General features: G+C 45.8%; 2 protein-coding genes across 7 annotated transcripts in view; one reads left to right on the forward strand and one right to left on the reverse strand.

The window, feature by feature from the left end:
- Positions 1 to 19,869: 19,869 nt before the first annotated feature.
- tmem237a (transmembrane protein 237a) lies at positions 19,870 to 99,170 on the forward strand. 2 transcript variants are annotated; one of them, XM_071340050.1, is made up of 11 exons: positions 19,870 to 20,001; positions 72,737 to 72,811; positions 74,204 to 74,362; positions 89,538 to 89,634; positions 90,091 to 90,245; positions 92,253 to 92,379; positions 92,585 to 92,776; positions 95,841 to 95,914; positions 96,057 to 96,144; positions 98,597 to 98,718; positions 98,867 to 99,170. In XM_071340050.1, exons 2-11 carry the CDS (start codon positions 72,742 to 72,744, stop codon positions 98,935 to 98,937), a joined length of 1,155 nt encoding a protein of 384 aa, XP_071196151.1. In that variant the 5' UTR covers positions 19,870 to 20,001; positions 72,737 to 72,741; the 3' UTR covers positions 98,938 to 99,170. The 2 variants fall into 2 exon arrangements, with proteins under 2 accessions (XP_071196151.1, XP_071196150.1); XM_071340049.1 differs by lacking the exon at positions 19,870 to 20,001 and adding an exon at positions 71,273 to 71,632.
- A 17,667-nt stretch (positions 99,171 to 116,837) lies between these two features.
- The window catches only part of LOC139538548 (ras-associated and pleckstrin homology domains-containing protein 1-like), a 187,114-nt gene continuing 162,054 nt past the window's right edge, over positions 116,838 to 141,897 (reverse strand). For 3 of the 5 annotated variants that reach the window (XM_071340710.1, XM_071340708.1, XM_071340709.1), the window contains 5 exons: positions 140,704 to 140,814; positions 133,372 to 133,470; positions 131,741 to 131,861; positions 131,203 to 131,336; positions 116,838 to 125,942 (listed from right to left, as the gene is read on the reverse strand). In XM_071340710.1, the coding sequence (XP_071196811.1) occupies positions 123,483 to 125,942; positions 131,203 to 131,336; positions 131,741 to 131,861; positions 133,372 to 133,470; positions 140,704 to 140,814 (2,925 nt within the window). In that variant the 3' untranslated portion in view covers positions 116,838 to 123,482. The remainder of the gene's footprint in view (positions 125,943 to 131,202; positions 131,337 to 131,740; positions 131,862 to 133,371; positions 133,471 to 140,703; positions 140,815 to 141,897) is intronic. The other 2 variants (XR_011667756.1, XR_011667757.1) reach the window with 2 other exon arrangements.

Genomic DNA, 141,897 nt, shown 5'->3' on the forward strand with positions numbered 1-141,897 from the left:
GGGTCTACGGTGGGTTCTGTTTCACCGGGGTCTACGGTGGGTTCTGTTTCACCGGGGTCTACGGTGGGTTCTGTTCACCGGGGTCTAAGGTGGGCTCTACGGTGGGCTCTGTTTCACCGGGGTCTACGGTGGGTTCTGTTTCACCGGGGTCTACGGTGGGTTCTGTTTCACCGGGGTCTACGGTGGGCTCTGTTTCACCGGGGTCTACGGTGTGCTCTGTTTCACCGGGGTCTACTGTGGGTTCTGTTTCACCGGGGTCTAAGGTGGGCTCTACGGTGGGCTCTGTTTCACTGGGGTCTACGGTGGGTTCTGTTTCACCGGGGTCTACGGTTGGTTCTGTTTCACCGGGGTCCAAGGTGGGTTCTGTTTCACCGGGGTCTACGGTGGGTTCTGTTTCACCAGGGTCTACGGTGGGTTCTGTTTCACCGGGGTCTACGGTGGGTTCTGTTTCACCGGGGTCTAAGGTGGGCTCTACGGTTGGTTCTGTTTCACCGGGGTCTACGGTGGGTTCTGTTTCACCGGGGTCTACGGTGGGTTCTGTTCACCGGGGTCTAAGGTGGGCTCTACGGTGGGCTCTGTTTCACCGGGGTCTACTGTGGGTTCTGTTTCACCGGGGTCTACGGTGGGTTCTGTTTCACCGGGATCTACGGTGGGCTCTGTTTCACCGGGGTCTACGGTGTGCTCTGTTTCACCGGGGTCTACTGTGGGTTCTGTTTCACCGGGGTCTAAGGTGGGCTCTACGGTGGGCTCTGTTTCACTGGGGTCTACGGTGGGTTCTGTTTCACCGGGGTCTACGGTTGGTTCTGTTTCACCGGGGTCCAAGGTGGGTTCTGTTTCACCGGGGTCTACGGTGGGTTCTGTTTCACCGGGGTCTACTGTGTGCTCTGTTTCACCGGGGTCTACTGTGGGTTCTGTTTCACCGGGGTCTACGGTGGGTTCTGTTTCACCGGGGTCTACGGTGGGTTCTGTTTCACCGGGGTCTAAGGTGGGCTCTACGGTGGGCTCTGTTTCACCGGGGTCTACGGTGGGTTCTGTTTCACCGGGGTCTACGGTGGGTTCTGTTTCACCGGGGTCTAAGGTGGGCTCTACGGTTGGTTCTGTTTCACCGGGGTCTACGGTGGGTTCTGTTTCACCGGGGTCTACGGTGGGTTCTGTTTCACCGGGGTCTACGGTGGGTTCTGTTCACCGGGGTCTAAGGTGGGCTCTACGGTGGGCTCTGTTTCACCGGGGTCTACTGTGGGTTCTGTTTCACCGGGGTCTACGGTGGGTTCTGTTTCACCGGGGTCTACGGTGGGCTCTGTTTCACCGGGGTCTACTGTGGGTTCTGTTTCACCGGGGTCTAAGGTGGGCTCTACGGTGGGCTCTGTTTCACTGGGGTCTACGGTGGGTTCTGTTTCACCGGGGTCTACGGTTGGTTCTGTTTCACCGGGGTCCAAGGTGGGTTCTGTTTCACCGGGGTCTACGGTGGGTTCTGTTTCACCGGGGTCTAAGGTGGGTTCTGTTTCACCGGGGTCTACGGTGGGTTCTGTTTCACCGGGGTCTACGGTAGGTTCTGTTTCACCGGGGTCTAAGGTGGGCTCTACGGTGGGCTCTGTTTCACCGGGGTCTACGGTGGGTTCTGTTTCACCGGGGTCTACGGTGGGTTCTGTTTCACCGGGGTCTAAGGTGGGCCCTACGGTTGGTTCTGTTTCACCGGGGTCTACGGTGGGTTCTGTTTCACCGGGGTCTACGGTGGGTTCTGTTTCACCGGGGTCTAAGGTGGGCTCTACGGTGGGCTCTGTTTCACTGGGGTCTACGGTGGGTTCTGTTTCACCGGGGTCTACGGTTGGTTCTGTTTCACCGGGGTCCAAGGTGGGTTCTGTTTCACCGGGGTCTACGGTGGGTTCTGTTTCACCGGGGTCTACGGTGGGCTCTGTTTCACCGGGGTCTACGGTTGGTTCTGTTTCACCGGGGTCTACGGTGGGTTCTGTTTCACCGGGGTCTACGGTGGGTTCTGTTTCACCGGGGTCTACGGTGGGTTCTGTTTCACCGGGGTCTAAGGTGGGCTCTACGGTGGGCTCTGTTTCACCGGGGTCTACGGTGGGTTCTGTTTCACCGGGGTCTAAGGTGGGCTCTACGGTTGGTTCTGTTTCACCGGGGTCTACGGTGGGTTCTGTTTCACCGGGGTCTACGGTGGGTTCTGTTTCACCGGGGTCTACGGTGGGTTCTGTTTCACCGGGGTCTACGGTGTGCTCTGTTTCACCGGGGTCTACTGTGGGTTCTGTTTCACCGGGGTCTAAGGTGGGCTCTACGGTGGGCTCTGTTTCACTGGGGTCTACGGTGGGTTCTGTTTCACCGGGGTCTACGGTTGGTTCTGTTTCACCGGGGTCCAAGGTGGGTTCTGTTTCACCGGGGTCTATGGTGGGTTCTGTTTCACCAGGGTCTACGGTGGGTTCTGTTTCACCGGGGTCTACGGTGGGTTCTGTTTCACCGGGGTCTAAGGTGGGCTCTACGGTTGGTTCTGTTTCACCGGGGTCTACGGTGGGTTCTGTTTCACCGGGGTCTACGGTGGGTTCTGTTCACCGGGGTCTAAGGTGGGCTCTACGGTGGGCTCTGTTTCACCGGGGTCTACTGTGGGTTCTGTTTCACCGGGGTCTACGGTGGGTTCTGTTTCACCGGGGTCTACGGTGGGCTCTGTTTCACCGGGGTCTACGGTGTGCTCTGTTTCACCGGGGTCTACTGTGGGTTCTGTTTCACCGGGGTCTAAGGTGGGCTCTACGGTGGGCTCTGTTTCACTGGGGTCTACGGTGGGTTCTGTTTCACCGGGGTCTACGGTTGGTTCTGTTTCACCGGGGTCCAAGGTGGGTTCTGTTTCACCGGGGTCTACGGTGGGTTCTGTTTCACCGGGGTCTACTGTGTGCTCTGTTTCACCGGGGTCTACTGTGGGTTCTGTTTCACCGGGGTCTACGGTGGGTTCTGTTTCACCGGGGTCTACGGTGGGTTCTGTTTCACCGGGGTCTACGGTGGGTTCTGTTTCACCGGGGTCTAAGGTGGGCTCTACGGTTGGTTCTGTTTCACCGGGGTCTACGGTGGGTTCTGTTTCACCGGGGTCTACGGTGGGTTCTGTTTCACCGGGGTCTACGGTGGGTTCTGTTTCACCGGGGTCTACGGTGGGTTCTGTTTCACCGGGGTCTAAGGTGGGCTCTACGGTGGGCTCTGTTTCACCGGGGTCTACGGTGGGTTCTGTTTCACCGGGGTCTACGGTGGGTTCTGTTTCACCGGGGTCTAAGGTGGGCTCTACGGTTGGTTCTGTTTCACCGGGGTCTACGGTGGGTTCTGTTTCACCGGGGTCTACGGTGGGTTCTGTTTCACCGGGGTCTACGGTGGGTTCTGTTCACCGGGGTCTAAGGTGGGCTCTACGGTGGGCTCTGTTTCACCGGGGTCTACTGTGGGTTCTGTTTCACCGGGGTCTACGGTGGGTTCTGTTTCACCGGGGTCTACGGTGGGCTCTGTTTCACCGGGGTCTACTGTGGGTTCTGTTTCACCGGGGTCTAAGGTGGGCTCTACGGTGGGCTCTGTTTCACTGGGGTCTACGGTGGGTTCTGTTTCACCGGGGTCTACGGTTGGTTCTGTTTCACCGGGGTCCAAGGTGGGTTCTGTTTCACCGGGGTCTACGGTGGGTTCTGTTTCACCGGGGTCTAAGGTGGGTTCTGTTTCACCGGGGTCTACGGTGGGTTCTGTTTCACCGGGGTCTACGGTAGGTTCTGTTTCACCGGGGTCTAAGGTGGGCTCTACGGTGGGCTCTGTTTCACCGGGGTCTACGGTGGGTTCTGTTTCACCGGGGTCTACGGTGGGTTCTGTTTCACCGGGGTCTAAGGTGGGCCCTACGGTTGGTTCTGTTTCACCGGGGTCTACGGTGGGTTCTGTTTCACCGGGGTCTACGGTGGGTTCTGTTTCACCGGGGTCTAAGGTGGGCTCTACGGTGGGCTCTGTTTCACTGGGGTCTACGGTGGGTTCTGTTTCACCGGGGTCTACGGTTGGTTCTGTTTCACCGGGGTCCAAGGTGGGTTCTGTTTCACCGGGGTCTACGGTGGGTTCTGTTTCACCGGGGTCTAAGGTGGGTTCTGTTTCACCGGGGTCTACGGTGGGTTCTGTTTCACCGGGGTCTACGGTGGGTTCTGTTTCACCGGGGTCTAAGGTGGGCTCTACGGTGGGCTCTGTTTCACCGGGGTCTACGGTGGGTTCTGTTTCACCGGGGTCTACGGTGGGTTCTGTTTCACCGGGGTCTAAGGTGGGCCCTACGGTTGGTTCTGTTTCACCGGGGTCTACGGTGGGTTCTGTTTCACCGGGGTCTACGGTGGGTTCTGTTTCACCGGGGTCTACGGTGGGTTCTGTTTCACCGGGGTCTAAGGTGGGCTCTACGGTGGGCTCTGTTTCACCGGGGTCTACTGTGGGTTCTGTTTCACCGGGGTCTACGGTGGGCTCTGTTTCACCGGGGTCTACGGTGTGCTCTGTTTCACCGGGGTCTACTGTGGGTTCTGTTTCACCGGGGTCTAAGGTGGGCTCTACGGTTGGTTCTGTTTCACCGGGGTCTACGGTGGGTTCTGTTTCACTGGGGTCTACGGTGGGTTCTGTTTCACCGGGGTCTACGGTGGGCTCTGTTTCACCGGGGTCTACGGTTGGTTCTGTTTCACCGGGGTCTACGGTGGGTTCTGTTTCACCGGGGTCTACGGTGGGTTCTGTTTCACCGGGGTCTACGGTGGGTTCTGTTTCACCGGGGTCTAAGGTGGGCTCTACGGTGGGCTCTGTTTCACCGGGGTCTACGGTGGGTTCTGTTTCACCGGGGTCTAAGGTGGGCTCTACGGTTGGTTCTGTTTCACCGGGGTCTACGGTGGGTTCTGTTTCACCGGGGTCTACGGTGGGTTCTGTTTCACCGGGGTCTACGGTGGGTTCTGTTTCACCGGGGTCTACGGTGGGTTCTGTTTCACCGGGGTCTACGGTGGGTTCTGTTCACCGGGGTCTAAGGTGGGCTCTACGGTGGGCTCTGTTTCACCGGGGTCTACGGTGGGTTCTGTTTCACCGGGGTCTACGGTGGGTTCTGTTTCACCGGGGTCTACGGTGGGCTCTGTTTCACCGGGGTCTACGGTGTGCTCTGTTTCACCGGGGTCTACTGTGGGTTCTGTTTCACCGGGGTCTAAGGTGGGCTCTACGGTGGGCTCTGTTTCACTGGGGTCTACGGTGGGTTCTGTTTCACCGGGGTCTACGGTTGGTTCTGTTTCACCGGGGTCCAAGGTGGGTTCTGTTTCACCGGGGTCTACGGTGGGTTCTGTTTCACCAGGGTCTACGGTGGGTTCTGTTTCACCGGGGTCTACGGTGGGTTCTGTTTCACCGGGGTCTAAGGTGGGCTCTACGGTTGGTTCTGTTTCACCGGGGTCTACGGTGGGTTCTGTTTCACCGGGGTCTACGGTGGGTTCTGTTCACCGGGGTCTAAGGTGGGCTCTACGGTGGGCTCTGTTTCACCGGGGTCTACTGTGGGTTCTGTTTCACCGGGGTCTACGGTGGGTTCTGTTTCACCGGGGTCTACGGTGGGCTCTGTTTCACCGGGGCCTACGGTGTGCTCTGTTTCACCGGGGTCTACTGTGGGTTCTGTTTCACCGGGGTCTAAGGTGGGCTCTACGGTTGGTTCTGTTTCACCGGGGTCTACGGTGGGTTCTGTTTCACCGGGGTCTACGGTGGGCTCTGTTTCACCGGGGTCTACGGTGGGTTCTGTTTCACCGGGGTCTACGGTGGGCTCTGTTTCACCGGGGTCTACGGTGGGTTCTGTTTCACCGGGGTCCAAGGTGGGTTCTGTTTCACCGGGGTCTACGGTGGGTTCTGTTTCACCGGGGTCTACTGTGGGTTCTGTTTCACCGGGGTCTACGGTGGGTTCTGTTTCACCGGGGTCTACGGTGGACTCTGTTTCACCGGGGTCTACGGTGTGCTCTGTTTCACCGGGGTCTACGGTGGGTTCTGTTTCACCGGGGTCTACGGTGGGTTCTGTTTCACCGGGGTCTAAGGTGGGCTCTACGGTTGGTTCTGTTTCACCGGGGTCTACGGTGGGTTCTGTTTCACCGGGGTCTACGGTGGGTTCTGTTCACCGGGGTCTAAGGTGGGCTCTACGGTGGGCTCTGTTTCACCGGGGTCTACTGTGGGTTCTGTTTCACCGGGGTCTACGGTGGGCTTTGTTTCACCGGGGTCTACGGTGTGCTCTGTTTCACCGGGGTCTACTGTGGGTTCTGTTTCACCGGGGTCTACGGTGGGTTCTGTTTCACCGGGGTCTAAGGTGGGCTCTTCGGTTGGTTCTGTTTCACCGGGGTCTACGGTGGGTTCTGTTTCACCGGGGTCTACGGTGGGTTCTGTTTCACCGGGGTCTACGGTGGGTTCTGTTTCACCGGGGTCTAAGGTGGGCTCTACGGTTGGTTCTGTTTCACCGGGGTCTACGGTGGGTTCTGTTTCACCGGGGTCTACGGTGGGTTCTGTTTCACCGGGGTCTACGGTGGGTTCTGTTTCACCGGGGTCTACGGTGGGTTCTGTTTCACCGGGGTCTAAGGTGGGCTCTACGGTGGGCTCTGTTTCACCGGGGTCTACGGTGGGTTCTGTTTCACCGGGGTCTACGGTGGGTTCTGTTTAACCGGGGTCTAAGGTGGGCTCTACGGTTGGTTCTGTTTCACCGGGGTCTACGGTGGGTTCTGTTTCACCGGGGTCTACGGTGGGTTCTGTTTCACCGGGGTCTACGGTGGGTTCTGTTCACCGGGGTCTAAGGTGGGCTCTACGGTGGGCTCTGTTTCACCGGGGTCTACTGTGGGTTCTGTTTCACCGGGGTCTACGGTGGGTTCTGTTTCACCGGGGTCTACGGTGGGCTCTGTTTCACCGGGGTCTACGGTGTGCTCTGTTTCACCGGGGTCTACTGTGGGTTCTGTTTCACCGGGGTCTAAGGTGGGCTCTACGGTGGGCTCTGTTTCACTGGGGTCTACGGTGGGTTCTGTTTCACCGGGGTCTAAGGTGGGCTCTACGGTTGGTTCTGTTTCACCGGGGTCTACGGTGGGTTCTGTTTCACCGGGGTCTACGGTGGGCTCTGTTTCACCGGGGTCTACTGTGGGTTCTGTTTCACCGGGGTCTACGGTGGGCTCTGTTTCACCGGGGTCTACGGTGGGTTCTGTTTCACCGGGGTCTAAGGTGGGCTCTACGGTTGGTTCTGTTTCACCGGGGTCTACGGTGGGTTCTGTTTCACCGGGGTCTACGGTGGGTTCTGTTTCACCGGGGTCTACGGTGGGTTCTGTTTCACCGGGGTCTACGGTGGGTTCTGTTTCACCGGGGTCTACGGTGGGCTCTGTTTCACCGGGGTCTACGGTGTGCTCTGTTTCACCGGGGTCTACTGTGGGTTCTGTTTCACCGGGGTCTAAGGTGGGCTCTACGGTTGGTTCTGTTTCACCGGGGTCTACGGTGGGTTCTGTTTCACCAGGGTCTACGGTGGGTTCTGTTTCACCGGGGTCTACGGTGGGCTCTGTTTCACCGGGGTCTACGGTTGGTTCTGTTTCACCGGGGTCTACGGTGGGTTCTGTTTCACCGGGGTCTAAGGTGGGCTCTACGGTTGGTTCTGTTTCACCGGGGTCTACGGTGGGTTCTGTTTCACCGGGGTCTACGGTGGGTTCTGTTTCACCGGGGTCTACGGTGGGTTCTGTTCACCGGGGTCTAAGGTGGGCTCTACGGTGGGCTCTGTTTCACCGGGGTCTACTGTGGGTTCTGTTTCACCGGGGTCTACGGTGGGTTCTGTTTCACCGGGGTCTACGGTGGGCTCTGTTTCACCGGGGTCTACGGTGTGCTCTGTTTCACCGGGGTCTACTGTGGGTTCTGTTTCACCGGGGTCTAAGGTGGGCTCTACGGTGGGCTCTGTTTCACTGGGGTCTACGGTGGGTTCTGTTTCACCGGGGTCTAAGGTGGGCTCTACGGTTGGTTCTGTTTCACCGGGGTCTACGGTGGGTTCTGTTTCACCGGGGTCTACGGTGGGCTCTGTTTCACCGGGGTCTACTGTGGGTTCTGTTTCACCGGGGTCTACGGTGGGCTCTGTTTCACCGGGGTCTACGGTGGGTTCTGTTTCACCGGGGTCTAAGGTGGGCTCTACGGTTGGTTCTGTTTCACCGGGGTCTACGGTGGGTTCTGTTTCACCGGGGTCTACGGTGGGTTCTGTTTCACCGGGGTCTACGGTGGGTTCTGTTTCACCGGGGTCTACGGTGGGTTCTGTTTCACCGGGGTCTACGGTGGGCTCTGTTTCACCGGGGTCTACGGTGTGCTCTGTTTCACCGGGGTCTACTGTGGGTTCTGTTTCACCGGGGTCTAAGGTGGGCTCTACGGTTGGTTCTGTTTCACCGGGGTCTACGGTGGGTTCTGTTTCACCAGGGTCTACGGTGGGTTCTGTTTCACCGGGGTCTACGGTGGGCTCTGTTTCACCGGGGTCTACGGTTGGTTCTGTTTCACCGGGGTCTACGGTGGGTTCTGTTTCACCGGGGTCTACGGTGGGTTCTGTTTCACCGGGGTCTACGGTGGGTTCTGTTTCACCGGGGTCTAAGGTGGGCTCTACGGTGGGCTCTGTTTCACCGGGGTCTACGGTGGGTTCTGTTTCACCGGGGTCTACGGTGGGTTCTGTTTCACCGGGGTCTAAGGTGGGCTCTACGGTTGGTTCTGTTTCACCGGGGTCTACGGTGGGTTCTGTTTCACCGGGGTCTACGGTGGGTTCTGTTTCACCGGGGTCTACGGTGGGTTCTGTTTCACCGGGGTCTACGGTGGGTTCTGTTTCACCGGGGTCTACGGTGGGTTCTGTTTCACCGGGGTCTACGGTGGGTTCTGTTTCACCGGGGTCTACGGTGGGTTCTGTTCACCGGGGTCTAAGGTGGGCTCTACGGTGGGCTCTGTTTCACCGGGGTCTACGGTGGGTTCTGTTTCACCGGGGTCTACGGTGGGTTCTGTTTCACCGGGGTCTACGGTGGGCTCTGTTTCACCGGGGTCTACGGTGTGCTCTGTTTCACCGGGGTCTACTGTGGGTTCTGTTTCACCGGGGTCTAAGGTGGGCTCTACGGTGGGCTCTGTTTCACTGGGGTCTACGGTGGGTTCTGTTTCACCGGGGTCTACGGTTGGTTCTGTTTCACCGGGGTCCAAGGTGGGCTCTGTTTCACCGGGGTCTACGGTGTGCTCTGTTTCACCGGGGTCTACTGTGGGTTCTGTTCACCGGGGTCTAAGGTGGGCTCTACGGTTGGTTCTGTTTCACCGGGGTCTACGGTGGGTTCTGTTTCACCGGGGTCTACGGTGGGTTCTGTTTCACCGGGGTCTACGGTGGGCTCTGTTTCACCGGGGTCTACGGTTGGTTCTGTTTCACCGGGGTCTACGGTGGGTTCTGTTTCACCGGGGTCTACGGTGGGTTCTGTTTCACCGGGGTCTAAGGTGGGCTCTACGGTGGGCTCTGTTTCACCGGGGTCTACGGTGGGTTCTGTTTCACCGGGGTCTAAGGTGGGCTCTACGGTTGGTTCTGTTTCACCGGGGTCTACGGTGGGTTCTGTTTCACCGGGGTCTACGGTGGGTTCTGTTTCACCGGGGTCTACGGTGGGTTCTGTTTCACCGGGGTCTACGGTGGGTTCTGTTCACCGGGGTCTAAGGTGGGCTCTACGGTGGGCTCTGTTTCACCGGGGTCTACGGTGGGTTCTGTTTCACCGGGGTCTACGGTGGGTTCTGTTTCACCGGGGTCTACGGTTGGTTCTGTTTCACCGGGGTCCAAGGTGGGTTCTGTTTCACCGGGGTCTACGGTGGGTTCTGTTTCACCGGGGTCTAAGGTGGGTTCTGTTTCACCGGGGTCTAAGGTGGGTTCTGTTTCACCGGGGTCTACGGTGGGTTCTGTTTCACCGGGGTCTAAGGTGGGCTCTACGGTGGGCTCTGTTTCACTGGGGTCTACGGTGGGTTCTGTTTCACCGGGGTCTACGGTTGGTTCTGTTTCACCGGGGTCCAAGGTGGGTTCTGTTTCACCGGGGTCTACGGTGGGTTCTGTTTCACCGGGGTCTAAGGTGGGTTCTGTTTCACCGGGGTCTAAGGTGGGTTCTGTTTCACCGGGGTCTACGGTGGGTTCTGTTTCACCGGGGTCTAAGGTGGGCTCTACGGTGGGCTCTGTTTCACCGGGGTCTACGGTGGGCTCTGTTTCACCGGGGTCTACGGTGTGCTCTGTTTCACCGGGGTCTACTGTGGGTTCTGTTTCACCGGGGTCTAAGGTGGGCTCTACGGTTGGTTCTGTTTCACCGGGGTCTACGGTGGGTTCTGTTTCACCGGGGTCTACGGTGGGTTCTGTTTCACCGGGGTCTACGGTGGGCTCTGTTTCACCGGGGTCTACGGTGGGTTCTGTTTCACCGGGGTCCAAGGTGGGTTCTGTTTCACCGGGGTCTACGGTGGGTTCTGTTTCACCGGGGTCTACTGTGGGTTCTGTTTCACCGGGGTCTACGGTGGGTTCTGTTTCACCGGGGTCTACGGTGGACTCTGTTTCACCGGGGTCTACGGTGTGCTCTGTTTCACCGGGGTCTACGGTTGGTTCTTTTTCACCGGGGTCTACGGTGGGTTCTGTTTCACCGGGGTCTACGGTGGGTTCTGTTTCACCGGGGTCTACGGTGGGTTCTGTTTCACCGGGGTCTACGGTGGGTTCTGTTTCACCGGGGTCTAAGGTGGGCTCTACGGTGGGCTCTGTTTCACCGGAGTCTACGGTGGGTTCTGTTTCACCGGGGTCTACGGTGGGTTCTGTTTCACCGGGGTCTAAGGTGGGCTCTACGGTTGGTTCTGTTTCACCGGGGTCTACGGTGGGTTCTGTTTCACCGGGGTCTACGGTGGGTTCTGTTTCACCGGGGTCTACGGTGGGTTCTGTTTCACCGGGGTCTAAGGTGGGCTCTACGGTGGGCTCTGTTTCACCGGGGTCTACTGTGGGTTCTGTTTCACCGGGGTCTACGGTGGGCTCTGTTTCACCGGGGTCTACGGTGTGCTCTGTTTCACCGGGGTCTACGGTGTGCTCTGTTTCACCGGGGTCTACGGTTGGTTCTGTTTCACCGGGGTCTACGGTGGGTTCTGTTTCACCGGGGTCTACGGTGGGCTCTGTTTCACCGGGGTCTACGGTGGGTTCTGTTTCACCGGGGTCCAAGGTGGGTTCTGTTTCACCGGGGTCTACGGTGGGTTCTGTTTCACCGGGGTCTACTGTGGGTTCTGTTTCACCGGGGTCTACGGTGGGTTCTGTTTCACCGGGGTCTACGGTGGACTCTGTTTCACCGGGGTCTACGGTGTGCTCTGTTTCACCGGGGTCTACGGTTGGTTCTTTTTCACCGGGGTCTACGGTGGGTTCTGTTTCACCGGGGTCTACGGTGGGTTCTGTTTCACCGGGGTCTACGGTGGGTTCTGTTTCACCGGGGTCTACGGTGGGTTCTGTTTCACCGGGGTCTAAGGTGGGCTCTACGGTGGGCTCTGTTTCACCGGAGTCTACGGTGGGTTCTGTTTCACCGGGGTCTACGGTGGGTTCTGTTTCACCGGGGTCTAAGGTGGGCTCTACGGTTGGTTCTGTTTCACCGGGGTCTACGGTGGGTTCTGTTTCACCGGGGTCTACGGTGGGTTCTGTTTCACCGGGGTCTACGGTGGGCTCTACGGTGGGCTCTGTTTCACCGGGGTCTACTGTGGGTTCTGTTTCACCGGGGTCTACGGTGGGCTCTGTTTCACCGGGGTCTACGGTGTGCTCTGTTTCACCGGGGTCTACGGTGTGCTCTGTTTCACCGGGGTCTACGGTTGGTTCTGTTTCACCGGGGTCTACGGTGGGTTCTGTTTCACCGGGGTCTACGGTGGGTTCTGTTTCACCGGGGTCTACGGTGGGTTCTGTTTCACCGGGGTCTACGGTGGGTTCTGTTCACCGGGGTCTAAGGTGGGCTCTACGGTGGGCTCTGTTTCACCGGGGTCTACGGTGGGTTCTGTTTCACCGGGGTCTACGGTGGGTTCTGTTTCACCGGGGTCTACGGTTGGTTCTGTTTCACCGGGGTCCAAGGTGGGTTCTGTTTCACCGGGGTCTACGGTGGGTTCTGTTTCACCGGGGTCTAAGGTGGGTTCTGTTTCACCGGGGTCTAAGGTGGGTTCTGTTTCACCGGGGTCTACGGTGGGTTCTGTTTCACCGGGGTCTAAGGTGGGCTCTACGGTGGGCTCTGTTTCACTGGGGTCTACGGTGGGTTCTGTTTCACCGGGGTCTACGGTTGGTTCTGTTTCACCGGGGTCCAAGGTGGGTTCTGTTTCACCGGGGTCTACGGTGGGTTCTGTTTCACCGGGGTCTAAGGTGGGTTCTGTTTCACCGGGGTCTAAGGTGGGTTCTGTTTCACCGGGGTCTACGGTGGGTTCTGTTTCACCGGGGTCTAAGGTGGGCTCTACGGTGGGCTCTGTTTCACCGGGGTCTACGGTGGGCTCTGTTTCACCGGGGTCTACGGTGTGCTCTGTTTCACCGGGGTCTACTGTGGGTTCTGTTTCACCGGGGTCTAAGGTGGGCTCTACGGTTGGTTCTGTTTCACCGGGGTCTACGGTGGGTTCTGTTTCACCGGGGTCTACGGTGGGTTCTGTTTCACCGGGGTCTACGGTGGGCTCTGTTTCACCGGGGTCTACGGTGGGTTCTGTTTCACCGGGGTCCAAGGTGGGTTCTGTTTCACCGGGGTCTACGGTGGGTTCTGTTTCACCGGGGTCTACTGTGGGTTCTGTTTCACCGGGGTCTACGGTGGGTTCTGTTTCACCGGGGTCTACGGTGGACTCTGTTTCACCGGGGTCTACGGTGTGCTCTGTTTCACCGGGGTCTACGGTTGGTTCTTTTTCACCGGGGTCTACGGTGGGTTCTGTTTCACCGGGGTCTACGGTGGGTTCTGTTTCACCGGGGTCTACGGTGGGTTCTGTTTCACCGGGGTCTACGGTGGGTTCTGTTTCACCGGGGTCTAAGGTGGGCTCTACGGTGGGCTCTGTTTCACCGGAGTCTACGGTGGGTTCTGTTTCACCGGGGTCTACGGTGGGTTCTGTTTCACCGGGGTCTAAGGTGGGCTCTACGGTTGGTTCTGTTTCACCGGGGTCTACGGTGGGTTCTGTTTCACCGGGGTCTACGGTGGGTTCTGTTTCACCGGGGTCTACGGTGGGTTCTGTTTCACCGGGGTCTAAGGTGGGCTCTACGGTGGGCTCTGTTTCACCGGGGTCTACTGTGGGTTCTGTTTCACCGGGGTCTACGGTGGGCTCTGTTTCACCGGGGTCTACGGTGTGCTCTGTTTCACCGGGGTCTACGGTGGGCTCTGTTTCACCGGGGTCTACGGTGGGTTCTGTTTCACCGGGGTCCAAGGTGGGTTCTGTTTCACCGGGGTCTACGGTGGGTTCTGTTTCACCGGGGTCTACTGTGGGTTCTGTTTCACCGGGGTCTACGGTGGGTTCTGTTTCACCGGGGTCTACGGTGGACTCTGTTTCACCGGGGTCTACGGTGTGCTCTGTTTCACCGGGGTCTACGGTTGGTTCTTTTTCACCGGGGTCTACGGTGGGTTCTGTTTCACCGGGGTCTACGGTGGGTTCTGTTTCACCGGGGTCTACGGTGGGTTCTGTTTCACCGGGGTCTACGGTGGGTTCTGTTTCACCGGGGTCTAAGGTGGGCTCTACGGTGGGCTCTGTTTCACCGGAGTCTACGGTGGGTTCTGTTTCACCGGGGTCTACGGTGGGTTCTGTTTCACCGGGGTCTAAGGTGGGCTCTACGGTTGGTTCTGTTTCACCGGGGTCTACGGTGGGTTCTGTTTCACCGGGGTCTACGGTGGGTTCTGTTTCACCGGGGTCTACGGTGGGCTCTACGGTGGGCTCTGTTTCACCGGGGTCTACTGTGGGTTCTGTTTCACCGGGGTCTACGGTGGGCTCTGTTTCACCGGGGTCTACGGTGTGCTCTGTTTCACCGGGGTCTACGGTGTGCTCTGTTTCACCGGGGTCTACGGTTGGTTCTGTTTCACCGGGGTCTACGGTGGGTTCTGTTTCACCGGGGTCTACGGTGGGTTCTGTTTCACCGGGGTCTACGGTGGGTTCTGTTTCACCGGGGTCTAAGGTGGGCTCTACGGTGGGCTCTGTTTCACCGGGGTCTACGGTGGGTTCTGTTTCACCGGGGTCTACGGTGGGCTCTACGGTTGGTTCTGTTTCACCGGGGTTTTCGGTGGGTTCTGTTTCACCGGGGTCTACGGTGGGTTCTGTTTCACCGGGGTCTACGGTGGGTTCTGTTTCACCGGGGTCTACGGTGGGGTCTGTTTCACCGGGGTCTACGGTGGGTTCTGTTTCACCGGGGTCTAAGGTGGGCTCTACGGTGGGCTCTGTTTCACCGGGGTCTACGGTGGGTTCTGTTTCACCGGGGTCTACGGTGGGTTCTGTTTCACCGGGGTCTATGGTGGGCTCTACGGTTGGTTCTGTTTCACCGGGGTCTACGGTGGGTTCTGTTTCACCGGGGTCTACGGTGGGTTCTGTTTCACCGGGGTCTACGGTGGGTTCTGTTCACCGGGGTCTACGGTGGGCTCTACGGTGGGCTCTGTTTCACCGGGGTCTACGGTGGGCTCTGTTTCACCGGGGTCTACGGTGTGCTCTGTTTCACCGGGGTCTACTGTGGGTTCTGTTTCACCGGGGTCTAAGGTGGGCTCTACGGTGGGCTCTGTTTCACTGGGGTCTACGGTGGGTTCTGTTTCACCGGGGTCTACGGTTGGTTCTGTTTCACCGGGGTCCAAGGTGGGTTCTGTTTCACCGGGGTCTACGGTGGGTTCTGTTTCACCGGGGTCTAAGGTGGGTTCTGTTTCACCGGGGTCTACGGTGGATTCTGTTTCACCGGGGTCTACGGTGGGTTCTGTTTCACCGGGGTCTAAGGTGGGCTCTACGGTGGGCTCTGTTTCACCGGGGTCTACGGTGGGTTCTGTTTCACCGGGGTCTACGGTGGGTTCTGTTTCACCGGGGTCTAAGATGGGCTCTACGGTTGGTTCTGTTTCACCGGGGTCTACGGTGGGTTCTGTTTCACCGGGGTCTACGGTGGGTTCTGTTTCACCGGGGTCTACGGTGGGTTCTGTTTCACCGGGGTCTACGGTGGGTTCTGTTTCACCGGGGTCTACGGTGGGTTCTGTTTCACCGGGGTCTACGGTGGGTTCTGTTTCACCGGGGTCTAAGGTGGGCTCTACGGTGGGCTCTGTTTCACCGGGGTCTACGGTGGGTTCTGTTTCACCGGGGTCTACGGTGGGTTCTGTTTCACCGGGGTCTAAGGTGGGCTCTACGGTTGGTTCTGTTTCACCGGGGTCTACGGTGGGTTCTGTTTCACCGGGGTCTACGGTGGGTTCTGTTTCACCGGGGTCTAAGGTGGGCTCTACGGTGGGCTCTGTTTCACCGGGGTCTACGGTGGGCTCTGTTTCACCGGGGTCTACGGTGTGCTCTGTTTCACCGGGGTCTACTGTGGGTTCTGTTTCACCGGGGTCTAAGGTGGGCTCTACGGTGGGCTCTGTTTCACTGGGGTCTACGGTGGGTTCTGTTTCACCGGGGTCTACGGTTGGTTCTGTTTCACCGGGGTCCAAGGTGGGTTCTGTTTCACCGGGGTCTACGGTGGGTTCTGTTTCACCGGGGTCTACGGTGGGTTCTGTTTCACCGGGGTCTACGGTGGATTCTGTTTCACCGGGGTCTACGGTGGGTTCTGTTTCACCGGGGTCTAAGGTGGGCTCTACGGTGGGCTCTGTTTCACCGGGGTCTACGGTGGGTTCTGTTTCACCGGGGTCTACGGTGGGTTCTGTTTCACCGGGGTCTAAGGTGGGCTCTACGGTTGGTTCTGTTTCACCGGGGTCTACGGTGGGTTCTGTTTCACCGGGGTCTACGGTGGGTTCTGTTTCACCGGGGTCTACGGTGGGTTCTGTTTCACCGGGGTCTAAGGTGGGCTCTACGGTGGGCTCTGTTTCACCGGGGTCTACTGTGGGTTCTGTTTCACCGGGGTCTACGGTGGGCTCTGTTTCACCGGGGTCTACGGTGTGCTCTGTTTCACCGGGGTCTACTGTGGGTTCTGTTTCACCGGGGTCTAAGGTGGGCTCTACGGTTGGTTCTGTTTCACCGGGGTCTACGGTGGGTTCTGTTTCACCGGGGTCTACGGTGGGTTCTGTTTCACCGGGGTCTACGGTGGGCTCTGTTTCACCGGGGTCCAAGGTGGGTTCTGTTTCACCGGGGTCTACGGTGGGTTCTGTTTCACTGGGGTCTACTGTGGGTTATGTTTCACCGGGGTCTACGGTGGGTTCTGTTTCACCGGGGTCTACGGTGGACTCTGTTTCACCGGGGTCTACGGTGTGCTCTGTTTCACCGGGGTCTACGGTTGGTTCTGTTTCACCGGGGTCTACGGTGGGTTCTGTTTCACCGGGGTCTACGGTGGGTTCTGTTTCACCGGGGTCTACGGTGGGGTCTGTTTCACCGGGGTCTAAGGTGGGCTCTACGGTGGGCTCTGTTTCACCGGGGTCTACGGTGGGTTCTGTTTCACCGGGGTCTACGGTGGGTTCTGTTTCACCGGGGTCTAAGGTGGGCTCTACGGTTGGTTCTGTTTCACCGGGGTCTACGGTGGGTTCTGTTTCACCGGGGTCTACGGTGGGTTCTGTTTCACCGGGGTCTACGGTGGGTTCTGTTTCACCGGGGTCTAAGGTGGGCTCTACGGTGGGCTCTGTTTCACCGGGGTCTACTGTGGGTTCTGTTTCACCGGGGTCTACGGTGGGTTCTGTTTCACCGGGGTCTACGGTGGGCTCTGTTTCACCGGGGTCTACTGTGGGTTCTGTTTCACCGGGGTCTAAGGTGGGTTCTGTTTCACCGGGGTCTACGGTGGGTTCTGTTTCACCGGGGTCTAAGGTGGGTTCTGTTTCACCGGGCTCTACGGTGGGCTCTGTTTCACCGGGGTCTACTGTGGGTTCTGTTTCACCGGGCTCTACGGTGGGTTCTGTTTCACCGGGGTCCAAGGTGGGTTCTGTTTCACCGGGGTCTACGGTGGGTTCTGTTTCACCGGGGTCTAAGGTGGGCTCTACGGTGGGCTCTGTTTCACCGGGGTCTACGGTGGGTTCTGTTTCACCGGGGTCTAATAGCTGCATTCGTTTTCATTTATTTACAATAAATTTACAAAACTGATTTACAAAAAAATTTACAATTTGCAATCTGACAGAAACTCCCTCTATATGTATCAAATCAAATCAAAGTTTATTTGTCACGTGCACCAAGTACAACATGTGTAGACCTTACAGTGAAATGTTTATTTACAGGCTCTAACCAATAGTGCAAAAAAGGTGTTAGGTGAACAATAGGTAAGTAAAGAAATAAAACAACAGTAAAAAGACAGTGAAAAATAACAGTAGAGAGGATATATACAGTAGAGGCTATATACAGTAGAGAGGCTATATACAGTAGAGAGGCTATATACAGTAGGGAGGCTATATACAGTAGAGAGGCTATATACAGTAGAGAGGCTACATACAGTAGAGAGGCTACATACAGTAGAGAGCCTATATACAGTAGAGGGGCTATACAGTAGAGAGGCTATATACAGTAGAGAGGCTACATACAGTAGAGAGGCTACATACAGTAGAGAGGCTATATACAGTAGAGAGGCTCTATAGAGTAGAGAGGTTATATACAGTAGAGAGGCTATATACAGTAGAGGGGCTATATACAGTAGAGAGGCTATATACAGTAGAGAGGCTATATACAGTAGAGGGGCTATATACAGTAGAGAGGCTATATACAGTAGAGAGGCTACATACAGTAGAGAGGCTACATACAGTAGAGAGGCTATATACAGTAGAGAGGCTCTATAGAGTAGAGAGGTTATATACAGTAGAGAGGCTATATACAGTAGAGGGGCTATATACAGTAGAGAGGCTATATACTGTAGAGAGGCTATATACAGTAGTGAGGCTATATACAGTAGCAAGGCTATATACAGTAGAGAGGCTATATACAGTAGAGAGGCTATATACAGTAGAGAGGCTATATACAGTAGTGAGGCTATATACAGTAGAGAGGCTATATACAGTTAGAGAGGCTATATACAGTAGCGAGGCTATATACAGTAGAGAGGCTATATACAGTAGAGAGGCTATATACAGTAGAGAGGCTATATACAGACACCGGTTAGTCAGGCTGATTGAGGTAGTATGTACATGTAGATATGGTTAAAGTGACTATGCATATATGATAAACAGAGAGTAGCAGTAGCGTAAAGAGGGGTTGGCGGGTGGTGGGTGGGACACAATGCAGATAGCCCTGTTAGCCAATGTGTGGGAGCACTGGTTGGTCGGCCCAATTGAGGTAGTATGTACATGAATGTATAGATGTAACATCATTAACTAAGATAAGAATCATAAGTTACCAAACCCGTTCTCAGGAATGGATAACACTACAGATCCCTTTACACTTGTGTGTATAAGGTAGCTGTTGTGAAATTGTTAGGTTAGATTACTTGTTGGTTATTACTGCATTGTCAGAACTAGAAGCACAAGCATTTCGCTACACTCGCATTAACATCTGCTAACCATGTGTATGTGACAAATAAAATTTGATTTGATTTGATCCCCTCCAGTCTCCACAGATTTGGGGAAAAATCTGCGTTTAGTTTTTTTGCTCCTAATTTATGGACCAATCTGCAGAGTTCACTGCAGTCAGATGTGCTGGTGTCACTCAGGCAGGTTACAGTATTGATTGAGGATCTCTATGTAATTGATTGATTTCATTAAATATGTTTATTTAGTTATTGTGTGCTGAATTATATTGTTTTATACACACATATGTGTATGTTTTAATATTCTGCTTTTTATTGTAATGTCTACAGGGCTCTCTTGTAAAATAAATGTTTCATCTCAATGTGACTCCATGTTTAAATAAAAGGTTAAATAAATCAAATAAATTCCTTTTTATATAATGCATTACTTTTTGATCAGAACCCTATGATGATCGGGTGTCGTTGCGGACACACCCACAGACTGTGTTATGTTGTGTTTTTTTATAGTACTTGTTTGAAGTGACTGACTAGTTTGATAAACTGGAAAAAAACTTGACTCTTACTGAGTTTCAGACATGAGAATGTAATGTACTGCTATCTTGTGCAGAATAGCTGTCCATGTAGATTTATATCTACATTTCCGTTTCTATTTGAGTGTCGTTTTATGTATTGCCATATTACATGTATTGATGTATTTATTAAATGTCATCGAAACGTTGTCTTTTTTCAGTTGTTTTGTGGTTGCGGTGTATTTTTTTATGAGAACGTGACACAAGACTAAAGTCTGTTGAAACAGAATAAGGTAATGCGGTCATGGGAAGAGGAGTGTAACGGCTGTTTGAAGAAGAGGACCAAGGTGCAGTGTGGTACGTGTTCATGATTTTTAATACAGCTGAACACTAGAACAAAAAATAACAAAGCGGAACAAACTAAACAGTTCTGTCTGGTACAGACACACAAAACAGCAAATAAATACCCACAAAACCCATGTGGGCAAGAGCTCCCTAAGTATGGTTCTCAATCAGAGACAACGATAGACAGCTGCCTCTGATTGAGAACCACACCCGGCCAAACAACAAAGAAATACCAAACATAGAATGCCCACCCCAAATCACGCCCTGACCAAACCAAAACAGAGACATAAACAAGGATCTCTAAGGTCAGGGCGTGACAAAGAGACCAGAGGATGGTGATGTCATGTTGGGCTGCTGTTACCAGGCAACTCAGACAAGGCAGTCTGTGATTCTCTCCTATCCTGCTGGTTTTTTTCTGTTCACAATCCCACACGTGACGATGACCACAGGAGTTGGCAACACAGCACCAGTGGCCTACATCATTGTGATCTCTGCCTCAGATGCCTCAGCAGTAATCCTCTCCTATGGGGATTTAACCGGGATTAGGCAGCAGTATCCTCAGCTGGGGCTCAGAGCTGCCCTCCCCCACCGACACCTGAGGTAGGCAGACATAGGGCACCATTGTCACTGTAGTACACTATACAGGAAAAAAGGGTGCCTCTTTGGGACGCACCCGTTATATCCTCAGCCAGGCCCTGAGCCGTGCTAGAATGGGGAGAGAACATGCGGTAAGTCACGGGCGGTAAGTCACGGGCGGTAATTCACGGGCGATAAGTCACGGGCGGTAAGTCACGGGCGGTAAGTCACGGGCGATAAGTCACGGGCGGTAAGTCACGGGCGAAAAGTCACGGGCGGTAAGTCACGGGCGGTAAGTCACGGGCGGTAAGTCACGGGCTGTAAGTCACGGGCGGTAAGTCACGGGCGGTAAGTCACGGGCGATAAGTCACGGGCGGTAAGTCACGGGCGGTAAGTCACGGGCGGTAAGTCACGGGCGATAAGTCACGGGCGGTAAGTCACGGGCGATAAGTCACGGGCGGTAAGTCACATGCGGTAAGTCACGGGCGGTAAGTCACAGGCGGTAAGTCACAGGCGGTAAGTCACAGGCGGTAAGCCACAGGAGGTAAGTAACAGGCGGTAAGTCACAAACACTTTCTCCTCCTCTGGAGACCTGGGCAGTAGGAGGAGGTGGGTCTCATGTTTGTAGTTAATTATTTAACTGGGTTGAATACAGAGACATCAGGTAAACCTGAGTTAATAGGCTTTTAGTTATTGGTTAGTTTTGTTAGAGTTTTTTTAAGTGGTTGCAAGGATCCACAACAGTTGTTGTTTTGTATATGCAAAAATCCACTGTTGCATGTTTAGTGTGTAGTTTGATTAACATCTGCTGTCAGGGTTTGAAGCACTGTATGACTTTGTTGTACAGTTATTAGTCAACCTAACAATTTGTAGCCTGACTGCCTTTGTCCCACATACACTGTCATATCAAGTATATTGCTGATCGTTCAACAAGTGTATTCCCATGTCCAGGTTAGTGGTTCTATTCCCATGTCCAGGTTAGTAGTTCTATTCCCATGCCCAGGTTAGTAGTTATATTCCCATGTCCAGGTTAGTAGTTGTATTCCCATGTCCAGGTTAGTAGTTCTATTCCCATGTCCAGGTTAGTAGTTCTATTCCCATGTCCAGGTTAGTAGTTGTATTCCCATGTCCAGGTTAGTAGTTCTATTCCCATGTCCAGGTTAGTAGTTCTATTCCCATTTCCAGGTTAGTAGTTCTATTCCCATGTCCAGGTTAGTAGTTCTATTCCCATTTCCAGGTTAGTGGTTCTATTCCCATACCCAGGTTAGTGGTTCTATTCCCATGCCCAGGTTAGTAGTTCTATTCCCATGTCCAGGTTAGTGGTTCTATTCCCATGCCCAGGTTAGTGGTTCTATTCCCATGCCCAGGTTAGTGGTTCTATTCCCATGCCCAGGTTAGTGGTTCTATTCCCATGTCCAGGTTAGTGGTTCTATTCCCATGCCCAGGTTAGTGGTTCTATTCCCATGTCCAGGTTAGTAGTTCTATTCCCATGTCCAGGTTAGTAGTTCTATTCCCATGTCCAGGTTAGTAGTTGTATTCCCATGTCCAGGTTAGTAGTTCTATTCCCATGTCCAGGTTAGTAGTTCTATTCCCATGTCCAGGTTAGTAGTTCTATTCCCATGTCCAGGTTAGTAGTTATATTCCCATGTCCAGGTTAGTAGTTCTATTCCCATGTCCAGGTTAGTAGTTATATTCCCATGTCCAGGTTAGTAGTTGTATTCCCATGTCCAGGTTAGTAGTTCTATTCCCATGTCCAGGTTAGTAGTTCTATTCCCATGTCCAGGTTAGTAGTTCTATTCCCATGTCCAGGTTAGTAGTTGTATTCCCATGTCCAGGTTATTAGTTCTATTCCCATGTCCAGGTTAGTAGTTCTATTCCCATGTCCAGGTTAGTAGTTCTATTCCGATGTCCAGGTTAGTGGTTCTATTCCCATACCTAGGTTAGTGGTTCTATTCCCATGTCCAGGTTAGTGGTTCTATTCCCATGCCCAGGTTAGTGGTTCTATTCCCATGCCCAGGTTAGTGGTTCTATTCCCATGTCCAGGATAGTAGTTCTATTCCCATGTCCAGGTTAGTGGTTCTATTCCCATGCCCAGGTTAGTGGTTCTATTCCCATGTCCAGGTTAGTAGTTCTATTCCCATGTCCAGGTTAGTAGTTCTATTCCCATGTCCAGGTTAGTAGTTGTATTCCCATGTCCAGGTTAGTGGTTCTATTCCAATGTCCAGGTTAGTAGTTCTATTCCCATGTCCAGGTTAGTAGTTCTATTCCCATGTCCAGGTTAGTAGTTGTATTCCCATGTCCAGGTTAGTAGTTCTATTCCCAAACCCAGATTAGTGGTTATATTCCCAAGCCCAGGTTAGTGGTTCTATTCCAATGTCCAGGTTAGTGGTTCTATTCCAATGTCCAGGTTAGTGGTTCTATTCCCATGCCCAGGTTAGTGGTTCTATTCCCATACCCAGGTTAGTAGTTATATTCCCATGCCCAGGTTAGTAGTTCTATTCCCATGCCCAGGTTAGTGGTTCTATTCCCATGTCCAGGTTAGTAGTTCTATTCCCAGACCCAGGTTAGTGGTGCTATTCCCATGTCCAGGTTAGTGGTTCTGTTCCCATGTCTAGGTTAGTAGTTATATTCCCATGCCCATATTAGTGGTTCTATTCCCATGCCCAGGTTAGTAGTTATATTCCCATGTCCAGGTTAGTAGTTCTATTCATGTATCCTATTCCCATGTCCAGGTTAGTGGTTCTATTCCCATGTCCAGGTTAGTGGTTCTATTCCCATGCCAAGGTTAGTAGTTCTATTCCCATACCCAGGTTAGTAGTTCTATTCCCATGTCCAGGTTAGTAGTTCTATTCCTATGCCCAGGTTAGAAGTTCTATTCCCATTTCCAGGTTAGTAGTTATATTCCCATGTCCAGGTTAGTAGTTCTATTCCCAAACCCAGGTTAGTGGTTATATTCCCAAAACCGGGTTAGTGGTTCTATTCCCATGTCCAGGTTAGTGGTTCTATTCCCATGCCCATGTTAGTAGTTATATTCCCATGCCCAGGTTAGTAGTTATATTCCCATGCCCAGGTTAGTGGTTCTATTCCCATGCCCATGTTAGTAGTTATATTCCCATGCCCAGGTTAGTAGTTATATTCCAAGACCCAGGTTAGTGGTGCTATTCCCATATCCAGGTTTGTAGTTCTATTCCCATGTCCAGGTTAGTAGTTCTATTCCCAGACCCAGGTTAGTGGTTCTATTCCCATGTCCTGGTTAATGGTTCTATTCCCATGCCCAGGTTAGTGGTTCTATTCCCATGTCCAGGTTAGTTGTTCTATTCCCAGGTCCAGGTTAGTAGTTCTATTCCCATGTCCAGGTTAGTAGTTATATTCCCATGTCCAGGTTAGTGGTTCTATTCCCATATCCAGGTTAGTGGTTCTATTCCCATGTCCAGGTTAGTAGTTCTATTCCCATGCCCAGGTTAGTAGTTATTTTCCCATGTCCAGGTTAGTGGTTCTATTCCCATGTCCAGGTTAGTGGTTCTATTCCCATGTCCAGGTTAGTGGTTCTATTCCCATGTCCAGGATAGTGGTTCTATTCCCATGTCCAGGTTAGTAGTTCTATTCTCATGTCCAGGTTAGTGGTTCTATTCCCATGCCCAGGTTAGTGGTTCTATTCCCATACCCAGGTTAGTAGTTATATTCCCATGCCCAGGTTAGTGGTTCTATTCCCATGTCCAGGTTAGTAGTTCTATTCCCATGTCCAGGTTAGTAGTTCTATTCCCATGTCCAGGTTAGTAGTTATATTCCCATGTCCAGGTTAGTAGTTGTATTCCCATGTCCAGGTTAGTAGTTCTATTCCCATGTCCAGGTTAGTAGTTCTATTCCCATGTCCAGGTTAGTAGTTGTATTCCCATGTCCAGGTTAGTAGTTCTATTCCCATGTCCAGGTTAGTAGTTCTATTCCGATGTCCAGGTTAGTGGTTCTATTCCCATACCCAGGTTAGTGGTTCTATTCCCATGTCCAGGTTAGTGGTTCTATTCCCATGCCCAGGTTAGTGGTTCTATTCCCATGTCCAGGTTAGTGGTTCTATTCCCATGTCCAGGATAGTAGTTATATTCCCATGTCCAGGTTAGTGGTTCTATTCCCATGCCCAGGTTAGTGGTTCTATTCCCATGTCCAGGTTAGTAGTTCTATTCCCATGTCCAGGTTAGTAGTTCTATTCCCATGTCCAGGTTAGTAGTTCTATTCCCATGTCCAGGTTAGTAGTTGTATTCCCATGTCCAGGTTAGTGGTTCTATTCCAATGTCCAGGTTAGTAGTTCTATTCCCATGTCCAGGTTAGTAGTTGTATTCCCATGTCCAGGTTAGTAGTTCTATTCCCAAACCCAGATTAGTGGTTATATTCCCAAGCCCAGGTTAGTGGTTCTATTCCAATGTCCAGGTTAGTGGTTCTATTCCCATGCCCAGGTTAGTGGTTCTATTCCCATACCCAGGTTAGTAGTTATATTCCCATGCCCAGGTTAGTGGTTCTATTCCCATGTCCAGGTTAGTAGTTCTATTCCCATGCCCAGGTTAGTGGTTCTATTCCCATGTCCAGGTTAGTAGTTCTATTCCCAGACCCAGGTTAGTGGTGCTATTCCCATGTCCAGGTTAGTGGTTCTGTTCCCATGTCTAGGTTAGTAGTTATATTCCCATGCCCATATTAGTGGTTCTATTCCCATGCCCAGGTTAGTGGTTCTATTCCCATGTCCAGGTTAGTAGTTATATTCCCATGTCCAGGTTAGTAGTTCTATTCATGTGTCCTATTCCCATGTCCAGGTTAGTGGTTCTATTCCCATGTCCAGGTTAGTGGTTCTATTCCCATGCCAAGGTTAGTAGTTCTATTCCCATACCCAGGTTAGTAGTTCTATTCCCATGTCCAGGTTAGTAGTTCTATTCCTATGCCCAGGTTAGAAGTTCTATTCCCATTTCCAGGTTAGTAGTTATATTCCCATGTCCAGGTTAGTAGTTCTATTCCCAAACCCAGGTTAGTGGTTATATTCCCAAAACCGGGTTAGTGGTTCTATTCCCATGTCCAGGTTAGTGGTTCTATTCCCATGCCCATGTTAGTAGTTATATTCCCATGCCCAGGTTAGTAGTTATATTCCCATGCCCAGGTTAGTTGTTCTATTCCCATGCCCATGTTAGTAGTTATATTCCCATGCCCAGGTTAGTAGTTATATTCCAAGACCCAGGTTAGTGGTGCTATTCCCATATCCAGGTTTGTAGTTCTATTCCCATGTCCAGGTTAGTAGTTATATTCCCAGACCCAGGTTAGTGGTTCTTTTCCCAGACCCAGGTTAGTGGTTCTATTCCCATGTCCAGGTTAATGGTTCTATTCCCATGCCCAGGTTAGTGGTTCTATTCCCATGTCCAGGTTAGTTGTTCTATTCCCAGGTCCAGGTTAGTAGTTCTATTCCCATGTCCAGGTTAGTAGTTCTATTCCCATGTCCAGGTTAGTGGTTCTATTCCCATATCCAGGTTAGTGGTTCTATTCCCATGTCCAGGTTAGTAGTTCTATTCCCATGCCCAGGTTAGTAGTTATTTTCCCATGTCCAGGTTAGTGGTTCTATTCCCATGTTCAGGTTAGTGGTTCTATTCCCATGTCCAGGTTAGTGGTTCTATTCCCATGTCCAGGATAGTAGTTCTATTCCCATGTCCAGGTTAGTAGTTCTATTCTCATGTCCAGGTTAGTGGTTCTATTCCCATGCCCAGGTTAGTGGTTCTATTCCCATACCTAGGTTAGTAGTTATATTCCCATGCCCAGGTTAGTGGTTCTATTCCCATGTCCAGGTTAGTAGTTCTATTCCCATGCCCAGGTTAGTGGTTCTATTCCCATGTCCAGGTTAGTAGTTCAATTCCCATGTCCAGGTTAGTAGTTCTATTCCCATACCCAGGTTAGTAATTCTATTCCCATGTCCAGGTTAGTGGTTCTATTCCCATGTCCAGGTTAGTGGTTCTATTCCCATGCCCAAGTTAGTAGTTCTATTCCCATGCCCAAGTTAGTAGTTCTATTCCCATGTCCAGGTTAGTGGTTCTATTCCCATGCCCAAGTTAGTAGTTCTATTCCCATGCCCAAGTTAGTAGTTCTATTCTCATGCCCAGGTTAGTAGTTCTATTCCCATACCCAGGTTAGTAGTTCTATTCCCATGTCCAGGTTAGTGGTTCTATTCCCATGTCCAGGTTAGTGGTTCTATTCCCATGCCCAAGTTAGTAGTTCTATTCCCATGCCCAAGTTAGTAGTTCTATTCCCATGTCCAGGTTAGTGGTTCTATTCCCATGCCCAAGTTAGTAGTTCTATTCCCATGCCCAAGTTAGTAGTTCTATTCTCATGCCCAGGTTAGTAGTTCTATTCCCATGCCCAAGTTAGTAGTTCTATTCCCATGCCCAAGTTAGTAGTTCTATTCCCATGTCCAGGTTAGTGGTTCTATTCCCATGCCCAGGTTAGTGGTTCTATTCCCATATCCAGGTTAGTGGTTCCATTCCCATACCCAGGTTAGTGGTTCCATTCCCATGTCCAGGTTAGTAGTTATATTCCCATGTCCAGGTTAGTGGTTCTATTCCCATGCCCAGGTTAGTGGTTCTATTCCCATGTCCAGGTTAGTGGTTCTATTCCCATGTCCAGGTTAGTGGTTCTATTCCCATACCAAGGTTAGTGGTTCTATTCCCATGTCCAGGTTAGTTGTTATATTCCCATGCCCAGGTTAGTAGGTCTATTCCCATGCCCAGGTTAGTGGTTCTATTCCCATGTCCAGGTTAGTAGTTCTATTCCCAAACCCAGGTTAGTGGTTATATTCCCAAGCCCAGGTTAGTGGTTCTATTCCAATGTCCAGGTTAGTGGTTCTATTCCCATGTCCAGGTTCGTAGTTCTATTCCTATGCCCAGGTTAGCGTCTGCTAAATGACTTAAATGTAATGTAAATGTTAGTGGTTCTATTCCCATTTCCAGGTTAGTAGTTATATTCCCATACCCAGGTTAGTAGTTCTATTCCCATGTCCAGGTTAGTAGTTCTATTCCCAAACCCAGGTTAGTGGTTATATTCCCAAGCCCAGGTTAGTGGTTCTATTCCAATGTCCAGGTTAGTGGTTCTATTCCCATGCCCAGGTTAGCGGTTCTATTCCCATGTCCAGGTTAGTAGTTCTATTCCCAAACCCAGGTTAGTAGTTATATTCCCATGCCCAGGTTAGTGGTTCTATTCCCATGTCCAGGTTAGTAGTTCTATTCCCAGACCCAGGTTAGTGGTGCTATTCCCATGTCCAGGTTAGTGGTTCTATTCCCATGTCCAGGTTAGTAGTTCTATTCCCAGACCCATATTAGTGGTTCTATTCCCATGCCCAGGTTAGTGGTTATTTTCTCACGCCCAGGTTAGTGGTTCTATTCCCATACCCAGGTTAGTAGTTCTATTCATGTATCCTATTCCCATGTCCAGGTTAGTGGTTCTATTCCCATGTCCAGGTTAGTAGTTCTATTCCCATGCCCAGGTTAGTGGTTATATTCCCATACCCAGAATAGTAGTTCTATTCCTATGCCCAGGTTAGAAGTTCTATTCCCATTTCCAGGTTAGTAGTTCTATTCCCATTTCCAGGTTAGTAGTTATATTCCCATACCCAGGTTAGTAGTTATATTCCCATATCCAGGTCAGTAGTTCTATTCCCAAACCCAGGTTAGTGGTTATATTCCCAAAACCGGGTTAGTGGTTCTATTCCCATGTCCAGGTTAGTGGTTCTATTCCCATGCCCAGGTTAGTAGTTATATTCCCATACCCAGGTTAGTAGTTATATTCCCATATCCAGGTTAGTAGTTCTATTCCCAAACCCAGGTTAGTGGTTATATTCCCAAAACCGGGTTAGTGGTTCTATTCCCAAAACCGGGTTAGTGGTTCTATTCCCATGTCCAGGTTAGTGGTTCTATTCCCATACCCAGGTTAGTAGTTATAATCCCATACCCATGTTAGTGGTTCTATTCCCATGTCCAGGTTAGTAGTTCTATTCCCATACCCAGGTTAGTGGTTCTATTCCCATGTCCAGGTTAGTAGTTCTATTCCTATGCCCAGGTTAGAAGTTCTATTCCCATTTCCAGGTTAGTAGTTATTTTCCCATACCCAGGTTAGTAGTTATATTCCCATATCCAGGTTAGTAGTTCTATTCCCAAACCCAGGTTAGTGGTTATATTCCCAAAACCGGGTTAGTGGTTCTATTCCCATGTCCAGGTTAGTGGTTCTATTCCCATACCCAGGTTAGTAGTTATAATCCCATACCCATGTTAGTGGTTCTATTCCCATGTCCAGGTTAGTGGTTCTATTCCCATACCCAGGTTAGTAGTGATAATCCCATACCCAGGTTAGTGGTTCTATTCCCATGCCCAGGTTAGTGGTTCTATTCCCATGTCCAGGTTAGTGGTTCTATTCCCATGTCCAGGTTAGTAGTTCTATTCCAAGACCCAGGTTAGTGGTGCTATTCCCATATCCAGGTTAGTAGTTCTATTCCCATGTCCAGGTTAGTAGTTCTATTCCCAGACCCAGGTTAGTGGTTCTATTCCCATGTCCAGGTTAATGGTTCTATTCCCATGCCCAGGTTAGTGGTTCTATTCCCATGTCCAGGTTAGTTGTTCTATTCCCATGTCCAGGTTAGTAGTTCTATTCCCATGTCCAGGTTAGTAGTTCTATTCCCATGTCCAGGTTAGTGGTTCTATTCCCATATCCAGGTTAGTGGTTCTATTCCCATGTCCAGGTTAGTAGTTCTATTCCCATGCCCAGGTTAGTAGTTCTTTTCCCATGTCCAGGTTAGTGGTTCTATTCCCATGTCCAGGTTAGTGGTTCTATTCCCATGTCCAGGTTAGTGGTTCTATTCCCATGTCCAGGTTAGTGGTTCTATTCCCATGTCCAGGATAGTGGTTCTATTCCCATGTCCAGGTTAGTAGTTCTATTCTCATGTCCAGGTTTGTGGTTCTATTCCCATGCCCAGGTTAGTGGTTCTATTCCCATACCCAGGTTAGTAGTTATATTCCCATGCCCAGGTTAGTGGTTCTATTCCCATGTCCAGGTTAGTAGTTATATTCCCATGCCCAGGTTAGTGGTTCTATTCCCATGTCCAGGTTAGTAGTTCTATTCCCATGTCCAGGTTAGTAGTTCTATTCCCATACCCAGGTTAGTAGTTCTATTCCCATGCCCAGGTTAGTAGTTCTATTCCCATGCCCAAGTTAGTAGTTCTATTCCCATGCCCAGGTTAGTAGTTCCATTCCCATACCCATGTTAGTGGTTCTATTCCCATGCCCAGGTTAGTGGTTCCATTCCCATACCCAGGTTAGTGGTTCCATTCCCATACCCAGGTTAGTGGTTCCATTCCCATGTCCAGGTTAGTGGTTCTATTCCCATGTCCAGGTTAGTAGTTATATTCCCATGCCCAGGTTAGTGGTTATATTCCCATGCCCAGGTTAGTGGTTATATTCCCATGCCCAGGTTACTTGTTCTATTCCCTTGCCCAGGTTAGTGGTTCTATTCCCATGTCCAGGTTAGTTGTTATATTCCCATGCCCAGGTTAGTAGTTCTATTCCCATGCCCAGGTTAGTAGTTCTATTCCCATGTCCAGGTTAGTGGTTCTATTCCCATGCCCAGGTTAGTGGTTCTATTCCCATTCCCAGGTTAGTAGTTATATTCCCATGTCCAGGTTAGTAGTTCTATTCCCAAACCCAGGTTAGTGGTTCTATTCCCATTTCCATGTTAGTAGTTATATTCCCATACCCAGGTTAGTAGTTATATTCCCATGTCCAGGTTAGTAGTTCTATTCCCAAACCCAGGTTAGTGGTTATATTCCCAAGCCCAGGTTAGTGGTTCTATTCCCATGCCCAGGTTAGTGGTTCTATTCCCATGCCCAGGTTAGTGGTTATATTCCCAAGCCCAGGTTAGTGGTTCTATTCCAATGTCCAGGTTAGTGGTTCTATTCCCATGCCCAGGTTAGTGGTTCTATTCCCATGCCCAGGTTAGTGGTTCTATTCCCATGTCCAGGTTAGTGGTTCTATTCCCATGCCAAGGTTCGTAGTTCTATTCCCATACCCAGGTTAGTAGTTCTATTCCCATGTCCAGGTTAGTAGTTCTATTCCCAAACCCAGGTTAGTGGTTCTATTCCCAAGCCCAGGTTAGTGGTTCTATTCCAATGTCCAGGTTAGTGGTTCTATTCCCATATCCAGTTTAGTGGTTCTATTCCCATGTCCAGGTTCGTAGTTCTATTCCCATATCCAGGTTAGTGGTTCTATTCCAATGTCCAGGTTCGTAGTTCTATTCCTATATCCAGGTTAGTGGTTCTATTCCCATGTCCAGGTTCGTAGTTCTATTCCCATATCCAGGTTAGTGGTTCTATTCCCATGTCCAGGTTCGTAGTTCTATTCCCATATCCAGGTTAGTGGTTCTATTCCCTTGTCCAGGTTCGTAGTTCTATTCCCATATCCAGGTTAGTGGTTCTATTCCAATGTCCAGGTTAGTAGTTCTATTCCCATATCCAGGTTAGTGGTTCTATTCCCATGTCCAGGTTCGTAGTTCTATTCCTATGCCCAGGTTAGTGGTTCTATTCCCATTTCCAGGTTAGTAGTTATATTCCCATACCCAGGTTAGTAGTTCTATTCCCATGTCCAGGTTAGTAGTTCTATTCCCAAACCCAGGTTAGTGGTTATATTCCCAAGCCCAGGTTAGTGGGTCTATTCCAATGTCCAGGTTAGTGGTTCTATTCCCATGTCCAGGTTAGTAGTTCTATTCCCAAACCCAGGTTAGTGGTTCTATTTCCAGACCCAGGTTAGTGGTTCTATTCCCATGTCCAGGTTAATGGTTCTATTCCCATGCCCAGGTTAGTGGTTCTATTCCCATGTCCAGGTTAGTGGTTCTATTCCCATGTCCAGGTTAGTAATTATATTCCCATGTCCAGGTTAGTAGTTCTATTCCCATGTCCAGGTTAGTGGTTCTATTCCCATGTCCAGGTTAGTAGTTCTATTCCCATACCCAGGTTAGTAGTTCTATTCCCATGTCCAGGTTAGTAGTTCTATTCCCATGTCCAGGTTAGTAGTTCTATTCCCATACCCAGGTTAGTAGTTCTATTCCCATGCCCAGTTTAGTAGTTCTATTCCCATGCCCAAGTTAGTAGTTCTATTCCCATGCCCAAGTTAGTAGTTCTATTCCCATGTCCAGGTTAGTGGTTCTATTCCCATGTCCAGGTTAGTGGTTCTATTCCCATGCCCAGGTTAGTGGTTCTATTCCCATACCCAGGTTAGTGGTTCCATTCCCATGCCCAGGTTAGTGGTTCTATTCCCATGTCCAGGATAGTGGTTCCATTCCCATGCCCAGGTTAGTGGTTCTATTCCCATGTCCAGGATAGTGGTTCTATTCCCATGTCCAGGTTAGTAGTTCTATTCCCATGCCCAGGTTACTTGTTCCGTTCCCTTGCCCAGGTTAGTGGTTCTGTTCCCATGTCTAGGTTAGTAGTTATATTCCCATGTCCAGGTTAGTGGTTCTATTCCCATGTCCAGGTTAGTTGTTCTATTCCCAAGTCCAGGTTAGTAGTTCTATTCCCATGTCCAGGTTAGTAGTTCTATTCCCATGTCCAGGTTAGTGGTTCTATTCCCATGTCCAGGTTAGTGGTTCTATTCCCATGTCCAGGTTAGTGGTTCTATTCCCATGTCCAAGTTAGTAGTTCTATTCCCATGTCCAGGTTAGTGGTTCTATTCCCATATCCAGGTTAGTGGTTCTATTCCCATGTCCAGGTTAGTAGTTCTATTCCCATGCCCAGGTTAGTAGTTCTTTTCCCATGTCCAGGTTAGTGGTTCTATTCCCATGTCCAGGTTAGTGGTTCTATTCCCATGTCCAGGTTAATGGTTCTATTCCCATGCCCAGGTTAGTGGTTCTATTCCCATGCCCAGGTTAGTGGTTCTATTCCCATGTCCAGGTTAGTTGTTCTATTCCCAAGTCCAGGTTAGTAGTTCTATTCCCATGTCCAGGTTAGTAGTTCTATTCCCATGTCCAGGTTAGTGGTTCTATTCCCATATCCAGGTTAGTGGTTCTATTCCCATGTCCAGGTTAGTGGTTCTATTCCCATGTCCAAGTTAGTAGTTCTATTCCCATGTCCAGGTTAGTGGTTCTATTCCCATGTCCAGGTTAGTGGTTCTATTCCCATGTCCAGGTTAGTAGTTCTATTCCCATGCCCAGGTTAGTAGTTCTTTTCCCATGTCCAGGTTAGTGGTTCTATTCCCATGTCCAGGTTAGTGGTTCTATTCCCATGTCCAGGTTAGTGGTTCTATTCCCATGTCCAGGATAGTGGTTCTATTCCCATGTCCAGGTTAGTAGTTATATTCCCATGTCCAGGTTAGTAGTTCTATTCCCATGTCCAGGTTAGTAGTTCTATTCCCATGTCCAGATTAGTGGTTCTATTCCCATGTCCAGGTTAGTAGTTCTATTCCCATGTCCAGGTTAGTAGTTCTATTCCCATGTCCAGGTTAGTAGTTCTATTCCCATTTCCAGGTTAGTAGTTCTATTCCCATGTCCAGGTTAGTGGTTCTATTCCCATGTCCAGGTTAGTGGTTCTATTCCCATACCCAGGTTAGTAGTTCTATTCCCATGCCCAGGATAGTAGTTCTATTCCCATGTCCAGGTTAGTAGTTATATTCCCATGCCCAGGATAGTAGTTCTATTCCCATGCCCAGGTTAGTAGTTATATTCCCATGCCCAGGTTAGTAGTTCTATTCCCATGTCCAGGTTAGTGGTTCTATTCCCATGCCTAGGTTAATGGTTCTATTCCCATGCCCAGGTTAGTAGTTCTATTCCCATGCCCAGGTTAGTTGTTCTATTCCCATGCCCAGGTTAGCAGTTATATTCCCATGTCCAGGTTAGTAGTTCTATTCCCATGCCCAGGTTAGTGGTTCTATTCCCATACCCAGGTTAGTGGTTCTATTCCCATGTCCAGGTTAGTGGTTCTATTCCCATGTCCAGGTTAGTAGTTATATTCCCATGCCCAGGTTAGTGGTTCTTTTCCCATGCCCAGGTTAATGGTTCTATTCCCATGCCCAGGTTAGTCGTTCTATTCCCATGCCCAGGTTACTTGTTCTATTCCCATGCCCAGGTTAGTGGTTCTATTCCCATGTCCAGGTTAGTGGTTCTATTCCCATGTCCAGGTTAGTAGTTCTATTCCCAAACCCAGGTTAGTGGTTATATTCCCAAGCCCAGGTTAGTGGTTCTATTCCAATGTCCAGGTTAGTGGTTCTATTCCCATATCCAGGTTAGTGGTTCTATTCCCATGTCCAGGTTCGTAGTTCTATTCCCATATCCAGGTTAGTGGTTCTATTCCAATGTCCAGGTTCGTAGTTCTATTCCCATATCCAGGTTAGTGGTTCTATTCCCATGTCCAGGTTCGTAGTTCTATTCCCATATCCAGGTTAGTGGTTCTATTCCCATGTCCAGGTTCGTAGTTCTATTCCCATATCCAGGTTAGTGGTTCTATTCCCATGTCCAGGTTCGTAGTTCTATTCCCATATCCAGGTTAGTGGTTCTATTCCAATGTCCAGGTTAGTAGTTCTATTCCCATATCCAGGTTAGTGGTTTTATTCCCATGTCCAGGTTCGTAGTTCTATTCCTATGCCCAGGTTAGTGGTTCTATTCCCATTTCCAGGTTAGTAGTTATATTCCCATACCCAGGTTAGTAGTTCTATTCCCATGTCCAGGTTAGTAGTTCTATTCCCAAACCCAGGTTAGTGGTTATATTCCCAAGCCCAGGTTAGTGGGTCTATTCCAATGTCCAGGTTAGTGGTTCTATTCCCATGTCCAGGTTAGTAGTTCTATTCCCAAACCCAGGTTAGTGGTTCTATTTCCAGACCCAGGTTAGTGGTTCTATTCCCATGTCCAGGTTAATGGTTCTATTCCCATGCCCAGGTTAGTGGTTCTATTCCCATGTCCAGGTTAGTGGTTCTATTCCCATGTCCAGGTTAGTAATTATATTCCCATGTCCAGGTTAGTAGTTCTATTCCCATGTCCAGGTTAGTGGTTCTATTCCCATGTCCAGGTTAGTAGTTCTATTCCCATACCCAGGTTAGTAGTTCTATTCCCATGTCCAGGTTAGTAGTTCTATTCCCATGTCCAGGTTAGTAGTTCTATTCCCATACCCAGGTTAGTAGTTCTATTCCCATGCCCAGTTTAGTAGTTCTATTCCCATGCCCAAGTTAGTAGTTCTATTCCCATGCCCAAGTTAGTAGTTCTATTCCCATGTCCAGGTTAGTGGTTCTATTCCCATGCCCAGGTTAGTGGTTCTATTCCCATACCCAGGTTAGTGGTTCCATTCCCATGCCCAGGTTAGTGGTTCTATTCCCATGTCCAGGATAGTGTTTCTATTCCCATGTCCAGGTTAGTAGTTCTATTCCCAAGCCCAGGTTACTTGTTCCATTCCCTTGCCCAGGTTAGTGGTTCTGTTCCCATGTCTAGGTTAGTAGTTATATTCCCATGTCCAGGTTAGTGGTTCTATTCCCATGTCCAGGTTAGTTGTTCTATTCCCAAGTCCAGGTTAGTTGTTCTATTCCCAAGTCCAGGTTAGTAGTTCTATTCCCATGTCCAGGTTAGTAGTTCTATTCCCATGTCCAGGTTAGTGGTTCTATTCCCATATCCAGGTTAGTGGTTCTATTCCCATGTCCAGGTTAGTGGTTCTATTCCCATGTCCAAGTTAGTGGTTCTATTCCCATGTCCAGGTTAGTGGTTCTATTCCCATATCCAGGTTAGTGGTTCTATTCCCATGTCCAGGTTAGTAGTTCTATTCCCATGCCCAGGTTAGTAGTTCTTTTCCCATGTCCAGGTTAGTGGTTCTATTCCCATGTCCAGGTTAGTGGTTCTATTCCCATGTCCAGGTTAATGGTTCTATTCCCATGCCCAGGTTAGTGGTTCTATTCCCATGTCCAGGTTAATGGTTCTATTCCCATGCCCAGGTTAGTGGTTCTATTCCCATGCCCAGGTTAGTGGTTCTATTCCCATGTCCAGGTTAGTTGTTCTATTCCCAAGTCCAGGTTAGTAGTTCTATTCCCATGTCCAGGTTAGTAGTTCTATTCCCATGTCCAGGTTAGTGGTTCTATTCCCATATCCAGGTTAGTGGTTCTATTCCAATGTCCAGGTTAGTGGTTCTATTCCCATGTCCAAGTTAGTAGTTCTATTCCCATGTCCAGGTTAGTGGTTCTATTCCCATATCCAGGTTAGTGGTTCTATTCCCATGTCCAGGTTAGTAGTTCTATTCCCATGCCCAGGTTAGTAGTTCTTTTCCCATGTCCAGGTTAGTGGTTCTATTCCCATGTCCAGGTTAGTGGTTCTATTCCCATGTCCAGGTTAGTGGTTCTATTCCCATGTCCAGGATAGTGGTTCTATTCCCATGTCCAGGTTAGTAGTTCTATTCCCATGTCCAGGTTAGTAGTTCTATTCCCATGTCCAGGTTAGTGGTTCTATTCCCATGTCCAGGTTAGTGGTTCTATTCCCATGTCCAGGTTAGTAGTTATATTCCCATGTCCAGGTTAGTAGTTCTATTCCCATGTCCAGGTTAGTAGTTCTATTCCCATTTCCAGGTTAGTAGTTATATTCCCATGTCCAGGTTAGTAGTTCTATTCCCATGTCCAGGTTAGTAGTTCTATTCCCATTTCCAGGTTAGTAGTTCTATTCCCATGTCCAGGTTAGTGGTTCTATTCCCATGTCCAGGTTAGTGGTTCTATTCCCATACCCAGGTTAGTAGTTCTATTCCCATGCCCAGGATAGTAGTTCTATTCCCATGTCCAGGTTAGTAGTTATATTCCCATGCCCAGGATAGTAGTTCTATTCCCATGTCCAGGTTAGTAGTTCTATTCCCATGCCCAGGTTAGTAGTTCTATTCCCATGTCCAGGTTAGTGGTTCTATTCCCATGCCTAGGTTAATGGTTCTATTCCCATGCCCAGGTTAGTAGTTCTATTCCCATGCCCAGGTTAGTTGTTCTATTCCCATGCTCAGGTTAGCAGTTATATTCCCATGTCCAGGTTAGTAGTTCAATTCCCATGCCCAGGTTAGCGGTTCTATTCCCATACCCAGGTTAGCGGTTCTATTCCCATGTCCAGGTTAGTGGTTCTATTCCCATGTCCAGGTTAGTAGTTATATTCCCATGCCCAGGTTAGTGGTTCTTTTCCCATGCCCAGGTTAATGGTTCTATTCCCATGCCCAGGTTAGTCGTTATATTCCCATGCCCAGGTTACTTGTTCTATTCCCATGCCCAGGTTAGTGGTTCTATTCCCATGTCCAGGTTAGTGGTTCTATTCCCATGTCCAGGTTAGTGGTTCTATTCCCATGTCCAGGTTAGTAGTTCTATTCCCATGCCCAGGTTAGTGGTTCTATTCCCATACCCAGGTTAGTGGTTCTATTCCCATGTCCAGGTTAGTGGTTCTATTCCCATGTCCAGGTTAGTAGTTATATTCCCATGCCCAGGTTAGTGGTTCTTTTCCCATGCCCAGGTTAATGGTTCTATTCCCATGCCCAGGTTAGTCGTTATATTCCCATGCCCAGGTTACTTGTTCTATTCCCATGCCCAGGTTAGTGGTTCTATTCCCATGTCTAGGTTAGTGGTTATATTCCCATGCCCATATTAGTGGTTCTATTCCCATACCCAGGTTGGTAGTTCTATTCCCATGCCCAGGTTGGTAGTTCTATTCCCATGCCCAGGTTGGTAATTATATTCCCATGCCCAGGTTAGCGGTTCTATTCCCATGCCCAGGTTAGTGGTTATTTTCTCACGCCCAGGTTAGTGGTTCTATTCCCATACCCAGGTTAGTGGTTCTATTCCCATGTCCAGGTTAGTGGTTCTATTCCCATGTCCTGGTTAGTGGTTCTATTCCCATACCCAGGCTAGTTGTTCTATTCCCATGTCCAGGTTAGTGGTTCTATTCCCATACCCAGGTTAATTGTTCTATTCCCATACCCAGGCTACTTGTTCTATTCCCATGTCCAGGTTAGTGGTTCTATTCCCATGTCCAGGTTAGTAGTTCTATTCCCATGTCCAGGTTAGTGGTTCTATTCCCATACCCAGGCTAGTTGTTCTATTCCCATGTCCAGGTTAGTGGTTCTATTCCAATGTCCAGGTTAGTGGTTCTATTCCCATATCCAGGTTCGTAGTTCTATTCCTATGCCCAGGTTAGCGTCTGCTAAATGACTTAAATGTAATGTAAATGTTAGTGGTTCTATTCCCATATCCAGGTTAGTAGTTCTATTCCCAAACCCAGGTTAGTGGTTATATTCCCAAAACCGGGTTAGTGGTTCTATTCCCATGTCCAGGTTAGTGGTTCTATTCCCATACCCAGGTTAGTAGTTATAATCCCATACCCATGTTAGTGGTTCTATTCCCATGTCCAGGTTAGTGGTTCTATTCCCATACCCAGGTTAGTAGTTATAATCCCATACCCAGGTTAGTGGTTCTATTCCCATGCCCAGGTTAGTGGTTCTATTCCCATGTCCAGGTTAGTGGTTCTATTCCCATGTCCAGGTTAGTAGTTCTATTCCAAGACCCAGGTTAGTGGTGCTATTCCCATATCCAGGTTAGTAGTTCTATTCCCATGTCCAGGTTAGTAGTTCTATTCCCAGACCCAGGTTAGTGGTTCTATTCCCATGTCCAGGTTAATGGTTCTATTCCCATGCCCAGGTTAGTGGTTCTATTCCCATGTCCAGGTTAGTTGTTCTATTCCCATGTCCAGGTTAGTAGTTCTATTCCCATGTCCAGGTTAGTAGTTCTATTCCCATGTCCAGGTTAGTGGTTCTATTCCCATATCCAGGTTAGTGGTTCTATTCCCATGTCCAGGTTAGTAGTTCTATTCCCATGCCCAGGTTAGTAGTTCTTTTCCCATGTCCAGGTTAGTGGTTCTATTCCCATGTCCAGGTTAGTGGTTCTATTCCCATGTCCAGGTTAGTGGTTCTATTCCCATGTCCAGGATAGTGGTTCTATTCCCATGTCCAGGTTAGTGGTTCTATTCCCATGTCCAGGATAGTGGTTCTATTCCCATGTCCAGGTTAGTAGTTCTATTCTCATGTCCAGGTTTGTGGTTCTATTCCCATGCCCAGGTTAGTGGTTCTATTCCCATACCCAGGTTAGTAGTTATATTCCCATGCCCAGGTTAGTGGTTCTATTCCCATGTCCAGGTTAGTAGTTATATTCCCATGCCCAGGTTAGTGGTTCTATTCCCATGTCCAGGTTAGTAGTTCTATTCCCATGTCCAGGTTAGTAGTTCTATTCCCATACCCAGGTTAGTAGTTCTATTCCCATGCCCAGGTTAGTAGTTCTATTCCCATGCCCAAGTTAGTAGTTCTATTCCCATGCCCAGGTTAGTAGTTCCATTCCCATACCCATGTTAGTGGTTCTATTCCCATGCCCAGGTTAGTGGTTCCATTCCCATACCCAGGTTAGTGGTTCCATTCCCATACCCAGGTTAGTGGTTCCATTCCCATGTCCAGGTTAGTGGTTCTATTCCCATGTCCAGGTTAGTAGTTATATTCCCATGCCCAGGTTAGTGGTTATATTCCCATGCCCAGGTTAGTGGTTATATTCCCATGCCCAGGTTACTTGTTCTATTCCCTTGCCCAGGTTAGTGGTTCTATTCCCATGTCCAGGTTAGTTGTTATATTCCCATGCCCAGGTTAGTAGTTCTATTCCCATGCCCAGGTTAGTAGTTCTATTCCCATGTCCAGGTTAGTGGTTCTATTCCCATGCCCAGGTTAGTGGTTCTATTCCCATTCCCAGGTTAGTAGTTATATTCCCATGTCCAGGTTAGTAGTTCTATTCCCAAACCCAGGTTAGTGGTTCTATTCCCATTTCCATGTTAGTAGTTATATTCCCATACCCAGGTTAGTAGTTATATTCCCATGTCCAGGTTAGTAGTTCTATTCCCAAACCCAGGTTAGTGGTTATATTCCCAAGCCCAGGTTAGTGGTTCTATTCCAATGTCTAGGTTAGTGGTTCTATTCCCATGCCCAGGTTAGTGGTTATATTCCCAAGCCCAGGTTAGTGGTTCTATTCCAATGTCCAGGTTAGTGGTTCTATTCCCATGCCCAGGTTAGTGGTTCTATTCCCATGTCCAGGTTAGTGGTTCTATTCCCATGCCAAGGTTCGTAGTTCTATTCCCATACCCAGGTTAGTAGTTCTATTCCCATGTCCAGGTTAGTAGTTCTATTCCCAAACCCAGGTTAGTGGTTCTATTCCCAAGCCCAGGTTAGTGGTTCTATTCCAATGTCCAGGTTAGTGGTTCTATTCCCATATCCAGTTTAGTGGTTCTATTCCCATGTCCAGGTTCGTAGTTCTATTCCCATATCCAGGTTAGTGGTTCTATTCCAATGTCCAGGTTCGTAGTTCTATTCCTATATCCAGGTTAGTGGTTCTATTCCCATGTCCAGGTTCGTAGTTCTATTCCCATATCCAGGTTAGTGGTTCTATTCCCATGTCCAGGTTCGTAGTTCTATTCCCATATCCAGGTTAGTGGTTCTATTCCCTTGTCCAGGTTCGTAGTTCTATTCCCATATCCAGGTTAGTGGTTCTATTCCAATGTCCAGGTTAGTAGTTCTATTCCCATATCCAGGTTAGTGGTTCTATTCCCATGTCCAGGTTCGTAGTTCTATTCCCATACCCAGGTTAGTAGTTCTATTCCCATGTCCAGGTTAGTAGTTCTATTCCCAAACCCAGGTTAGTGGTTATATTCCCAAGCCCAGGTTCGTGGGTCTATTCCAATGTCCAGGTTAGTGGTTCTATTCCCATGTCCAGGTTAGTAGTTCTATTCCCAAACCCAGGTTAGTGGTTCTATTTCCAGACCCAGGTTAGTGGTTCTATTCCCATGTCCAGGTTAATGGTTCTATTCCCATGCCCAGGTTAGTGGTTCTATTCCCATGTCCAGGTTAGTGGTTCTATTCCCATGTCCAGGTTAGTAATTATATTCCCATGTCCAGGTTAGTAGTTCTATTCCCATGTCCAGGTTAGTGGTTCTATTCCCATGTCCAGGTTAGTAGTTCTATTCCCATACCCAGGTTAGTAGTTCTATTCCCATGTCCAGGTTAGTAGTTCTATTCCCATGTCCAGGTTAGTAGTTCTATTCCCATACCCAGGTTAGTAGTTCTATTCCCATGCCCAGTTTAGTAGTTCTATTCCCATGCCCAAGTTAGTAGTTCTATTCCCATGCCCAAGTTAGTAGTTCTATTCCCATGTCCAGGTTAGTGGTTCTATTCCCATGCCCAGGTTAGTGGTTCTATTCCCATACCCAGGTTAGTGGTTCCATTCCCATGCCCAGGTTAGTGGTTCTATTCCCATGTCCAGGATAGTGGTTCTATTCCCATGTCCAGGTTAGTAGTTCTATTCCCATGCCCAGGTTACTTGTTCCATTCCCTTGCCCAGGTTAGTGGTTCTGTTCCCATGTCTAGGTTAGTAGTTATATTCCCATGTCCAGGTTAGTGGTTCTATTCCCAAGTCCAGGTTAGTAGTTCTATTCCCATGTCCAGGTTAGTAGTTCTATTCCCATGTCCAGGTTAGTGGTTCTATTCCCATATCCAGGTTAGTGGTTCTATTCCCATGTCCAGGTTAGTGGTTCTATTCCCATGTCCAAGTTAGTAGTTCTATTCCCATGTCCAGGTTAGTGGTTCTATTCCCATATCCAGGTTAGTGGTTCTATTCCCATGTCCAGGTTAGTAGTTCTATTCCCATGCCCAGGTTAGTAGTTATTTTCCCATGTCCAGGTTAGTGGTTCTATTCCCATGTCCAGGTTAGTGGTTCTATTCCCATGTCCAGGTTAATGGTTCTATTCCCTTGCCCAGGTTAGTGGTTCTATTCCCATGCCCAGGTTAGTGGTTCTATTCCCATGTCCAGGTTAGTTGTTCTATTCCCAAGTCCAGGTTAGTAGTTCTATTCCCATGTCCAGGTTAGTAGTTCTATTCCCATGTCCAGGTTAGTGGTTCTATTCCCATATCCAGGTTAGTGGTTCTATTCCCATGTCCAGGTTAGTGGTTCTATTCCCATGTCCAAGTTAGTAGTTCTATTCCCATGTCCAGGTTAGTGGTTCTATTCCCATATCCAGGTTAGTGGTTCTATTCCCATGTCCAGGTTAGTAGTTCTATTCCCATGCCCAGGTTAGTAGTTATTTTCCCATGTCCAGGTTAGTGGTTCTATTCCCATGTCCAGGTTAGTGGTTCTATTCCCATGTCCAGGTTAGTGGTTCTATTCCCATGTCCAGGTTAGTGGTTCTATTCCCATGTCCAGGATAGTGGTTCTATTCCCATGTCCAGGTTAGTAGTTCTATTCCCATGTCCAGGTTAGTAGTTCTATTCCCATGTCCAGGTTAGTAGTTCTATTCCCATGTCCAGGTTAGTGGTTCTATTCCCATGTCCAGGTTAGTAGTTCTATTCCCATGCCCAGGTTAGTAGTTCTTTTCCCATGTCCAGGTTAGTGGTTCTATTCCCATGTCCAGGTTAGTGGTTCTATTCCCATGTCCAGGTTAATGGTTCTATTCCCTTGCCCAGGTTAGTGGTTCTATTCCCATGCCCAGGTTAGTGGTTCTATTCCCATGTCCAGGTTAGTTGTTCTATTCCCAAGTCCAGGTTAGTAGTTCTATTCCCATGTCCAGGTTAGTAGTTCTATTCCCATGTCCAGGTTAGTGGTTCTATTCCCATATCCAGGTTAGTGGTTCTATTCCCATGTCCAGGTTAGTGGTTCTATTCCCATGTCCAAGTTAGTAGTTCTATTCCCATGTCCAGGTTAGTGGTTCTATTCCCATATCCAGGTTAGTGGTTCTATTCCCATGTCCAGGTTAGTAGTTCTATTCCCATGCCCAGGTTAGTAGTTATTTTCCCATGTCCAGGTTAGTGGTTCTATTCCCATGTCCAGGTTAGTGGTTCTATTCCCATGTCCAGGTTAGTGGTTCTATTCCCATGTCCAGGTTAGTGGTTCTATTCCCATGTCCAGGATAGTGGTTCTATTCCCATGTCCAGGTTAGTAGTTCTATTCCCATGTCCAGGTTAGTAGTTCTATTCCCATGTCCAGGTTAGTAGTTCTATTCCCATGTCCAGGTTAGTGGTTCTATTCCCATGTCCAGGTTAGTAGTTCTATTCCCATGTCCAGGTTAGTAGTTCTATTCCCATGTCCAGGTTAGTAGTTCTATTCCCATTTCCAGGTTAGTAGTTCTATTCCCATGTCCAGGTTAGTGGTTCTATTCCCATGTCCAGGTTAGTGGTTCTATTCCCATACCCAGGTTAGTAGTTCTATTCCCATGCCCAGGATAGTAGTTCTATTCCCATGTCCAGGTTAGTAGTTCTATTCCCATGCCCAGGATAGTAGTTCTATTCCCATGCCCAGGTTAGTAGTTATATTCCCATGCCCAGGTTAGTAGTTCTATTCCCATGTCCAGGTTAGTGGTTCTATTCCCATGCCTAGGTTAATGGTTCTATTCCCATGCCCAGGTTAGTAGTTCTATTCCCATGCCCAGGTTAGTTGTTCTATTCCCATGCCCAGGTTAGCAGTTATATTCCCATGTCCAGGTTAGTAGTTCTATTCCCATGCCCAGGTTAGTGGTTCTATTCCCATACCCAGGTTAGTGGTTCTATTCCCATGTCCAGGTTAGTGGTTCTATTCCCATGTCCAGGTTAGTAGTTATATTCCCATGCCCAGGTTAGTGGTTCTTTTCCCATGCCCAGGTTAATGGTTCTATTCCCATGCCCAGGTTAGTCGTTATATTCCCATGCCCAGGTTACTTGTTCTATTCCCATGCCCAGGTTAGTGGTTCTATTCCCATATCCAGGTTAGTGGTTCTATTCCCATGTCCAGGTTCGTAGTTCTATTCCCATATCCAGGTTAGTGGTTCTATTCCAATGTCCAGGTTCGTAGTTCTATTCCCATATCCAGGTTAGTGGTTCTATTCCCATGTCCAGGTTCGTAGTTCTATTCCCATATCCAGGTTAGTGGTTCTATTCCCATGTCCAGGTTCGTAGTTCTATTCCCATATCCAGGTTAGTGGTTATATTCCCAAGCCCAGGTTAGTGGGTCTATTCCAATGTCCAGGTTAGTGGTTCTATTCCCATGTCCAGGTTAGTAGTTCTATTCCCAAACCCAGGTTAGTGGTTCTATTTCCAGACCCAGGTTAGTGGTTCTATTCCCATGTCCAGGTTCGTAGTTCTATTCCCATATCCAGGTTAGTGGTTATATTCCCAAGCCCAGGTTAGTGGGTCTATTCCAATGTCCAGGTTAGTGGTTCTATTCCCATGTCCAGGTTAGTAGTTCTATTCCCAAACCCAGGTTAGTGGTTCTATTTCCAGACCCAGGTTAGTGGTTCTATTCCCATGCCCAGGTTAGTGGTTCTATTCCCATGTCCAGGTTAGTGGTTCTATTCCCATGTCCAGGTTAGTAATTATATTCCCATGTCCAGGTTAGTAGTTCTATTCCCATGTCCAGGTTAGTGGTTCTATTCCCATGTCCAGGTTAGTAGTTCTATTCCCATACCCAGGTTAGTAGTTCTATTCCCATGTCCAGGTTAGTAGTTCTATTCCCATGTCCAGGTTAGTAGTTCTATTCCCATACCCAGGTTAGTAGTTCTATTCCCATGCCCAGTTTAGTAGTTCTATTCCCATGCCCAAGTTAGTAGTTCTATTTCCATGCCCAAGTTAGTAGTTCTATTCCCATGTCCAGGTTAGTGGTTCTATTCCCATGCCCAGGTTAGTGGTTCTATTCCCATACCCAGGTTAGTGGTTCCATTCCCATGCCCAGGTTAGTGGTTCTATTCCCATGTCCAGGATAGTGGTTCTATTCCCATGTCCAGGTTAGTAGTTCTATTCCCATGCCCAGGTTACTTGTTCCATTCCCTTGCCCAGGTTAGTGGTTCTGTTCCCATGTCTAGGTTAGTAGTTATATTCCCATGTCCAGGTTAGTGGTTCTATTCCCATGTCCAGGTTAGTTGTTCTATTCCCAAGTCCAGGTTAGTAGTTCTATTCCCATGTCCAGGTTAGTAGTTCTATTCCCATGTCCAGGTTAGTGGTTCTATTCCCATATCCAGGTTAGTGGTTCTATTCCCATGTCCAGGTTAGTGGTTCTATTCCCATGTCCAAGTTAGTAGTTCTATTCCCATGTCCAGGTTAGTGGTTCTATTCCCATATCCAGGTTAGTGGTTCTATTCCCATGTCCAGGTTAGTAGTTCTATTCCCATGCCCAGGTTAGTAGTTCTTTTCCCATGTCCAGGTTAGTGGTTCTATTCCCATGTCCAGGTTAGTGGTTCTATTCCCATGTCCAGGTTAATGGTTCTATTCCCTTGCCCAGGTTAGTGGTTCTATTCCCATGCCCAGGTTAGTGGTTCTATTCCCATGTCCAGGTTAGTTGTTCTATTCCCAAGTCCAGGTTAGTAGTTATATTCCCATGTCCAGGTTAGTAGTTCTATTCCCATGTCCAGGTTAGTGGTTCTATTCCCATATCCAGGTTAGTGGTTCTATTCCCATGTCCAGGTTAGTGGTTCTAATCCCATGTCCAAGTTAGTAGTTCTATTCCCATGTCCAGGTTAGTGGTTCTATTCCCATATCCAGGTTAGTGGTTCTATTCCCATGTCCAGGTTAGTAGTTCTATTCCCATGCCCAGGTTAGTAGTTATTTTCCCATGTCCAGGTTAGTGGTTCTATTCCCATGTCCAGGTTAGTGGTTCTATTCCCATGTCCAGGTTAGTGGTTCTATTCCCATGTCCAGGATATTGGTTCTATTCCCATGTCCAGGTTAGTAGTTATATTCCCATGTCCAGGTTAGTAGTTCTATTCCCATGTCCAGGTTAGTAGTTCTATTCCCATGTCCAGGTTAGTGGTTCTATTCCCATGTCCAGGTTAGTAGTTCTATTCCCATGTCCAGGTTAGTAGTTCTATTCCCATGTCCAGGTTAGTAGTTCTATTCCCATTTCCAGGTTAGTAGTTCTATTCCCATGTCCAGGTTAGTGGTTCTATTCCCATGTCCAGGTTAGTGGTTCTATTCCCATACCCAGGTTAGTAGTTCTATTCCCATGCCCAGGATAGTAGTTCTATTCCCATGTCCAGGTTAGTAGTTCTATTCCCATGCCCAGGATAGTAGTTCTATTCCCATGCCCAGGTTAGTAGTTATATTCCCATGCCCAGGTTAGTAGTTCTATTCCCATGTCCAGGTTAGTGGTTCTATTCCCATGCCTAGGTTAATGGTTCTATTCCCATGCCCAGGTTAGTAGTTCTATTCCCATGCCCAGGTTAGTTGTTCTATTCCCATGCCCAGGTTAGCAGTTATATTCCCATGTCCAGGTTAGTAGTTCTATTCCCATGCCCAGGTTAGTGGTTCTATTCCCATACCCAGGTTAGTGGTTCTATTCCCATGTCCAGGTTAGTGGTTCTATTCCCATGTCCAGGTTAGTAGTTATATTCCCATGCCCAGGTTAGTGGTTCTTTTCCCATGCCCAGGTTAATGGTTCTATTCCCATGTCCAGGTTAGTAGTTCTATTCCCATGTCCAGGTTAGTAGTTCTATTCCCATGTCCAGGTTAGTAGTTCTATTCCCATTTCCAGGTTAGTAGTTCTATTCCCATGTCCAGGTTAGTGGTTCTATTCCCATGTCCAGGTTAGTGGTTCTATTCCCATACCCAGGTTAGTAGTTCTATTCCCATGCCCAGGATAGTAGTTCTATTCCCATGTCCAGGTTAGTAGTTCTATTCCCATGCCCAGGATAGTAGTTCTATTCCCATGCCCAGGTTAGTAGTTATATTCCCATGCCCAGGTTAGTAGTTCTATTCCCATGTCCAGGTTAGTGGTTCTATTCCCATGCCTAGGTTAATGGTTCTATTCCCATGCCCAGGTTAGTAGTTCTATTCCCATGCCCAGGTTAGTTGTTCTATTCCCATGCCCAGGTTAGCAGTTATATTCCCATGTCCAGGTTAGTAGTTCTATTCCCATGCCCAGGTTAGTGGTTCTATTCCCATACCCAGGTTAGTGGTTCTATTCCCATGTCCAGGTTAGTGGTTCTATTCCCATGTCCAGGTTAGTAGTTATATTCCCATGCCCAGGTTAGTGGTTCTTTTCCCATGCCCAGGTTAATGGTTCTATTCCCATGCCCAGGTTAGTCGTTATATTCCCATGCCCAGGTTACTTGTTCTATTCCCATGCCCAGGTTAGTGGTTCTATTCCCATATCCAGGTTAGTGGTTCTATTCCCATGTCCAGGTTCGTAGTTCTATTCCCATATCCAGGTTAGTGGTTCTATTCCAATGTCCAGGTTCGTAGTTCTATTCCCATATCCAGGTTAGTGGTTCTATTCCCATGTCCAGGTTCGTAGTTCTATTCCCATATCCAGGTTAGTGGTTCTATTCCCATGTCCAGGTTCGTAGTTCTATTCCCATATCCAGGTTAGTGGTTCTATTCCCATGTCCAGGTTCGTAGTTCTATTCCCATATCCAGGTTAGTGGTTCTATTCCAATGTCCAGGTTAGTAGTTCTATTCCCATATCCAGGTTAGTGGTTTTATTCCCATGTCCAGGTTCGTAGTTCTATTCCTATGTCCAGGTTAGTGGTTCTATTCCCATTTCCAGGTTAGTAGTTATATTCCCATACCCAGGTTAGTAGTTCTATTCCCATGTCCAGGTTAGTAGTTCTATTCCCAAACCCAGGTTAGTGGTTATATTCCCAAGCCCAGGTTAGTGGGTCTATTCCAATGTCCAGGTTAGTGGTTCTATTCCCATGTCCAGGTTAGTAGTTCTATTCCCAAACCCAGGTTAGTGGTTCTATTTCCAGACCCAGGTTAGTGGTTCTATTCCCATGTCCAGGTTAATGGTTCTATTCCCATGCCCAGGTTAGTGGTTCTATTCCCATGTCCAGGTTAGTGGTTCTATTCCCATGTCCAGGTTAGTAATTCTATTCCCATGTCCAGGTTAGTAGTTCTATTCCCATGTCCAGGTTAGTGGTTCTATTCCCATGTCCAGGTTAGTAGTTCTATTCCCATACCCAGGTTAGTAGTTCTATTCCCATGTCCAGGTTAGTAGTTCTATTCCCATGTCCAGGTTAGTAGTTCTATTCCCATACCCAGGTTAGTAGTTCTATTCCCATGCCCAGTTTAGTAGTTCTATTCCCATGCCCAAGTTAGTAGTTCTATTCCCATGCCCAAGTTAGTAGTTCTATTCCCATGTCCAGGTTAGTGGTTCTATTCCCATGCCCAGGTTAGTGGTTCTATTCCCATGTCCAGGATAGTGTTTCTATTCCCATGTCCAGGTTAGTAGTTCTATTCCCAAGCCCAGGTTACTTGTTCCATTCCCTTGCCCAGGTTAGTGGTTCTGTTCCCATGTCTAGGTTAGTAGTTATATTCCCATGTCCAGGTTAGTGGTTCTATTCCCATGTCCAGGTTAGTTGTTCTATTCCCAAGTCCAGGTTAGTTGTTCTATTCCCAAGTCCAGGTTAGTAGTTCTATTCCCATGTCCAGGTTAGTAGTTCTATTCCCATGTCCAGGTTAGTGGTTCTATTCCCATATCCAGGTTAGTGGTTCTATTCCCATGTCCAGGTTAGTGGTTCTATTCCCATGTCCAAGTTAGTAGTTCTATTCCCATGTCCAGGTTAGTGGTTCTATTCCCATATCCAGGTTAGTGGTTCTATTCCCATGTCCAGGTTAGTAGTTCTATTCCCATGCCCAGGTTAGTAGTTCTTTTCCCATGTCCAGGTTAGTGGTTCTATTCCCATGTCCAGGTTAGTGGTTCTATTCCCATGTCCAGGTTAGTGGTTCTATTCCCATGTCCAGGTTAATGGTTCTATTCCCATGCCCAGATTAGTGGTTCTATTCCCATGTCCAGGTTAATGGTTCTATTCCCATGCCCAGGTTAGTGGTTCTATTCCCATGCCCAGGTTAGTGGTTCTATTCCCATGTCCAGGTTAGTTGTTCTATTCCCAAGTCCAGGTTAGTAGTTCTATTCCCATGTCCAGGTTAGTAGTTCTATTCCCATGTCCAGGTTAGTGGTTCTATTCCCATATCCAGGTTAGTGGTTCTATTCCCATGTCCAGGTTAGTGGTTCTATTCCCATGTCCAAGTTAGTAGTTCTATTCCCATGTCCAGGTTAGTGGTTCTATTCCCATATCCAGGTTAGTGGTTCTATTCCCATGTCCAGGTTAGTAGTTCTATTCCCATGCCAAGGTTAGTAGTTCTTTTCCCATGTCCAGGTTAGTGGTTCTATTCCCATGTCCAGGTTAGTGGTTCTATTCCCATGTCCAGGTTAGTGGTTCTATTCCCATGTCCAGGATAGTGGTTCTATTCCCATGTCCAGGTTAGTAGTTCTATTCCCATGTCCAGGTTAGTAGTTCTATTCCCATGTCCAGGTTAGTGGTTCTATTCCCATGTCCAGGTTAGTGGTTCTATTCCCATGTCCAGGTTAGTAGTTATATTCCCATGTCCAGGTTAGTAGTTCTATTCCCATGTCCAGGTTAGTAGTTCTATTCCCATTTCCAGGTTAGTAGTTCTATTCCCATGTCCAGGTTAGTGGTTCTATTCCCATGTCCAGGTTAGTGGTTCTATTCCCATGTCCAGGTTAGTGGTTCTATTCCCATGTCCAGGTTAGTGGTTCTATTCCCATGCCCAGGTTAGTAGTTCTATTCCCATGCCCAGGATAGTAGTTCTATTCCCATGCCCAGGATAGTAGTTCTATTCCCATGTCCAGGTTAGTAGTTCTATTCCCATGCCCAGGTTAGTAGTTCTATTCCCATGTCCAGGTTAGTGGTTCTATTCCCATGCCTAGGTTAATGGTTCTATTCCCATGCCCAGGTTAGTAGTTATATTCCCATGCCCAGGTTAGTTGTTCTATTCCCATGCCCAGGTTAGCAGTTATATTCCCATGTCCAGGTTAGTATTTCAATTCCCATGCCCAGGTTAGCGGTTCTATTCCCATACCCAGGTTAGTGGTTCTATTCCCATGTCCAGGTTAGTGGTTCTATTCCCATGTCCAGGTTAGTAGTTATATTCCCATGCCCAGGTTAGTGGTTCTTTTCCCATGCCCAGGTTAATGGTTCTATTCCCATGCCCAGGTTAGTCGTTATATTCCCATGCCCAGGTTACTTGTTCTATTCCCATGCCCAGGTTAGTGGTTCTATTCCCATGTCCAGGTTAGTGGTTCTATTCCCATGTCCAGGTTAGTGGTTCTATTCCCATGTCCAGGTTAGTAGTTCTATTCCCATGCCCAGGTTAGTGGTTCTATTCCCATACCCAGGTTAGTGGTTCTATTCCCATGTCCAGGTTAGTGGTTCTATTCCCATGTCCAGGTTAGTAGTTATATTCCCATGCCCAGGTTAGTGGTTCTTTTCCCATGCCCAGGTTAATGGTTCTATTCCCATGCCCAGGTTAATGGTTCTATTCCCATGCCCAGGTTAGTCGTTATATTCCCATGCCCAGGTTACTTGTTCTATTCCCATGCCCAGGTTAGTGGTTCTATTCCCATGTCTAGGTTAGTGGTTATATTCCCATGCCCATATTAGTGGTTCTATTCCCATACCCAGGTTGGTAGTTCTATTCCCATGCCCAGGTTGGTAGTTCTATTCCCATGCCCAGGTTGGTAATTATATTCCCATGCCCAGGTTAGCGGTTCTATTCCCATGCCCAGGTTAGTGGTTATTTTCTCACGCCCAGGTTAGTGGTTCTATTCCCATACCCAGGTTAGTGGTTCTATTCCCATGTCCAGGTTAGTGGTTCTATTCCCATGTCCAGGTTAGTGGTTCTATTCCCATACCCAGGCTAGTTGTTCTATTCCCATGTCCAGGTTAGTGGTTCTATTCCCATACCCAGGTTAATTGTTCTATTCCCATACCCAGGCTACTTGTTCTATTCCCATGTCCAGGTTAGTGGTTCTATTCCCATGTCCAGGTTAGTAGTTCTATTCCCATGTCCAGGTTAGTGGTTCTATTCCCATACCCAGGCTAGTTGTTCTATTCCCATGTCCAGGTTAGTGGTTCTATTCCAATGTCCAGGTTAGTGGTTCTATTCCCATATCCAGGTTCGTAGTTCTATTCCTATGCCCAGGTTAGCGTCTGCTAAATGACTTAAATGTAATGTAAATGTTAGTGGTTCTATTCCCATTTCCAGGTTAGTAGTTATATTCCCATACCCAGGTTAGTAGTTATATTCCCATGTCCAGGTTAGTAGTTCTATTCCCAAACCCAGGTTAGTGGTTATATTCCCAAGCCCAGGTTAGTGGTTCTATTCCAATGTCCAGGTTAGTGGTTCTATTCCCATGCCCAGGTTAGTGGTTCTATTCCCATGTCCAGGTTAGTAGTTCTATTCCCAAACCCAGGTTAGTGGTGCTATTCCCATGTCCAGGTTAGTGGTTCTGTTCCCATGTCTAGGTTAGTAGTTCTATTCCCATGCCCATATTAGTGGTTCTATTCCCATGCCCAGGTTAGTGGTTCTATTCCCATGCCCAGGTTAGTAGTTCTATTCCCATGCCCATATTAGTGGTTCTATTCCCATGCCCATATTAGTGGTTATTTTCTCACGCCCAGGTTAGTGGTTCTATTCCCATACCCAGGTTAGTAGTTCTATTCATGTATCCTATTCCCATGTTCAGGTTAGTGGTTCTATTCCCATGTCCAGGTTAGTAGTTCTATTCCCATGCCCAGGTTAGTGGTTATATTCCCATACCCAGAATAGTAGTTCTATTCCTATGCCCAGGTTAGAAGTTCTATTCCCATTTCCAGGTTAGTAGTTCTATTCCCATTTCCAAGTTAGTAGTTATATTCCCATACCCAGGTTAGTAGTTATATTCCCATATCCAGGTTAGTAGTTCTATTGCCAAACCCAGGTTAGTGGTTATATTCCAAAAACCGGGTTAGTGGTTCTATTCCCATGTCCAGGTTAGTGGTTCTATTCCCATGCCCAGGTTAGTGGTTCTATTCCCATGTCCAGGTTGGTGGTTCTATTCCCATTCCCAGGTTAGTAGTTCTATTCCCATACCAAGGTTAGAAGTTCTATTCCCATTTCCATGTTAGTAGTTATATTCCCATACCCAGGTTAGTAGTTATATTCCCATGTCCAGGTTAGTAGTTCTATTCCCAAACCCAGGTTAGTGGTTATATTCCCAAGCCCAGGTTAGTGGTTCTATTCCAATGTCTAGGTTAGTGGTTCTATTCCCATGCCCAGGTTAGTGGTTATATTCCCAAGCCCAGGTTAGTGGTTCTATTCCAATGTCCAGGTTAGTGGTTCTATTCCCATGCCCAGGTTAGTGGTTCTATTCCCATGTCCAGGTTAGTGGTTCTATTCCCATGCCAAGGTTCGTAGTTCTATTCCCATACCCAGGTTAGTAGTTCTATTCCCATGTCCAGGTTAGTAGTTCTATTCCCAAACCCAGGTTAGTGGTTATATTCCCAAGCCCAGGTTAGTGGTTCTATTCCAATGTCCAGGTTAGTGGTTCTATTCCCATATCCAGGTTAGTGGTTCTATTCCCATGTCCAGGTTCGTAGTTCTATTCCCATATCCAGGTTAGTGGTTCTATTCCAATGTCCAGGTTCGTAGTTCTATTCCCATATCCAGGTTAGTGGTTCTATTCCCATGTCCAGGTTCGTAGTTCTATTCCCATATCCAGGTTAGTGGTTCTATTCCCATGTCCAGGTTCGTAGTTCTATTCCCATATCCAGGTTAGTGGTTCTATTCCCATGTCCAGGTTCGTAGTTCTATTCCCATATCCAGGTTAGTGGTTCTATTCCTATGTCCAGGTTAGTAGTTCTATTCCCATATCCAGGTTAGTGGTTCTATTCCCATGTCCAGGTTCGTAGTTCTATTCCTATGCACAGGTTAGTGGTTCTATTCCCATTTCCAGGTTAGTAGTTATATTCCCATACCCAGGTTAGTGGTTCTATTCCCATGTCCAGGTTAGTAGTTCTATTCCCAAACCCAGGTTAGTGGTTATATTCCCAAGCCCAGGTTAGTGGTTCTATTCCAATGTCCAGGTTAGTGGTTCTATTCCCATGTCCAGGTTAGTAGTTCTATTCCCAAACCCAGGTTAGTGGTTCTATTTCCAGACCCAGGTTAGTGGTTCTATTCCCATGTCCAGGTTAATGGTTCTATTCCCATGTCCAGGTTAATGGTTCTATTCCCATGCCCAGGTTAGTGGTTCTATTCCCATGTCCAGGTTAGTGGTTCTATTCCCATGTCCAGGTTAGTAGTTCTATTCCCATGTCCAGGTTAGTAGTTCTATTCCCATGTCCAGGTTAGTGGTTCTATTCCCATGTCCAGGTTAGTAGTTCTATTCCCATACCCAGGTTAGTAGTTCTATTCCCATGTCCAGGTTAGTAGTTCTATTCCCATGTCCAGGTTAGTAGTTCTATTCCCATACCCAGGTTAGTAGTTCTATTCCCATGCCCAGGTTAGTAGTTCTATTCCCATGCCCAAGTTAGTAGTTCTATTCCCATGCCCAAGTTAGTAGTTCTATTCCCATGTCCAGGTTAGTGGTTATATTCCCATGCCCAGGTTAGTGGTTCTATTCCCATACCCAGGTTAGTGGTTCCATTCCCATGCCCAGGTTAGTGGTTCTATTCCCATGTCCAGGATAGTGGTTCTATTCCCATGTCCAGGTTAGTAGTTCTATTCCCATGCCCAGGTTACTTGTTCCATTCCCTTGCCCAGGTTAGTGGTTCTGTTCCCATGTCCAGGTTAGTGGTTCTATTCCCATGCCCATATTAGTGGTTCTATTCCCATGCCCATATTAGTAGTTCTATTCCCATGCCCATATTAGTGGTTCTATTCCCATGCCCATATTAGTAGTTCTATTCCCATGCCCATATTAGTGGTTCTATTCCCATGCCCAGGTTAGTGGTTCTATTCCCATGTCCAGGTTAGTTGTTCTATTCCCAAGTCCAGGTTAGTAGTTCTATTCCCAAGTTCAGGTTAGTAGTTCTATTCCCATGTCCAGGTTAGTAGTTCTATTCCCATGTCCAGGTTAGTTGTTCTATTCCCAAGTCCAGGTTAGTAGTTCTATTCCCATGTCCAGGTTAGTAGTTCTATTCCCATGTCCAGGTTAGTGGTTCTATTCCCATATCCAGGTTATTGGTTCTATTCCCATGTCCAGGTTAGTGGTTCTATTCCCATGTCCAAGTTAGTAGTTCTATTCCCATGTCCAGGTTAGTGGTTCTATTCCCATATCCAGGTTAGTGGTTCTATTCCCATGTCCAGGTTCGTAGTTCTATTCCCATATCCAGGTTAGTGGTTCTATTCCCATGTCCAGGTTCGTAGTTCTATTCCCATATCCAGGTTAGTGGTTCTATTCCCATGTCCAGGTTCGTAGTTCTATTCCCATATCCAGGTTAGTGGTTCTATTCCTATGTCCAGGTTAGTAGTTCTATTCCCATATCCAGGTTAGTGGTTCTATTCCCATGTCCAGGTTCGTAGTTCTATTCCTATGCACAGGTTAGTGGTTCTATTCCCATTTCCAGGTTAGTAGTTATATTCCCATACCCAGGTTAGTGGTTCTATTCCCATGTCCAGGTTAGTAGTTCTATTCCCAAACCCAGGTTAGTGGTTATATTCCCAAGCCCAGGTTAGTGGTTCTATTCCAATGTCCAGGTTAGTGGTTCTATTCCCATGTCCAGGTTAGTAGTTCTATTCCCAAACCCAGGTTAGTGGTTCTATTTCCAGACCCAGGTTAGTGGTTCTATTCCCATGTCCAGGTTAATGGTTCTATTCCCATGTCCAGGTTAATGGTTCTATTCCCATGCCCAGGTTAGTGGTTCTATTCCCATGTCCAGGTTAGTGGTTCTATTCCCATGTCCAGGTTAGTAGTTCTATTCCCATGTCCAGGTTAGTAGTTCTATTCCCATGTCCAGGTTAGTGGTTCTATTCCCATGTCCAGGTTAGTAGTTCTATTCCCATACCCAGGTTAGTAGTTCTATTCCCATGTCCAGGTTAGTAGTTCTATTCCCATGTCCAGGTTAGTAGTTCTATTCCCATACCCAGGTTAGTAGTTCTATTCCCATGCCCAGGTTAGTAGTTCTATTCCCATGCCCAAGTTAGTAGTTCTATTCCCATGCCCAAGTTAGTAGTTCTATTCCCATGTCCAGGTTAGTGGTTATATTCCCATGCCCAGGTTAGTGGTTCTATTCCCATACCCAGGTTAGTGGTTCCATTCCCATGCCCAGGTTAGTGGTTCTATTCCCATGTCCAGGATAGTGGTTCTATTCCCATGTCCAGGTTAGTAGTTCTATTCCTATGCCCAGGTTACTTGTTCCATTCCCTTGCCCAGGTTAGTGGTTCTGTTCCCATGTCCAGGTTAGTGGTTCTATTCCCATGCCCATATTAGTGGTTCTATTCCCATGCCCATATTAGTAGTTCTATTCCCATGCCCATATTAGTGGTTCTATTCCCATGCCCATATTAGTAGTTCTATTCCCATGCCCATATTAGTGGTTCTATTCCCATGCCCAGGTTAGTGGTTCTATTCCCATGTCCAGGTTAGTTGTTCTATTCCCAAGTCCAGGTTAGTAGTTCTATTCCCAAGTTCAGGTTAGTAGTTCTATTCCCATGTCCAGGTTAGTAGTTCTATTCCCATGTCCAGGTTAGTTGTTCTATTCCCAAGTCCAGGTTAGTAGTTCTATTCCCATGTCCAGGTTAGTAGTTCTATTCCCATGTCCAGGTTAGTGGTTCTATTCCCATATCCAGGTTATTGGTTCTATTCCCATGTCCAGGTTAGTGGTTCTATTCCCATGTCCAAGTTAGTAGTTCTATTCCCATGTCCAGGTTAGTGGTTCTATTCCCATATCCAGGTTAGTGGTTCTATTCCCATGTCCAGGTTAGTAGTTCTATTCCCATGCCCAGGTTAGTAGTTCTTTTCCCATGTCCAGGTTAGTGGTTCTATTCCCATGTCCAGGTTAGTGGTTCTATTCCAATGTCCAGGTTAGTGGTTCTATTCCCATGTCCAGGATAGTGGTTCTATTCCCATGTCCAGGTTAGTAGTTCTATTCCCATGTCCAGGTTAGTAGTTCTAATCCCATGTCCAGGTTAGTAGTTCTATTCCCATGTCCAGGTTAGTGGTTCTATTCCCATGTGCAGGTTAGTAGTTCTATTCCCATGTCCAGGTTAGTAGTTCTATTCCCATGTCCAGGTTAGTAGTTCTATTCCCATTTAAAGGTTAGTAGTTCTATTCCCATGTCCAGGTTAGTGGTTCTATTCCCATGTCCAGGTTAGTGGTTCTATTCCCATACCCAGGTTAGTAGTTCTATTCCCATGTCCAGGTTAGTAGTTCTATTCCCATGCCCAGGATAGTAGTTCTATTCCCATGTCCAGGTTAGTAGTTATATTCCCATGCCCAGGTTAGTAGTTCTATTCCCATGCCCAGGATAGTAGTTCTATTCCCATGTCCAGGTTAGTAGTTATATTCCCATGCCCAGGTTAGTAGTTCTATTCCCATGTCCAGGTTAGTGGTTCTATTCCCATGTCCAGGTTAGTGGTTCTATTCCCATGCCTAGGTTAATGGTTCTATTCCCATGCCCAGGTTAGTAGTTCTATTCCCATGCCCAGGTTAGTTGTTCTATTCCCATGCCCAGGTTAGCAGTTATATTCCCATGTCCAGGTTAGTAGTTCTATTCCCATGCCCAGGTTAGTGGTTCTATTCCCATACCCAGGTTAGTGGTTCTATTCCCATGTCCAGGTTAGTGGTTCTATTCCCATGTCCAGGTTAGTAGTTATATTCCCATGCCCAGGTTAGTGGTTCTTTTCCCATGCCCAGGTTAATGGTTCTATTCCCATGCCCAGGTTAGTCGTTATATTCCCATGCCCAGGTTACTTGTTCTATTCCCATGCCCAGGTTAGTGGTTCTATTCCCATGTCCAGGTTAGTGGTTCTATTCCCATGTCCAGGTTAGTGGTTATATTCCCATGTCCAGGTTAGTAGTTCTATTCCCATGCCCAGGTTAGTGGTTCTATTCCCATACCCAGGTTAGTGGTTCTATTCCCATGTCCAGGTTAGTGGTTCTATTCCCATGTCCAGGTTAGTAGTTATATTCCCATGCCCAGGTTAGTGGTTCTTTTCCCATGCCCAGGTTAATGGTTCTATTCCCATAACCAGGTTAGTCGTTATATTCCCATGCCCAGGTTACTTGTTCTATTCCCATGCCCAGGTTAGTGGTTCTATTCCCATGTCTAGGTTAGTGGTTATATTCCCATACCCATATTAGTGGTTCTATTCCCATACCCAGGTTGGTAGTTCTATTCCCATGCCCAGGTTGGTAGTTCTATTCCCATGCCCAGGTTGGTAATTCTATTCCCATGCCCAGGTTAGCGGTTCTATTCCCATGCCCAGGTTAGTGGTTATTTTCTCACGCCCAGGTTAGTGGTTATATTCCCATACCCAGGTTAGTGGTTCTATCCCATGTCCAGGTTAGTGGTTCTATTCCCATGTCCAGGTTAGTGGTTCTATTCCCATACCCAGGCTAGTTGTTCTATTCCCATGTCCAGGTTAGTAGTTATATTCCCATGCCCAGGTTAGTAGTTCTATTCCCATGCCCAGGATAGTAGTTCTATTCCCATGTCCAGGTTAGTAGTTATATTCCCATGCCCAGGTTAGTAGTTCTATTCCCATGTCCAGGTTAGTGGTTCTATTCCCATGTCCAGGTTAGTGGTTCTATTCCCATGCCTAGGTTAATGGTTCTATTCCCATGCCCAGGTTAGTAGTTCTATTCCCATGCCCAGGTTAGTTGTTCTATTCCCATGCCCAGGTTAGCAGTTATATTCCCATGTCCAGGTTAGTAGTTCTATTCCCATGCCCAGGTTAGTGGTTCTATTCCCATACCCAGGTTAGTGGTTCTATTCCCATGTCCAGGTTAGTGGTTCTATTCCCATGTCCAGGTTAGTAGTTATATTCCCATGCCCAGGTTAGTGGTTCTTTTCCCATGCCCAGGTTAATGGTTCTATTCCCATGCCCAGGTTAGTCGTTATATTCCCATGCCCAGGTTACTTGTTCTATTCCCATGCCCAGGTTAGTGGTTCTATTCCCATGTCCAGGTTAGTGGTTCTATTCCCATGTCCAGGTTAGTGGTTATATTCCCATGTCCAGGTTAGTAGTTCTATTCCCATGCCCAGGTTAGTGGTTCTATTCCCATACCCAGGTTAGTGGTTCTATTCCCATGTCCAGGTTAGTGGTTCTATTCCCATGTCCAGGTTAGTAGTTATATTCCCATGCCCAGGTTAGTGGTTCTTTTCCCATGCCCAGGTTAATGGTTCTATTCCCATAACCAGGTTAGTCGTTATATTCCCATGCCCAGGTTACTTGTTCTATTCCCATGCCCAGGTTAGTGGTTCTATTCCCATGTCTAGGTTAGTGGTTATATTCCCATACCCATATTAGTGGTTCTATTCCCATACCCAGGTTGGTAGTTCTATTCCCATGCCCAGGTTGGTAGTTCTATTCCCATGCCCAGGTTGGTAATTCTATTCCCATGCCCAGGTTAGCGGTTCTATTCCCATGCCCAGGTTAGTGGTTATTTTCTCACGCCCAGGTTAGTGGTTATATTCCCATACCCAGGTTAGTGGTTCTATCCCATGTCCAGGTTAGTGGTTCTATTCCCATGTCCAGGTTAGTGGTTCTATTCCCATACCCAGGCTAGTTGTTCTATTCCCATGTCCAGGTTAGTGGTTCTATTCCCATACCCAGGTTAGTTGTTCTATTCCCATACCCAGGCTACTTGTTCTATTCCCATGTCCAGGTTAGTGGTTCTATTCCCATGTCCAGGTTAGTAGTTCTATTCCCATGTCCAGGTTAGTGGTTCTATACCCATACCCAGGCTAGTTGTTCTATTCCCATGTCCAGGTTAGTGGTTCTATTCCCATGTCCAGGTTAGTAGTTCTATTCCCATTTCCAGGTTAGTAGTTCTATTCCCATGTCCAGGTTAGTGGTTCTATTCCCATGTCCAGGTTAGTGGTTCTATTCCCATGTCCAGGTTAGTGGTTCTATTCCCATACCCAGGTTAGTGGTTCTATTCCCATGCCCAGGTTAGTGGTTCTATTCCTATGCCAGGTTAGTGGTTCTATTCCAATGTCCAGGATAGTTATTCTATTCACATGTCCAGGTTAGTGGTTCTATTCCCATGCCCAGGTTAGTGGTTCTATTCTCATGCCCAGGTTAGTGGTTCTATTCTCATGCCCAGGTTAGTTGTTCTATTCCCATGCCCAGGTAAGTGGTTATATTCCCATGCCCAGGTTAGTGGTTCTATTCCCATGCCCAGGTTGGTAGTTCTATTCCCATGCCCAGGTTATTGGTTCTATTCCCATGTCCAGGTTATTTGTTCTATTCCCATGTCCAGGTTGGTAGTTCTATTCCCATGCCCAGGTTATTGGTTCTATTCCCATGTCCAGGTTATTTGTTCTATTCACATGTCCAGGTTAGTGGTTCTATTCCCATGCCCAGGTTAGTGGTTCTATTCCCATACCCAGGCTAGTTGTTCTATTCCCATGTCCAGGTTAGTGGTTCTTTTCCCATACCCAGGTTAGTTGTTCTATTCCCATACCCAGGCTACTTGTTCTATTCCCATGTCCAGGTTAGTGGTTCTATTCCCATGTCCAGGTTAGTAGTTATATTCCCATGCCCAGGTTAGTGGTTCTATTCCCATGTCCAGGTTAGTGGTTCTATTCCCATACCCAGGCTAGTTGTTCTATTCCCATGTCCAGGTTAGTGGTTATATTCCCATGTCCAGGTTAGTAGTTCTATTCCCATGTCCAGGTTAGTGGTTCTATTCCCATGTCCAGGTTAGTGGTTCTATTCCCATGTCCAGGTTAGTGGTTCTATTCCCATACCCAGGTTAGTGGTTCTATTCCCATGTCCAGGTTAGTAGTTCTATTCCCATGTCCAGGTTAGTGGTTCTATTCCCATACCCAGGCTAGTTGTTCTATTCCCATGTCCAGGTTAGTGGTTCTATTCCCATACCCAGGTTAGTAGTTCTATTCCCATACCCAGGTTAGTAGTTCTATTCCCATGCCCAGGTTAGTGGTTCTATTCCTATGCCAGGTTAGTGGTTCTATTCCAATTTCCAGGATAGTTATTCTATTCACATGTCCAGGTTAGTGGTTCTATTCCCATGCCCAGGTTAGTGGTTCTATTCTCATGCCCAGGTTAGTTGTTCTATTCCCATGCCCAGGTTAGTGGTTCTATTCCCATGCCCAGGTTAGTGGTTATATTCCCATGCCCAGGTTAGTTGTTCTATTCCCATGCCCAGGTTAGCAGTTATATTCCCATGCCCAGGTAAGTGGTTATATTCCCATGCCCAGGTTAGTGGTTCTATTCCCATGTCCAGGTTAGTGGTTCTATTCCCATTCCCAGGTTAGTTGTTCTATTCCCATGCCCAGGTTAGCAGTTATATTCCCATGCTCAGGTAAGCGGTTATATTCCCATGCCCAGGTTAGTGGTTCTATTCCCATGCCCAGGTTGGTAGTTCTATTCCCATGCCCAGGTTATTGGTTATATTCCCATGTCCAGGTTAGTAGTTATATTCCCATGTCCAGGTTGATAGTTCTATTCCCATGCCCAGGTTAGTGGTTCTATTCCCATGCCCAGGTTATTTGTTCTATTCCCACGCCCAGGTTGGTAGTTCTATTCCCATGCCCAGGTTAATACTTCTATTCCCATGTCCAGGTTAGTAGTTATATTCCCATACCCAGGTTAGTGGTTCTATTCCCATGTCCAGGTTAGTGGTTATATTCCCATGCCCAGGTTAGTGGTTATATTCCCATGCCCAGGTTAATGGTTCTATTCCCATGCCCAGGTTAGTAGTTCTATTCCCATGTCCAGGTTAGTAGTTATATTCCCATGCCCAGGTTAGTGGTTCTATTCCCATGTCCAGGTTAGTGGTTCTATTCCCATGTCCAGGTTAGTGGTTCTATTCCCATGTCCAGGTTAGTGGTTCTATTCCCATGCCCAGTTTAGCAGTTATATTCCCATGGCCAGGTTAGCGGTTCTATTCCCATGGCCAGGTTAGTGGTTCTATTCCCATGTCTAGGTTAGTGGTTATATTCCCATGCCCATATTAGTGGTTCTATTCCCATACCCAGGTTGGTAGTTCTATTCCCATGCCCAGGTTGGTAGTTCTATTCCCATGCCCAGGTTGGTAATTCTATTCCCATGCCCAGGTTAGCGGTTCTATTCCCATGCCCAGGTTAGTGGTTATTTTCTCACGCCCAGGTTAGTGGTTATATTCCCATACCCAGGTTAGTGGTTCTATCCCATGTCCAGGTTAGTGGTTCTATTCCCATGTCCAGGTTAGTGGTTCTATTCCCATACCCAGGTTAGTTGTTCTATTCCCATGTCCAGGTTAGTGGTTCTATTCCCATACCCAGGTTAGTTGTTCTATTCCCATACCCAGGCTACTTGTTCTATTCCCATGTCCAGGTTAGTGGTTCTATTCCCATGTCCAGGTTAGTAGTTCTATTCCCATGTCCAGGTTAGTGGTTCTATACCCATACCCAGGCTAGTTGTTCTATTCCCATGTCCAGGTTAGTGGTTCTATTCCCATGTCCAGGTTAGTAGTTCTATTCCCATTTCCAGGTTAGTAGTTCTATTCCCATGTCCAGGTTAGTGGTTCTATTCCCATGTCCAGGTTAGTGGTTCTATTCCCATGTCCAGGTTAGTGGTTCTATTCCCATACCCAGGTTAGTGGTTCTATTCCCATGCCCAGGTTAGTGGTTCTATTCCTATGCCAGGTTAGTGGTTCTATTCCAATGTCCAGGATAGTTATTCTATTCACATGTCCAGGTTAGTGGTTCTATTCCCATGCCCAGGTTAGTGGTTCTATTCTCATGCCCAGGTTAGTGGTTCTATTCTCATGCCCAGGTTAGTTGTTCTATTCCCATGCCCAGGTAAGTGGTTATATTCCCATGCCCAGGTTAGTGGTTCTATTCCCATGCCCAGGTTGGTAGTTCTATTCCCATGCCCAGGTTATTGGTTCTATTCCCATGTCCAGGTTATTTGTTCTATTCCCATGTCCAGGTTGGTAGTTCTATTCCCATGCCCAGGTTATTGGTTCTATTCCCATGTCCAGGTTATTTGTTCTATTCACATGTCCAGGTTAGTGGTTCTATTCCCATGCCCAGGTTAGTGGTTCTATTCCCATACCCAGGCTAGTTGTTCTATTCCCATGTCCAGGTTAGTGGTTCTTTTCCCATACCCAGGTTAGTTGTTCTATTCCCATACCCAGGCTACTTGTTCTATTCCCATGTCCAGGTTAGTGGTTCTATTCCCATGTCCAGGTTAGTAGTTCTATTCCCATGTCCAGGTTAGTGGTTCTATTCCCATGTCCAGGTTAGTGGTTCTATTCCCATACCCAGGCTAGTTGTTCTATTCCCATGTCCAGGTTAGTGGTTATATTCCCATGTCCAGGTTAGTAGTTCTATTCCCATGTCCAGGTTAGTGGTTCTATTCCCATGTCCAGGTTAGTGGTTCTATTCCCATGTCCAGGTTAGTGGTTCTATTCCCATACCCAGGTTAGTGGTTCTATTCCCATGTCCAGGTTAGTAGTTCTATTCCCATGTCCAGGTTAGTGGTTCTATTCCCATACCCAGGCTAGTTGTTCTATTCCCATGTCCAGGTTAGTGGTTCTATTCCCATACCCAGGTTAGTAGTTATATTCCCATGCCCAGGTTAGTGGTTCTATTCCTATGCCAGGTTAGTGGTTCTATTCCAATTTCCAGGATAGTTATTCTATTCACATGTCCAGGTTAGTGGTTCTATTCCCATGCCCAGGTTAGTGGTTATATTCCCATGCCCAGGTTAGTTGTTCTATTCCCATGCCCAGGTTAGTGGTTCTATTCCCATGCCCAGGTTAGTGGTTATATTCCCATGCCCAGGTTAGTTGTTCTATTCCCATGCCCAGGTTAGCAGTTATATTCCCATGCCCAGGTAAGTGGTTATATTCCCATGCCCAGGTTAGTGGTTCTATTCCCATGTCCAGGTTAGTGGTTCTATTCCCATGCCCAGGTTAGTTGTTCTATTCCCATGCCCAGGTTAGCAGTTATATTCCCATGCTCAGGTAAGCGGTTCTATTCCCATGCCCAGGTTAGTGGTTCTATTCCCATGCCCAGGTTGGTAGTTCTATTCCCATGCCCAGGTTATTGGTTATATTCCCATGTCCAGGTTAGTAGTTATATTCCCATGTCCAGGTTGATAGTTCTATTCCCATGCCCAGGTTAGTGGTTCTATTCCCATGCCCAGGTTAGTGGTTCTATTCCCATGCCCAGGTTATTTGTTCTATTCCCACGCCCAGGTTGGTAGTTCTATTCCCATGCCCAGGTTAATACTTCTATTCCCATGTCCAGGTTAGTAGTTATATTCCCATACCCAGGTTAGTGGTTCTATTCCCATGTCCAGGTTAGTGGTTATATTCCCATGCCCAGGTTAGTGGTTATATTCCCATGCCCAGGTTAATGGTTCTATTCCCATGCCCAGGTTAGTAGTTCTATTCCCATGTCCAGGTTAGTAGTTATATTCCCATGCCCAGGTTAGTGGTTCTATTCCCATGTCCAGGTTAGTGCTTCTATTCCCATGTCCAGGTTAGTGGTTCTATTCCCATGCCCAGTTTAGCAGTTATATTCCCATGGCCAGGTTAGCGGTTCTATTCCCATGGCCAGGTTAGTGGTTCTATTCCCATGTCTAGGTTAGTGGTTATATTCCCATGCCCATATTAGTGGTTCTATTCCCATACCCAGGTTGGTAGTTCTATTCCCATGCCCAGGTTGGTAGTTCTATTCCCATGCCCAGGTTGGTAATTCTATTCCCATGCCCAGGTTAGCGGTTCTATTCCCATGCCCAGGTTAGTGGTTATTTTCTCACGCCCAGGTTAGTGGTTATATTCCCATACCCAGGTTAGTGGTTCTATCCCATGTCCAGGTTAGTGGTTCTATTCCCATGTCCAGGTTAGTGGTTCTATTCCCATACCCAGGCTAGTTGTTCTATTCCCATGTCCAGGTTAGTGGTTCTATTCCCATACCCAGGTTAGTTGTTCTATTCCCATACCCAGGCTACTTGTTCTATTCCCATGTCCAGGTTAGTGGTTCTATTCCCATGTCCAGGTTAGTAGTTCTATTCCCATGTCCAGGTTAGTGGTTCTATACCCATACCCAGGCTAGTTGTTCTATTCCCATGTCCAGGTTAGTGGTTCTATTCCCATGTCCAGGTTAGTAGTTCTATTCCCATTTCCAGGTTAGTAGTTCTATTCCCATGTCCAGGTTAGTGGTTCTATTCCCATGTCCAGGTTAGTGGTTCTATTCCCATGTCCAGGTTAGTGGTTCTATTCCCATACCCAGGTTAGTGGTTCTATTCCCATGCCCAGGTTAGTGGTTCTATTCCTATGCCAGGTTAGTGGTTCTATTCCAATGTCCAGGATAGTTATTCTATTCACATGTCCAGGTTAGTGGTTCTATTCCCATGCCCAGGTTAGTGGTTCTATTCTCATGCCCAGGTTAGTGGTTCTATTCTCATGCCCAGGTTAGTTGTTCTATTCCCATGCCCAGGTAAGTGGTTATATTCCCATGCCCAGGTTAGTGGTTCTATTCCCATGCCCAGGTTGGTAGTTCTATTCCCATGCCCAGGTTATTGGTTCTATTCCCATGTCCAGGTTATTTGTTCTATTCCCATGTCCAGGTTGGTAGTTCTATTCCCATGCCCAGGTTATTGGTTCTATTCCCATGTCCAGGTTATTTGTTCTATTCACATGTCCAGGTTAGTGGTTCTATTCCCATGCCCAGGTTAGTGGTTCTATTCCCATACCCAGGCTAGTTGTTCTATTCCCATGTCCAGGTTAGTGGTTCTTTTCCCATACCCAGGTTAGTTGTTCTATTCCCATACCCAGGCTACTTGTTCTATTCCCATGTCCAGGTTAGTGGTTCTATTCCCATGTCCAGGTTAGTAGTTCTATTCCCATGTCCAGGTTAGTGGTTCTATTCCCATGTCCAGGTTAGTGGTTCTATTCCCATACCCAGGCTAGTTGTTCTATTCCCATGTCCAGGTTAGTGGTTATATTCCCATGTCCAGGTTAGTAGTTCTATTCCCATGTCCAGGTTAGTGGTTCTATTCCCATGTCCAGGTTAGTGGTTCTATTCCCATGTCCAGGTTAGTGGTTCTATTCCCATACCCAGGTTAGTGGTTCTATTCCCATGTCCAGGTTAGTAGTTCTATTCCCATGTCCAGGTTAGTGGTTCTATTCCCATACCCAGGCTAGTTGTTCTATTCCCATGTCCAGGTTAGTGGTTCTATTCCCATACCCAGGTTAGTAGTTCTATTCCCATACCCAGGTTAGTAGTTCTATTCCCATGCCCAGGTTAGTGGTTCTATTCCTATGCCAGGTTAGTGGTTCTATTCCAATTTCCAGGATAGTTATTCTATTCACATGTCCAGGTTAGTGGTTCTATTCCCATGCCCAGGTTAGTGGTTCTATTCTCATGCCCAGGTTAGTTGTTCTATTCCCATGCCCAGGTTAGTGGTTCTATTCCCATGCCCAGGTTAGTGGTTATATTCCCATGCCCAGGTTAGTTGTTCTATTCCCATGCCCAGGTTAGCAGTTATATTCCCATGCCCAGGTAAGTGGTTATATTCCCATGCCCAGGTTAGTGGTTCTATTCCCATGTCCAGGTTAGTGGTTCTATTCCCATGCCCAGGTTAGTTGTTCTATTCCCATGCCCAGGTTAGCAGTTATATTCCCATGCTCAGGTAAGCGGTTATATTCCCATGCCCAGGTTAGTGGTTCTATTCCCATGCCCAGGTTGGTAGTTCTATTCCCATGCCCAGGTTATTGGTTATATTCCCATGTCCAGGTTAGTAGTTATATTCCCATGTCCAGGTTGATAGTTCTATTCCCATGCCCAGGTTAGTGGTTCTATTCCCATGCCCAGGTTATTTGTTCTATTCCCACGCCCAGGTTGGTAGTTCTATTCCCATGCCCAGGTTAATACTTCTATTCCCATGTCCAGGTTAGTAGTTATATTCCCATACCCAGGTTAGTGGTTCTATTCCCATGTCCAGGTTAGTGGTTATATTCCCATGCCCAGGTTAGTGGTTATATTCCCATGCCCAGGTTAATGGTTCTATTCCCATGCCCAGGTTAGTAGTTCTATTCCCATGTCCAGGTTAGTAGTTATATTCCCATGCCCAGGTTAGTGGTTCTATTCCCATGTCCAGGTTAGTGGTTCTATTCCCATGTCCAGGTTAGTGGTTCTATTCCCATGTCCAGGTTAGTGGTTCTATTCCCATGCCCAGTTTAGCAGTTATATTCCCATGGCCAGGTTAGCGGTTCTTTTCCCATGGCCAGGTTAGTGGTTCTATTCCCAAGCCCAGGTTAGTAGTTCTATTCCCATGCCCATGTTAGTGGTTCTATTCCCATGCCCAGGTTATTTGTTCTATTCCCACGCCCAGGTTGGTAGTTCTATTCCCATGCCCAGGTTAATACTTCTATTCCCATGTCCAGGTTAGTAGTTCTATTCCCATGCCCAGGTTAGTGGTTCTTTTCCCATACCCAGGTTAGTGGTTCTATTCCCATGTCCAGGTTAGTGGTTCTATTCCCATGCCCAGGTTAATGGTTCTATTCCCATGCCCAGGTTAGTAGTTCTATTCCCATGCCCAGGTTAGTAGTTCTATTCCCATGTCCAGGTTAGTAGTTATATTCCCATGCCCAGGTTAGTAGTTCTATTCCCATGTCCAGGTTAGTGGCTCTATTCCCATGCCCAGGTTAGTGGTTCAATTCCCATGTCCAGGTTAGTGGTTCTATTCCCATGCCCAGTTTAGCAGTTATATTCCCATGGCCAGGTTAGCGGTTCTATTCCCATGGCCAGGTTAGCGGTTCTATTCCCATGCCCAGGTTAGTAGTTCTATTCCCATGCCCAGGTTAATTGGTTATATTCCTATGCCAGGTTAGTGGTTCTATTCCAATTTCCAGGATAGTTATTCTATTCACATGTCCAGGTTAGTGGTTCTATTCCCATGCCCAGGTTAGTAGTTCTATTCCCATGCCCAGGTAAGTGGTTCTATTCCTATGCCAGGTTAGTGGTTCTATTCCAATTTCCAGGATAGTTATTCTATTCACATGCCCAGGTTAGTGGTTCTATTATCATGCCCAGGTTAGTTGTTCTATTCCCATGCCCAGGTAAGTGTTTATATTCCCATGCCCAGGTTAGTGGTTCTATTCCCATGCCCAGGTTGGTAGTTCTATTCCCATGCCCAGGTTATTTGTTCTATTCCCACGCCCAGGTTGGTAGTTCTATTCCCATGCCCAGGTTAATACTTATATTCCCATGTCCAGGTTAGTAGTTCTATTCCCATGTCCAGGTTAGTGGTTCTATTCCCATGCCCAGGTTAGCAGTTATATTCCCAAGGCCAGGTTAGCGGTTCTATTCCCATACCCAGGTTAGTGGTTCTATTCCCATGCCCAGGTTAGTAGTTCTATTCCCAATCCCAGGTTAGTGGTTCTATTCCTATGCCAGGTTAGTGGTTCTATTCCAATTTCCAGGATAGTTATTCTATTCACATGTCCAGGTTAGTGGTTCTATTCCCATGCCCAGGTTAGTGGTTCTATTCCCATGCCCAGGTTAGTGGTTATATTCCCATTCCCAGGTTAGTGGTTCTATTCCAATTTCCAGGATAGTTATTCTATTCACATGTCCAGGTTAGTGGTTCTATTCCCATGCCCAGGTTAGTGGTTCTATTCCCATACCCAGGTTAGTAGTTCTATTCCCATACCCAGGTTAGTGGTTCTATTCCCATACCCAGGTTAGTAGTTCTATTCCCATACCCAGGTTAGTGGTTCTATTCCTATGCCAGGTTAGTAGTTCTATTCCCATTCCCAGGTTAGTGGTTCTATTCCAATTTCCAGGATAGTTATTCTATTCACATGTCCAGGTTAGAGGTTCTATTCCCATGCCCAGGTTAGTAGTTCTATTCCCATGCCCAGGTTAGTGGTTCTATTCCTTTGCCAGGTTAGTGGTTCTATTCCCATTTCCAGGATAGTTATTCTATTCCCATGCCCAGGTTAGAAGTTCTATTCCCATGCCCAGGTTAGTGGTTATATTCCCATGTCCAGGTTAGTAGTTCTATTCCCATGTCCAGGTTAGTAGTTCTATTCCCATGGCCAGGTTAGTGGTTCTATTCCCATGTCCAGGTTAGTAGTTCTATTCCCATGTCCAGGTTAGTAGTTATATTCCCAGACCCAGGTTAGTCGTTCTATTCCCATGCCCAGGTTAGAAGTTCTATTCCCATGTCCAGGTTAGTGGTTCTATTCCCATGTCCAGGTTAGTTGTTCTATTCCCATGTCCAGGTTAGTGGTTCTATTCCCATGTCCAGGTTAGTTGTTCTATTCCCATGTCCAGGTTAGTGGTTCTATTCCCATGCCCAGGTTAGTAGTTCTATTCCCATGTCCAGGTTAGTAGTTATATTCCCATGTCCAGGTTAGTAGTTATATTCCCATGCCCAGGTTAGTAGTTCTATTCCCATGTCCAGGTTAGTGGCTCTATTCCCATGCCCAGGTTAGTGGTTCAATTCCCATGTCCAGGTTAGTGGTTCTATTCCCATGCCCAGTTTAGCAGTTATATTCCCATGGCCAGGTTAGCGGTTCTATTCCCATGGCCAGGTTAGCGGTTCTATTCCCATGCCCAGGTTAGTAGTTCTATTCCCATGCCGAGGTTAATTGATTATATTCCTATGCCAGGTTAGTGGTTCTATTCCAATTTCCAGGATAGTTATTCTATTCACATGTCCAGGTTAGTGGTTCTATTCCCATGCCCAGGTTAGTAGTTCTATTCCCATGCCCAGGTTAGTGGTTCTATTCCTATGCCAGGTTAGTGGTTCTATTCCAATTTCCAGGATAGTTATTCTATTCACATGCCCAGGTTAGTGATTCTATTCTCATGCCCAGGTTAGTTGTTCTATTCCCATGCCCAGGTAAGTGTTTATATTCCCATGCCCAGGTTAGTGGTTCTATTCCCATGCCCAGGTTGGTAGTTCTATTCCCATGCCCAGGTTATTTGTTCTATTCCCACGCCCAGGTTGGTAGTTCTATTCCCATGCCCAGGTTAATACTTCTATTCCCATGTCCAGGTTAGTAGTTCTATTCCCATGTCCAGGTTAGTGGTTCTATTCCCATGCCCAGGTTAGCAGTTATATTCCCATGCCCAGGTTAGCGGTTCTATTCCCATACCCAGGTTAGTGGTTCTATTCCCATGCCCAGGTTAGTAGTTCTATTCCCAATCCCAGGTTAGTGGTTCTATTCCTATGCCAGGTTAGTGGTTCTATTCCAATTTCCAGGATAGTTATTCTATTCACATGTCCAGGTTAGTGGTTCTATTCCCATGCCCAGGTTAGTGGTTCTATTCCCATGCCCAGGTTAGTGGTTATATTCCCATTCCCAGGTTAGTGGTTCTATTCCAATTTCCAGGATAGTTATTCTATTCACATGTCCAGGTTAGTGGTTCTATTCCCATGCCCAGGTTAGTGGTTCTATTCCCATACCCAGGTTAGTAGTTCTATTCCCATACTCAGGTTAGTGGTTCTATTCCTATGCCAGGTTAGTAGTTCTATTCCCATTCCCAGGTTAGTGGTTCTATTCCAATTTCCAGGATAGTTATTCTATTCACATGTCCAGGTTAGTGGTTCTATTCCCATGCCCAGGTTAGTAGTTCTATTCCCATGCCCAGGTTAGTGGTTATATTCCTATGCCAGGTTAGTGGTTCTATTCCCATTTCCAGGATAGTTATTCTATTCCCATGCCCAGGTTAGAAGTTCTATTCCCATGCCCAGGTTAGTGGTTATATTCCCATGTCCAGGTTAGTAGTTCTATTCCCATGTCCAGGTTAGTAGTTCTATTCCCATGGCCAGGTTAGTGGTTCTATTCCCATGTCCAGGTTAGTAGTTCTATTCCCATGTCCAGGTTAGTAGTTATATTCCCAGACCCAGGTTAGTCGTTCTATTCCCATGCCCCGGTTAGAAGTTCTATTCCCATGTCCAGGTTAGTGGTTCTATTCCCATGTCCAGGTTAGTTGTTCTATTCCCATGTCCAGGTTAGTGGTTCTATTCCCATGCCCAGGTTAGTAGTTCTATTCCCATGTCCAGGTTAGTAGTTCTATTCCCATGTCCAGGTTAGTAGTTTTATCTTAAAACAACTCAGCGTAATTTATTTTCTCTGACCGACATGATCCAAAATGACAATTTGTACCCTACATATGTATTGTGTTGGTGTTGTCAGCGAACGGTCAGCTGATGTGGTGCCACCCTCGTAGTGTCATCTAATATGGTCCACCCTTGTAGTGTCATCTAATATGGTCCACCCTCGTAGTGTCATCTAATATTGTCCACCCTCGTAGTATCATCTAATATGGTCCATCCTCGTAGTATCATCTAATATGGTCCACCCTCGTAGTATCATCTAATATGGTCCACCCTCGTAGTATCATCTAATATGGTCCACCCTCGTAGTGTCATCTAATATGGTCCACCCTCGTAGTGTCATCTAATATGGTCCACCCTCGTAGTATCATCTAATATGGTCCACCCTCGTAGTATCATCTAATATGGTCCACCCTCGTAGTGTCAGCTAATATGGTCCACCATCGTAGTGTCAGCTAATATGGTCCACCCTCGTAGTATCATCTAATATGGTCCACCCTCGTAGTATCATCTAATATGGTCCACCCTCGTAGTATCATCTAATATGGTCCACCCTCGTAGTGTCAGCTAATATGGTCCACCATCGTAGTGTCAGCTAATATGGTCCACCCTCATAGTGTCAGCTAATATGGTCCACCCTCGTAGTATCATCTAATATTGTCCACCCTCATAGTGTCAGCTAATATGGTCCACCCTCGTAGTATCATCTAATATGGTCCACCCTCATAGTGTCACCCTCGTAGTGTCAGTTGATGTGGTCCACCCTCGTGGTGCCACCTGATGTCACCATTGTAGTGTCAGTTGATGTGGTCCACCCTCGTGGTGCCACCTGATGTCACCATTGTAGTGTCATCTAATATGGTCCACCCTCGTATTGTCATCTAATATGGTCCACCCTCGTGGTGCCACCTGATGTCACCATAGTAGTGTCATCTAATATGGTCCACCCTCGTAGTATCATCTAATATGGTCCACCCTCGTAGTGTCATCTAATATGGTCCACCCTCGTAGTATCATCTAATATGGTCCACCCTCGTAGTATCATCTAATATGGTCCACCCTCGTAGTGTCAGCTAATATGGTCCACCATCGTAGTGTCAGCTAATATGGTCCACCCTCGTAGTATCATCTAATATGGTCCACCCTCGTAGTATCATCTAATATGGTCCACCCTCGTAGTATCATCTAATATGGTCCACCCTCGTAGTGTCAGCTAATATGGTCCACCATCGTAGTGTCAGCTAATATGGTCCACCCTCATAGTGTCAGCTAATATGGTCCACCCTCGTAGTATCATCTAATATTGTCCACCCTCATAGTGTCAGCTAATATGGTCCACCCTCGTAGTATCATCTAATATGGTCCACCCTCATAGTGTCACCCTCGTAGTGTCAGTTGATGTGGTCCACCCTCGTGGTGCCACCTGATGTCACCATTGTAGTGTCAGTTGATGTGGTCCACCCTCGTGGTGCCACCTGATGTCACCATTGTAGTGTCATCTAATATGGTCCACCCTCGTATTGTCATCTAATATGGTCCACCCTCGTGGTGCCACCTGATGTCACCATAGTAGTGTCATCTAATATGGTCCACCCTCGTATTGTCATCTAATATGGTCCACCCTCGTAGTGTCATCTAATATGGTCCACCCTCGTATTGTCATCTAATATGGTCCACCCTCGTGGTGCCACCTGATGTCACCATTGTAGTGTCATCTAATATGGTCCACCCTCGTATTGTCATCTAATATGGTCCACCCTTGTAGTGTCAGTTGATGTGGTCCACCCTTGTAGTGTCAGTTGATGTGGTCCACCCTCGTGGTGTCACCTGATGTCACCATAGTGTCGTCATTGAGCCCTTGTATACGTGAGAAGCAGACTATAGGAGAGATAATAGGATCACTTCCTATAGACCTAAATGGCTCTAGTGGGCTAGTGGCCTCTCTCTCGATCTCTCTCTGTCTCTTTCTCCCTCTCTCTCTCTCCCTCTCCTCTCTCTCTCTCCCCCCTCCCTCTCTCTCTCTCTCTCCCTCTCCTCTCTCTCTCTCCCCCCTCTCTCTCTCTCTCTCTCTCTCTCTCACTCCCCCTTCTCTCTCGCTAGCTGCCTCCCCCCTCCTCTTTCTCTCTGAAGCCCAGGTAGAGTTGGCCTCTCTGTAGGTGGAATGGGGAGGAGGTAATTATCATAGACCTGGTTTACCTGGTTAATACACTCATTGTGTTCTCTATCAGTTACGGGTCTGGTACAGGTTTGACAGCTAGCCAACCGATAGGCTGTCACAACCTAATCAACCTGCTTACAGCCAACCAATAGGCTGTCACAACCAACCTGCTTATCCTCGGGTCAAGCTAAGCTGTTTCTGAGAAGAGACAGTCTCATCTCAGTGCAAGGAGATAGTACAGTGGATAAACACCATAGGAGACGGTCGGAGAGGGAAGCCAGAAAGGGGACAGATTTGTATCTGATATTACTGTTGTTGGTGTTTTCTCCTCTGGACTCTTTTCATGGTTGTTGCCGAACGCAGTCAAGACAGAGCCGGTGAGTAGGTCTGTCTGTCTGTCTGTCTGTCTGTCTGTCTGTCTGTCTGTCTGTCTGTCTGTCTGTCTGTCTGTCTGGCTGGCTGGCTGGCTGGCTGGCTGGCTGTGTTTGTCGTCTGTCTGTCTGTCTGTCTGTCTGTCTGTCTGTCTGTCTGTCTGTCTGTCTGTCTGTCTGTCTGTCTGTGTTTGTCGTCTGTCTGTCTGTGTTTGTCGTCTGTCTTGTATTGTTACTCTGAAAGACACGTTTCTTTGTTTACCAGACGGTCTATACAACATACTTACTAGAAGATGTACATATCATACGTACACTGAGTGGACAAAACATTAGGAACACCTGCTCTTTCCATGACAGAGACTGACCAGGTGAAAGCTATGATCCCTTATTGATGTCACTTGTTAAATCCACATCACTCAATGTAGATGAAGGGGGAGGAGACGGGGTTAAAGAAGGATTGTCAAGCCTTGAGACAATTGAGACATGGATTGTGTTTGTGTGCCATTCAGAGGGTGAATGGACAAGACAAAAAGATTTAAGTGCCTTTGAACAGGGTATGGTAGTAGGTGCCAGGTACACCAGTTTGTGCCAAGAACTGCAACGTTGCTGGGTTTTCCATACTCAACAGTTTCCCGTGTGTATCAAGAATGGTCCACCACCCAAAGGACATCCAGCCAACTTGACACAACTGTGGGAAAGCATTGGAGTCAACATGGACCAGCATCCCTGTGGAACGCTTTCAACTCCTTGTAGAGTCCGACGAACTGAGGCTGTTCTGAGGGCATAGGGGGGGTGGGGGGTTCAACTCAATATTAGGAAGGTGTTCCTAATGTTTTGTCCACTCAATGTAGATAGACTGCATAGACATTTGTTAAGTCTGTTCAGGTGTCTGCAAGGTCTATTGTACCACTGCCCTCAGATACCTTATATGGGTATGTACGTTAATTATGTTAATGCATATGTTAATGTATGGTAATTATGTTAATGTATGTTGATTATGTTAATGTATGTTAATTATGTTAATGTATATTACTCTAGGTTCACAATATATGTATGTTAATGAGAGATAGCTACTCTAAAACCTTATTCAAATTTGATTGATCCGTCCAGACGTGATGCCAATCACCAAATCAACCAAGAAGAAGAAATGGAAGAAGGAAGCGGGTGACGTGGAGGACCCAGAAGGTGGGTTGATAAGGAATACACACTATGCTTAAAGGGCCAATCTGCAATTCAAACGATAACAAAGTGGGCACCCCCGCCTCTGTTTTGTTTAAAAAAAAGAAGCTTTTAACCAATCAGTCATCTGAGTCAGTGCAGTACAAGTTGAGTGTCCGTTCTCTATGTTGAAAGTAAGTAGTTAACTTGTTCTCTGAAAAAAAACAGCATTGCATTTGGTCAAAGACAATTCTCTCCATTTTACTAACAGCAGGAAGCAATCTGATTGGACGGCTGTTAGTCAGCAAAGGGTGCTTTACTATTTTCAGGCACTTTAATTACTTTAACTTCCTGTGGGGACACACTCCTTTAGGCTTTGGTTAAAGATATAGCAACTAGGGGTGACAATAGTCTGCTACCATTCTCAATAGTGTCCCTTCAAGGTTATCTGTACCTGGTGGCTCGTCATTGTTGACGTACAGTACCAGTCAAAAGTTTGGACACGCCTACTCATTCAAGGGTTTTTCTTTATTTTTACTATTTTCTACATTGTAGTGAAGACATTGAAACTATGAAATAACACATATGGAATCATGTAGTAACCAAAAAAAGTGTTAAACAAATCAAAATATATTTTATTTTTGAGATTCTTCAAAGTAGCCTCCCTTTGCCTTGATGAGAGCTTTGCACACTCTTGGCATTCTCTCAACCAGCTTCATGAGGTAGTCACCTGGAACTTGCCTTGTTAAAAGTTAATTCGTGAGCCAATCAGTTGTGTTGTGACAAGGTAGGGGGGGGATCTACTGTCCTGTAGGTTTTCAGTCCAACACTAATTTAGCATATCTGATTTAGCTAGTTATGGTCTTGTTGAACAGCTAATTAGTAGAATCAGGTGTGTTAAATTAGGGTTGGGCACAGGAAGGTAGGAAGAGGGTTGGGCAGCCTTGATGTAAATCATAAAACATATATATTGTTATATAGATGATGTTTTCATCCCAATGTTACATAAAACCCTAACTAGAACTTAATGGGAATCGTAACTAATGTCAGGGGAATGTTCCCGGTTTGCTGGGGATGACATAATTTCCAATGAACTCTGAACTCCTCCAACTATTGACACAAAACTGATCATCAACACACATCTGAGTTAAAATAAATTAAAGTGTGTAAACATTGATATGATATTTTATGCTGAAACATATTAAACATGGAACCGTATTCACTAAGTAGATTGGTTATATTTAGGATAATGTTTTACTGCTTTGTCATTCTATTTTCAATATTAATATTAATGTATTATTATATTTTTTTACTTTACATGTTAAGAAAATTCCATAAAATCCTAAAAGTTTTCACAATTCTGCTACTTTACTGGTTTGCCAACTCATGTCTGTGTACTGAATGAAGTGTCCTCCTCAGGGTGTTCTGCTGTCTGCTACCCAGGCAGCCCTCCAGAGCCAGGTATTGAGATGGAGGGACTGGCCAGCAGGAGGCAGTCAGAGACGGTCCCTCTGACCCCTGAACCACAGGAAGTCCCACCACAGAAGAGGAAGAAGAAAAAGAAAGCTCAGACCCAAGGTACCCTAGGTTCTGTTACCCTAGGTTCTGTTACCCTAGGTTCTGTTACTCTAGATTCTGTTACCCTAGGTTATGTTACTCTAGGTTCTGTTACCCTAGTACCCTGGGTTCTGTTACCCTAGTACCCTGGGTTCTGTCACCCTAGTACCCTGGGTTCTGTTACCCTAGTACCCTGGGTTATGTTACCCTAGTACCCTGGGTTATGTTACCCTAGGTTCTGTTACCCTAGGTTCTCTTACTCTAGGTTCTGTTACTCTAGGTTCTGTTACTCTAGTACCCTGGGTTCTGTTACCCTAGTACCCTGGGTTCTGTTACCCTAGTACCCTAGGTTCTCTTACTCTAGGTTCTCTTACCCTATGTTCTGTTACCCTAGGTTCTGTTACCCTAGGTTCCCTTACTCTAGGTTCTGTTACTCTAGTACCCTGGGTTCTGTTACCCTAGGTTATGTTACTCTAGGTTCTGTTACTCTAAGTTCTGTTACTCTATGTTCTGTTACCCTAGGTTCTGTTACTCTAGGTTCTGTTACCCTAGTACCCTGGGTTCTGTTACCCTAGGTTCTGTTACTCTAGGTTCTGTTACTCTAGGTTCTGTTACCCTAGGTTCTGTTACTCTAGGTTCTCTTACCCTAGGTTCTGTTACCCTAGGTTCCCTTACTCTAGGTTATGTTACTCTAGTACCCTGGGTTCTGTTACCCTAGTACCCTAGGTTCTGTTACTCTAGGTTCTGTTACTCTAAGTTCTGTTACTCTATGTTCTGTTACCCTAGGTTCTCTTACTCTAGGTTCTGTTACTCTAGTACCCTGGGTTCTGTTACCCTAGGTTCTGTTACTCTAGGTTCTGTTACTCTAGGTTCTGTTACCCTAGGTTCTGTTACTCTAGGTTCTGTTACCCTAGGTTTTGTTACCCTAGGTTCTGTTACTCTAGGTTCTGTTACCATAGGTTCTGTTACCCTAGTACCCTGTGTTCTGTTACCCTAGTACCCTAGGTTCTGTTACGCTAGGTTCTGTTACTCTAGGTTCTGTTACCATAGGTTCTGTTACCCTAGTACCCTGTGTTCTAGTACCCTAGGTTATGTTACTCAAGGTTCTGTTACTCTAGGTTCTGTTACCATAGGTTATGTTACCCTAGTACCCTAGGTTCTGTTACCCTAGGTTATGTTACCCTAGGTTCTGTTACTCTAGGTTCTGTTACTCTAGGTTATGTTACTCTATGTTCTGTTACTCTAGTACCCTAGGTTCTGTTACTCTAGGTTCTGTTATTCTAGGTTCTGTTACCATATGTTCTGTTACCCTAGTATCCTAGGTTCTGTTACTCTAGGTTCTGGTACTCTAGGTTCTGTTACTCTATGTTCTGTTACTCTAGTACCCCGGGTTCTGTTACCCTAGTACCCTAGGTTCTGTTACTCTAGGTTCTGTTACCATAGGTTCTGTTACTCTAGGTTCTGTTACCATAGGTTCTGTTACCCTAGTACCCTGTGTTCTGTTACCCTAGTACCCTAGGTTCTGTTACTCTAGGTTCTGTTACTCTAGGTTCTGTTACTCTATGTTCTGTTACCCTAGGTTCTGCCTGCAGAGGGAAGCATAATTTGTCTGATTCTCTGTAATAATGGTATGGGAATAACAAGACATTTTATTTTGTAAAGTGGTTTCTTGCCTCAAACAACATGTTCAGTCACCTGCTTGTCTGAAGGACAAGTGGATAAACAGGTTAATGTCAAGGCCTGCATGTTTATTTTCAATTCTCGTGGAATGTAGGTCCTACATTGAACACCACACATTGACTGCTACTGTAGACTGAATAATAGAACAGCTATTTTAATGTTAAAATGGGATGTGTTTTTCTCAATTGTTTTTTATGGTATCCCACTGTAGTAGATGTCTCCTACATAAACCATGAACTTTTACAAGACCATTCATTATGCAATCATTCTAAAAGCAACGGCGTATTAAAAAAACTGTTTTGGTGCACGATTAAAAATATCTATTTTTATTTCTCAAACTGTTAATTGAGGCACGCCTCCATTCACATTTCAGGCAACAGGCCGTCAGCGAGTCACTCACCACTTTACAACGTCAGCTGGAGACAGTAGGCATGAATGTTTTATTTCATATTATGAGGCATGTCTTACCTCGCATCAAAGTAGCCTGTAGGAAGAATCCAACCAGGGAAATGGGGAGGCAAATTCTTTTATAAAGACTTCAAAGGCGGAGGGTGAGTTTGGGGAAGCTTACAATTTATCCTAACCGGTTCTACCGTTCAGTTTCTCAAAATCATAATCATAAAAAATCTGAATTAAAATGTTGAAAATCTCAAAGCTAAAAGTCAACTAATGTGAGATCTCATTGGCGGCTAAAGAAATGACCTCATAGAACTCATAGCCTATAAAATCAAATGTTATTTGTCACATGCACTGAATACAACAGGTGTATTCACCTTACCGTGAAATGCTTACTTACAAGTCCTTAACCAACAATGCAGTTTTAAGAAAATGAGAGTTAAGAAAAGATTTACCGGGGTACAGGTTAGTCAAGGTAATTGAGGTAATATGTACATGTAGGTAGGGGTGAAGGGACTATGCACTGATAACAAACAGCGAGTAGCAGCAGTGTAGAATAAGGGGGGAGGGGGGGTGGTCAATGTAAATAGTCTTATGGCTTGGGGGTAGAAGCTGTTAAGGAGCCTTGTGGACCTAGACTTGGTGCTCTGTGGGGTAGCAGAGAGAAGGTGGCTGGAGTCTTTGAAAAATGTTTGGGCCTTCCTCTGACACCGCCTAGTATAGAGGTCCTGGATGGCAGGAAGCTTGGCCCCGGTGATGTACTGGGGGCTGTATGCACTACCCTCTGTACAGCCTTACGGTCGGATGACGAGCAGTTTCCATACCAGGGGTTGATGCAACCGGTCAGGATGCTCTCGATAGTGCAGCTGTAGAACCCTGTTTAGAATGGTGTTTTCCCAGGTGTTTTCCCAGGTGGGCTGTTTAGAATGGTGTTTTCCCAGGTGTGCTGTTTAGAATGGTGTTTTCCCAGGTGTGCTGTTTAGAATGGTGTTTTCCCAGGTGGTCTGTTTAGAATGGTGTTTTCCCAGGTGGGCTGTTTAGAATGGTGTTTTCCCAGGTGGGCTGTTTAGAATGGTGTTTTCCCAGGTGGTCTGTTTAGAATGGTGTTTTCCCAGGTGTGCTGTTTAGAATGGTGTTTTCCCAGGTGTGCTGTTTAGAATGGTGTTTTCCCAGGTGGTCTGTTTAGAATGGTGTTTTCCCAGGTGGTCTGTTTAGAATGGTGTTTTCCCAGGTGTGCTGTTTAGAATGGTGTTTTCCCAGGTGTGCTGTTTAGAATGGTGTTTTCCCAGGTGGTCTGTTTAGAATGGTGTGTTCCCAGGTGTGCTGTTTAGAATGGTGTTTTCCCAGGTGTGCTGTTTAGAATGGTGTTTTCCCAGGTGTGCTGTTTAGAATGGTGTTTTCCCAGGTGTGCTGTTTAGAATGGTGTTTTCCCAGGTGTGCTGTTTAGAATGGTGTTTTCCCAGGTGGTCTGTTTAGAATGGTGTTTTCCCAGGTGGTCTGTTTAGAATGGTGTTTTCCCAGGTGGGCTGTTTAGAATGGTGTTTTCCCAGGTGGGCTGTTTAGAATGGTGTTTTCCCAGGTGGTCTGTTTAGAATGGTGTTTTCCCAGGTGTGCTGTTTAGAATGGTGTTTTCCCAGGTGTGCTGTTTAGAATGGTGTTTTCCCAGGTGGTCTGTTTAGAATGGTGTGTTCCCAGGTGTGCTGTTTAGAATGGTGTTTTCCCAGGTGTGCTGTTTAGAATGGTGTTTTCCCAGGTGTGCTGTTTAGAATGGTGTTTTCCCAGGTGTGCTGTTTAGAATGGTGTTTTCCCAGGTGTGCTGTTTAGAATGGTGTTTTCCCAGGTGGTCTGTTTAGAATGGTGTTTTCCCAGGTGGGCTGTTTAGAATGGTGTTTTCCCAGGTGGGCTGTTTAGAATGGTGTTTTCCCAGGTGGGCTGTTTAGAATGGTGTTTTCCCAGGTGGGCTGTTTAGAATGGTGTTTTCCCAGGTGGGCTGTTTAGAATGGTGTTTTCCCAGGTGGGCTGTTTAGAATGGTGTTTTCCCAGGTGGGCTGTTTAGAATGGTGTTTTCCCAGGTGGGCTGTTTAGAATGGTGTTTTCCCAGGTGGGCTGTTTAGAATGGTGTTTTCCCAGGTGGGCTGTTTAGAATGGTGTTTTCCCAGGTGGGCTGTTTAGAATGGTGTTTTCCCAGGTGGGCTGTTTAGAATGGTGTTTTCCCAGGTGTGCTGTTTAGAATGGTGTTTTCCCAGGTGTGCTGTTTAGAATGGTGTTTTCCCAGGTGTGCTGTTTAGAATGGTGTTTTCCCAGGTGTGCTGTTTAGAATGGTGTTTTCCCAGGTGGTCTGTTTAGAATGGTGTTTTCCCAGGTGGGCTGTTTAGAATGGTGTTTTCCCAGGTGGGCTGTTTAGAATGGTGTTTTCCCAGGTGGTCTGTTTAGAATGGTGTTTTCCCAGGTGTGCTGTTTAGAATGGTGTTTTCCCAGGTGTGCTGTTTAGAATGGTGTTTTCCCAGGTGGTCTGTTTAGAATGGTGTTTTCCCAGGTGGTCTGTTTAGAATGGTGTTTTCCCAGGTGTGCTGTTTAGAATGGTGTTTTCCCAGGTGTGCTGTTTAGAATGGTGTTTTCCCAGGTGGTCTGTTTAGAATGGTGTTTTCCCAGGTGGGCTGTTTAGAATGGTGTTTTCCCAGGTGGGCTGTTTAGAATGGTGTTTTCCCAGGTGGTCTGTTTAGAATGGTGTTTTCCCAGGTGTGCTGTTTAGAATGGTGTTTTCCCAGGTGTGCTGTTTAGAATGGTGTTTTCCCAGGTGGTCTGTTTAGAATGGTGTTTTCCCAGGTGGTCTGTTTAGAATGGTGTTTTCCCAGGTGTGCTGTTTAGAATGGTGTTTTCCCAGGTGTGCTGTTTAGAATGGTGTTTTCCCAGGTGGTCTGTTTAGAATGGTGTGTTCCCAGGTGTGCTGTTTAGAATGGTGTTTTCCCAGGTGTGCTGTTTAGAATGGTGTTTTCCCAGGTGTGCTGTTTAGAATGGTGTTTTCCCAGGTGTGCTGTTTAGAATGGTGTTTTCCCAGGTGTGCTGTTTAGAATGGTGTTTTCCCAGGTGGTCTGTTTAGAATGGTGTTTTCCCAGGTGGTCTGTTTAGAATGGTGTTTTCCCAGGTGGTCTGTTTAGAATGGTGTTTTCCCAGGTGGGCTGTTTAGAATGGTGTTTTCCCAGGTGGTCTGTTTAGAATGGTGTTTTCCCAGGTGTGCTGTTTAGAATGGTGTTTTCCCAGGTGTGCTGTTTAGAATGGTGTTTTCCCAGGTGGTCTGTTTAGAATGGTGTGTTCCCAGGTGTGCTGTTTAGAATGGTGTTTTCCCAGGTGTGCTGTTTAGAATGGTGTTTTCCCAGGTGTGCTGTTTAGAATGGTGTTTTCCCAGGTGTGCTGTTTAGAATGGTGTTTTCCCAGGTGTGCTGTTTAGAATGGTGTTTTCCCAGGTGGTCTGTTTAGAATGGTGTTTTCCCAGGTGGGCTGTTTAGAATGGTGTTTTCCCAGGTGGGCTGTTTAGAATGGTGTTTTCCCAGGTGGGCTGTTTAGAATGGTGTTTTCCCAGGTGGGCTGTTTAGAATGGTGTTTTCCCAGGTGGGCTGTTTAGAATGGTGTTTTCCCAGGTGGGCTGTTTAGAATGGTGTTTTCCCAGGTGGGCTGTTTAGAATGGTGTTTTCCCAGGTGGGCTGTTTAGAATGGTGTTTTCCCAGGTGGGCTGTTTAGAATGGTGTTTTCCCAGGTGGGCTGTTTAGAATGGTGTTTTCCCAGGTGGGCTGTTTAGAATGGTGTTTTCCCAGGTGGGCTGTTTAGAATGGTGTTTTCCCAGGTGTGCTGTTTAGAATGGTGTTTTCCCAGGTGTGCTGTTTAGAATGGTGTTTTCCCAGGTGTGCTGTTTAGAATGGTGTTTTCCCAGGTGTGCTGTTTAGAATGGTGTTTTCCCAGGTGGTCTGTTTAGAATGGTGTTTTCCCAGGTGGGCTGTTTAGAATGGTGTTTTCCCAGGTGGGCTGTTTAGAATGGTGTTTTCCCAGGTGGTCTGTTTAGAATGGTGTTTTCCCAGGTGTGCTGTTTAGAATGGTGTTTTCCCAGGTGTGCTGTTTAGAATGGTGTTTTCCCAGGTGGTCTGTTTAGAATGGTGTTTTCCCAGGTGGTCTGTTTAGAATGGTGTTTTCCCAGGTGTGCTGTTTAGAATGGTGTTTTCCCAGGTGTGCTGTTTAGAATGGTGTTTTCCCAGGTGGTCTGTTTAGAATGGTGTGTTCCCAGGTGTGCTGTTTAGAATGGTGTTTTCCCAGGTGTGCTGTTTAGAATGGTGTTTTCCCAGGTGTGCTGTTTAGAATGGTGTTTTCCCAGGTGTGCTGTTTAGAATGGTGTTTTCCCAGGTGGTCTGTTTAGAATGGTGTTTTCCCAGGTGGTCTGTTTAGAATGGTGTTTTCCCAGGTGGTCTGTTTAGAATGGTGTTTTCCCAGGTGGGCTGTTTAGAATGGTGTTTTCCCAGGTGGTCTGTTTAGAATGGTGTTTTCCCAGGTGTGCTGTTTAGAATGGTGTTTTCCCAGGTGTGCTGTTTAGAATGGTGTTTTCCCAGGTGGTCTGTTTAGAATGGTGTGTTCCCAGGTGTGCTGTTTAGAATGGTGTTTTCCCAGGTGTGCTGTTTAGAATGGTGTTTTCCCAGGTGTGCTGTTTAGAATGGTGTTTTCCCAGGTGTGCTGCTTAGAATGGTGTTTTCCCAGGTGTGCTGTTTAGAATGGTGTTTTCCCAGGTGGTCTGTTTAGAATGGTGTTTTCCCAGGTGGGCTGTTTAGAATGGTGTTTTCCCAGGTGGGCTGTTTAGAATGGTGTTTTCCCAGGTGGGCTGTTTAGAATGGTGTTTTCCCAGGTGGGCTGTTTAGAATGGTGTTTTCCCAGGTGGGCTGTTTAGAATGGTGTTTTCCCAGGTGGGCTGTTTAGAATGGTGTTTTCCCAGGTGGGCTGTTTAGAATGGTGTTTTCCCAGGTGGGCTGTTTAGAATGGTGTTTTCCCAGGTGTGCTGTTTAGAATGGTGTTTTCCCAGGTGGGCTGTTTAGAATGGTGTTTTCCCAGGTGGGCTGTTTAGAATGGTGTTTTCCCAGGTGGTCTGTTTAGAATGGTGTTTTCCCAGGTGTGCTGTTTAGAATGGTGTTTTCCCAGGTGTGCTGTTTAGAATGGTGTTTTCCCAGGTGGTCTGTTTAGAATGGTGTTTTCCCAGGTGGTCTGTTTAGAATGGTGTTTTCCCAGGTGTGCTGTTTAGAATGGTGTTTTCCCAGGTGTGCTGTTTAGAATGGTGTTTTCCCAGGTGGTCTGTTTAGAATGGTGTGTTCCCAGGTGTGCTGTTTAGAATGGTGTTTTCCCAGGTGTGCTGTTTAGAATGGTGTTTTCCCAGGTGTGCTGTTTAGAATGGTGTTTTCCCAGGTGTGCTGTTTAGAATGGTGTTTTCCCAGGTGTGCTGTTTAGAATGGTGTTTTCCCAGGTGTGCTGTTTAGAATGGTGTTTTCCCAGGTGGTCTGTTTAGAATGGTGTTTTCCCAGGTGGTCTGTTTAGAATGGTGTTTTCCCAGGTGTGCTGTTTAGAATGGTGTTTTCCCAGGTGTGCTGTTTAGAATGGTGTTTTCCCAGGTGGTCTGTTTAGAATGGTGTGTTCCCAGGTGTGCTGTTTAGAATGGTGTTTTCCCAGGTGTGCTGTTTAGAATGGTGTTTTCCCAGGTGTGCTGTTTAGAATGGTGTTTTCCCAGGTGTGCTGTTTAGAATGGTGTTTTCCCAGGTGTGCTGTTTAGAATGGTGTTTTCCCAGGTGGTCTGTTTAGAATGGTGTTTTCCCAGGTGGTCTGTTTAGAATGGTGTTTTCCCAGGTGGGCTGTTTAGAATGGTGTTTTCCCAGGTGTGCTGTTTAGAATGGTGTTTTCCCAGGTGTGCTGTTTAGAATGGTGTTTTCCCAGGTGGTCTGTTTAGAATGGTGTGTTCCCAGGTGTGCTGTTTAGAATGGTGTTTTCCCAGGTGTGCTGTTTAGAATGGTGTTTTCCCAGGTGTGCTGTTTAGAATGGTGTTTTCCCAGGTGTGCTGTTTAGAATGGTGTTTTCCCAGGTGTGCTGTTTAGAATGGTGTTTTCCCAGGTGGTCTGTTTAGAATGGTGTTTTCCCAGGTGGGCTGTTTAGAATGGTGTTTTCCCAGGTGGGCTGTTTAGAATGGTGTTTTCCCAGGTGGGCTGTTTAGAATGGTGTTTTCCCAGGTGGGCTGTTTAGAATGGTGTTTTCCCAGGTGGGCTGTTTAGAATGGTGTTTTCCCAGGTGGGCTGTTTAGAATGGTGTTTTCCCAGGTGGGCTGTTTAGAATGGTGTTTTCCCAGGTGGGCTGTTTAGAATGGTGTTTTCCCAGGTGGGCTGTTTAGAATGGTGTTTTCCCAGGTGGGCTGTTTAGAATGGTGTTTTCCCAGGTGGGCTGTTTAGAATGGTGTTTTCCCAGGTGGGCTGTTTAGAATGGTGTTTTCCCAGGTGGGCTGTTTAGAATGGTGTTTTCCCAGGTGTGCTGTTTAGAATGGTGTTTTCCCAGGTGTGCTGTTTAGAATGGTGTTTTCCCAGGTGTGCTGTTTAGAATGGTGTTTTCCCAGGTGTGCTGTTTAGAATGGTGTTTTCCCAGGTGGTCTGTTTAGAATGGTGTTTTCCCAGGTGGGCTGTTTAGAATGGTGTTTTCCCAGGTGGGCTGTTTAGAATGGTGTTTTCCCAGGTGGGCTGTTTAGAATGGTGTTTTCCCAGGTGGGCTGTTTAGAATGGTGTTTTCCCAGGTGTGCTGTTTAGAATGGTGTTTTCCCAGGTGGGCTGTTTAGAATGGTGTTTTCCCAGGTGGGCTGTTTAGAATGGTGTTTTCCCAGGTGGGCTGTTTAGAATGGTGTTTTCCCAGGTGGTCTGTTTAGAATGGTGTTTTCCCAGGTGTGCTGTTTAGAATGGTGTTTTCCCAGGTGTGCTGTTTAGAATGGTGTTTTCCCAGGTGTGCTGTTTAGAATGGTGTTTTCCCAGGTGGGCTGTTTAGAATGGTGTTTTCCCAGGTGGGCTGTTTAGAATGGTGTTTTCCCAGGTGGGCTGTTTAGAATGGTGTTTTCCCAGGTGGGCTGTTTAGAATGGTGTTTTCCCAGGTGGGCTGTTTAGAATGGTGTTTTCCCAGGTGTGCTGTTTAGAATGGTGTTTTCCCAGGTGGGCTGTTTAGAATGGTGTTTTCCCAGGTGGGCTGTTTAGAATGGTGTTTTCCCAGGTGGTCTGTTTAGAATGGTGTTTTCCCAGGTGTGCTGTTTAGAATGGTGTTTTCCCAGGTGTGCTGTTTAGAATGGTGTTTTCCCAGGTGGTCTGTTTAGAATGGTGTTTTCCCAGGTGGTCTGTTTAGAATGGTGTTTTCCCAGGTGTGCTGTTTAGAATGGTGTTTTCCCAGGTGGTCTGTTTAGAATGGTGTGTTCCCAGGTGTGCTGTTTAGAATGGTGTTTTCCCAGGTGTGCTGTTTAGAATGGTGTTTTCCCAGGTGTGCTGTTTAGAATGGTGTTTTCCCAGGTGTGCTGTTTAGAATGGTGTTTTCCCAGGTGTGCTGTTTAGAATGGTGTTTTCCCAGGTGTGCTGTTTAGAATGGTGTTTTCCCAGGTGGTCTGTTTAGAATGGTGTTTTCCCAGGTGGTCTGTTTAGAATGGTGTTTTCCCAGGTGTGCTGTTTAGAATGGTGTTTTCCCAGGTGTGCTGTTTAGAATGGTGTTTTCCCAGGTGGTCTGTTTAGAATGGTGTGTTCCCAGGTGTGCTGTTTAGAATGGTGTTTTCCCAGGTGTGCTGTTTAGAATGGTGTTTTCCCAGGTGTGCTGTTTAGAATGGTGTTTTCCCAGGTGTGCTGTTTAGAATGGTGTTTTCCCAGGTGTGCTGTTTAGAATGGTGTTTTCCCAGGTGGTCTGTTTAGAATGGTGTTTTCCCAGGTGGTCTGTTTAGAATGGTGTTTTCCCAGGTGGGCTGTTTAGAATGGTGTTTTCCCAGGTGGGCTGTTTAGAATGGTGTTTTCCCAGGTGGTCTGTTTAGAATGGTGTTTTCCCAGGTGTGCTGTTTAGAATGGTGTTTTCCCAGGTGTGCTGTTTAGAATGGTGTTTTCCCAGGTGGTCTGTTTAGAATGGTGTGTTCCCAGGTGTGCTGTTTAGAATGGTGTTTTCCCAGGTGTGCTGTTTAGAATGGTGTTTTCCCAGGTGTGCTGTTTAGAATGGTGTTTTCCCAGGTGTGCTGTTTAGAATGGTGTTTTCCCAGGTGTGCTGTTTAGAATGGTGTTTTCCCAGGTGTGCTGTTTAGAATGGTGTTTTCCCAGGTGGTCTGTTTAGAATGGTGTTTTCCCAGGTGGGCTGTTTAGAATGGTGTTTTCCCAGGTGGGCTGTTTAGAATGGTGTTTTCCCAGGTGGGCTGTTTAGAATGGTGTTTTCCCAGGTGGGCTGTTTAGAATGGTGTTTTCCCAGGTGGGCTGTTTAGAATGGTGTTTTCCCAGGTGGGCTGTTTAGAATGGTGTTTTCCCAGGTGGGCTGTTTAGAATGGTGTTTTCCCAGGTGTGCTGTTTAGAATGGTGTTTTCCCAGGTGGGCTGTTTAGAATGGTGTTTTCCCAGGTGGGCTGTTTAGAATGGTGTTTTCCCAGGTGGTCTGTTTAGAATGGTGTTTTCCCAGGTGTGCTGTTTAGAATGGTGTTTTCCCAGGTGTGCTGTTTAGAATGGTGTTTTCCCAGGTGGTCTGTTTAGAATGGTGTTTTCCCAGGTGGTCTGTTTAGAATGGTGTTTTCCCAGGTGTGCTGTTTAGAATGGTGTTTTCCCAGGTGTGCTGTTTAGAATGGTGTTTTCCCAGGTGGTCTGTTTAGAATGGTGTGTTCCCAGGTGTGCTGTTTAGAATGGTGTTTTCCCAGGTGTGCTGTTTAGAATGGTGTTTTCCCAGGTGTGCTGTTTAGAATGGTGTTTTCCCAGGTGTGCTGTTTAGAATGGTGTTTTCCCAGGTGTGCTGTTTAGAATGGTGTTTTCCCAGGTGGTCTGTTTAGAATGGTGTTTTCCCAGGTGGTCTGTTTAGAATGGTGTTTTCCCAGGTGGTCTGTTTAGAATGGTGTTTTCCCAGGTGGTCTGTTTAGAATGGTGTTTTCCCAGGTGGTCTGTTTAGAATGGTGTTTTCCCAGGTGGTCTGTTTAGAATGGTGTGTTCCCAGGTGTGCTGTTTAGAACGGTGTTTTCCCAGGTGTGCTGTTTAGAACAGTGTTTTCCCAGGTGTGCTGTTTAGAACAGTGTTTTCCCAGGTGTGCTGTTTAGAATGGTGTTTTCCCAGGTGTGCTGTTTAGAATGGTGTTTTCCCAGGTGGTCTGTTTAGAATGGTGTTTTCCCAGATGGGCTGTTTAGAATGGTGTTTTCCCAGGTGGGCTGTTTAGAATGGTGTTTTCCCAGGTGGACTGTTTAGAATGGTGTTTTCCCAGGTGGGCTGTTTAGAATGGTGTTTTCCCAGGTGGGCTGTTTAGAATGGTTTTTTCCCAGGTGGGCTGTTTAGAATGGTGTTTTCCCAGGTGGGCTGTTTAGAATGGTGTTTTCCCAGGTGTGCTGTTTAGAATGGTGTTTTCCCAGGTGTGCTGTTTAGAATGGTGTTTTCCCAGGTGTGCTGTTTAGAATGGTGTTTTCCCAGGTGGGCTGTTTAGAATGGTGTGTTCCCAGGTGTGCTGTTTAGAATGGTGTTTTCCCAGGTGTGCTGTTTAGAATGGTGTTTTCCCAGGTGGGCTGTTTAGAATGGTGTTTTCCCAGGTGGGCTGTTTAGAATGGTGTTTTCCCAGGTGTGCTGTTTAGAATGGTGTTTTCCCAGGTGTGCTGTTTAGAATGGTGTTTTCCCAGGTGTGCTGTTTAGAATGGTGTTTTCCCAGTTGTGCTGTTTAGAATGGTGTTTTCCCAGGTGTGCTGTTTAGAATGGTGTTTCCCCAGGTGGGCTGTTTAGAATGGTGTTTTCCCCAGGTGTGCTGTTTAGAATGGTGTTTTCCCAGGTGGGCTGTTTAGAATGGTGTTTTCCCAGGTGGGCTGTTTAGAATGGTGTTTTCCCAGGTGTGCTGTTTAGAATGGTGTTTTCCCAGGTGTGCTGTTTAGAATGGTGTTTTCCCAGGTGGTCTGTTTAGAATGGTGTTTTCCCAGGTGGGCTGTTTAGAATGGTGTTTTCCCAGGTGGTCTGTTTAGAATGGTGTTTTCCCAGGTGTGCTGTTTAGAATGGTGTTTTCCCAGGTGGGCTGTTTAGAATGGTGTTTTCCCAGGTGGTCTGTTTAGAATGGTGTGTTCCCAGGTGTGCTGTTTAGAATGGTGTTTTCCCAGGTGTGCTGTTTAGAATGGTGTTTTCCCAGGTGTGCTGTTTAGAATGGTGTTTTCCCAGGTGTGCTGTTTAGAATGGTGTTTTCCCAGGTGTGCTGTTTAGAATGGTGTTTTCCCAGGTGGTCTGTTTAGAATGGTGTTTTCCCAGGTGGTCTGTTTAGAATGGTGTTTTCCCAGGTGGGCTGTTTAGAATGGTGTTTTCCCAGGTGGGCTGTTTAGAATGGTGTTTTCCCAGGTGTTTTCCCAGGTGGGCTGTTTAGAATGGTGTTTTCCCAGGTGTGCTGTTTAGAATGGTGTTTTCCCAGGTGTGCTGTTTAGAATGGTGTTTTCCCAGGTGTGCTGTTTAGAATGGTGTGTTCCCAGGTGGGCTGTTTAGAATGGTGTTTTCCCAGGTGTTTTCCCAGGTGGGCTGTTTAGAATGGTGTTTTCCCAGGTGTGCTGTTTAGAATGGTGTTTTCCCAGGTGTGCTGTTTAGAATGGTGTTTTCCCAGGTGGGCTGTTTAGAATGGTGTGTTCCCAGGTGTGCTGTTTAGAATGGTGTTTTCCCAGGTGTGCTGTTTAGAATGGTGTTTTCCCAGGTGTGCTGTTTAGAATGGTGTTTTCCCAGGTGTGCTGTTTAGAATGGTGTTTTCCCAGGTGTGCTGTTTAGAATGGTGTTTTCCCAGGTGTGCTGTTTAGAATGGTGTTTTCCCAGTTGTGCTGTTTAGAATGGTGTTTTCCCAGGTGTGCTGTTTAGAATGGTGTTTTCCCAGGTGTGCTGTTTAGAATGGTGTTTTCCCAGGTGGGCTGTTTAGAATGGTGTTTTCCCAGGTGGGCTGTTTAGAATGGTGTTTTCCCAGGTGTGCTGTTTAGAATGGTGTTTTCCCAGGTGTGCTGTTTAGAATGGTGTTTTCCCAGTTGTGCTGTTTAGAATGGTGTTTTCCCAGTTGTGCTGTTTAGAATGGTGTTTTCCCAGGTGTGCTGTTTAGAATGGTGTTTCCCCAGGTGGGCTGTTTAGAATGGTGTTTTCCCCAGGTGTGCTGTTTAGAATGGTGTTTTCCCCAGGTGTGCTGTTTAGAATGGTGTTTTCCCAGGTGGGCTGTTTAGAATGGTGTTTTCCCAGGTGGGCTGTTTAGAATGGTGTTTTCCCAGGTGGGCTGTTTAGAATGGTGTTTTCCCAGGTGGGCTGTTTAGAATGGTGTTTTCCCAGGTGTGCTGTTTAGAATGGTGTTTTCCCAGGTGTGCTGTTTAGAATGGTGTTTTCCCAGGTGTGCTGTTTAGAATGGTGTTTCCCAGCTAATAGTATTTTGGCAAATGTTTAAGAATTAAGTTTTATTGGCTGCTTCATTACATAAGTTACATCTTCTGTTAAGATTCATTACCATAATGTAAATGTGATTTCTGTCATTCTGAACGCTGTGTCAGGACACCCCAATGCATATGGATCTGGTAAATTTCTCAAATGGTTGGTAAATAAAAATAAAAAAATTTTTTATCACATCTTCCTAATGGAAACCCTGCTGCTTTCTGTCTCCTACTTTGTGGCCTGGTTTTCCAGACACGGATATTACCTGGACTAAAAATATCTCCGTTGAGAATCCTTTAAGCTCTAGACTAGGCTTGAAGTCATGCTGTAGAGCTTTTGTTTCATTTTAGCCAGTAGTTTTGAAAGTAGTGTTTACAAGACAAAATGGGTCCCTGATAATTGTGCACAATTGTGTACTACGTCATCAATTTCATATATGTTACGTCCTGCAAAAAAAAAAGAGAGATATATGTTTCTTTGTACAATAAGTTATGAATTTGTAAGTGCTTTGGACCCAGTATTTTTAATCTGTGTCTAAGTGTTACGAGAATTATGTCCTCAATGTTCATAACCCAATTCAATTAACTACTCAGTCTGCAACCCAGAATTTATGAGATACTGGTTGAATGAAACAGACGGAGGCCCAGCTATGATAGTCAAAATGTTTATTCACGAGAGCACTAGTCCGTTGTACAAAACCTTTCATTTTATACTGGCTCCTTACGCACTTACATTCACACACAAACAGTAGGTATCCTACGTACATACTTTCACACACAAACAGTAGGTATCCTACGTACATACTTTCACACACAAACAGTAGGTATCCTACGCACACAATGTATCACTACCCAGCCGACAAAGATTAGGGACCGTGAGAAGTACTCCCTGTCCTTCCCCAAATCTCTCAGTGGCCCCTAGCCAAGGTGGCACTGAAACTTGCTCAGACAGTCTGTGTTTAAGATACTATAGAGACACATTGTACAGATATATTGTTTTACCCTAATTCTGACTAAAACTACACACATAATTTATTATAACTTTATGATTCTAATCAATTTCATACAATTATATGGTTTCAGGGTGGAATATTCTAATCATTCATTTAAACATATAAATTCCATCAACACTAAGTAACTGGCCCTTTATGTCTAAGCCTTTTATTTATCAGACTACAGCCAGCCCAAAGAAATACTCTGCCTGGTGTGTAGACTGTAGTCACAGTTGGTTGCAGCTGGACATAGTTGCTCGTTCGATAGTTGGTCCTGATTTAACACGAATAGTCTACTACGGACTGTACTACTCAATAATTAGTTGGCTGTAGTTGTATAGATGTATAGAAAGCCTTTAAACCTCTCTCATCTCCATGTGTAATTGTGTTAATTATCTATTCTCAAATGGCTGGTAAATTATGGCTAACTATCTATCCATCCATCCCTCCCTCCATCCATCCATCCATCCATCCATCCATCCATCCATCCATCCATCCATCCATCCCAGACATGGAGGAGCCGGAGCTGGTGAATGGGGACGGGATGGACCAGCACACGGACGGGGAGGAACAAGTCGTCACCAGGACAAAAACCAAGAGGAAGAAGTGAGTGCTAGACTGCTGTAGGCCAGACCCTGTAGGGCAGACCCCGTAGGGCAGACCCCGTAGGCCAGACCCTCCATAGCTTGGTACCACATCTGTTTGTACGGTTTGCAAACCCATGTGGTCATTGTGACCATCGGAAAACAGCACAACCAGATCTGGGACTAGGCTAGACCCACCATGTCTGTGGTGCTGTATGGGGGGGGGGGGTATTCAATGCTCTGTAAAGCAACTGTTACAGAACATATGAAAAAGAGAACATTGTGACAAATCTAACATTCAGCATCAAACTATGGGGACGTTCCAGGTCGCCTATTATGAGTATGTGTTCCAGGAACCCCCATCAATAGGACTTAATGACCTGTTGACAATATATCAGCACGGTAAACGACCTGGAACGTCTTCATAATCTCCATCTTGATTACTATCTGCACCCGCCTCTTTTCTTCCCCACAACAGGAAGTCCAAGATTGACATGCATTACACCAATGACCTGGGTGTGGAGGACGGTGACATTGTCAGTGGTTTGCACCATGCTATCCCCCAGCATTCTCTGTTTTCTTCTCCTCTGGGCCACAGCCAGCCCGTCGGCAAAGTGTTTGTGGAGAGAAACAGTGAGTGTCCTGTCTCTCAACGTAAAATCGGAACGTACAACCAAATCTTGCGGTGTCGGCAGAGACTTATATCTCATACCTAAACAACGGTACAACGGCGCTGAAAACACTTAAAAAGTATTTCACTTCTTAAAGTAAATCACTAGTCCAGGACTAATAAACAGTTTCAACAGAGAGCATGCTTCGTAGTCCAGGACTAATAAACAGTTTCAGCTGAGAGCATGCTTCGTAGTCCAGGACAAATAAACAGTTTCAACGGAGAGCATGCTTCGTAGTCCAGGACTAATAAACCGTTTCAACGGAGAGCATGCTTCGTAGTCCAGGACTAATAAACCGTTTCAACGGAGAGCATGCTTCGTAGTCCAGGACTAATAAACAGTTTCAACAGAGAGCATGCTTCGTAGTCCAGGACTAATAAACAGTTTCAGCTGAGAGCATGCTTCGTAGTCCAGGACAAATAAACAGTTTCAACGGAGAGCATGCTTCGTAGTCCAGGACTAATAAACCGTTTCAACGGAGAGCATGCTTCGTAGTCCAGGACTAATAAACAGTTTCAACGGAGAGCATGCTTCGTAGTCCAGGACTAATAAACCGTTTCAACGGAGAGCATGCTTCGTAGTCCAGGACTAATAAACAGTTTCAACAGAGAGCATGCTTCGTAGTCCAGGACTAATAAACAGTTTCAACAGAGAGCATGCTTCGTAGCCCAGGACTAATAAACAGTTTCAACGCAGAGCATGCTTCGTAGTCCAGGACTAATAAACAGTTTCAGCGGAGAGCATGCTTCGTAGTCCAGGACTAATAAACAGTTTCAACGGAGAGCATGCTTCGTAGTCCAGGACTAATAAACAGTTTCAACAGAGAGCATGCTTCGTAGTCCAGGACTAATAAACAGTTTCAGCTGAGAGCATGCTTCGTAGTCCAGGACAAATAAACAGTTTCAACGGAGAGCATGCTTCGTAGTCCAGGACTAATAAACCGTTTCAACGGAGAGCATGCTTCGTAGTCCAGGACTAATAAACCGTTTCAACGGAGAGCATGCTTCGTAGTCCAGGACTAATAAACAGTTTCAACGGAGAGCATGCTTCGTAGTCCAGGACTAATAAACCGTTTCAACGGAGAGCATGCTTCGTAGTCCAGGACTAATAAACAGTTTCAGAGGAGAGCATGCTTCGTAGTCCAGGACTAATAAACAGTTTCAGCGGAGAGCATGCTTCGTAGTCCAAGACTAATAAACAGTTTCAACGGAGAGCATGCTTCGTAGTCCAGGACTAATAAACAGTTTCAACAGAGAGCATGCTTCGTAGTCCAGGACTAATAAACAGTTTCAACAGAGAGCATGCTTCGTAGCCCAGGACTAATAAACAGTTTCAACGCAGAGCATGCTTCGTAGTCCAGGACTAATAAACAGTTTCAGCGGAGAGCATGCTTCGTAGTCCAGGACTAATAAACAGTTTCAACGGAGAGCATGCTTCGTAGTCCAGGACTAATAAACAGTTTCAACAGAGAGCATGCTTCGTAGTCCAGGACTAATAAACAGTTTCAACGGAGAGCATGCTTCGTAGTCCAAGACTAATAAACAGTTTCAACAGAGAGCATGCTTCGTAGTCCAGGACTAATAAACCGTTTCAACGGAGAGCATGCTTCGTAGCCCAGGACTAATAAACAGTTTCAACGGAGAGCATGCTTCGTAGTCCAGGACTAATAAACAGTTTCAACGGAGAGCATGCTTCGTAGTCCAGGACAAATAAACAGTTTCAACGGAGAGCATGCTTCGTAGTCCAGGACAAATAAACAGTTTCAACGGAGAGCATGCTTCGTAGTCCAGGACTAATAAACAGTTTCAACGGAGAGCATGCTTCGTAGTCCAGGACTAATAAACAGTTTCAATGGAGAGCATGCTTCGTAGTCCAAGACTAGACTAAATCTGTGTCCGGGTGAAACTGACCCTCTCCTTTTGGACTCAGAACCTGGTCTTTAACCAGTTGTTGTCTCTTGTTCCTTCAGAGCGTTTCCAGGCGACTGACCCGCCCAAACACAACGCACATCTACCTGAGCACATGGAGGAATACATGGAGGTCAGACCCCTCTGGACGACCAGGGACGTAGCCATGAGAGTACACAGCGGGTTCAGGTGAGTTACATGCCTTGCAGAGGGCTTGGATGTGATAACTGACACTTTATCGAAATTTTCTCTGTCTGTCTGTCTTTCTTTTTCTCTCTCTTTCTCTCTCTCTCTGTCTCTCTCTCTCTCTCGCTCTCTCTGTCTCTGTCTCTGTCTCCCTCTCTCTCTCTCTCTCTGTGTTTATGTGTCTTTGTGTGTGTGTCTCTCTCTCCAGAGTGATAGGTCTGTTCTCCCATGGCTTCCTGGCTGGCTATGCAGTGTGGAACACCGTGGTGGTGTATGTTTTGGCTGGGGAGCAGTTCACCACCCTACCTAACCTGCTACAGCAGTACCACTCCTTGGCCTACCCTGCCCAGTCTCTCCTCTACCTACTGCTGGCTATCAGCACAGTTTCTGCCTTCGACAGGTAAGGTCCTACCCTGCTCAATGTCTGTTCTCAGCACAGTGTGTCTGCCATCGACAGGTAAGGTCCTACCCTGCTCAATGTCTGTTCTCAGCACAGTGTCTGCCTTCGACAGGTAAGGTCCTACCCTGCCCAGTCTCTCCTCTACCTACTGCTGGCTATCAGCACAGTGTCTGCCATCGACAGGTAAGGATGGCATGGATAGAGTCAAACGTTATTTTTCTGTATCTCTCTCTGAACACTTTGATATAGGAACGTTGTCCTCTCGTGTCAGAGGTTGGTCTAGTGGTCAACACAGCCGGCCTGGACTACACATATCCCCCTATGTCCCCCCAAACAGGGGCCTATGTCCCCCCAAACAGGGGCCTATGTCTCCCCAAACAGGGGCCTATGTCCCCCCCAAACAGCGGGGGTTTGAATCACAGTAGTACCAGTTTTCTCTACTGTTCCTGTAGTCTAGTTTCTATACTGTTCTTGTAGTCTAGTTTCTCTACTGTTCCTGTAGTCTAGTTTCTATACTGTTCCTGTAGTCTAGTTTCTCTACTGTTCCTGTAGTCTAGTTTCTCTACTGTTCCTGTAGTCTAGTTTCTATACTGTTCCTGTAGTCTAGTTTCTCTACTGTTCCTGTAGTCTAGATTCTCTACTGTTCCTGTAGTCTAGTTTCTCTACTGTTCCTGTAGTCTAGTTTCTCTACTGTTGCTGTAGTCTAGTTTCTCTACTGTTCCTGTAGTCTAGTTTCTATAGTCTAGTTTCTCTACTGTTCCTGTAGTCTAGTTTCTCTACTGTTCCTGTAGTCTAGTTTCTCTACTGTTCCTGTAGTCTAGATTCTCTACTGTTCCTGTAGTTTAGTTTCTCTACTGTTCTTGTAGTCTAGTTTCTATACTGTTCCTGTAGTCTAGTTTCTCTACTGTTCCTGTAGTCTACTTTCTATACTGTTCCTGTAGTCTAGTTTCTCTACTGTTCTTGTAGTCTAGTTTCTATACTGTTCCTGTAGTCTAGTTTCTCTACTGTTCCTGTAGTCTACTTTCTATACTGTTCCTGTAGTCTAGTTTCTCTACTGTTCCTGTAGTCTAGATTCTCTACTGTTCCTGTAGTCTAGTTTCTCTACTGTTCCTGTAGTCTAGTTTCTCTACTGTTCCTGTAGTCTAGATTCTCTACTGTTCCTGTAGTTTAGTTTCTCTACTGTTCTTGTAGTCTAGTTTCTATACTGTTCCTGTAGTCTAGTTTCTCTACTGTTCCTGTAGTCTACTTTCTATACTGTTCCTGTAGTCTAGTTTCTCTACTGTTCCTGTAGTCTAGATTCTCTACTGTTCCTGTAGTCTAGTTTCTCTACTGTTCCTGTAGTCTAGTTTCTCTACTGTTCCTGTAGTCTAGTTTCTCTACTGTTCCTGTAGTCTAGTTTCTCTACTGTTCCTGTAGTCTAGTTTCTATACTGTTCCTGTCGTCTAGTTTCTATACTGTTCCTGTCGTCTAGTTTCTCTACTGTTCCTGTAGTCTAGTTTCTCTACTGTTCCTGTAGTCTAGTTTCTCTACTGTTCCTGTAGTCTAGATTCTCTACTGTTCCTGTAGTTTAGTTTTTCTACTGTTCTTGTAGTCTAGTTTCTATACTGTTCCTGTAGTCTAGTTTCTATACTGTTCCTGTAGTTTAGTTTCTCTACTGTTCCTGTAGTCTAGTTTCTATACTGTTCATGTAGTCTAGTTTCTATACTGTTCCTGTAGTCTAGTTTCTATACTGTTCCTGTAGTCTAGTTTCTATACTGTTCCTGTCGTCTAGTTTCTCTACTGTTCCTGTAGTCTAGTTTCTATACTGTTTCCTGTAGTTTAGTTTCTCTACTGTTCCTGTAGTCTAGTTTCTCTACTGTTCCTGTAGTCTAGTTTCTCTACTGTTCCTTTAGTCTAGTTTCTATACTGTTCCTGTAGTCTAGTTTCTCTACTGTTCCTGTCGTCTAGTTTCTATACTGTTCCTGTCGTCTAGTTTCTCTACTGTTCCTGTAGTCTAGTTTCTATACTGTTCCTGTAGTCTAGATTCTCTACTGTTCCTGTAGTTTAGTTTTTCTACTGTTCTTGTAGTCTAGTTTCTATACTGTTCCTGTAGTCTAGTTTCTATACTGTTCTTGTAGTTTAGTTTCTCTACTGTACCTGTAGTCTAGTTTCTATACTGTTTCCTGTCGTCTAGTTTCTATACTGTTCCTGTCGTCTAGTTTCTCTACTGTTCCTGTAGTCTAGTTTCTCTACTGTTCCTGTAGTCTAGTTTCTCTACTGTTCCTGTAGTCTAGATTCTCTACTGTTCCTGTAGTTTAGTTTTTCTACTGTTCTTGTAGTCTAGTTTCTATACTGTTCCTGTAGTTTAGTTTCTCTACTGTTCCTGTAGTCTAGTTTCTATACTGTTCCTGTAGTCTAGTTTCTATACTGTTCCTGTAGTCCAGTTTCTCTACTGTTCCTGTCGTCTAGTTTCTATACTGTTCCTGTCGTCTAGTTTCTCTACTGTTCCTGTAGTCTAGTTTCTATACTGTTTCCTGTAGTTTAGTTTCTCTACTGTTCCTGTAGTCTAGTTTCTATACTGTTCCTGTAGTCTAGTTTCTCTACTGTTCCTGTAGTCTAGTTTCTATACTGTTCCTGTCGTCTAGTTTCTCTACTGTTCCTGTAGTCTAGTTTCTATACTGTTCCTGTAGTCTAGTTTCTATACTGTTCCTGTAGTCTAGTTTCTCTACTGTTCCTGTAGTCTAGTTTCTATACTGTTCCTGTACTCTAGTTTCTCTACTGTTCCTGTAGTCCAGTTTCTCTACTGTTCCTGTAGTCTAGTTTCTCTACTGTTCCTGTAGTCTAGTTTCTCTACTGTTTCCTGTAGTCTAGTTTCTATACTGTTCCTGTAGTCTAGTTTCTCTACTGTTCCTGTAGTCTAGTTTCTCTACTGTTCCTGTAGTCTAGTTTCTCTACTGTTCCTGTCATCTAGTTTCTACACTGTTTCCTGTAGTCTAGTTTCTCTACTGTTTCCTGTAGTCTAGTTTCTCTACTGTTCCTGTAGTCTAGCTGCCCCTCTGTCTGATCTCCATGCTCTGTGTTGCAGGGTAAACCTGGCGAAGGCCTCCATGGCTCTAAGAGGATTCCTCACTCTGGACCCGGCTGCTCTGGCCTCCTTCTGTAAGCACCTCTTCTTACACGTTTATAACAACATCCACACGATCTGTAGAGCCTCTTCTGTTGGTTAACCCGCGTAGTAGACAAAGACAAAATATATTCTGTGAGATATGATGTTTTCTCCTTCCGTCTCTGGTGTTTCCAGTGTACTTTACAGCACTCATCCTGTCTCTCAGTCAGCAGATGACCAGCGATCGTATTAACCTCTACCCCACTGCCAACGAGACCCTGTGGTGAGCACAGCACTCTATTCCCTATATAGTGACCAGGGCCCATAACACTCTATTCCCTATATAGTGACCAGGGCCCATAACACTCTATTCCCTATATAGTGACCAGGGCCCATAGCACTCTATTCCCTATATAGTGACCAAGGCCCGTAACACTCTATTCCCTATATAGTGACCAGGGCCCATAGCACTCTATTCCCTATATAGTGACCAGGGCCCATAACACTCTATTCCCTATATAGTGACCAGGGCCCATAACACTCTATTCCCTATATAGTGACCAGGGCCCATAACACTCTATTCCCTATATAGTGACCAGGACCCATAACACTATATTCCCTATATAGTGACCAGGGCCCATATCACTCTATTCCCTATATAGTGACCAGGGCCCATAACACTCTATTCCCTATATAGTGACCAGGGCCCATATCACTCTATTCCCTATATAGTGACCAGGGCCCATAACACTCTATTCCCTATATAGTGACCAGGGCCCATAACACTCTATTCCCTATATAGTGACCAGGGCCCATATCACTCTATTCCCTATATAGTGACCAGGGCCCATAACACTCTATTCCCTATATAGTGACCAGGGCCCATAGAACTCTATTCCCTATATAGTGACCAGGGCCCATAGCACTCTATTCCCTATATAGTGACCAGGGCCTGTATCACTCTATTCCCTATATAGTGACCAGGGCCTGTATCACTCTATTCCCTATATAGTGACCAGGGCCTGTATCACTCTATTCCCTATATAGTGACCAGGGCCCATAGCACTCTATTCCCTATATAGTGACCAGGGCCCATAACACTCTATTCCCTATATAGTGACCAGGGCCCATAACACTCTATTCCCTATATAGTGACCAGGGCCCATAGCACTATATTCCCTATATAGTGACCAGGGCCCGTAGCACTCTATTCCCTATATAGTGACCAGGGCCCATAACACTCTATTCCCTATATAGTGACCAGGGCCTGTATCACTATATTCCCTATATAGTGACCAGGGCCCGTAGCACTCTATTCCCTATATAGTGACCAGGGCCCATAGCACTCTATTCCCTATATAGTGACCAGGGCCTGTAACACTCTATTCCCTATATAGTGACCAGGGCCCATATCACTCTATTCCTTATATAGTGACCAGAGACAACAGAGACATTATTTAAAGCAGAACAACAGTACAGGAGAATGGAGACCTACAACAGAGACATTATTTAAAGCAGAACAGCTGAGTACAGGAGAATGGAGACCTACAACAGAGACATTATTTAAAGCAGAACAGCTGAGTACAGGAGAATGGAGACCTACAACAGAGACATTATTTAAAGCAGAACAACAGTACAGGAGAATGGAGACCTACAACAGAGACATTATTTAAAGCTGAACAACAGTACAGGAGAATGGAGACCTACAACAGAGACATTATTTAAAGCAGAATTTAAAGCAGAACAGCTGAGTACAGGAGAATGGAGACCTACAACAGAGACATTATTTAAAGCAGAACAACAGTACAGGAGAATGGAGACCTACAACAGCGACATTATTTAAAGCAGAACAACAGTACAGGAGAATGGAGACATACAACAGAGACATTATTTAAAGCTGAACAACAGTACAGGAGAATGGAGACCTACAACAGAGACATTATTTAAAGCAGAACAGCTGAGTACAGGAGAATGGAGACCTACAACAGAGACATTATTTAAAGCAGAATTTAAAGCAGAACAGCTGAGTACAGGAGAATGGAGACCTACAACAGAGACATTATTTAAAGCAGAACAACAGTACAGGAGAATGGAGACCTACAACAGAGACATTATTTAAAGCAGAACAACAGTACAGGAGAATGGAGACCTACAACAGAGACATTATTTAAAGCAGAACAGCTGAGTACAGGAGAATGGAGACCTACAACAGAGACATTATTTAAAGCAGAACAACAGTACAGGAGAATGGAGACATACAACAGAGACATTATTTAAAGCAGAACAACAGTACAGGAGAATGGAGTCCTACAACAGAGACATTATTTAAAGCAGAACAGCTGAGTACAGGAGAATGGAGACATACAACAGAGACATTATTTAAAGCAGAACAGCTGAGTACAGGAGAATGGAGACCTACAACAGGACATGTGGACACAAGCACTCATCATGGGTCATCTGTTAATTCACCTTCCATCTGTAGCTAGGACAATCTTAATTACCTGCAGGAAACTATCTTTAGTCTGAGCTTTGTGTTGTCTCTGTCCCCTCCCTCTCTCTCAATTAATTTCAAGGGGCTTTATTGGCATGGGAAACATATGTTAACATTGTCAAAGCAAGTGAAGTAGTTAATACTTCTCTCTCTCTCCCCCTCCCTCCCCTCCCTCTCCCCCTCCCTCCCTCCCTCCCTCCCTCTCCCTCCCCCTCTCTCCCCCTCCCTCTCCCTCTCCCTCCAGGCCACCTGGTTCAGAGCACCAAATCCTCCAGCCCTGGATAGTGGTCAACCTGGTGATAGCCCTGTTAGTAGGTCTGGCCTGGGCCTTCGTCTCAACGCGACCAGACATGGACTACACCGAAGGTGAGAGTTTTATGAACTCAATTAACCACAATAACTAGTTAGTTATCATAATAACTATCGCTAATTACAAATGTCGAACTGTCTGGTTCATAACTATCAACATTAAACTATTCCGAGTGACAATAATTCCCACGTCTTGTGTCGACAGAGTTTTTAATGGCGATGGCAGTTGAAGACCTCTACCCAAGACATGACGATAACCCGGATCTGTCAGCCTGAAACTCAGTCCGTTTGGTTCCACGTCAGTCCGTTGTGTTCTGTTTGGTTCCACGTCAGCTGTTGTGTTCTGTTTGGTTCCACGTCAGTCCGTTGTGTTCTGTTTGGTTCCACATCAGTTGTAAAAGAAGAAGAATTTCAAAAAAAAAAAGTGTTGTTTTTGTTGCATTATGTGTACCATAAAATTATAGAGATTTCCATTCCACAATGTAATTTAAACATTAAAAAAGTGATCAGAAGAATAATTGTTTCTGTTTACTGCTGACCTCTAGTGGGATCGTCTGATACTGCAGTGATGTACATGATGATTCCATGTTGAGTATCAATGTAGTGGAGGAGGAGGAACACGCTGTATCAATGTAGTGGAGGAGGAGGAACACGCTGTATCAAAGTAGTGGAGGAGGAGGAACACGCTGTATCAAAGTAGTGGAGGAGGAGGAACACGCTGTATCAAAGTAGTGGAGGAGGAGGAACACGCTGTATCAAAGTAGTGGAGGAGGAGGAACACGCTGTATCAAAGTAGTGGAGGAGGAGGAACACGCTGTATCAAAGTAGTGGAGGAGGAGGAACACGCTGTATCAAAGTAGTGGAGGAGGAGGAACACGCTGTATCAAAGTAGTGGAGGAGGAGGAACACGCTGTATCAAAGTAGTGGAGGAGGAGGAACACGCTGTATCACAGTAGTGGAGGAGGAGGAACACGCTGTATCACAGTAGTGGAGGAGGAGGAACACGCTGTATCAAAGTAGTGGAGGAGGAGGAACACGCTGTATCAAAGTAGTGGAGGAGGAGGAACACGCTGTATCAATGTAGTGGAGGAGGAGGAGGAACACGCTGTATCAATGTAGTGGAGGAGGAGGAACACGCTGTATCAAAGTAGTGGAGGAGGAGGAACACGCTGTATCAAAGTAGTGGAGGAGGAGGAACACGCTGTATCAAAGTAGTGGAGGAGGAGGAACACGCTGTATCAATGTAGTGGAGGAGGAGGAACACGCTGTATCAATGTAGTGGAGGAGGAGGAACACGCTGTATCAATGTAGTGGAGGAGGAGGAACACGCTGTATCAATGTAGTGGAGGAGGAGGAACACGCTGTATCAATGTAGTGGAGGAGGAGGAACACGCTGTATCAAAGTAGTGGAGGAGGAGGAACACGCTGTATCAAAGTAGTGGAGGAGGAGGAACACGCTGTATCAAAGTAGTGGAGGAGGAGGAACACGCTGTATCAAAGTAGTGGAGGAGGAGGAACACGCTGTATCAAAGTAGTGGAGGAGGAGGAACACGCTGTATCACAGTAGTGGAGGAGGAGGAACACGCTGTATCAAAGTAGTGGAGGAGGAGGAACACCCTGTATCAATGAATAAGGTTGATGGAACAGAATGTTTCGCTTAAAAATGTTGATCAACTACATTTACATTTACATTTGAGTCATTTAGCAGACGCTCTTATCCAGAGCGACTTACAACTACTACTTCCTCACAGGCGCAGCAGCGTGCACACGGCGGTAGGCCTCTGTTGATTGAATTTGGCGCCCTGCAAATTCATTGGCTGTTGGCGAGCCGTTCCCAGACAGGTTAATATGACTGGGATAATGGGCTGTTAATATGACTGGGATAATGACTAGGATAATGGGTTGTTAATATGACTGGGATAATGGGTTGTTAATATGACTAGGATAATGGGTTGTTAATATGACTGGGATAATGACTAGGATAATGGGTTGTTAATATGACGGGGACAACCCAAGGGGGGGGCGCCAACTCAGACAGGAAGATCCCGCGTCAGTGACTCAACCCACTCAAGTGACGCACCCCTCCTAGGGACGGCATGAAAGAGCACCAGTAAGCCAGTGACTCAGCCCCTGTAATAGGGTTAGAGGCAGAGAATCCCAGTGGAGAGTGGGGAACCGGCCAGGCAGAGACAGCAAGGGCGGTTCGTTGCTCCAGAGCCTTTCCGTTCACCCTTTCCGTTCACCTTCACACTCCTGGGCCAGACTACACTCAATCATATGACCCACTGAAGAGATGAGTCTTCGGTAAAGACTTAAAAGTTGAGACCGAGTCTAGTCAGGATTCTAGCAGCCGTATTTAGCACTAACTGAGGTTTATTTAGTGCTTTATCCGGGTAACCGGAAAGTAGAGCATTGCAGTAGTCCAACCTAGAAGTAACAAAAGCATGGACCAATTTCTCTGCATCATTTTTGGACATAAAATCTCTGATTTTTGCAATGTTACGTAGATGGAAAAAAGCTGTCCTTGAAACAGTCTTGATATGTTCGTCAAAAGAGAGATCAGGGTTCAGAGTAACGCAAAGGTCCTTCACAGTTTTATTTGAGACGACTTTACAACCATCAAGATTAATTGTCAGATTCAACAGAAGATCTCTTTGTTTCTTGGGACCTAGAACAAGCATCTCTGTTTTGTCCGAGTTTAAAAGTAGAACGTTTTCAGCCATCCACTTCCTTATGTCTGAAACACAGGCTTCTAGCGAGGGCAATTTTGGGGCTTCACCATGTTTCATTGAAATGTACATCTGTGTGTCATCCGCATAGCAGTGAAAGTTAACATTATGTTTTCGAATGACATCCCCAAGAGGTAAAATATATAGTGAAAACAATAGTGGTCCTAAAACGGAACCTTGATGAACACCGAAATGTACAGTTGATTTGTCAGAGGACAAACCATTCACAGAAACTGAAATCTTTCCGACAGATAAGATCTAAAACAGGCCAGAACTTGTCCGTGTAGACCAATTTGGGTTTCCAATCTCTCCAAAAGAATGTGGTGATCAATGGTATCAAAGGCAGCACTAAGGTCTAGTAGCACGAGGACAGATGCAGAGCCTCGGTCTGACGCCATAATATGACTGGGATAATGGGTTGTTAATATGACTGGGATAATGGGTTGTTAATGTGACTGGGATAATGACTAGGATAATGATTTAGGGTAGGTTCCTTGATAATTTGTATGAGATTGAGGGCATCTAGCTTAGATTGTGTCGTGGAAAATCATTTCAAATACAACGCTTATCAGAACTTGTAAATTCAAACATGCTCTTTATTACAACTGTACAGCCAACTGGCATGTCCCCGCGGAACACACCCCGCGGAACACACTCCGCTTCCCAACCCCGGTTCCAACATTTATACATAAATAGCATATGGGTCCACCCCATATGCAAATAAGCATACTTCCCCTAATTCTTCCTGCCATCATTATCTTTTTAGTTCAGGCTTCCTGCTTGTTCACGCCTACTAACGCCCATTATCTGCTTTCATTTAAATTATAATAGTGGCCAGACCCGTGCTTGTCTTAAAAATAATATATGTCCATCTATCCTATAGGCCTATATTTAACTCAATGCCCCAGCATGTTCTCTGGTATGTCCTTATTGGAATTGGCAGACTCTATGTCTCTTCTTATCATTAGTGTCCAGTTGCTTTAGGCATATTTCTCTGGTATGTGTGCTTTTAGTGGAATGTGTAGACTATAAGTCTAGTGTGTCCAATTGTTTTAAGTGCCCATGTGTCTGGTCAGTCTGTCAGCACAATGGAGAAAATAAGAGGGCCAGAACGTCCCTTAGTATATCTCCATTACCACAGTCTCATGATCAACGTGAACATGTGGTTCGTTACTTTAATGTTCAGCTGTCTTATGTCTTTATATGTTATCCATGTGTCTTATGTTACTACTACAATTATGTTACTACTACAATCCCCCCTCTGGGGCTATTTAGCCACATAAATGATACAAATAAGACTTTGGGATAGTAAATGAAAATACCTATGATAAACAAGAAAATACAAAAAATAAAAACAAAGTGAAGCATATAAACCAACTAGACCAAACATCTCCAATATGAAATAGGAGTAAAAGATCCAATCAGAAACATTAAAGAAAACCTAACTAGACCAAACATCTCCAATATTCATAAGAGTAAAAGATCTAATCAGAAACATTAAAGAAAACCTAACTAGACCAAACATACAGAAACACAAGGCCTTAAACAAAAATAGATATACTAAAATCCTTACATAGGAGCACAGTCCTCATCCTGACAGATTCTACAATCTCCTCTTTGACATTTTGCGCAAAACACGGGGTCTCCATGATGGTCATGGCCTTCCACATTAAATTTTGTGCACCACTTGCACTTACGGCGCAAATGTCCCTTTTTGTGGACATGTATAAGTAAACATTCACCTGAACTGGGTAATTTAACATATACATGGAAACCATCCTTACGAAAATCGTGACAAGCATAACCACCTCCAGGAACTACTCTATATAGACAGTTTGGATTCCCAAAGGGGCAGTCCAAAGGTCCACCAACCGCATTACAAGGCTTTCCATACTTATTAGTATACTTGCCTGGGCTACCCGGTACAGGATCAATCACCACAGGAGGGTCATCTCTCATTACAGACATCTGTTTAACTGTTGTCTGAACCATAATTAACTTTACCAGGGGTATAACACAACAAACTGCAATACCCAGAGCCAATAACCCTCCTTCCAACACGATGGCCATCCTAGCAAACATGGCTCCCCACTTTCCTAACGCTAGGACTAACCAATCCCATACAAGGGAGTCTAAACCAGTATTAGCCTTTACTTCTGCTCATAATCCTTTGAGTTTGTCCATAGCAATATTGGGAATAAAGGTGCAACAGTCATCCCCAAACATGACACAAACTCCACCCTTCTCCGCTAAGAGCCAATGGAGAGCCTGTCTATTTCTCCAAGTCATTTTACTGGTAGCCTGTACCTGTTCCCCCAACGCCGTTGGAGCCGAATCAGTATAGTTAATAAACATCTGTTGGTTATAATATATATAATTAATCCACTCTAAATTTTTATTTGGTGTCATCCACAAAAACATAGATTCAAATCCTGATTTAACTTCATCTCTTGCCTTGAACTCTCGAGGTACACCTCTAGGCTGGCCAATTGCATCAAGGTATACCTCAGGGTCTTCCTCATACTTCCTTTTAACTCTAGAATTAACAGAGTCATCGTGGGGTGATTTAATAATGGTAACCTGTTGAATTGTTCTAACTAAGGCACAAGGACCAATCCATCCATCAGGCAATACATTCAACAGTTAGTTTTTTTTCCACACATCCAGAAACTATCAGCAATACCTCTGTCTTGATTTTTCAACATAGTAAGAGATGGCGCAACCTGAGTTATGTAACTACACAACCCTTTTCTATTCATAATCAACCCTTTATCATTACTTTTACGAACTCCCGCATTCTCTAACACCCAAATAGTATCACATTCTACAGTGGTGTTTCCTACATCAATTCCTTCGGTGTGGTGTCTGTAAAAACATTCATATTTTCCTTTAACCACGGTACCTCTGTCTAATTGAGGTACATTTAATTCAGTTCTAATGTTATAGGCAGCACAATCATTGTCTCCCAGCATGGTTTCATTCAACATAGTTTTACCCCTAGTGCCTACCCAGAGCAATCCTACATTTTATGTCACACAAGGGAATAGAATACTTTCTATTGGTACAATAGTCATTTTTCCAACTTACACAGTTTTTAAATGATGCTGGTTCAGAGACTATTAAAAGATCAGACAAAGGTGATTTTCTTCACAAAATACAATTGTCCATTCTGTGTCTGTTTGCCATATTCTTAGCCCATTCGTATCACTTCTTCTTCACTACTTCTTCTCGTGTGGTGTCCTTGAGTGCTTCTGATTCTGATATATCTAATTCTGTTGCTTTTTCAATGTTCTTATTTTGAGGTAGATCATTAGAGTTTATCAGAAAGTTTCAAATATCAGTAAAAATTCTCCTGACTGATGTCTCAGGTTGCTTTGTTGGCACGGTGGTCTGCTTGGTAAGGGCAGTCGATGTCATCTAGTGGTAACTACTGTGGTCGTCACAGCAGCCGCCACCCTTGTTGTTGTCACAGGTTCTTCCTGTTCAGGTGCAGGGGTAGGATCAATCTTAATGACCGTGGTGCTACTCCCTTCGGTCACTGTTGTTCTTGTTATTTCAACTATTAATTCTTCACCTTCAACTGGTTCAATCTGATTCATGATGAGCACCCTCTCGTCTTTTTCTTTGATTAATGTCAGGTCACATCCTTTCGGATCCCAAACGACTTGTCCCTTTGTTTGGTGATGTGTCCATCCACAGAGTGCCATCTCCGGTAAGGGTTTGATCCTTATGATTGAGATAGACTTCAGTTCTCCTGCTTCTGTTATAAGTTGAGGTGGAACATAGATTCTAACCTTGTCAGTCTTTTTGGATTGTTCGGCTGATTCCATTCTTCTCTTCCTGCTCCCACCATACATCTTGATTGTGCATTAGTCTGTTGTTTCTATACTAGCATTCACTGTTACTTCTGTTATGTCAATGTCTTTATTCTTTTGTTGTTCTAACATCAATTGTCTGTAAAGGAGGCCATTCAAAAGTTTAAAAGTCAATTGTGGGGTAATCCCCATTTTCTTCAGCTTGCGGGACTTTTCCTCCTCTTTCTTCACCTGAGGCTCCCTCCTCAGGCCGGACTTAGCTTCCATCTGGAAGGGTTTCAATTTTAGGGAAGAAACGTTCTTATTCTGTTCCTTGTGAGGCCTCTCCTCCTTTTCTGGGTGCATTAGTCGGTGCACGTGTCATATTTTGGTTTTCACTTGATTTGCTGTTTTCTTGGCTCCTCCCCGGCATCTCAATCGTTTCCGCTGCTCCTGCTCCCTCCAGGCTCCCTCCTGGTGAATCAGCATCCTCTGTGTCCTCATCTCTATGTGGTTGTGTCCTTCTCTCTGTTGGGACTCAGCTGCAGTGGTTCAGATGGTACCACGTCTGGCTTCTTTTTCACTTGGACGGCCGTTCTTGTTGCTTTGGCCACCTCATAGGGTCCATCTCTCCTCGGTTGATCCCACTTCCTCCGGAACACTCGAACGTGGACTAGATCTCCTGGTATCACTGGGAGAGGTCCTTCTGGTCCCCTTGGATCATCAAACACAGAACCTCTCATCCTGGTTCAGGTTTCTGCCTACTTTCTGTGAAGCATTCATACTTAGAGACTTATGGCCTCTGTTCTATGATTGCACCATACATCCTCTTACTTCCATCACTCATCACACAACAAACAGACATTCCAGCTGAAGCTGGCGAACCCCTCTCCTTCTGGTTTCCTAAACATAAGACTTGGAAAACAACAGACAAAACATAACAGCATTGACAATGTTATGTGTTATGCATAAATATATTCATGCACACTGAAATCTGAGATCATGACAATTCCCACTCTCTCTTTACCTGACTCTATGCCTCCAGGATACTTTTCTGCTGGACTCCACAAAAATAAAAGCCCTAAAAAGCTTCCTCATGCTTCCACCCAGTCTTCCCCTTTCGGCCCCAGGTTCTGAGAGGTGTTCCCAAATCATGTCATTTTTTACTTAGTTTCCCATCTACTCCATTTCAACTGATAATCATGTGTATAACCTTAATCAACATTATCTCTTCTTGACGTAATTCAACACTATATATGCTTTCACATCAATTCCTTTAACATGTTTGTGTAGAGTATAATATCCTATCATCTATTCTTTTTCACATGATGCATTAAAAATGAAACAAGTAGCCTCCAAACTCAACCCAGTATGTCTATAGTGGAATCTAGTCTCTCTCTCTTTCTCTCTCTGATTCCACATCCTCTGTCATGGTGTTTTCAAGCTCACCCATTATTCAGCTGGACCTTACTTCTCGTGAGACTTATGCACCCACCAAAGAGAGACATGAAGAACTTTACCACTGCAGTGTTGTAAGAAGTATACCATCAGCCTGGTGTATCTCGATGTACACTCAGTCTCCAGAATGCAGCCCAAGCCCTTCCATTTCTGGCTGTTATTTCCTGAGGACATATACACTAACACATGGGTTATTTCCTGACAACATTAGCAAGATCACTAAATCTTAATTTTTAATAACAGCCCTATGTATCCATTCTACCTCAAATACCTGGCCTCCTGCCACAGAAATATTTATAATGATAGTCAAATGATGGTCCCTACAGCAACTGCTGTAAAATAACATGTAATCAGTCAAGTGTCTTCCAGTTGAAAGAATATCCAATCCTAACAAAACTAAGTCATAAGTTTCTTAAACTTTTGCTCTAGTGTTCAAAATGCCACCACTTATTCTTTTTATCATATCTTTAGATATGTGAATTGTTCTATTTACTTTAGAATTGTCCCTATATTTTACACAGCCAGCTGTCTTTCCTTTTCTGTGCATTATCTCTATTATTATACATAGTTTCTAGAAATAACACCCCTTCACTACCATTACCTTCATTTATGAGTCCCCTAACCCATAACAGCCATTGTTTGATACATACTTAAAACATCCTTAAGTCAATTTATATATAATTTATATCAGTATCAATCCCTCCTCAGGAACATATACACAACCTTATGTTCCTCAAAACAAAAATAAATTGACCAAACGAGAAAAAGAGAAAAAAAAAAAAAAATTATAATAATTGCACATTTGCAATATTACCACTACTTGTAATGTAATTAAACCTGGAGAAAACGTCCATCTGTTTCATTCTTTGCCCATGTTATTATTGGTCTCCTTCTTCTTCATTCATGGGTATCTTCGCACAACAGACTACCTTTTTATTCAATTAAACATTACATTTTATCATTACAATTCCAATGACATTATAAAACAAAAGAAACAAAAACCTGTAATCTAATATTCTGGAAGTTTTGTCAACCTCCTTGTCCCAGGATTAGATTCCAGAGCGGCCCTAGGCCTATTAAATTTAAACAGTGCTATATCTAAATAACTAAACAGTTATTTATTTATTTTTTTTAATACATTTTCCAACCCAATATTCAGGATAACAATCCTCAGTGTTTACTTTAACTCAAATTTGACCTTATCAATTCAATACACATCATCCCTTTAATAATTAACATTTATACTAAACACTTTTATTACCAGTATTATCTAATTTCCCAATAGCCCTTTTGTCTCAGTTTTTCTCTCATGAGTGGCCTGGTAATAAAAGTTCAATACCCCAATTCCTTTAAATCATAATTCACCCTGGCCCATATCATTTCAACATATCTATTATTTGATACAGTTCACAGGTCATCAGACACAGTTGTCCCTCACTATTCAGTCGATTAGGGTGGGTATGAGCTCCACACCCACTTGTGGTGATATTCTCTCCCATGCCTTAAAGCATTCTGACGTCACCTTTTATGACAACTCCCTTATTCTACTGGTGATCTCCCAGATGAACCACAGATGATGTATCCATCAACAAAACCCACACAGAAACCCACACTCCAATAAACCCCCCGGAGTAACCTACATCACTTTTTATATGCAGAATGAACAAAGCACATTTGTGTATTTATCCAAAGACCATAACCCCAAGGAACTGATAATTTTACCTATGAACACATGTTATATCAAAAAAAACAAAAATAAACCTATTCCGAATAACTTATTCAATTTAAGGGTACAACTCTTCATAATTTTCCCAGGGACATAATAGATTTTCAAAGTAATTATACATTTTGAATAGAGTCTTGTGTCTTTTAATCATTTAAAAATTAAATCCCACCTGTTCCAACAATTTCTAGTAAAAGGTGATCAGTCTTTCACAGGAAATTCTTAGGAATCAGGGCATTTTGACACCATTAAAATGTTTCCACTCCCCTTTCTTTAGGAACAACTTAAATACATTTTTCAAAAAATAATTCCATCATTCTGCATACCCAAATTGAAACTGAAGTGGAAAAAGCCCTTCCAATAAATCTACTAATGTATATTCATTCCCAGTACACGGTGCACTTACTAGTAAACCATAGCCAATAGCACACAGGGACTGGACTCACTTATCCAGAACTCCATTTATTAGCCTTATCCAGATATTTTTATTTTTAAAGCGTCTGACTTTAATTAACTGCTTTCCACAGTAATGCAGACTCCAATGATATTTTGACCAGAGAAGATTAAACCCTTTTTTTTCTGGAAAAGAAAGTATACATATCGTTAATTTCACAACGTCATCTTTTAATCTGCAAATAGTTTTTATTCCATAAACATCTTAACATTTTTCAGAGAATGACGGTATAGAATGTCTAACAATTAAAATTCCATCTGTACTCTACTATATGTCAAGTCAAACGTGATCTAATACTTCGTCTTGACCACATATAAACTGTAATCTCTATGAACCACTCATTGTTCGCTCAGAGACAATACACCGCCAAGTAAAAATTCCATTCACACTAACCTCAAACCGATTAGTTGTTTGTTATTTTGACAAGGAAATAAACTCTCGTATATCGGCATTTCCTGCTACCACACTAAGTTCTAGTGTCACCTTACACTAATTTTCCCCATAACCCGCTATATCCATATTCAAAACAGGGAGCTATTTTCTTATTTGTTTTTAGATATTGTCAATAGTTCTACTAATCACCCGCACGTCTGCGAGGACGAGTGGAACCACATTTGCCTTTTATAGTAATGTATTTTCTGAAGATAGAATGTTACCGGGTAATGGCGTCCCCCATTATCCAGTTTTTTCATATTCAATCCGAAGTCGGTAGAACTAATGTGCGCGTCTTTCAGTGACTCCATGGCTTTTTTAAAAACCCTCTATGCTAGGGAGAAACAATCATTTTTGTTTTCATGCCACTATTTATTCATTTATTTTTCCTAAATACTCCCATACACCTTTTATTTATTATTTTTCCAAGGTAGAGCTAATCTCCTTTCCAATTAATAATTCATTTGTCACATCACTTAATTTTCTCTTATCAAAGCCTACTCTTTATAGTACAGACATTATTTCTGAATACTACAGAAGACTTAATGTCTTATTCTAGTACAGTACTTCAAATATCACTGTGTTTTTCCCTTTACGGATATCATTATTAATTCATTTTATCCGTTTGGTTTATTCTATTCTTATAGCTCTAATCAATTTTATGATTACATTTACATTACATTTAAGTCATTTAGCAGACTCTCTTATCCAGAGCGACTTACAAATTGGAAAGTTCATACATATTCATCCTGGTCCCCCCGTGGGAATTGAACCCTCAACCCAGGCGTTGCAAGCACCATGCTCTACCAACTGAGCCACACAGGTCCACTGCCCGCTCCGTTAAGATCTCTATCTAACGTCTTACTTTTACCTTTATTTATTTATTTTGTCTCTACTTTCTTACCTCTTCTCCATATTCTTATTGTTTGATCCTATGGTCAATTTACTAGTGAGTCAAGCCACCCCTGTTCTCCTTTTTATCCTGGCCACTCCATTTTGCACCGCTGTCTACCCTGCAGGCTATTTTTAGACCGTAGCTTCTGTAGACACAGAGTGTCTGACGGCCTGTTTTTTCCTCTTTCTTTGTTACACCGTATGCGAATTCTTAATGTGTCCTGGATTCCACTATTTATCTTAACCAACCTAGATTCATTATTAACTTTATAGTATAATTTCAATTTATTGGCGCTCCTACTTTCTGTTTTGTTTCACACTTTTCTATCCGTATTTATACTATTCGGTTAACGCCTTTTTAAGTATTTTTATTTATTCTTTGTTTTGACACCTTTTTTAGTAATTCTACTATGGTCGCTTATTACTTTATCACATCAGTGTTTATATCCTTGATTACAACTTATTTTACTTCGATGTTTCTTAATTTCGTTCCCTCTGCCTAATAGCAGTTAACAGCACCCTTCCTCAACGTTCTACTCTATTCACAGGAAGGCTGCGAGCTCCCTCTTCTGGACGTTCTGCCTACACACACACAACTTGTCTTTCCTAATGTTCTATTTTTACACAGATCCACTCATTTCTTACAACATTCTCATTCATCCTTTTTATTTTTCACCTGTTCATTCAATCCCTTTGTTTTTACCTCAAAACAACTTAGTCTTTCTTTATTGACTTAATTCACTTCCTCCTACATAAGCCTAGACTGCTAAGATTTCTACAATATGACGAGACTACTGTCTAATCGGATCAGCTAGTCTTCATATCCTATTCACCCCCCCCAATACTGATCTTTTCTTCTATTATTAGAGTAGTATTGTGGCGTGACCTACTGAATTACAAAACCCTGTTAGCTAGACAGAGCGGTTTTTTATTCGCAGGATTTCTTTTGCATTTGAACGCCGCACAATCGGGCCAACGTTTTCCTGCACCTACATATTTCACCCGTACAGTCCTCCTTTCAGAGCGGAAACTATGAATATTTATTTAACTACTGATTTATGTTTTGACCGTATAAGTTACTTTTGCAGTTGAACGCCGCACAATCGGGCCAACGTTTTCCTACAACCTACTGATTTATGCTTTGACCGTATAAGCTACTTTTGCAGTTGAACGCCGCACAATCGGGCTAACGTTTTCCTACAACCTACTGATTTATGCTTTGACCGTATAAGCTACTTTTGCAGTTGAACGCCGCACAATCGGGCTAACGTTTTCCCTGCCTTCTAAATATTTCACCCGTTCAGTCCTTCTTTCAAAGCGGTAACCATGAAATATTTATTTAACTACTAAATATTCACCAACAGACCCTTCTGCCGCGACGTGAATATCCCACCCAAGCAGACCTTTTTAAAAATGTTCCTTTTTTAAAGAGCGGTATCGTGGCTTCCTAACTACTTATTTATGCAGTTCTCTGTTATCTCTAGAGCCGTTATTCATAAGTAACCTGTCCAAGCATTCCTTCTACTAATTTTATTGAAGAGGTATCACAGGATTTTCTACCTACATTATCTGTTTTGACCGTATGGGCTGCTAGTTGTAGCCCTGCGCCTGAGCCCAGCCGCTCAACTAGAGAGTACAAACAGTCGCGCCGATCAGCCCACACAAGGCTGCTCAAAATGAATGGTCCGACGAGAGGGGCAGTCCGAATCACACACACCCGACACGAGTCGCCCGCTCAGGTTGACTGAGGTGTGTTTACGCACATCCCAAAACAGATCCTGATACGGTCGAACCCGGCCAAGCAGAATCAGACGGAACAACTCCCCCAATCAAACCAGACACATGAACCTGTCTCGAGCAGTCCAACCAGAACAAATGCCCGCTCCCCCCAGCCAAACACCCGACACAAGCAAAGTTCACAGTTCCAGTTCACTCAATCTCTAGACATGCGCATTCATACAAAACCCAAACTGACACATGCATGCACATTTATTTGAATTCAAAAGTTCTTTCGTTTTTATCGTTTTTTAGGAAATTTGAGAGAGAGACCTACATGACATTCCTCCCGCTGAGACAGGACTCTGAAGCAATCTACACAAACATTTCAACTATTGTAAGAACTTGCTTACCTCATATAGTTGGGTGGCCACCTCTGTTTGTTAGATTGTCCAAAGAACCCGTCATCAGCCAAGAACGTCCCCGTCCCTGTCACTCCTGGCAAGCTCGCCAATTATGTCGTGGAAAATCATTTCAAATACAACGCTTATCAGAACTTGTAAATTCAAACATGCTCTTTATTACAACTGTACAGCCAACTGGCATGTCCCCGCGGAACACACCCCGCGGAACACACTCCGCTTCCCAACCCCGGTTCCAACATTTATACATAAATAGCATATGGGTCCACCCCATATGCAAATAAGCATACTTCCCCTAATTCTTCCTGCCATCATTATCTTTTTAGTTCAGGCTTCCTGCTTGTTCACGCCTACTAACGCCCATTATCTGCTTTCATTTAAATTATAATAGTGGCCAGACCCGTGCTTGTCTTAAAAATAATATATGTCCATCTATCCTATAGGCCTATATTTAACTCAATGCCCCAGCATGTTCTCTGGTATGTCCTTATTGGAATTGGCAGACTCTATGTCTCTTCTTATCATTAGTGTCCAGTTGCTTTAGGCATATTTCTCTGGTATGTGTGCTTTTAGTGGAATGTGTAGACTATAAGTCTAGTGTGTCCAATTGTTTTAAGTGCCCATGTGTCTGGTCAGTCTGTCAGCACAATGGAGAAAATAAGAGGGCCAGAACGTCCCTTAGTATATCTCCATTACCACAGTCTCATGATCAACGTGAACATGTGGTTCGTTACTTTAATGTTCAGCTGTCTTATGTCTTTATATGTTATCCATGTGTCTTATGTTACTACTACAATTATGTTACTACTACAATTGTAGGACGGCCGGGGTGTTAAGCATATCCCAGTTTAGGTCACCTAACAGTACGAACTCTGAAGATAGATGGGGGGCAATCAATTCACATATGGTGTCCAGGGCACAGCTGGGAGCTGAGGGGGGTCTATAGCAAGCGGCAACGGAGAGACTTTTTTCTGGAAAGGTGGATTTTAAAAGTAGAAGCTCTAATTGTTTGGGCACAGACCTGGATAGTAAGACAGATCTCTGCAGCCTATCTCTGCAGTAGATTGCAACACCGCCCCCTTTGGCAGTTCTATCTTGACGGAAAATGTTGTAGTTGGGGATGGACATTTATGATTTTTTGGTGGCCTTCCTAAGCCAGGATTCAGACACGGCTAGGACATCAGGGTTGGCAGAGTGTGCTAAAGCAGTGAATAAAACCAACTTAGGGAAGAGGCTTCTAATGTTAACATGCATGAAACCAAGGCTTTTACAGTTACAAAAGTCAACAAATGAGAGCGCCTGGGGAATGGGAGTGGAGCTAGGCACTGCAAGGCCTGGATTAACCTCTACATCACCAGAGAAACAGAGGAGGAGTAGGATAAGGGTACGGTTAAAGGCTATAAGAACTGGTCGTCTAGTGTGTTGGGGACAGAGAATTAAAGGAGCAGATTTCTGTGCATGGTAGAATAGATTCATGGCATAATGTACAGACAAGGGTATGGTAGGATGTGAGTCCAGTGGAGGTAAACCTAGGCATTGAGTGACGATGAGAGAAGTTGCGTCTCTGGAGGCACCAGTTAAGCCAGGTGAGGTCTCTGCATGTGTGGAGGGTGCGACAAAAGAGCTATCTAAGGCATTTAGGGTATTAGCCAGGAGTAGCCACTCGGATTGCAGCTAGCTAGCAGTGTAATCGTCCACATCCGGAGATGTGGTAGAGAAAAAGCAGTCCGATATGCTCTGGGTTGATATCGCACTGTGCTGACTTCAGCTCCCCCTTCATCTAACTGCTGCTTCCAATGTCAACAACAAGGCGGACAATCCGATCCCTGTCAAGAAGAGAAAATACGACCTCGATTTTTATGGTTTTACCTGTATTGAAGACAGGCAGGGTGAGTGTAGACGTCCTATGCAAGGAGCTGTTAGCTAATGAGAGCATGAAACCCTCCAAAATGAAAAGACATCTGGACACCAAGCATCCAAGACACAATGAAAAGACATCTGGTGTCCTCACTAGATTCATTGAAGAACGTATGCATCATACCTTGTGGCCCAGCGCATTGCTAAGTGCAAAAAAATCCCACACCAGCACAGAGGATCCCATACTTCCTGCTGCGATTGATATGTGCACCGAGTCAGACGCCAACAAACTTAAAACCACACACCTATCCAATCACACCATGAGTAGGAGAATCCAGGACATGTCTGAGGACAACACACCAGAGAGGACACCATGAGGAGGAGAATCCAGGACATGTCTGAGGACATAACACACCAGACATCAGAGATGACACCATGAGGAGAATCCAGGACATGTCTGAGGACAACACATCAGAGAGGACACCATGAGGAGGAGAATCCAGGACATGTCTGAGGACATAACACCAGACAGGACACCATGAGGAGGAGAATCCAGGACATGTCTGAGGACAACACACCAGACAACAGAGAGGACATCATGAGGAGAATCCAGGACATGTCTGAGGACATAACACCAGACATCAGAGAGGACACCATGAGGAGGAGAATCCAGGACATGTCTGAGGACAACACACCAGACATCAGAGAGGACACCATGAGGAGGAGAATCCAGGACATGTCTGAGGACATAACACGCCAGACATCAGAGAGGACACCATGAGGAGAATCCAGGACATGTCTGAGGACAACACACCAGACATCAGAGAGGACACCATGAGGAGGAGAATCCAGGACATGTCTGAGGACATCACACCAGACATCAGAGATGACACCATGAGGAGAATCCAGGACATGTCTGAGGACATAACACCAGACATCAGATAGGACACCATGAGGAGGAGAATCCAGGACATGTCTGAGGACATAACACGCCAGACATCAGAGGACACCATGAGGAGAATCCAGGACATGTCTGAGGACAACACACCAGACATCAGAGAGGACGCCATGAGGAGGAGAATCCAGGACATGTCTGAGGACATCACACCAGACATCAGAGAGGACACCATGAGGAGAATCCAGGACATGTCTGAGGACATAACACACCACCAAAGTCTCTCCACCCGGAACTGAGGAGGACATGTCCTCTGTGACAGTAAATAAACACTAAAGTGTACATAGAGTAAAATTATGTTTTTTAAAATCTCGATTAAAGCTACAATCCTTAATAGAAACCATAACAAAGCACTCACCCTCAGATTCAAAGACAAGGACTGACCATCCGTGATATCAACTTTGTTTAACCATGCTTTGAGGCTGTACAGTGCTTCTTTAAATTTACATTGTTTACAAATATTGGGAGTAAAATAAGCTTATATTTTGGGTTCTGATGGGGTGTGACAGTGGAACTAAGCTCACGAGGCATGTAATAAGGTATATTGTTCAAGAATCAATGGGTATACTTTACATCATTAATTCATAGGTACAAAAAATGGACATGGCAACTAAGGATTCTAGATTTAACGTTAAGAGTTGCCGTGTGTTGATAGGTTAAGACCTACTGCATAAAATTATCATGGACACGATTTAACTTGGATAATCACAGACCACAGCCAACTTTCTTAGTTTATTTTGACAAGAGTGTGAGGATGTTATGGGGAGATTATTGTTTACTAAGCATAGAAAAACATTGAAATACATTTGACTATTAACTAGAACCTTTGTACTCGACTTAAAACAAATTTGCCGGTTTCCAAAACACCCATGCTGATGAAGCTGGAAACAATTATCGACAACCAATTCATGTTTTTGTTCCCAGAACCTCCCAGAACAATCTGTTGTAAATCACAGTATTCAGGATAATGGGCAAACCGACACTCACCTTTGTCTGTCATTTTAGATCAATTACTAGTTAAAGGTGAAATAAATAAAAAATAAATAAAAACTTTCGTTCCCTGGGGGGGGGGGGGACTTCAAGACCAAGGTCCTCGGCAAAATTGCTACCAATGATGTTCTCTACCACTACAGCTTGAGAGGGAGGAGGGAGAAGCTGTCCTTCCAGGACCTGGTGGTTTGTGGGTAAATAACCAGTAGGTTCAATGTTAACCGACACTGAGAGTGTACAAAACATTAAGAACACCTTCCTAATATTGAGTTGCATCCCCCCTTTTGCCCTCATAACAGCCTCACTTCGTTGGGTCATGGACTCTACAAGGTGTCGAAAGCGTTCCACAAGGATGCTGGTCCCATGTTGACTCCAATGCCCTCTGGCACCTACCACCATACCCCGTTCAAAGCCACTTCAATATTTTGTCCTGCCAATTCACCCTCAGAATGGCACACAAACACAATCCATGTCTCAATTGTCTCAAGGCTTGACAATCCTTCTTTAACCCGTCTCATCCCCCTTCATCTACATTGAGTGATGTGGATTTAACAAGTGACGTCAATAAGGGATCATAGCTTTCACCTGGTCAGTCTGATATGGAAAGAGCAGGTGTTCCTAATGTTTTGTATACTCAGTGTACACACACTTCACAATACATTACACTACACACACACACACCCTTACAATTCAAGTTGAAACAGATTTCTTAGGGTCAGACGGCAAAAATGCACCGAGACACGAGAGAGAGGTATGATTTACGCATTTTTATTGTTCAGTTGAAATGCATTTTAGGTTTTTATTTTCCATGTTACGGCAAAGTATCTAAGAATATTCCTGACGTTAAAAAGCTAGTTTGGCCTTCAGATACAGATAATAACGTTTAGGCTGTTTTTCACTGTTTTTCTTGTTCTGAAATGACTGAAGACCTGAAATGAAGGACAGTACTGTTTAAATGCTGCTGATATCACTTCCTGTTTACAGATATAAAAAGGCAGAGAGGTATGATGATGTAGTACACGTTAACTTTCCACTCTACACATGTTGTGTATGACGTAGTACACATGCTCACCTTCCACTCTACACATGTTGTGTATGATGTAGTACACGTTAACTTTCCACATGTTGTGTATGACGTAGTACACATGCTCACCTTCCACTCTACACAACATTCCAGACCTTAGTGATTCTAATTGGTAGGTACTGACTGACTAGTTGTACCCAAACGACACAGAGACAGATCGGTATGCAGACAGACAGAGGGACGATCAGATCACCACAGACAGATTTGGTCTTAGATCATGCTACAGCCTTTTATTACTAATGAGACACACAGTAGACCGTCCCCATCCGCTAACACACAGTAGAACGTCCCCATCCACTAACACACAGTAGACCGTCCCCATCCACTAACACACAGTAGACCGTCCCCATCCACTAACACACAGTAGACCGTCCCCATCCACTAACACACAGTAGACCGTCCCCATCCACTAACACACAGTAGACCGTCCCCATCCACTAACACACAGTAGACCGTCCCCATCCACTAACACACAGTAGACCGTCCCCATCCACTAACACACAGTAGACCGTCCCCATCCACTAACACACAGTAGACCGTCCCCATCCACTAACACACAGTAGACCGTCCCCATCCACTAACACACAGTAGACCGTCCCCATCCACTAACACACAGTAGACCGCCCCCATCCGCTAACACACAGTAGGTGTCTCAAACGACCCAATTTGACCTGTATGGTAAGTAAAGCCTCGTCAGAGTCAGAAAGGCCGGCTCTGTTTCTCCCGTTTCTGTAGTGTGAGGCAGCTTGATGTACAAGTACACCCCCTAAACAGGACGCTAGTATATCACAAGGGCCTATGGACAGTGGTCTGGTCAAAAGTAGTGCACTACATAGGGAATACCGGTGCCATTAGGGATGTAATGACAGTAAAATAGAAGGCATTAGTGTGAAAAGTGTCCGTCCTCACCCTCAAATCAGGAGCTACATGGACAACTGGGCTGGTCCAGAGATGGTTCTAGAACCTGCACGTCATTCTATAATTGTTCTGTCATGTGACCTGTCACGGCCCCTCTGCAGGCAGAAGAGGGTCGTTAGTGATTGGAGCCACCTGGGCTCAGGGTATTTAAACTGCTTCACTAACCACTTCTCTCTCTCTCTCTCTCTGCTCCTCCAGGAGGGGCCATGACACCTAGCACTTCCTGTAGTTTAGTGTACTTCCTGTCTGTATAAAGTTGGTTATATCGTAAAAAAATCATGAAAACAAACATGTGCTTTTTGGTCTTCATTTAAAGGTTGGTTATTAGGTTATCAGTGTGTTTAGGGTTAAGATTAAAATCTGATTTTAAGAATAAACATTTTAGAAATAGACTGGCTTCAGCCAGAATTATAACTTTGTGGCTGTATTAACTAGTAACAGACAGTAGCTGCATTTACAGACAGACGGATCACTAATGTGACCAATAGAAACAGAGAGAGAGAGCAGGTCAGACCCGCCCCCATCAACATAACAGCCATTCACAGAGGTGGACATTCACTGTGCACCATTTCATCCCGTCCAATCAGAGCAGTGACCACCTGAGAGGATCATTAAGAGATCAGCCAATCATCTTCCAGTTGTGCAGTAACTTAAATCCGATGGAGACTTTTAAAACATTTTGATGCAATTTAACAAAAAGATTTGAGATTAGAATCAACACATCTTTACACTCCACAGACAGACAGGCGGTGTCTGAAACAGCATGCTATTCCCTACATAGTGCACTACTTTTGACCAGAGCCCTATGGGCCCTCTGCACTACGTAGGGAAGAGGCTGTTATTTCAGAGAATCACATGGAGGGTGTTAGTCTAGTGTCCCATATCCAACTACACCAGTGTCTGTCTGTCCCACATCCAACTACACCAGTGTCTGTCTGTCTGTCCCATATCCAACTACACCAGTGTCTGTCCCATATCCAACTATACCAGTGTCTGTCTGTCCCACATCCAACTACACCAGTGTCTGTATGTCTGTCCCATATCCAACTACACCAGTGTCTGTCTGTCCCACATCCAACTACACCAGTGTCTGTCTGTCCCACATCCAACTACACCAGTGTATGTCTGTCCCACATCCAACTACACCAGTGTCTGTCTGTCCCACATCCAACTACACCAGTGTCTGTGTGTCTGTCCCATATCCAACTACACCAGTGTCTGTCCCATATCCAACTACACCAGCGTCTGTATGTCTGTCCCATATCCAACTACACCAGTGTCTGTCCCATATCCAACTACACCAGTGTCTGTCTCATATCCAACTACACCAGTGTCTGTCTGTCCCACATCCAACTACACCAGTGTCTGTCTGTCTGTCCCATATCCAACTACACCAGTGTCTGTCCCATATCCAACTATACCAGTGTCTGTCTGTCCCACATCCAACTACACCAGTGTCTGTATGTCTGTCCCATATCCAACTACACCAGTGTCTGTCTGTCCCACATCCAACTACACCAGTGTCTGTCTGTCCCACATCCAACTACACCAGTGTCTGTCTGTCCCACATCCAACTACACCAGTGTATGTCTGTCCCACATCCAACTACACCAGTGTCTGTCTGTCCCACATCCAACTACACCAGTGTCTGTGTGTCTGTCCCATATCCAACTACACCAGTGTCTGTCCCATATCCAACTACACCAGCGTCTGTATGTCTGTCCCATATCCAACTACACCAGCGTCTGTGTGTCTGTCCCATATCCAACTACACCAGTGTCTGTGTGTCTGTCCCATATCCAACTACACCAGTGTCTGTGTGTCTGTCCCATATCCAACTACACCAGCGTCTGTCTGTCTGTCCCATATCCAACTACACCAGTGTCTGTCTGTCTGTCCCATATCCAACTACACCAGGGATCCCTCCCTATACTGCTCCTATAAACACACATGTCTGCCTCCACACTAGCTCTGGTCCAGGGTGTTATGTGTGGCTTGCTGAAGCTGAACCTGCCACACGTAACACCCTGGACCAGAGCCACATCAAACCTGGTCTCTACTACTACTCACGATTCATATTCACTCACTACGCTTTAAAAACATAACTTTTAAAATAATAATATATTTCAGGTATTAAATCATCTTATATAAAAACACAAAAGTAAAAGTTACCCCTCTCCCTACATACAGTGGGTATCAGAAGTATTCACCCAACCTTGGATTTGGACATTTTGCTGTGTGACAAAAGTGGGATTCAATGGAACTGTTTGTCCTGAACACAAAGCCTTATGTTTGTGGCAAATTCAACACAACACTGAGTAACTGTCTCTTTATTTTCAAGCATGGTGGTGGCTGCATCATGTTATGGGTATGCTTGACATCAGCAAATACTGGAGTGTTTTTCAGGATAAAACAGAAGGCAAAATCCTAGAGTAAAATATGCTTCCCTCTGCATTCCAGTAGACACTGGGAGATGAATTCACCTTTCCAGCAGGACAATAACCTAAAACACAAGGCCAAATATACACTGGAGTTGCTTACCAAGAAGATATTGAATGTTCCTGAGTGGCCTAGTTACAGTTTTGACTTACATCTGCTTGAAGATCTATGGCTAGAATTGAAAATTACCGTCTAGCCATTATCCCCGACACATTGACAGAGCTTGAACAATTTTTTAAATGAATAATGTGCAAATATTGCAGAATCCAGGTGTGTAAAGCTCTTAAGCCTGGTTCACATTGGCAGTTTGAAGTGACTCAAATCCTATTTTGTTGCATTTTTTGTGTGCTTTTTCCTGAAGTCTGAACAGCCAAAAAAAGCACATGGAATCGGATACTTCAATCCACATACAGATATGATTTCTGGCCAAGCAACTTGTGTCTGAACGGTCAAATCGGATTTATTTGTAATCACATGGTATTTAGACTGTTATTTGGCATATCTTGTTTCTTGCTAGCTACTCTGTTGACAGGTTGACAAGAACATGTGGTAGCTAACTGACGTGTTCATTTACAAATGAATTAATGTGCTAGAAAACTACAGATGTAGGATTTTAATTTGATCAATCTTTTGTTGCTGAGAATTGTCCTGCACATGCACATTTGCAGTATATTCAAGGTTTGAAAAGGCTTCTAAAGTTTGTAATTTCCACTTTAAAATGTCCGATTTGATTCGCCCTAAAGATTTTTTTTTTATAAAGACCTACAAAAAAATGCCATTAATTATAATCCCCATTATAATTCACATTTCCTGTTGCTGCAGGATTCTTTTTCTGCTTTAGGAAACTGTCTCAAATTAAGATCCTACATCTGTAAACAGCTAGATAAGTGACTGTTGTGGCTAGCCAAAAAGGACTCGTTTTGAAAAGTTGGATCATCTTATCCTTTGAGGCTTTAAGTGTTCTTACACCATGATTTTGAACACTCAAAAGCAACTGGGGAATTTCCATTCAGGCATTGGTGTCACCTTTGCTTGCCATACATAACTACTGAATGATCACCACCACCAATCAGCCTACACCTCTGCACACATCATTACCATGTTAGCAAATGACTGCTGTCTGATCACATACAAATCTGATTTGGTCGCTTGGACAGTCAGTTTTTCAAAACTGATTTAAGCATTAAAGGTCTGCAGTGTGAACAAGGCTTTACATACTTACAGATGTAATCCCTGCCAAATGTTTTTCTAACGTGTATTGACTCAGGTGGGTGAATACTTATCTAATGAACGTATATCAGTATTTTATTTTGAATTAACAATTAGAAAAAAATATTTGAATTTTTTCAGTTTGACATTAGAGTATTGTGTAATTCAATTACAAAAAATAAAATAAAATAAATAAAAATCACAATTAATTTAATTTCAATCCCAGTCTGTAATGCAAAAACAATATGAACAAACCCAAGGGGGTGAATACTACTGACTCACTGTATGTCTATACATCCCTCCCAAACCCCAAACAGTTGCTAAGGTAACAACATGTCCATACAGTACAGTTAGTCCATGCAGTACCTGTTTATATTGCAGCTGAATTCTTGTTCTTTTATTTTTTTTGTTATATTTCAATGCAAAGCGGCACAAACATGTGGAAAAGCTTGATAGGTGGTTTAACTTGCTCTCTCATTTCATAGAGTTATATTATAACGTAGACAAAGGATGGAATAAACAGTCTGGGATTTACAAGGAACAGGATTCTTCTTCCAGCTCAGTCCTGTCTGTGTGGCACGAGAGGAGACGAGAAGAGAAGAGACGAGACGAGGGGAGAGGAGACGAGGGGAGAAGAGACGTGAGGAGACGAGACGAGGGGAGTAGAGACGAGGGGAGAGGAGACGAGGGCAGAAGAGACGTGAGGAGACGAGACGAGGGGAGAAGAGACGAGACGAGGGGAGAAGAGACGTGAGGAGACGAGACGAGGGGAGAAGAGACGAGGGGAGAAGAGACGTGAGGAGACAGACCGAGTTCTGGGTCGTATTCATTAGTGCACGCCATAATGAACGTTTCTTATTGTATAATAAGAACGTTTCGGGTCCGTTTGGTTTGTAGGGAGAGCAGGTTTGTAGGGTCCATATAGTCTGTAGACTGGGCTCTAGATTGGGTCCATAGGCTGTAGTCAGTCCGTAGAATGGGACCTTGATGGGTCCATAGGCTGTAGTCAGTCTGTAGACTGGGACCTTGATGGGTCCCCATAGGCTGTAGTCAGTCTGTAGACTGGGCCCTTGATGGGTCCATAGGCTGTAGTCAGTCTGTAGACTGGGCCCTTGATGGGTCCCCATAGTCTGTAGTCAGTCTGTAGACTGGGACCTTGATGGGTCCATAGGCTGTAGTCAGTCTGTAGACTGGGTCCATAGGCTGTAGTCAGTCTGTAGACTGGGTCCATAGGCTGTAGTCAGTCTGTAGACTGGGACCTTGATGGGTCCCCATAGGCTGTAGTCAGTCTGTAGAATGGGACCTTGATGGGTCCCCATAGGCTGTAGTCAGTCTGTAGACTGGGCCCTTGATGGGTCCCCATAGTCTGTAGTCAGTCTGTAGACTGGGACCTTGATGGGTCCATAGGCTGTAGTCAGTCTGTAGTCTTGATGGGTCCATAGGCTGTAGTCAGTCTGTAGACTGGGACCTTGATTGGTCCATAGGCTGTAGTCAGTCTGTAGACTGGGACCTTGATTGGTCCATAGGCTGTAGTCAGTCTGTAGACTGGGACCTTGATGGGTCCCCATAGGCTGTAGTCAGTCTGTAGACTGGGACCTTGATGGGTCCATAGGCTGTAGTCAGTCTGTAGACTGGGTCCATAGGCTGTAGTCAGTCTGTAGACTGGGCCCTTGATGGGTCCATAGCCTTGGCAGCTCGGCCCAAGTCATCCTCCTCTCCCTAGCTACCACCACTATCCACCCCCTAGCTACCACTCACCCGTCAGTTTGGTGCTTTCGTCCCTTTTTGGCGGGGCAGGGCGCGGCCCCCGCCGTAACGTTGCATAGCCTGAGGACATGTACCCGTGGCCCCCGCCCTGCCCCCCCCTCTGTTGGTCCGGAGGGGGTGGAGGGGGGAGGGCCATGTCGTCCATTGAGACGGGTTCCAGCCGGGTGGAACCGTGACGCGTGAGGGAGCCATGACGTGAGATAGACTTCCTCTTCAAGGTCCGGTTCAGGTCCTCCAGGAAGTTTGGTTGGACCGAGGAGAGGGTACCGCCCCCCTTAGGCACCCCGGGGGAGGTGGGGGGCCGGGGACAGGCGAAGGAGGCTGGGGGGGTCTGGTGCTGGTACGGGGGGGACAGGGGTAAGGGCTCCTGGACCGTGTGGCTCCGGGACAGCCTGTGCAGCGTCAGAGGCGGAGTCTTCTTCAGTGACTGCGTCTTCCATGATGATTGGCTGACGGGGTGGGAGATGGGCGTAGCCTGCGGCTGGGGGTTTACCACTGCGACCCTGGGGGCCCCCGGGTGGAGCTCAGAGAGGAGGGGGGGCGGGGGGAGCAGCTCAGAGTCGGGAGGAGGAGGGGGGAAGTCTTCACTGGGCTGGCGGTACTGAGGAGGAGAGGGGAAGTCTCCACTGGGCTGGCGGTACTGAGGAGGAGAGGGGAAGTCTTCACTGGGCTGGCGGTACTGAGGAAGAGAGGTGAAGTCTCCACTGGGCTGGCGGTACTGAGGAAGAGAGGGGAAGTCTTCACTGGGCTGGCGGTACTGAGGAGGAGAGGGGAAGTCTTCACTGGGCTGGCGGTACTGAGGAAGAGAGGGGAAGTCTTCACTGTGCTGGCGGTACTGAGGAGGAGAGGGGAAGTCTTCACTGGGCTGGCGGTACTGAGGAAGAGAGGGGAAGTCTTCACTGGGCTGGCGGTACTGAGGAAGAGAGGGGAAGTCTCCACTGGGCTGGCGGTACTGAGGAAGAGAGGGGAAGTCTTCACTGGGCTGGCGGTACTGAGGAAGAGAGGGGAAGTCTTCACTGGGCTGGCGGTGCTGCCCTGTCTGCAGACCCTGGAGGACTAGAGGGAGGGCTGACAGGTTCAGCTTGCCTGGTTTAGGAGGAGCAGGAAGAGCAGGAGACCCCACATCTTTAGCAGGAGATCCAGAGGAGGTGGAGGAGTTGCAGGAGCCGAGGCCAGGCTGGGCAAACTTACTGACCAGAGACTCCACCTTCTTAGGCTGCCTCTGGCCCTCCTCCTGGTACTCCCCTGAGGAGTTAGACTTGATGGAGGAGGCGCGCTGGGGGGTGGGAGGAGGCCCTCTCTTCCCAAAGGAGCCGGTTGATGAGGTGGAGGAGGTGGAGGGAGACTTCTTAATGGGGGAGCCCATCTTGGAAGGGGAGAGAGGAGGAGGAAGGGGGAATTCAGGGGACTGGGGCGGGATCTGACCCCCTGGCTGCCATCTTGGTTTAGCCTTGACCGCCGGGGGGGACTGCGGGGCCAGGGGGGCTCCTGGGAACTGGTTGACTATCTGTTTAGCCAGGGAGGGAGTGGGGGAGATGGGGGCGGACAGGGGGAGGGTTTTAGAGGAGAAGATGTGCTGTTTGGGCATCGTGGAAGGCGGCTGATTGGGCGAATGGCCTGTCGAGAAGCTTTGCTGCTTTTTCATTGGACCAGAAGGAGGGTAGGGCGACACTGGGGACAGGGGGATCCCTGAACCAAAGGTCTTAGGAGCCGTCTGAGGCGGGAAGACACCAGAGAAGGTTTTGGGAGGTGTGGGGGGTGGCAGTATGGGGGACAGGGGGGAGAGGGCAGGAGGGGGAGGAGGGGACTCAGGTTGACCATCCAGCTCAGAGAAGTCATAGTTCATATTGGGGAACTTTTGGGCCAGGAACTGCTGCAACCCGGTGTTACTGAGAGGGGGGCACTGGTGGTCCTCCTCTGGGGGTGGAGGGGGGGGCGGGGTTTGGGCCGGGGGGGGAGGAGGGGGGATGAACTGAGGAACAGAGCTGGGGAGGCTGAACCTCAGAGAGGCCATGGCAGAGCCTGGAGCAGGCATGGAACAGGGGGGAGGAGGAGGAGGAGGGTTGTAGTTGCTCGGAGCCAATGGCATGGTGTTGTAGTTAGTGGGAGCCAATGGGAGCGTGTTGTAGTTGGGTTTGACAGACTGGAGGGGCGGGGCCGGAGGGCCTTCCTGCTGCCCCATTGGTTGGGCATTGTAATGATTAGCAGCCTGGTTGGCGCCACCCTGCAGGCGGGCGATGGTGCTGTACTTGACAAAGTTGGTAGGGGCAGCCTGGTGAGGGGGGTGGGGAAGTGGGGGAGGAGAAGGAGGGGGAGGGTCGGGGGGAGAGTGGGAGGATTCGGGGGAGACACTGGTGTAGCTGGTTCGGGATGCGGGGGCTGACTGGTGCATGGAGGGCAGCATCAGGGGGTAGGGTCTGCTCACTGACTCCATCCTCAACTAGAAAGAGAGAGAGAGAGAAAGAGAGTGAGAGACAAAAAGAGACAGAGAGAGAGCAAGACAGAGAGAGATAAAGAGAGATAGAGCGAGAGAGAGAGAGTGAGACAGAGACACAGAGAGAGAGAGAGAGAGAGAGAGAGAGAGAGAGAGAGAGAGAGAGAGCGAGAGACAAAGAGAGACAGAGACACGAGAGACAGAGACAGGGAGAGACATGTTAATTTGTCTCGTAGTAAACACTGGAAAACATGTTAATTTGTCTCGTATTGAGGCATTACATTCAGAAGAAAACAAAAACAAATAAATGGACAACTGTGCTTCTGAAACACAAGAGTAGAACTGGGCTTCTGAAACACAAGAGTAGAACTGGGCTTCTGAAACACAAGAGTAGAACTGGGCTTCTGAAACACAAGAGTAGAACTGGGCTTCTGAAACACAAGAGTAGAACTGGGCTTCTGAAACACAAGAGTAGAACTGGGCTTCTGAAACACAAGAGTAGAACTGGGCTTCTGAAACACAAGAGTAGAACTGGGCTTCTGAAACACAAGAGTAGAACTGGGCTTCTGAAACACAAGAGGAGAACTGGGCTTCTGAAACACAAGAGTAGAACTGGGCTTCTGAAACACAGCTTTCCTCCTGCACTCTGACCAAGAGACATTTCCTTGCATTTTTTAAACTATAAAACCATCAGTGTTCATCAGTCTCTGATATCTGATATCCAGACAGGACACAGAAGCTAAGGGAGTTGTGACAAACAGCAACAGAGTAGAATTAAATCACCAGTGTTGCATAGTAACACAGTAACACACCAGTGTTGCATAGTAACACATTAACACACCAGTGTTGCATAGTAACACAGTAACACACCAGTGTTGCATAGTAACACAGTAACACACCAGTGCTGCATAGTAACACAGTAACACACCAGTGCTGCGTAGTAACACAGTAACACACCAGTGTTGCATAGTAACACAGTAACACACCAGTGTTGCATAGTAACACAGTAACACACCAGTGCTGCATAGTAACACAGTAACACACCAGTGTTGCATAGTAACACAGTAACACACCAGTGCTGCATAGTAACACAGTAACACACCAGTGCTGCGTAGTAACACAGTAACACACCAGTGTTGCATAGTAACACAGTAACACACCAGTGTTGCATAGTAACACAGTAACACACCAGTGCTGCATAGTAACACAGTAACACACCAGTGCTGCATAGTAACACATTAACACACCAGTGTTGCATAGTAACACAGTAACACACCAGTGTTGCATAGTAACACAGTAACACACCAGTGCTGTATAGTAACACAGTAACACACCAGTGCTGCATAGTAACACAGTAACACACCAGTGCTGCATAGTAACACATTAACACACCAGTGCTGCATAGTAACACAGTAACACAGTAACACACCAGTGTTGCATAGTAACACAGTAACACACCAGTGCTGTATAGTAACACAGTAACACACCAGTGTTGCATAGTAACACAGTAACACACCAGTGTTGCATAGTAACACAGTAACACACCAGTGCTGCATAGTAACACAGTAACACACCAGTGTTGCATAGTAACACAGTAACACACCAGTGTTGCATAGTAACACAGTAACACACCAGTGTTGCATAGTAACACATTAACACACCAGTGTTGCATAGTAACACAGTAACACACCAGTGTTGCATAGTAACACAGTAACACACCAGTGCTGCATAGTAACACATTAACACACCAGTGTTGCATAGTAACACAGTAACACACCAGTGTTGCATAGTAACACAGTAACACACCAGTGCTGCATAGTAACACAGTAACACACCAGTGCTGCATAGTAACACATTAACACACCAGTGCTGCATAGTAACACAGTAACACAGTAACACACCAGTGTTGCATAGTAACACAGTAACACACCAGTGCTGTATAGTAACACAGTAACACACCAGTGTTGCATAGTAACACAGTAACACACCAGTGTTGCATAGTAACACAGTAACACACCAGTGCTGCATAGTAACACAGTAACACACCAGTGTTGCATAGTAACACAGTAACACACCAGTGCTGCATAGTAACACAGTAACACACCAGTGCTGCGTAGTAACACAGTAACACACCAGTGTTGCATAGTAACACAGTAACACACCAGTGTTGCATAGTAACACAGTAACACACCAGTGTTGCATAGTAACACATTAACACACCAGTGCTGCATAGTAACACAGTAACACACCAGTGTTGCATAGTAACCCAGTAACACACCAGTGTTGCATAGTAACACATTAACACACCAGTGCTGCATAGTAACACAGTAACACACCAGTGTTGCATAGTAACACAGTAACACACCAGTGTTGCATAGTAACACAGTAACACACCAGTGCTTCATAGTAACACAGTAACACACCAGTGTTGCATAGTAACACATTAACACACCAGTGCTGTATAGTAACACAGTAACACACCAGTGCTTCATAGTAACACAGTAACACACCAGTGTTGCATAGTAACACATTAACACACCAGTGCTTCATAGTAACACAGTAACACACCAGTGCTGCATAGTAACACAGTAACACACCAGTGCTGCATAGTAACACAGTAACACACCAGTGCTTCATAGTAACACAGTAACACACCAGTGCTGCATAGTAACACAGTAACACACCAGTGCTGCATAGTAACACAGTAACACACCAGTGTTGCATAGTAACACATTAACACACCAGTGTTGCATAGTAACACAGTAACACACCCTCCCCTAACCCCACCCTCAGTCCCTCCCCTAACCTCAACCCCCCTAATTTCAACCCTCAGTCCCTCCCCTAAACTCAACCCTCAGTCCCTCCCCTAACCTCAAACCTCAGTCCCTCCCCTAACCTCAACACTCAGTCCCTCCCCCAACCTCAACCCTCAGTCCCTCCCCCAACCTCAACCCTCAGTCCCTCCCCTCAACCTCAACCCTCAGTCCCTCCCCTCAACCTCAACCCTCAGTCCCTCCCCTCAACCTCAACCCTCAGTCCCTCCCCTAACCTCAACCCTCAGTCCCTCCCCTAACCTCAACCCCCAGTCCCTCCCCTAACCTCAACCCTCAGTCCCTCCCCTAACATCAACCCTCAGTCCCTCCCCTAACCTCAACCCTCAGTCCCTCCCCTAACCTCAACCCTCAGTCCCTCCCCTAACCTCAACCCTCAGTCCCTCCCCTAACCTCAACCCCCCTAATTTCAACCCTCAGTCCCTCCCCTAATTTCAACTCTCAGTCCCTCCCCTAACCTCAACCCTCAGTCCCTCCCCTAACCTCAACTCTCAGTCCCTCCCCTAATTTCAACCCTCAGTCCCTCCCCTAAACTCAATCCTCAGTCCCTCCCCTAAACTCAATCCTCAGTCCCTCCCCTCACCTCAACCCTCCCCTAACCTCAAACCTCAGTCCCTCCCCTAACCTCAAACCTCAGTCCCTCCCCTAACCTCAAACCTCAGTCCCTCCCCTAACCTCAAACCTCCGTCCCTCCCCTAACCTCAAACCTCAGTCCCTCCCCTAACATCAACCCTCCGTCCCTCCCCTCAACCCTCAGTCCCTCCCCTAACCTCAACCCTCAGTCCCTCCCCTAACCTCAATCATCAGTCCCTCCCCTCAACCCTCAGTCCCTCCCCTAACCTCAACCCTCAGTCCCTCCCCTAACCTCAACCCTCAGTCCCTCCCCTAACCTCAACCCTCAGTCCCTCCCCTAACCTCAACCCTCAGTCCCTCCCCTAACCTCAACCCTCAGTCCCTCCCCTAACCTCAACCCTCAGTCCCTCCCCTAACCTCAAACCTCAGTCCCTCCCCTAACCTCAGTCCCTCCTCTAACCTCAACCCTCAGTCCCTCCCCTAACCTCAACCCTCAGTCCCTCCCCTAACCTCAACCCTCAGTCCCTCCCCTAACCTCAACCCTCAGTCCCTCCCCTAACCTCAACCCTCAGTCCCTCCCCTAACCTCAACCCTCAGTCCCTCCCCTAACCTCAACCCTCAGTCCCTCCCCTCCCCTCAACCTCAGTCCCTCCCCTAACCTCAACCTCAGTCCCTCCCCTAACCTCAACCCTCAGTCCCTCCCCTAACCTCAGTCCCTCCTCTAACCTCAAACCTCAGTCCCTCTCCTAATACTGAGACAGGTCAATAGAGACAGGTGACAGGGTAAGGTGAGGATTACTGAGTCAGGTCAAAGGGTAAGGTTAGGAATACTGAGTCAGGTCAAGAGAGACAGGTGACAGGGTAAGGTGAGGAATACTGAGTCAGGTCAAAGGGTAAGGTTAGGAATACTGAGTCAGGTCAAGAGAGACAGGTGACAGGGTAAGGTGAGGATTACTGAGTCAGGTCAAAGGGTAAGGTGAGGAATACTGAGGCAGGTCAATAGAGACAGGTGACAGGGTAAGGTGAGAAATACTGAGACAGGTGACAGGGTAAGGTGAAGAATACTGAGACAGGTCAATAGAGACAGGTCAAAGGGTAAGGTGAAGAATACTGAGGCAGGTCAATAGAGACAGGTGACAGGGTAAGGTGAGGAATACTGAGGCAGGTCAATAGAGACAGGTGACAGGGTAAGGTGAGGAATACTGAGGCAGGTCAATAGAGACAGGTGACAGGGTAAGGTGAGGAATACTGAGGCAGGTCAATAGAGACAGGTGACAGGGTAAGGTGAGGAATACTGAGGCAGGTCAATAGAGACAGGTGACAGGGTAAGGTGAGGAATACTGAGGCAGGTCAATAGAGACAGGTGACAGGGTAAGGTGAGGAATACTGAGACAGGTCAATAGAGACAGGTGACAGGGTAAGGTGAGGATTACTGAGGCAGGTCAATAGAGACAGGTGACAGGGTAAGGTGAGGAATACTGAGACAGATCAATAGAGACAGGTGACAGGGTAAGGTGAGGATTACTGAGGCAGGTCAATAGAGACAGGTGACAGGGTAAGGTGAGGATTACTGAGGCAGGTCAATAGAGACAGGTGACAGGGTAAGGTGAGGATTACTGAGACAGGTCAATAGAGACAGGTCAAAGGGTAAGGTGAGGATTACTGAGACAGGTGAATAGAGACAGGTGACAGGGTAAGGTGAGGAATACTGAGACAGGTGAATAGAGACAGGTCAAAGGGTAAGGTTAGGAATACTGAGACAGGTCAATAGAGACAGGTGACAGGGTAAGGTGAGGAATACTGAGACAGGTCAATAGAGACAGGTGACAGGGTAAGGTGAGGGTGTCAGTAGGAGGCGGTACCTCATCCTGGGTGCCTCTCTTCCAGGCCTCGGAGAAGATGGAGCTGACCTGGCTCTGAGAGCGGCTGTGGCCTGACAGGTTGTTCTCTGACACAGCAACACCACTATCACTACTGCAGTGGGTCGACTGGGACTCTGGAGGGAGAGAGGGAGGGAGAGAGGGAGGGCGGGCGGGAAGGAGAGAGAGGGAAGGAGGGAAGGGGAGAGAGCGAGAGAGAGAACGAGAGGGAGGGAGGGAGAGAGAGAGAGAGGAGAGGGAGGGACAGAGGAGAGGGCGGGAGAGAGGAGAGGGGAGGGAGAGGAGAGAGACAGAGGAATGAGAGAGAGTTAGAGCAAGTAGAAATGCATAACATACCTCTAAGTCAGTGGGTAACTGCTGCAGGGTTGGTGTCTAATCAATTTTAATTCAGTCATTTCAGGAAGTAAACTGAAATTCCTGAAATTGTACTTCCTGAAATGACTGAATTGAGATAAAAATAGACCTCAGCCCTGCTATACTGTGTTGTGTTGTAGATGTGTGTCTGTCCACCAACCCTCACCAGGCAGGCTGGAGGAGCTGGATCCAGACTTGATAGAGGAGCTAGAGAGAGAGGACCAGTCGTAGGCTGCCTCAGTCCTCTTCATAGCCTCCTGGTAGTTCACATACAGAGTCTTCCCATACTGGAGACACAGAGATACATAGGTCAACAGACGTCAGGGTTGTACTCATTGGTCGGTCAGGTGTATTCATTAGCCGGTCAGGTGTACTCATTAGCCGGTCAGGTGTATTCATTAGTCGGGCAGGTATATTCATTAGTCGGTCAGGTGTATTCATTAGCCGGTCAGGTGTATTCATTAGTCGGTCAGGTGTACTCATTAGCCGGTCAGGTGTATTCATTAGCCGGTCAGGTGTATTCATTAGTCGGTCAGGTGTATTCATTAGCCGGTCAGGTGTATTCATTAGTCGGTCAGGTGTATTCATTAGTCGGTCAGGTGTACTCATTAGTCGGTCAGGTGTACTCATTAGCCGGTCAGGTGTACTCATTAGCCGGTCAGGTGTATTCATTAGCCGGTCAGGTGTATTCATTAGCCGGTCAGGTGTATTCATTAGTCGGTCAGGTGTATTCATTAGTCGGTCAGGTGTATTCATTAGTCGGTCAGGTGTATTCATTAGTCGGTCAGGTGTATTCATTAGTCGGTCAGGTGTATTCATTAGTCGGTCAGGTGTATTCATTAGTTGGTCAGGTGTACTCATTAGTCGGTCAGGTGTATTCATTAGTCGGTCAGGTGTATTCATTAGCCGGTCAGGTGTATTCATTAGCCGGTCAGGTGTATTCATTAGTCGGTCAGGTGTACTCATTAGCCGGTCAGGTGTATTCATTAGTCGGTCAGGTGTACTCATTAGTCGGTCAGGTGTACTCATTAGTCGGTCAGGTGTACTCATTAGCCGGTCAGGTGTATTCATTAGCCGGTCAGGTGTATTCATTAGCCGGTCAAGTGTATTCATTAGTCGGTCAGGTGTATTCATTAGCCGGTCAGGTGTATTCATTAGCCGGTCAGGTGTATTCATTAGCCGGTCAGGTGTATTCATTAGTCGATCAGGTGTATCCATTAGCCGGTCAGGTGTATTCATTAGCCGGTCAGGTGTATTCATTAGCCGGTCAGGTGTATTCATTAGCCGGTCAGGTGTATGCATTAGCCGGTCAGGTGTATTCATTAGCCGGTCAGGTGTATTCATTAGTCGGTCAGGTGTATCCATTAGCCGGTCAGGTGTACTCATTAGCCGGTCAGGTGTATTCATTAGTCGGTCAGGTGTATTCATTAGCCGGTCAGGTGTATTCCTTAGCCGGTCAGGTGTATTCATTAGTCGGTCAGAAACAGACATCAGGGGTGCACTCATTAGTCGGTTTCCTCAGCAAAATGGTTTGCTCCAAGAATAAAACGTTTTGCAACGAGAACAAGAGTTTCTATTGAACAAATTCAGGTATGTCCCTCCCCGTTTCGTTCCGCTTGCTTCTGTTTGGTTCCTAGTGAATACACCCCGGCTTTGTCAGATGTTCCCACATCTTTTGAGTTTGGACATTGAGGTATTCTGTCCAATATGTTCTGTGAGTACTCAGACTATGGCTCCGCTTTCCATTACTCTCTCTCTCTCTCTCGTTAAGTTGTTGCTGAGGTAACGTAGCGTTACCTTGGCGATGCGTATCCCATTGATCCACTGGTGTAGCGTTCTGACATCATTACAACACAGATACTTGATGTACTGGGACTTCTTCTGGATCTGAGGATGCTGGAGAGACAGAGAGACAATGGGACATGTTAACGACCAAGCATCACAATAATAGAATGCTGGGATTTCTCTCATTCGTTTCTTTAATTGAACTATAATCTCTCATGGACAGATTCTGCTGACAAAATGAGGCACTGTTTTAGTATTGGGTTAAGCAAGAGGAAATGGGCTAAAACCCCAGCCCAACTATAGCCTCTCTACTGTATGTAGCCTCTCTACTGTATGTAGCCTCTCTACTGTATACAGCCTCTCTACTGTATATAGCCTCGCTACTGTATATAGCCTCTACTGTATATAGCCTCTACTGTATATAGCCTCGCTACTGTATATAGCCTCTCTACTGTATATAGCCTCGCTACTGTATATAGCCTCGCTACTGTATATAGCCTCGCTACTGTATATAGCCTCGCTACTGTATATAGCCTCGCTACTGTATATACCTTCTCTACTGTATATAGCCTCTCTACTGCATATAGCCTCACTACTGCATATAGCCTCACTACTGTATATAGCCTCACTACTGTATATAGCCTCTCTACTGTTATTTTTCATTGTCTTTTTACTGTTGTTTTTATTTCTTTACCTATTGTTCACCTAACACCTTTTTTGCACTGTTGGTTAGAGCCTGTAAGTAAGCATTTCACTGTAAGGTCTACACCTGTTGTATTCAGCATTTCACTGTAAGGTCTACACCTGTTTTATTCAGCATTTCACTGTAAGGTTTACTACACCTGTTGTATTCAGCATTTCACTGTGAGGTCTACACCTGTTGTATTCAGCATTTCACTGTAAGGTCTACTACACCTGTTGTATTCAGCATTTCACTGTGAGGTCTACTACACCTGTTGTATTCAGCATTTCACTGTGAGGTCTACTACACCTGTTGTATTCAGCATTTCACTGTAAGGTCTACACCTGTTGTATTCAGCATTTCACTGTGAGGTCTACTACACCTGTTGTATTCAGCATTTCACTGTGAGGTCTACTACACCTGTTGTATTCAGCATTTCACTGTAAGGTCTACTACACCTGTTGTATTCAGCATTTCACTGTAAGGTCTACTACACCTGTTGTATTCAGCATTTCCCTGTAAGGTCTACTATACCTGTTGTATTCAGCATTTCACTGTAAGGTCTACTACACCTGTTGTATTCAGCATGTCACTGTAAGGTCTACTACACCTGTTGTATTCAGCATGTCACTGTAAGGTCTACTATACCTGTTGTATTCAGCATTTCACTGTAAGGTCTACTACACCTGTTGTATTCAGCATTTCACTGTAAGGTCTACTACACCTGTTGTATTCAGCATGTCACGGTAAGGTCTACTACACCTGTTGTATTCAGCATGTCACTGTAAGGTCTACTACACCTGTTGTATTCAGCATTTCACTGTAAGGTCTACTACTACACCTGTTGTATTCAGCATTTCACTGTAAGGTTGCGCCGAATACCTGTTGTATTCGGCGCACGTGACAAATAAACGTTGATTTGATTTGAGACATTAAGGAGCTGGTTTCTCAGGAGGTTTATACACTCTGCCACTAGATGGCAGTGTGTCCACTGGATACGCTTCTTCTCTCTGACAGGAAGTCTTGAGGGCAGCGATTCAACATCCTCAATCCCTCCGCTCTACCCAGTTACTCCCGTCAGGGATTACATGGAAACATCACCATCAAACCAGAATGGAACAACTTCTCTGTTTACTGGGTTACTTTCCTGAGGAAACGGAAGGGGAATATTTGGTTCATAATTGACATGTCTTTAGAGTCGGACTCTTATATTTGAAAGAGTCCTGCCACGAGAAACAACGGTAGTTTACTGGATTATGAGAAGGTTCTCGTCTCCCTCCTCCTCCCCTACTTCGCCCACGTCTCTCTACAGTCTCTCCTCTCACCAAGAACCCCCCCCCCCCTCTCCATGTATCTCCCCCCTCTCTCCACTCCCCAAATATCCCCCCTCTCCTCATGTAATCCCCCCTCTCCTCATTTATCTCCCCCCCTCTCCCCATTTATCTCCCCCTCTATCTCCCCCCCTCTCCTCTCCCCATGTATCCCCCCCCCCCCCTCCTCATATATTCCCCCCAATCCTTTTTTTAAATGGACTGGACCTATATATTTACCACTTGGGTCCTGTTTCAGTAGTACACATTTTATAGGAGAGGTTAAACCATGCTAATAACAGTCCTCTGAGTGAATCAGAAAAGGGTTTGGTAAACCTCCACTGGTATGCCATCCAGCCCTGGAGTTTTCCCATCCAGCCCTGGAGTTTTCCCAGACGTAAAGGCTTTAATTGCATCAAGAAGTTCCTCCTGTGTAATTTGGCCTGCACATGAGTCTTTCAGTACAGCTGTTATTTTACATTATTAATAGGGGGAAAATGCTTACAATTAACTTCAGTTAGTGGAGATGGAGGAGACTGAAATGAAAACATATGCTTAAAGTACTTTGCTTCCTCTTTCAAAATGTATAATTTGGTGAATCATGTTTGACTTCGTCAAGTTTCAGATTATTTTTGGTAGAATTTCTATGTTGAAGATGAAAAAATTATTTGGTGCATTTTTCCCCATTTCATCCAGTTCTTTATTTTTATAAAGTAGTAGTAGTAGTAGTTTTAGTGGTGGTAGTAGTTTTAGTGGTAGTAGTAGTAGTTTTAGTGGTAGTAGTAGTAGTAGTAGTTTTAGTGGTAGTAGTAGTAGTAGTAGTAGTTTTAGTGGTAGTAGTAGTAGTAGTAGTTTTAGTGGTAGTAGTAGTAGTTTTAGTGGTAGTAGTAGTAGTAGTAGTTTTAGTGGTAGTAGTAGTAGTAGTAGTTTTAGTGGTAGTAGTAGTAGTTTTAGTGGTAGTAGTAGTAGTAGTAGTTTTAGTGGTAGTAGTAGTAGTAGTAGTAGTAGTTTTAGTGGTAGTAGTAGTAGTAGTAGTAGTGGTAGTAGTAGTAGTAGTGGTAGTAGTAGTAGTTTTAGTGGTAGTAGTAGTAGTAGTAATAGTAGTAGTAGTAGTAGTAGTAGTAGTTTTAGTGGTAGTAGTAGTAGTAGTAGTTTTAGTGGTAGTAGTAGTAGTAGTAGTTTTAGTGGTAGTAGTAGTAGTAGTAGTAGTAGCAGTAGTAGTAGTAGTAGTAGTAGTTTTAGTGGTAGTAGTAGTGGTAGTAGTAGACGTTTTAGTTGTAGTAGTAGTAGTAGTTTTAATGGTAGTAGTAGAAGTGTTAGTGGTAGTAGTTTTAGTGGTAGTAGTAGTGGTAGTAGTTTTAGTAGTAGTTTTAGTAGTAGTAGTAGTAGTTTTAGTGGTAGTAGTAGTGGTAGTAGTTTTAGTAGTAGTAGTAGTAGTTTTAGTGGTAGTAGTAGTAGTTTTAGTGGTAGTCGTAGTAGTAGTAGTTTTAGTGGTAGTAGTAGTAGTAGTTTTAGTGGTAGTCGTAGTAGTAGTTTTAGTGGTAGTAGTAGTAGTAGTAGTAGTTTTAATGGTAGTAGTAGACGTGTTAGTGGTAGTTGTTTTAGTGGTAGTGGTAGTAGTTTTAGTGGTAGTAGTAGTAGTAGTTTTAGTGGTAATAGTTTTAGTGGTAGTAATAGTGGTAGTTTTAGTGGTAGTAGTTTTATTGGTAGTAGTTTTAGTGGTAGTAGTAGTTTTAGTGGTAGTAGTAGTTGTTTTAGTGGTAGTAGTAGTAGTAGTAGTTTTAGTGGTAGTAGTAGTGTTAGTAGTGTTAGTAGTAGTTTTAGTGGTAGTAGTAGTGTTAGTAGTAGTTTTAGTGGTAGTAGTGTTAGTAGTAGTTTTAGTGGTAGTAGTGTTAGTAGTAGTTTTAGTGGTAGTAGTAGTAGTAGTTTTAGTGGTAGTAGTAGTAGTAGTAGTAGTAGTAGTAGTAGTAGTAGTAGTAGTAGACGTTTTAGTGGTAGTAGTAGTAGTAGTAGTAGTAGTAGTAGTAGTAGTAGTAGTGGTAGTAGTAGTAGTTTTAGTGGTAGTAGTAGTAGTAGTAGTAGTAGTAGTAGTAGTAGTAGAAGTGTTAGTGGTAGTAGTTTTAGTGGTAGTAGTAGTGGTAGTAGTTTTAGTAGTAGTAGTAGTAGTAGTAGTTTTAGTGGTAGTAGTAGTAGTTTTAGTGGTAGTCGTAGTCGTAGTAGTAGTTTTAGTGGTAGTAGTAGTAGTAGTTTTAGTGGTAATAGTTTTAGTGGTAGTAATAGTGGTAGTTTTATTGGTAGTAGTTTTAGTGGTAGTAGTAGTTGTTTTAGTGGTAGTAGTAGTCATTTTAGTGGTAGTAGTAGTAGTTTTAGTGGTAGTAATAGTAGTAGTTTTAGTGGTAGTAATAGTAGTAGTTTTAGTGGTAGTAGTTTTAGTGGTAGTAGTAGTGGTTGTAGTAGTTTTAGTGGTAGTAGTAGTGGTTGTAGTAGTTTTAGTGGTAGTAGTAGTTTTAGTGGTAGTAGTAGAAGTGTTAGTGGTAGTAGTAGTAGTTTTAGTGGTAGTAGTAGTAGTAGTAGTTTTAGTGGTAGTAGTAGTAGTAGTTTTAGTGGTAGTAGTTTTAGTGGTAGAAATAGTAGTAGTTTTAGTGGTAGTAGTAGTAGTTTTAGTGGTAGTAGTAGTAGTAGTTTGTGGTAGTAGTTTGTGTGGTAGTAGTTTTAGTGGTAGTAGTAGTAGTAGTAGTTTTAGTGGTAGTAGTAGTTTTAGTGGTAGTAGTAGTAGTAGAAGTAGTTTTAGTGGTAGTAGTAGTAGTTTTAGTGGTAGTAGTTTTAGTGGTAGTAATAGTAGTAGTTTAAGTGGTAGTAGTAGTTTTAGTGGTAGTAGTAGTTTTAGTGGTGGTAGTAGTTTTAGTGGTAGTAGTGGTAGTAGTAGTTTTAGTGGTGGTAGTAGTTTTAGTGGTAGTAGTGGTAGTAGTAGTTTTAGTGGTGGTAGTTTTAGTGGTAGTAGTAGTTTTAGTGGTAGTAGTTTTAGTGGTAGTGGTAGTAGTAGTAGTTTTAGTGGTAGTAGTAGTAGTCGTTTTAGTGGTAATAGTTTTAGTGGTAGTAATAGTGGTAGTTTTAGTGGTAGTAGTTTTATTGGTAGTAGTTTGTGGTAGTAGTAGTTGTTTTAGTGGTAGTAGTAGTAGTCATTTTAGTGGTAGTAGTAGTAGTTTTAGTGGTAGTAATAGTAGTAGTTTTAGTGGTAGTAGTTTTAGTGGTAGTAGTAGTGGTTGTAGTAGTTTTAGTGGTAGTAGTAGTGGTTGTAGTAGTTTTAGTGGTAGTAGTAGTTTTAGTGGTAGTAATAGTAGTAGTTTGTGGTAGTAGTTTGTGTGGTAGTAGCTTTAGTGGTAGTAGTAGTAGTAGTAGTAGTTTTAGTGGTAGTAGTAGTTTTAGTGGTAGTAGTAGTAGTTTTAGTGGTAGTAGTTTTAGTGGTAGTAATAGTAGTAGTTTTAGTGGTAGTAATAGTAGTAGGTTTAGTGGTAGTAATAGTAGTAGTTTTAGTGGTAGTAGTAGTTTCAGTGGTAGTAATAATTTTAGTGGTAGTAGTAGTTTTAGTGGTAGTAGTAGTTTTAGTGGTAGTAGTTTTAGTAGTTTGCGTGGTAGTAGTAGTAGTTTTAACGGTAGTAGTAGAAGTGTTAGTGGTAGTAGTTGTAGTGGTAGTAGTTTTAGTGGTAGTGGTAGTAGTAGTAGTTTTAGTGGTAGTAGTAGTTTTAGTGGTAATAGTTTTAGTGGTAGTAATAGTGGTAGTTTTAGTGGTAGTAGTTTTATTGGTAGTAGTTTTAGTGGTAGTAGTAGTTTTAGTGGTAGTAGTAGTTGTTTTAGTGGTTGTAGTAGTAGTAGTCATTTTAGTGGTAGTAGTAGTTTTAGTGGTAGTAGTAGTTTTAGTGGTAGTAATAGTAGTAGTTTTAGTGGTAGTAGTAGTAGTAGTAGTTTTAGTGGTAGAAGTAGTTTTAGTGGTAGTAGTAGTTTGCGTGGTAGTAGTAGTAGTAGTAGTTTTAGTGGTAGAAGTAGTTTTAGTGGTAGTAGTAGTTTTAGTGGTAGTAGTAGTAGTAGTAGTTTTAGTGGTAGAAGTAGTTTTAGTAGTAGTAGTAGTTTTAGTGGTAGTAATAGTAGTAGTTTTAGTGGTAGTAGTAGTAGTAGTAGTTTTAGTGGTAGTAGTAGTAGTAGTTTTAGTGGTAGTAGTTTTAGTGGTAGTAATAGTAGTAGTTTTAGTGGTAGTAGTTTTTGTGGTAGTAGTTTTAGTGGTAGTAGTAGTAGTAGTAGTAGTTTTAGTGGTAGTAGTAGTTTTAGTGGTAGTAGTAGTAGTAGTAGTTTTAGTGGTAGTAGTTTTAGTGGTAGTAGTAGTAGTAGTAGTTTTAGTGGTAGTAGTAGTATTAGTGGTAGTAGTGGTAGTAGTAGTTTTAGTGGTGGTAGTAGTTTTAGTGGAAGTAGTGGTAGTAGTAGTTTTAGTGGTGGTAGTTTTAGTGGTAGTAGTAGTTTTAGTGGTAGTAGTAGTTTTAGTGGTATTAGTAGTAGTTTTAGTGGTAGTAGTGGTAGTAGTAGTTTTAGTGGTAGTAGTAGTTTTAGTGGTAGTAGTAGTTTTAGTGGTAGTAGTAGTTTTAGTGGTAGTAGTAGTTTTAGTGGTAGTAGTGGTAGTAGTAGTTTTAGTGGTAGTAGTAGTTTTAGTGGTAGTAGTAGTTTTAGTGGTAGTAGTAGTTTTAGTGGTAGTAGTAGTTTTAGTGGTAGTAGTAGTTTACGTGGTAGTAGTAGTAGTAGTAGTAGTTTTAGTGGTAGTAGTAGTTTTAGTGGTAGTAGTGGTAGTAGTAGTTTTAGTGGTAGTAGTAGTTTTAGTGGTAGTAGTAGTTTTAGTGGTAGTAGTAGTTTTAGTGGTAGTAGTAGTTTTAGTGGTAGTAGTAGTTTTAGTGGTAGTAGTAGTAGTAGTAGTTTTAGTGGTAGTAGTAGTTTACGTGGTAGTAGTAGTTTACGTGGTAGTAGTAGTTTACGTGGTAGTAGTAGTTTACGTGGTAGTAGTAGTAGTAGTAGTAGTAGTAGTTTACGTGGTAGTAGTAGTTTACGTGGTAGTAGTAGTAGTAGTAGTAGTAGTCTGTGGGGTTATGGCTAGGCGGTAGTAGTGCTAGGTGGTAGCAGTGTTACTATAGCAACAGAGTATTGCAGGTGGTCCTGGTCTAGTGGCAACAGGGAGTGTGGAAGTCAGGTGTTGTCAGCGCCAACAGCAGCGTTCCAAATGGCACACTATTCCCTATGGGCCCTGGTTAAAAGTAGTGCACTATATAGGGAATAGGGTGAAATTTGGTATACACCCTTGGTGTTTAATCTCACCTTGAGGGCCAGGCAGTAGTCTGTGGGGGCCTTGTACTTGCTGCGATAGTCCTGTCCGTTGTACACATTCACATGATCCAGCTGGAGGAAACACACCAGTTCTCTGGAAGCCTGTCAGCCGGGAGAGAGAGAGAGAAGAGAGATGAAGGATTTAAAGTTGACTGTCATGGCTTTTACCGCACCTCACTGTCCACTGGGTGGCGCTCTACAGAAGATTGACTTAGAGGGACATTGATCATCTTCATATCTACAAGGCCGTCAGACTGGTAAATACTCAATCACTCCTCCGCCCGGTACTCAACCCTGCACAGTACAAGACTGTTGCCCGTTGTACGTAGTCATTGAACACTGGTCACTTTAAAAATGCTTCCGTACTGTTTTAGCCACTTTATAATGTACTGTATTATAGTCTCTTATAGTCTCATCCTTTATGAAGTACTGCGCTATACACACACACACACACACACACACAGAGCGAGAGAGAGAGAGAGGAGACAGGGCCTGGGAGAGAGAGAGAGAGGAGACAGGGCCTGGGAGAGAGAGAGAGAGGAGACAGGGCCTGTGAGAGAGAGAGAGAGGAGACAGGGCCTGGGAGAGAGAGAGAGAGGAGACAGGGCCTGGGAGAGAGAGAGAGAGGAGACAGGGCCTGGGAGAGAGAGAGAGAGGAGACAGGGCCTGGGAGAGAGAGAGAGAGGAGACAGGGCCTGGGAGAGAGAGAGAGAGGAGACAGGGCCTGGGAGAGAGAGAGAGAGGAGACAGGGCCTGGGAGAGAGAGAGAGGAGACAGGGCCTGGGAGAGAGAGAGAGAGGAGACAGGGCCTGGGAGAGAGAGAGAGGAGACAGGGCCTGGGAGAGAGAGAGAGGAGACAGGGCCTGGGAGAGAGAGAGAGAGGAGACAGGGCCTGGGAGAGAGAGAGAGAGGAGACAGGGCCTGGGAGAGAGAGAGAGAGGAGACAGGGCCTGGGAGAGAGAGAGAGAGGAGACAGGGCCTGGGAGAGAGAGAGAGGAGACAGGGCCTGGGAGAGAGAGAGAGAGGAGACAGGGCCTGGGAGAGAGAGAGAGAGGAGACAGGGCCTGGGAGAGAGAGAGAGAGGAGACAGGGCCTGGGAGAGAGAGAGATAGCCAGCAAGGTAATGACCTGTGTCGTGAGCTACAGAGCTGGTGCCTGATGCTGCAGCTACTACTGTTGATGGCT

This window comes from Salvelinus alpinus, chromosome 14, assembly GCF_045679555.1.
Source record: "Salvelinus alpinus chromosome 14, SLU_Salpinus.1, whole genome shotgun sequence".
In the NCBI taxonomy this organism is placed as follows: Eukaryota; Metazoa; Chordata; class Actinopteri; order Salmoniformes; family Salmonidae; genus Salvelinus; species Salvelinus alpinus.

What these genes read in the sequence shown, in the direction of transcription:
- tmem237a (XM_071340049.1), top strand. Translation starts at nt 71,599, where the DNA reads ATGGTTGTTGCCGAACGCAGTCAAGACAGAGCCG. An exon ending in ACAAAAACCAAGAGGAAGAA is followed by an intron (nt 89,635 to 90,090) that starts GTGAGTGCTAGA and finishes TCCCCACAACAG; the next exon opens with GAAGTCCAAGATTGACATGC. An exon ending in ACTGCCAACGAGACCCTGTG is followed by an intron (nt 96,145 to 98,596) that starts GTGAGCACAGCA and finishes CTCTCCCTCCAG; the next exon opens with GCCACCTGGTTCAGAGCACC.